Consider the following 124093-nt stretch of genomic DNA (forward strand, 5'->3'; position numbering starts at 1 on the left):
ATATAATATATATTATAATGTGTATTACGTATTCAGGGCCGGATTTAGGGGGGTGCAAATGTGCACGTGCACCCCCATCTTTGTTGTAAATATACACTATCTAAAGTGAGAAGCTAGCAGTAAGTTTTGCAAAATCCATAGTTTAAGTCAATTTTCTGAAGGTTGAAGGAAAAGAATCCATAGAGGGCAGACACTTAGCATCTTCAAAGGCATTTTAAAAAATCTCAAATTTAATTAAAATGTACTGGTAGTTATTGGTGTACCCCCTCAAGGAATCCTGGATCCGGCCCTGTACATATTAATATTTTACATTCTGAGTTATTTGTAAATAGCTGAGTTCACTCGGCTTGAAACAAGTTAGCAATTTACAACTAAATTTCGACTTGTTTACAGCTCATATACTGCCAGCACTTGGTATCTTGGCGTTTGCCTTCCTTGGATGCAACACTGCAGCTGCAATTGCTATGTTGGCCCTGACGTATGGTTTAAACGGGGCTCAGACTTCAGCACACGGCCAAGCCTTCTTGGATATTGCTCCAAATCTCTCAGGTAAGAATAGTTACATTGAGTCAAAAAAGTTTCCGTACAGATGTTTTCCGGTTATGTATTGTAATATATCTTACAAAGTACAGAAAGAGAACGACAATTTCTATGTTTTCTATAAGGAACTCCATAACAAGCATATACATAAGAAAATAAAATATTTGGAACCTTTAATTCAGAAGAAAATCAAATACACACGACATACCGACCATATTACAAATCAAAAAAGTTTCCGTACACATAAAGAAATAAACATAAATGAGGGCACCACTTTGCGTTTCGACCGCAGTTAGTGATCAATTTGGCCTCCTTTGGTCTTAAGTACTTCTGGCATTCGTTTTTTGCATTGCAGTGACCAATTTTGATGTGGTTACAGGGAAGATGTTACTCCATTCTTCACGTAATGCATTTTTCAACTAGTCCTTGTTTCTAATATTGTGTTTCCTAATGCACATCCCTAATTCATCCCTCAGATGCTCAATAGAATTACAGTCAGGGTATTATGGATGAGTATGAAGTTGTTTCGGCACATTATACAATAACCACTCTTTCACTTTTCATGCAGCATGTTTAAGGTCGTTATCTTGCTGGAATATAAAAGAGGCCTCCGTGTTCAGTTTCTCTGCACTGTTGTGGAGATTCTGTTTCAGAATGTTTAGTTAAACATGTTGGTCCATTGTACCTTCGATAAATCCAAATTTCTTACTCCAACTGCACTCATACACTCCCAGAAGAGCACACCACCACCTCCATTCTTCATAGTAGGACAGATACTTCGGTTCCATGTGCGTATTTGGTTTCCTCCGCACAATAACTCTTACGTCGGATCGATCAATGTTGAATTTGCTCTCCTCACTAAATAAAACAGTCGCAGAAACTAATTGGCTTGTCCACATGAGCTTTTGGGAACTCTACACATTTCTTGGCGTTTGCTTTACTAACATATAGTTTCTTTCTAGCTATGCGACAGTTGTAGCCCGCTTTTCTGATGACAGTGCGAACTGTTTTAGGAACAATTTTTACACCATAGTCAGTTTCAAGCATACTAGCTAGTTTTGGAGCAATTGTTTTGGGTTCATTTCGGATAGTTCTTAAAATAACACGTTCATGATTATCCTTTAGCTTTGTTGGACGGCCACTGCGCGGTCGATCCTTGCAACTATTTGTTGCAATATGCCTATTTAGAATGAATTGTACTGTAGAATGTGATTTCTTTACTCTTCCTGCTATGTTTCTAAGAAATTTATCTTCTTGTCTTAATTTTACTATTAGTTCACGTATTGGGATTAGCACTTCCAGTTTGACGAGTCGTTTTACTGCCTCTGCAGGTCTTCTTTGCCCAAATTTAACTGTAGTAGTACCTTATCACTAGTAGAGCACGCTACTGTCATCTGTAATCACTGCAAATGCTGTTTGGTGTGCATTTTGCTTCCTTCTTTTGTATGTTTGTGCCGTGTACGGAAACTTTTTTGACCTTAATTTTCAGCAACTTAACTTAAATCGTCAGTTATATATCGGTATATTCAATACCATCACTATAATGTGTACACATTATAAGTAGACACGAACAAATTCAGCTAATATAATTGCGATTTATTATTTATTTATTTTAAGATATTATAACATTTTGAAATTACTAATCCCTGGTGTACGGAAACTTACTTGACCCACTGTATTTGCAATCAAAAAAACTTGTTTGGGATTCAAAAAAAGTCGAACGAAATACAAATCTCCTTCTACCTTAAAACTTCTGTGAACAAAATATAAATCTTCAGAATCTGTTAACTAAACTTATACATGAATTTATATGTGAACATACTTAATGTACAGATTTGTGTTGAACCGTATCAATAAAATCTCAAGACTTAGAAACGATTTTACATTGTTAACTTAAAATAGTTGCGGTGGTTACAAATGTTTGGACGATTTCAGAAAGCTATAGTTTCACTGTTACTGAACAGAAATACATGATCTTAATATTGGTAAAAGGGAAGTTGGTTTTATCTTGACTTCGGATGCATTCAATGTGAGCTCTATGTGTAATACAGCAGACAACTACCTATGTTCTTTTCAAACCTTCACAAGCATGTCTAGTGTGATGTCTTCGATGGCTCTTGTAATGCGCCTTCTCAATCCTGGCAGTGTAGTTGGAAATGGAGAATGTAAACATTGTCCTTGATGAAATATCAGTGGAAGAAATCACACACTGTGAGATCCGGTGAACACGGTGTCCATATGCAGTTTCTTGCTTGTAGGTATTGCACGACTAATCCATCTTCATGGCAGGTGTCGATTCAGGTATCCCTGAACATTCGTATGTCAATGCGGAGGGGCTTCGTCTTGTTGGAAAATAAACTTTTCTTCCTTTTCCGTGAACCATAGCTTTAATCAACCTTCCAATGCGTCAAAGTATACGTTTTGTATGATAGAGTTAGCTAATGTGTCAGAAAAAAGGCCAAACTCACGTTTTTTTTTTTTTTTTTGTTTTTTTAAGTAAGGGCACAAAACATGTTAACTTTGGGCCTGTCACGTTCTACCACAACGACAGCGCGGTGATTCTTTGATCTCCATATCTGGACATTGTGCTTGTTGACTTTAATAGATAAATGAAATGTTGTTTCATTATTCATGACGGTATGTTCCAACAAAGCTTCAGCTTCTTCGATCTTGGCCATCAAATTCTCAAAAAATGCAAGCCTCTTTGATGAACCACTATGCTGCAAGTTCTGTATCACTTTTAGTTTATGCGAGAATTACAGCAATCGCTTTCGTAGAATCTTCATCACAGTTGATGTCGGTCCTCCGCCTGATCTCAATGGGCTCCTTATGAAATTTCCACGAACTCTGTCCACATACTCTTCACATACCTGTGGTCTCCCTGCGCATCCTTTCCTTATGCATCCCCTATCCCGAAATTGATCAAACAGCCTACGGATTGATGATGCAGGGGGAACACGATGTCAAATTGGCGTATAAATACCAGTCGAACAACAACACTGTCTCTTCGCGCACATTCAATCTGAAATCAGCTACGATCGATTGGCACCTGATCCATTTCAACATCACTAGGACCCCCCCCCCAAAAAAAAACTTCAAATCACTTGAAAAATCCAGTTAAAATATCACGAAAGCCTCAAAAACCATGAGAATAACAGGAGATAACCTGAGAACCTCAAAAATCATAAGAATTAAATGGTTGACATCTGTCGTATTACACATTGGGCTCACATCCAAGTGCATCTAAACTCAGAATAAAACTTCAATCCTCGCTCTTTGCAAAGACACTAAAGTCATATATATTTCTGTTTAGTATTAGTGAAAATATAGTCTTCTGAAATCGTCCAATAATTTGTAACCATCCCATATTTTTCTTGTACTTCGTCATCATACGTCGGTGACCATTAAGACTGTCACATTTTCAACTTCGTTATAAGAATGAATATCGTCCACTTTGGTTTTGAAACTTAATATATATAGTTTAATTTAATTTTAAAAGAACTTCTTTATATTTACAGCTCAATTTTAGGGTTGAGTGCTATAATCGTCTAAGCGTGAAATAAAAGTACCTCAGTTAGGTTTACGGACCGCCTTAGATACCATTCTTTATCTAAGGAGACATTAACTTATCTGAGAAACATGGCTCATTCAGTTCTAGGAGAGCGATGACTTCTTGTTAAGCTGTTAAAACTTAGGGGGGAAAATTGGACTTTAGGCTCTATTTTCTCGAAAATATAAACGTCCACATAGGTTGTTCTGGCACTAACCCTTCAATTAACAATAAGAGTATGAGCCTTTAACGGCTCAATAAATCTTCGTTTCAGCTTGTTTTTGTATTCATACATTATTCAATTACACTCAAATAGAAGTCAAATTATAACTATATTTAAATTTAATACAGTATTTAGATGCAACATAGAAGTTATAAAAATTGAAACAATAGTTTTTTTCAACACTGTGGTTATGTGAGATTTGAAGCTACAATGGAATTCTAACCACATCTACTTTCAATACGAGTTCATCGAATATTTACCAATTGAATTGTTGGTCACTCTTACCAGTTGAATTGATAAACAAACCTTTGTCCATGAAAATTACAGTTGCGTATATGTCTTCATATTCGCAACTCTTTGAAGGGCGGTGGTGGCTTACACTAACCACCTTTTCTCATATCTCTCGTACGCTCTGGTGTTGGTTAGAAACGGAAACCACTTTATATGCATTAGCTCGAAATAGCAAAATATTTTTCTTTTGACAAGCATTCGTAAAATAGTACGTACGCGCCACTCAAAATTTCAGTCTCCTTTTTCTGCCTGTCAAGGAGTTATGAAAATTATTGACACCTTCTTCACAATATTGAATATTTATAATGATTTTTTTATTAATAATGTTTAAAGAATAATCTGAGAAATATATTTTGTTTATATCTTTATGGTGAAAACTAAGTGACTTTGTTTTGATGTTAATATCATATAGTAATATTACATTTCTAGCTTGCAACTCTCAAATCTTGTGAATTAACTGAAGGCAAAATACAGGCCTTCTAGGACGTATTTAATTTTTAAGGTAATTCAAGTATGAACTCGTGTTTACAAAAAATATTTTTCTTAAAATATGAACATAAAATGCATGGAACTATATAATTTTTATTAACAGTAGCTTATTTCAATGATTCCCAACATTTTTTGACTGATGGCACACTTTATTGAATGTTTACGACATCACAGAACACTAGTTTGATTTTTAAATAATAATAATAATAATAATAATAATAATAATAATAATAATAATAATAATAATAATAATAATAATAATAATAATAATAATAATAATAATAATAATAATAATTATTATTATTATTATTATTATTATTATTATTATTATTATTATTATTATAACTAGCTGAACCTGTGCTCTCTACACAGTGCATCATTCACATATGAGCATGAATCTCCTTGTTATTTCTCACATCTGTACATGTCCCTGTCTTCATTAAAAAAAATGGCATGAGATACCATAAAGGGGAGATTTTTTCTATTACTTTTTCAATATCTCGCACCATTTGCAAGATTTGAGCCTATTTCCGGTAGAAGTTTTTAATTCACAATGATCAATGTTTTCTTTCTTTTTGCATGCAGTATGTAATATGCAAATACATTACACACACAATTAATTATAATGTCAGTGATATATGGTGTTCATTGGGCAAAACACTCCAAACAATAAAGATTCAACTTACTGTTAGAGTGGAGAAATGGTTATCCTTCGTTTATCATTATCATTTGGCCATGAAACAAACGCCTGATACGCATGTAACCCTTACATACAATTATGTGGTGTTGGGATGTATAATGTGTAGGATATGATGCTTAGTTTTTTCTTTTTTAATTTCAACACTTCCAGTGTACCCGTAAATATGTAATAAAGAAATAATGGTCATGCTTTTTAAATATTCAATTAGAACTGGACAATCTACACAAAATTTGCAATCGATCAGTGAAAACGTCATCTTTCTAGAGACTGTAGTTTCCGAGATCTCATTGTCGAAAGGATTGGCTACAAACATATAAACGCCCACAAACGTATCGTTTAAAATAACTCCAAAGATGGCAGCACAATTCATTTCCATTGATTTTGGAAATGGCGTATTAAAATACAAAGACTTTGAACAATAATTTTAAAAATAAACTTTATATGAAAAAGGTCTACTTAAATAATTTATTGAAAGTACACAATATTTGTTTCTGTTAAAAGTGAAATCACAAATAACCGTAAATCAAAGGTTTGAATTCAAAGGTTATAGGTTGGAGCTCAGGCGCTTTGGTTGCTATTGTGGCATTTTAATAGATAGATAGTGTAAGTGTAAATGATAATAGTATAAAACTTTGGATCCTCCTTCGTACGTGTCTGGAATGAATGAGCAGTTTAAAAGTTACTACCAAATATCCCTCCACATGTTATTGCGTTGAATATTTAACGCCCCTTCTGAGTCTTATAGAATTCCTCTGAGCTCGAAGTCTCAGAATGAAAATGAAATTCAAACACTTAATAAGCATCTTAGTGAACCACAATTTTCCTTTAGGTCATCTCTTTCTCTCTCTCTCTCTCTCTCTCTCTCTCTGAAACAGGCGTTTGGTTATTTCAAATGAGAAATCCAAGTATCAAATTCCATGTCTATAACTTTATGGGATTCCGAGATATCATCTTACGATAATTGCAATTCCCATTTTTTACCCTCTTCCACTTCAAATTTTCAAAACCCCTTTCTTAGTGACACCTTACATCAAATTTTTTAAGTACTGCTCAAATTTCAAGTTCTTAACTTAAGTAGTTTGTCCTAGGCGTTGACCATTAAATCAGTCAGGATTTCTTTTAGAACTTACGTAAAAGGTGTCCCAAAATTCACGCAAGAAGTAATGTTGATAGAAAACTCAGGTTTATAATTAAAAATTTTGCATTTTTTTTATTGATTCATAAAGTACACAGTATAGGGTATAGGATTATGTATGAAATAGCATACTTGGTAAATGGCCTCCACGACTTCGTTGGCACATACGTACTCTTTTGACGAAATTCTCGAAATGTCCAATTCTTGACCACGGTGCTGAATTCATGTCTCTAGACTCTCAGCAACACTCCCCCAAACTGCTTAGATGTTTTGTATTGAACGACTTGTTGAAGGGTGGTCAGAGTGTTTAAAGTAAGAAATTAATCCAGTGACATTAATTTTTAAAGAATTAAACTCTTTACAGTTGATGAACTTAAATCGTAGTTCTTTCGTGTAGCGCTCCATTTTTAATAACTCTGAACTGTCAGCTGTCACGCTGTCCTTTTTTTTTTCTCCGTTGGCAACACCTTACTGCAAAAATGGCGCAAAATTTAAATCGTTGTGTGAATTCTAGGACACCTTTTGTATATATTTATTATGGATGCCAATCTACTTTTGGAACCTATGAATTTATAAAATTTGTAATTCGATGGCAGTTTTCAAATTTTTGGTTACGCAATTAAACTAATAAAGAAAAGACTTCGTATCTGACCAAAAGAAAAGATGAAGATATGACTTAGAAAACTGATTTTTGGTTTCTTTACAGGAACTCTTGGAGGCGTAGGAAATTGCATGGCATCTGTCACAGGAATTCTTTCTTCTTATATAGCTGCTGGTATTCTTGAACATGATGTAAGTACATAAAACGAGATGATAACGACATTAGAACTTTGAAAAAAAAAATTAAAAAATATTTGCGGAACTGTGGTTGATTCTTTACAGGGTACCTACTTGCCAGGGAAGTCAGAGAGAACTCAGAAAAAATGCTGCAGGTCATGGAAGCTCAGGGAAAAGACTGGAAATCAGGGAAATTTTATAAAATATATTTTCCCTAAAATTAATTGTACACCAATTTCAGCTTAGCCAATCATTAACCCTTTGAGGACTTTTGGTACAGATCTGTACCATGGCGTCGACTTTCGGAATTTGCTTTATAAATCTCTAGTAAAGCTTTTCATACTATTTTCTATTCATTCAAGTGGAGAAGCATCAAAGAAATGTTTAATGGACATTTTGCAGTCACGCGTGAGATGCCTGGGGGCAGTGACGTCACAAACATGGAAGAAGGAAAAAAGAAAAGGGTAAATTTTAGAGTTTAAAAAAAATACTGATACATTGCTATTAATCCTAGGATCATGGTATCTCGTGTTCGTAATGAAGGAATATTTCCAACTGTGCCACTCAAATTTCTCTATTATGTACCGGAAGCTGGGATATCCCGCCCAAAGTGGAAAAAAGGGGGTTTTCATATGATTTTTCTCTTTCGGGAATTCCTTCCCTTAGGTGCATGATACGGACATTGAGTGTGCCGTTTAAAACCTAACATCATTCCGAATAAAACGAGGTGCGAACCATTATCGTAGGGTAAATAGAGGTTTTTCAAAAAATTGCTGATTTTTTTCCTATTACATATTTTTAGTCAATGTGTGTAGTAAAGTAGCTACAATGTCATCCCTATTTGTCGTACGATCGTGATTCGTACCTCATTTTGTTCATAATGATGCAACGTTTCCAACGGTACCACTGCTGTTGCGTTGTCATGTACCTGAAAAGATAAATTTCTGAAAAAATGAATTTTTGAAAATTTGAATTTCCAACTACTTCTTTATACATTTTGGGCGAGAGTTCCTCCCCTCATTTACACGATAGGGACATGCAAGTGGTACGATTGGAAACGCTGCTTCATTACGAACAAAATTACGTATAAACCATAATTCTAGAATAAATAGTCATGTTGCTAGAGTTGGTTTACTAAATTTCACTTCCAATTTTTGAGTAATAATTACTAATCTATTGTTATTCAACAAGCTGTAGCGTCAAGAGTGTTCATTGTAGGGTCATGGTTCGTACCTCCTTTGTTTGTAATGAAGGAATGTTTCAAATTGTACCATTCACGTGGCGCTAGTATGTACACTCATATCCAAAATGATTGTTGCATATATATAACTGTCTTTTTGTAAGAATATAATTTGATAATGATTTTGCATAGTACTTTTAATACTGATATTATGTGTACAATCGGGAAATGTATATTTGTGGTAAATTTCATACGAAAAGAATTATAAATACGAAAATTAGAATGAGTAAAACAAAATGTTGTTAAATGGACAAGAAAGTTTTATTTTCATTTTATTGTTCTTATTTACTGCTCTTTTGACATGAAATTTGCCACATACATGTATTTGCCGATTATACACATACTAACATTATAAGAAATACCGGGTTGGAAGGAAAAGTGCTGATGGTCATTTGTAGATATTGAGATAGATGTTAAAATAAATACAGGAAATTTTACAAGTATTATAGATGTTTATCCCTATATAACTAGACGTTTAGCTGTGAAGACTCGTTATGTAGGTATAAGTTCATAAGTTTATAGAATTACCTGTATTTGCTCTAATAAACTCATCAGTATGTAAAATGACGAGTAATGTTGACTTACGCAACTTTGTCATTGAACCCTTTGAGTAACAGAACAATATGTTGACAAAAACAATGCACAACAGTAAATGAACGAAAAACTAAGTCATAAAAAACAAGGTGGCAACATCAATATAAACAGAAACATAAATTAAGGAAGGAGTACTGGGAAATTATACATCATCATTACTGACGTTATCATCATCATCATCATCTCCACGCTAGTCACTGTCCTTTAAAGACAAGAAGTGATGATGGATAGCTGGTATAAATGGCAACAAGTCCATTACGTCCTTCTTCTTTAGCTTGCTGAAGCCTCGAGCAAATTTGTAAAGTGATTGTTGTCGAATGTCTGAGCCGTTCAGGGTCATCGTGAATTCGAATTTAGGACGTCTTTAGTGCTACTATCTCTTGGTCTATTTTAAACTCTGAAATACGCATCTTTGCCATCCAACAGGTTATGGTTTCAATTTCACGGAAATGACTTAATTTAATTTTTTTTAAAAAAAATAGCTACGCCACTTTGCTATCCAACGTCTCATACGTAAAAATATTCCAATATCCTCTGTTCATTGAAGATATATTCTATATTGTTGTTTGTCTCCTTTAACAAAGACACAGATACTCCTAACAGTGACTAAGACACATGCCGCCTTATGCAGAGTCGTTTTGACGTATGATTAGTGTCATACTAAAAGCCTGACTACTGCAGGAAACAAATGGTAGTCGAGCTCTTTGGCAGGGCACTAATCATGCGACAAAACGACTCTGCATAAGGCCCAGATACTCCAGATGCCTAACAGTGACAGACATACTATAGCCAGCTGTAAAAATCCACGAAGACGGCTTAATTAGTCTATTTATGAATGCAAAATTCCTCTTTTGATTGATGAGCAACATTTCTGTAACTACTAATTGAAGGGTAAGGGGAAAAAACAAGGAATGTCCATGTGTGTGCTTTAACGGTGCTTTGCCCTATCTGTTGATGACTCTTTGTACTATTTGACTATATGCCATGCATGCGTAGATGTAGAAATGTCCAAGGAAAGGGGCAAAAAATTTGATTTACGCTATTCATTTTGTACGCGGTTTTCAATATTAAAACGTCGTTTTCTCGAAAATGCATTTTTTTTTTTTTTTTTTTACATTCGTTCTTGTTTTATCCTTACCTTTCAATTATAACTTGTGCAGCAAAGTTACAATCTGGAACAGAAACCCAGCTACTAACCAATCTAGAAGATCATAGTTTTACATGGTAACGCTGGCATCGGCCAAATCTAAACTTCTGAAAAGCAGGTGTTCGTTTCTTGATTAAGACTTGATAGTCAACAATATTAATGGGTATCTGAACTGAACAAAAGAGTCTAAGTTTCTTGCAGAAGGGCTGCGTTTATTAGTCCCACGAGCTGGAGTCCAATACAGATTCCACGAGCTGGGTCTATGAAAATAGTGATTTCCGTGATAACGAGCTCCAATCAAACACAAACAAAAGAAAATAACTTTCACTAGAGTGGAAGGCCGTCACGAGTTAGTACTAGTACATGTTCAGGTTGATAGGTGAATCTATTTGGTCTACCGGTGAGATACGATCTAGCTAGGCACTATTCGTATGATTGCTTCAACTTAGAGTCTATTTGATCTCATACCAAATAGGGGAACAATGGAACTTCGACAGTTAGCTTCCTAAGCGGGCCAGCAGTTTCTGGGGCGAACCTGGGCTGAAGCCAAGCTTGCAAAAGTAGATTGCCAAGTTCGAAGGGAAGCAGACATTGACCGTCAGTTTCCCAAGCAGGCCAGTAGTTTATAGAATGACCCCGAGTTGACGCCAAGCTATCAGAAACATTGTCAAGTTAGCTGAAAGGATAAGGTAGGTGACTTCGCTAGAAAGTCGGGCAGAAAGAGGGAGACGGCAAGGTTTTACCAGGAATCAACTCAGAGCTCTGGGTTAGGTCGTACCTAAGACATTACGGACTCCGACTAGATAGCACGACCTTGAGGGATCCTAGAGCAGGGGCGAATGATGACAATGAAGCCCAAAACATGATTTTATAAAGGGCTCGAGAAGCTTTGCACTCGACACCAATCCACGTGTCGTTCGGAAAAATGTAACGTGTGCAGACTCGGCCCATAAGGTCAAAGGTTGGTCATGCGTGGTAAACAAAAAGTTCCCTGGAGAGGTACAAAATACCTGTTACCATTTTGAAAAGAAAGTTGATTGGTGTGCACGCAGCACAAGGGCCGAAGTCGAATTGATACAAGTTCCTCTGCGTGCAAGCAAAAGACATTGAGTGGAACAAGTCATTTGTGATAAGCAAGAACATACATTGATTGGTACACGTAACAAAAATATGCACAGCCGTTAGAGGTCTGCACGGGCTCGGGCCTACGAAGCATATATCACTTCGGGCCCGGGCCGTGAACTTTTAAATATACAACCCTATTTCTCGGGCCTTTTCGGGTCTAACTTTGTAAATATACTGTACAACGATATATATTGCACCGTTCTTTCTGGAGAATTTTTAAAGCACAACTGCAAAATTAATCCTCTAATTGCTGCAAATAAAAATACAATTTTGCGTTAATTATTAAGTTTCTGTAATTCGGGCTCATTTGATTATCACAAGAGCTCGGGCCTAAATGCTGAAACATATTTCGGACTCGGGTCGGGCCTCACATCATTGTGAATTCACCTTCCGAGCCGGGCCCGGGCTAAAAATTCAGGCCCGTACAGGTCTCTAACAGCTGTAGGAGGCTGGACGAAGCTTGAGTAGAGAACAAGGGTTCTGATGTGCGCATGCGTGTCTCTGGTTGGAAATCAAAGTGTCCTTGTGGATGTGTGTGTGTTACCGAAAGCTCTGAATAGTATTACATTGAATAATACAATAATTATACATAGTATCATTATAGGTGGTGAACACAATAGGATTTTACATATTTGTAATATTGCCCACCCTTCATATAATTCATATAAAGAACACACATTTAAAACATACATAACACCTATATTTTGAGAAAAGAAAAATCATACCGGTACTTCTTTATTTAGCTTACACATTTCTGTAAGCTGAAGAGGTTCGTTATCAACTAGAGACTTGAGCTCAACGAAGAGAAGGTAAACAGATTGAAGCGAGGAAGGCAACAAATCATTCGCTCTGACTAGACAAAAAAAAAAAAAAAAAAATCAACAAGAATTTGTATTTAAAATGAATAATTACAAATACTAATTCGTTTGCAGAAAAAGGAATGCAAAAAATAAAAATTAAAAAAAAACAACAAAAAAATTAGACGCATTTGGAGTGGCTACAGGGTCATATTTACGTAGGTATAGTGCAGTCAGGACCGTATTTAGATAAGTGCTATTCTGTGCTCGAGCACAGGGCGGCAAAATTTTGGAATTCTTTTTAAGATTCAAAATAAAGTAATATCTAAAACAAGCAACCCACAGAGTCCCGCGCAATCGCCAGAAAATATGTTAATATGTTTAATACGCTCTAATTACAGTAGTTACTAATTAGCTAGCATATCTGATTATCTTTAAAAATCTTTTGCTAGTTTATCCTCTCCCACCCCCACCCCACCCCAAGAACACCATGAAAACTGACACCATTGAATTCAGCGACCTCGAAAATAATTAATTCAACACTAATATATGTCGTTTTCGATTACTTTTAAAATCTCGCCCCCTCCCTGTGGTGTGGAGTATGACCTTGAAATTGAATTGGATTAAAACTTTACTATTCATCTCACCGACCTCAAAAACTATGAATTCAACTCTGCTATTGGTCGTTTTCGGGGGCGGCAAATTATTTAGAGCACAGGAGCGCACGGGCATGAGTGCAGTAGAATATTCTTAAATACTAACGTCAAATTTTAACTTTGTCACAGTAACTTTGGTATGTGAGGGAAATTTTAGATAGGAAACTACCTACCCTTAACGCCATCTTGTATAGACTACTACATAGTCAAATGAAAAGACAGTAACAAGAAACATTAAATTATACAAAAATTGTAATTACGTAGGTGGAAAATCTGAAACTGTATTAGCTTGAAATGAGCTTTCAAGTCACAGGGCTGAATTATTGCACCAATCATTGTGCTTCGATAATCAAGGTTACCAGACGTCCCGTTTTAGCCGGGACAGTCCCTTATTTTCAACCCTTGTCCCGTTTTTTTCTGATTCTCAATCGGGAAGCCTAAATGTCCCGTTTTAAAGCAAATATGACCCAGGTATCCCGTAATTATTATTCAAAATATAAATGGTCAATGCAAATTCTACACTCTTCCGTACCAACACTCCTTGGGTAGGTACAGCTGTGTCTGGAACTTCTGTATGTTCAAGTGTGAATTGAGTGGGAATTCTGAGTGTTCAAGTAGTTAAAAGTATTGTTGGGTAGTACTTAAGTTAGAAACGCTGTGTAATCATTCTTACTTGCGTATTTTGTAAATTGAAAAAAAAAAAAAAAAAAAAACTGCTGAGTCCCAAAATGCAATGTGGAAGTTACCACCCCAGCTCCCGGTCGCCAATTCGTATGCATCCCTTTTTGAAGGTAAAAGTTCTGGTCACCTTGTCGATAATATACATAAATATTCATGTGAATTTGATACTAACCAACCTACTACTATGGGTTTAATTATTCAGACAACGTCAGTAGCCACAAGATGGCCTGTAAAAGCAATGGTGGTCTCAATGTCAAAGGCACATGCGGTCACGCGAGTGTTCCGACTATTACTTCAATATAAAATATTTTTCTCTGTTTTCATATTTATAGGGTCTATTTTCTATTTTCATGTTTACAAACATAACCAACTATTACTGCTCAACGTAAATCTAAAATTATGTATACAAAACTATTACATCAATCTTATTGAACAGTAATTAAAGGAAATGTGCATGTACTGTAAGAATTAAAATATATTTTAATAATTACGCTTCTATATCATCATATTTTTCAGAAACACTTGCATACTTTAAAAAACACACTTTTTAAAGTATGAAACGTCATGTGCTTTCCGATATAATCAACTTGTTGAATGGCCTAAAATGCAAAAAAATCAATTGTCGGCTTGTTTAGGTGAATGATCTTAGCTTGTAGTATAAAATTAAAAGAAAAGTAACCAGCTTATGACGATGAATGTGCAATAGGTAAGAACTAACAACATGTTGTCCAAGTCCCGATTCTGATTATAATTTGTCCATGAATAAATCTTGATATCTCCTTGAAAACATACTCTGGAAACTTGAACTTTTAATCTATTCATAACTTTGGTCCCACATTTGAAGCTTACATAATTAAAAATCTCTATTTTTTCGACAGCCGAGTGTTTTTGGATGGCGAATAGTGTTCTGCCTGTGCGCTGCAGTCTACGCTTCTTCCAGTCTCCTGTACCTCTTCCGATTTTCTGCTGAAATTCAACCCTGGAATGACCCAGTGGTTCTTCGTGTAGAAGAGGAGCAAAACAAGGAAAAGACAAAAGACACCAACTAAATAATTGAAGAAGATAAATACAATTTTTTCATTTCTATAATAAACATCAGTGGATTCTGTTCGGTGCTATGTCCTTCCAGCGAAGAGACCAGACTTGTTCTTTGAATACATGGATATGTTTCATTAGTTATCGATATTTCGATGCTAATCTAATGTCCATTATTATACTTACGGACTACGTCTCTAAGTGCTTGCATATACACTGTAACTGCTTTTAACAAGTGTAAAAACGATAATTGGAAATAATATTATTTGCATTTGTTACTTAAGCAATTGTAAGTATGTTACTGATAAAAAAGAAAATATAATGAGATTGTTTGCAGCTAAGTAAGAATTGTTTCCTTTATTTATATAAATAATTTTATCTTTAAAAATAACTTTGCATTTATAATACAATATTTGAAGAGAACTAACAGTTTCGATTTTTAGTTAAAAACATATTTACCTGTTTCATCTCGTGACTTCACTGTGTTCAGGATAAAGGCATATATAGTAGTACAACATATTCAATTATTTTGGAGTCAAATCCATGTCTCATCAATGTACGTTTTAGATATACATAGCGTATGTTTTAATACAGCATGTTTCAAAATGATTTGAACGATAAGAAATTATTCTATGAGCATTAAACTCTTTGGATGATTAAAAATGTATTGAAATATTTTCGATTACCTCCTCGAGTTTTGTTTGGCACAGTCGTAGTAGTTCGAAATTATTCCTTCAGAGTGACAAGTTGCAAGATGACTGCCTATGATGCAGATAAAGCATTTTGTATTCCACAATTTCACATTAGTTGGTCTGTCGTGAATGTTCGACGGGAGTTTCGTACAAAATTTCATCAGCAATCACCTCCTGAAAGAACTCCATTCGCAAATAGTATCAATTTAAGACAACAGGATGTATTTCTCAGGAAAATCGTCTGATATGCCTTCCATGTCTGAGGCAGATGTCGAAAGAGTTCGAGCTTGTTTTCAACGTTGTCCTCAATAGTTTACAACAAGAGTCAGTTGAGAACTTCAAAGATCTCGAACAACTGTTTGGCGCGTAGTGCGAAAGCGTTTAGAGATGTATCTCTATCGAAAGCAGTTATTACAACGTTTAAGTCCTAATGATCACAAGTTCGACAAAAAATCATGAGTTATTCCAAGTAATGTGCAACAACGATGATTTGTTCAACAAACTGTGTTTTAGTGTTGATAGTGTTTTAGTACGTTCCAAGTGACTCGAAGATTGAACGAACAAAATATTCGTGTCTAAGAGACGGAGAAGCCTCATAAAATAGTTGAAATTGTACACGAATGAGCAAAAACAACTACGTTTTGCGCCATTTCATCTTCCAAAGGTACAACCCGTACTTCTTTCCCGAAGAAGTTGTGACTGGAGAAAAAATTCTACACATAGGCTAGGTGGCTTATGCCACAACTTGAACATGACAGAGCAAACTTTATTTGTCAACAGGGTAGAGGCCTTTGTTACTTTCATCTCAAAATTAGGAATTTACCTTAATGAGAAACTGTCAGAGTGCTGCATTGGGCGAGCTACTCGCAGTGATCAAGAGCTTTAACGTTGACAACTAAGATCACCGGACTTAATCTCCTGCGATTTTTTCCGTGAGGACATCTCAAAAACATTATATAGAAACCACCTTTATTCCAAGATGACCGTGAATTGCAAAAGCGTATTATTACTACAGTGCAAACTGTTGATGAAAACATGCTGACGTGGGTCTGGAAGGAGTTAGATTACCGAATTCTTGTATGCAGGATAACAAAGGGAGCCCACATTGAGCATTTGTTATTATTGTATTAGAACTTTTACCACTAAAACTTAGACAGTCATAGTATTTATGTGTAAAATTTAAGTAATTTTCACAATTAATTAAAAAAAAATGTAAGTAGTTGAAATCGTACAAATCATTTGAAACTCTCTGCATACATTATCTAAGAAACAGACCGGAACAGCACACGTGGTTGGCCCTACGTAGGATAATAGTCGGCATGGTTGAGAATTGATATTTGCAATAATAAACTTGAAAAATAGTTGGCGCAACGTAGTTACAGAGCATTTTGGCCAGCAAACAGTTTGCCATCATTTAGCCAACAGCTTCGACGTAGAACTACCAATTGCGATTTTACTTTTTACGTGAAAGTTACGCTACGAATTTCCTTGGTAGACAAAATGCTCTGGGGGGGCGCGGTGGCTCAGTGGTAGAGCGTTCACCTCTGGTGCTTGGGGTCCCGGGTTCGATCCCAGCCCCCGCCAAGTGAACTTTGTGGTGGACAAACATCGTGCTCGTGGGTTTTCTCGAGGTTCTCCCGTTTCCTCCCACCTTCTTCATTCCACCATTTCACTCATCTCTCATCTTCACCGTCTCCTTTAGCCTAACCGGCATAACCGTGGGACGTAAAACTCAAAGATTTCATTTCATTTACAAAATGCTCTGTTGAGCCTATTGTGTGTGCTCTAGAGCAGTACTATTCAACTTTTATTTTTGTCACATCCCCGTAGATACAGTTTGCCATCCAATTGTGTACCCCTGAAGCTATTTAAAAGAAATTAAATCGAAATTATCTTAATGCACATGTTCTGATGATTAAAAGGGGACAAACAGAGACCCAACAAAAGAACAATCAGTGTGCTAATCAAAAGACTATTTACAGGAGGATAAACTATACATCCGAAAAAATTAACATAGGATATTTCTAAATATATGGGAGACATCCAGCTCTATTGAGGGGGGTTTTCCTCTTATCCTCCCTGATAATTCACACATGGAGGACAATGTTAAACATTCAAAACTAAAAGTAACTTTAGAACTAACCTGTTAATGAGGTGGCTGAGTTTTTTTTTTTTTTTTCTTACGCCAACTCCTCGAGCCTTAGTGCGAGAATCAGAGATGATTCTGGATGTAAGCAATTTCTGTGCTTCGTTTTTATTGTTCACACAAATATGTTGATGGAAATAGAAGAAGTTGTGAAAAAGCATTGTCACTAATTTCATTGTTCTCTTTTCAAGCATAAATCCAAAAGTCACAAATTGTCAAATTATTGAATTTCATTTGTAGTGAACTGTCAACAAACATTTCCAGCAGACTTTCTTTTAACATCAAAGCAAGATAACAATTATTCAATGCAGAAGTGCGAAAAGGATTTGTTATCCAATCTTGCGTTTTATCTTCTCGCTCGATTTCTGGAAAGTATTTTAGGAACTCGGCACTTAAATTTTGTAGATAGTGTTTGATTTTACTACTTTACACACTAATTTAATATAATAAATACATGCAAAGTTACTCTTCGTTATTCCATTTATACTGCAGCTATGATATCTGATTAATCAACATCAATAAAATATCCAAGGCCTTTTCCTAATACTTTATATATATACAAAATTACACATAAATATAAGCTACCTAAATACTGAATTATGCTTCCACAATTAACTCTTTATTGAAATCTAAATAATTAAAATATTGATATGCAAAATAGAAAAAAATACCATATATGTAAATAAACCAATAATTATGCTCTATACAGTTCCAACAGGTTAGAGCGACATCTCACATGGCCAGATCAGCAATAAAGCTGTTAACAGAACTCTTTGGTGAACGAATCATTTCTAAAAATTCGGCAATTCCATACCCAGTACATTTCGCGACCTCTGCCGCCCCTCACTTTTTCGTGTGAGTTTACTGATGTAAACTCATAATCCGAGAATAACTGAAAGAGAACATCCGAGCAAAAATCAGGCTTTTAATTAGAGATATGTTAACATGTAATGGAAAACATCTTAAAAAGAGCAAGAATGTGCGAGGTTGAAAACAGTAGATACTTGAAAAATAATCAATAGATTATAAATATCCTCTATTCAACAATATTTGGAGAACAAATTTCTTTTAAAAGAGTTATTGGCTTTTCATTCATCCAGTTACTTTTAGGACACCCTGTATCATCATCGATGACAAATTTGTATCAGGAGATTATTCCTATTTACAATTTTTAAAAAACTCATTATTTCCACAATTCATGATATAATAGTAAGTGTTGGGACGAATAATAATGCTATAATATTTCGAATAGAAATTACTCTGAAACGAACATTTGTGTCATAATATGAAGAAAACTTTTATTGTGCTTTAGCTTGATTCTATTGTGTTTCTACATTTTCGTGATCAAGTGGCTAAAGTAGTAGGGGTCGACGTATATCTCACCGAGTCAGCAAAACTTTTGTGACGTCATAGGTCAAAGGTCAATGACCTTGGCCCGGGGTCAATGACCTAGGGGTACATAGGACAACCCCCTCTAAATTTTGCAGGGGTACCTTGGCCCACCCCCTAAATTTTGGCAGGGGTACCTAGGACCACCCCCCTTAAATTTTGGAAATTGTCAAATCTAAAAATTGGGTGTGGTAGCCTAGGATCAGGGTATGTACCTCTATCAGTATTGGGGGTCTATGTCGTTCCCTTTCATGGGTAAAAAATTGCCAAAAAGTCAAATTTCGGAGGTTTTTGACCTAATTTATCCCCTTTGATGAGGTGTTATTACCCTATATAGTTATATGGGCGTATCCAGGGGTCCATTACCTTTCCTAAGACATGGGTATATTAATGCACCCCTTTAAAATTTTGGGAGGGATACCTTGGCCCACGCCTTAAATTTTGGAAAATGTTAAATTTCAATATGTGGTATTATAGTATAGGACCCTAATATGTATTATGATAAATTTGGATGGTTCACCTCGTTCCCTTTTAGGGGTACAAAATTGCCAAAATATAAACGTAAGCAATACGTTATACCACATATTTGTTTTTTGGTTGATTTTATCCCCTTTGATGAGGTCCTATTATCTTATATGTTTACATGAGCGTATACAGGAGTCTATTACCTTTCATAAGACATGGGTATATTGATGCACCCCTTTAAATTTTTGGGAGGGGTACCTTGGCCCACCCCTTTAATTTTGGAAATTGCTTAATTTCAACATGTGGTATCATCGTATAGGACCCTAATATGTATCACTATAAATTTGGGTGGTCCACCTCGTTTCCTTTTAGGGGTACAAAATTGTCAAAATATAAACGTAAGCAATACGTTATACCACGTGTTTGTTTTTTGGCTGATTTTATCCCCTTTGATTAGGTCCTATTACCTTATATGTTTACATGAGCGTATACAGGAGTCTATTACCTTTCATAAGACATGGGTATATTGATGCACCCCTTTAAATTTTTGGGAGGGGTACCTTGGCCCACCCCTTTAACTTTGGAAATTGCTTAGTTTCAACATGTGGTATCATAGTACTGGATCCTAATATGTATCATGATAAATTTGGATGGTTCACCTCGTTCCCTTTTAGGGGTACAAAATTGTCAAAATATAAACGTAAGCAATACGTTGTACCACGTGTTTGATTTTTGACCTAATTTATCTCCTTGGATGAGGTCCTATTACCTCATATAGTTATATGGTCATGTATAGGGGGTCCATTCCCTATCATAAGACATAGGTACATTGGTGCACCCCCGGGAGGGGTACAATGGGCCACCCCTTTAATTTTGGAAATTGCTCAATTAAACGTTTGGTATTACAGTATAGGACCCTAATATGGATCACTATAAATTTGGGTGGTCCACCTCGTTCTCTTTTAGGGGTACAAAATTGACAAAATATAAACGTAAGCATTACGTTGTACCACGTGTTTGGTTTTTGACCTAATTTATTCCTTTGGATGAGGTCCTATTACCTTATATGGTTATATGGTAATGTATAGGTGTTCATTCCCTATCATAAGACATAGGTACGTTGGTGCACCCCTTTCAATTTTTGGGAGAGGTACGTACCTTGGCCCTCCCCTTAAATTTTGGAAATTTTTTGATTTAAGCATTCGGTATTATAGTTCAGGACCTCAATATGTATCATGATAAATTTGAATGGTCCACCTCGTTCCCTTTCATGGATTAAAAAATTGCCAAATTTACGTGTAACCACGTGTTTGGTTTTTGGTCCATTTTATCCCCTTAGGTGAGGTCCTATTACCTTATATGGTTATATGGTCAAGTATAGGTGTTCATTCCCTATCATGAGACATGGGTATTGAAGTTTATTGACCGATTTTATTTTTTGATACGACTATATAATTGAATGAGTACAGGGTTTATTACTTCTTTTCATAAGACACAGGTGTATTTATGTACCAATCTTAAATTTTGGGTAGGGGCCATATCAATAATTGGTAATTGTTCATAGAATTGGGTGGTATATCTTTCTTTGGGTAAATCATTGTCAAATATTAGTATGATAACGTGATCAGTTATTGACCTATGATGTGGTTAGGTGTTCAGGACATTGGTACATTTAAACTTTGTAAGATAATTTGAGAATTGTCAAATGAAATTGCGTCATTAGTTTTGATTATTACAGCCAAATATAAACGTAAGCAATACGATGTACCATGTGATTGACCTTGATGAGGTAGTGTACAGGGTTTCATTTCCTTTGTTGTGGTACTTCTTAAGTTTGAGTACACGTTTCTAGACAACAGTTGGTTCTACTCAGGTAAACAATTGACGGACATTATTGACCTTATTGAACATATAATGATATGATTAATTCTAAGACTTAGGTATATCAAGAGAAGTATTCTTTAAATTTGGGAATTGTGATAAACAGAATTTTAACATAAGGCGCAAAATTTGAAACAATACATTGAACTTTAGTCACAGCTCATAGTCTAAGATCATTTGTGGTGATTGATTTGACCTTTCGTTTATATTTGGCTGTAATAATCAAAACTAATGACGCAATTTCATTTGACAATTCTCAAATTATCCTACAAAGTTTAAATGTACCAATGTCCTGAACACCTAACCACATCATAGGTCAATAACTGATCACGTTATCATACTAATATTTGACAATGATTTACCCAAAGAAAGATATACCACCCAATTCTATGAACAATTACCAATTATTGATATGGCCCCTACCCAAAATTTAAGATTGGTACATAAATACACCTGTGTCTTATGAAAAAAAGTAATAAACCCTGTACTCATTCAATTACATAGTCGTATCAAAAAATAAAATCGGTCAATAAACTTCAAAATTTGCGTATTTGGCTATAAGAGGAACACCAACATTTACAATGGGTCTTAGAAAAAGGTTTAGCGAATTTTGTTATTTGATAATTCCCAAATTTAAAAGGGAACATAAACATATGAAGGTAATAAACCTCTGTACATACCCATATAACGTGCTAAATCCTTATCAAAGGGGTCAATAACCTCCGAAATTTGATTTCTTTGGTAGTTATTTACCCATGAAAGGGAATGATGTGGACCATCCAAATTTATAGTGGTACATATTGAAAACCTGTATGAAGATACCAAATGCTTATATTAAACAATTTCTAAAACTGAGTGGATAAGCCAAGATACCCCTTGCCAAATTTTAAGAATGGTGCACCAATATACCCATGTCTTATGATAGGAAATGAACCTATATACATCTCCATATAATCATATTAGATAATAGGATCTCATCAAAGGGGATAACTTAGGTCAAAACCAAACACATGGTACAACGTATTGCTTACGTTTATATTTTGGCAATTTTTTTACCCATGAAAGTGAACGATGTGGACCATCAAAATTTATCATGATACATATTGAGGTCCTGTATATGCTTAAATCGAAATTTTTTTCCAAAATTTAAGGGGTGTACCCCTTGCCAAATTTTAAGAATGGTGCACCAATATACCTATGTCTCATGATAGGGAATGAACACCTATACATGACCATATAACCATATAAGGTAATAGGACCTCACCTAAGGGGATAAAATGGACCAAAAACCAAACACGTGGTTACACGTAAATTTGGCAATTTTTTAATCCATGAAAGGGAACGAGGTGGACCATTCAAATTTATCATGATACATATTGAGGTCCTGAACTATAATACCGAATGCTTAAATAAAAAAAAATCCAAAATTTAAGGGGAGGGCCAAGGTACGTACCTCTCCCAAAAATTGAAAGGGGTGCACCAATGTACCTATGTCTTATGATAGGGAATGAACACCTATACATTACCATATAACCATATAAGGTAATAGGACCTCATCCAAAGGAATAAATTAGGTCAAAAACCAAACACGTGGTACAACGTAATGCTTACGTTTATATTTTGTCAATTTTGTACTCCTAAAAGAGAACGAGGTGGACCACCCAAATTTATAGTGATCCATATTAGGGTCCTATACTGTAATACCAAACGTTTAATTGAGCAATTTCCAAAATTAAAGGGGTGGTTCATTGTACCCCTCCCGGAGGTGCACCAATGTACCTATGTCTTATGATAGTGAATGGACCCCCTATACATGACCATATAACTATATGAGGTAATAGGACCTCATCCAAGGAGATAAATTAGGTCAAAAATCAAACACGTGGTACAACGTATTGCTTACGTTTATATTTTGACAATTTTGTACCCCTAAAAGGGAACGAGGTGAACCATCCAAATTTATCATGATACATATTAGGATCCAGTACTATGATACCACATGTTGAAACTAAGCAATTTCCAAAATTAAAGGGGTGGGCCAAGGTACCCCTCCCAAAAATTTAAAGGGGTGCATCAATATACCCATGTCTTATGAAAGGTAATAGACTCCTGTATACGCTCATGTAAACAAATAAGGTAATAGGACCTAATCAAAGGGGATAAAATCAGCCAAAAAACAAACACGTGGTATAACGTATTGCTTACGTTTATATTTTGGCAATTTTGTACCCCTAAAAGGAAACGAGGTGAACCATCCAAATTTATCATAATACATATTAGGGTCCTATACCACATGTTGAAATTAAGCAATTTCCAAAATTAAAGGGGTGGGCCAAGGTACCCCTCCCAAAATTTTAAAGGGGTGCATTAATATACCCATGTCTTAGGAAAGGTAATGGACCCCTGGATACGCCCATATAACTATATAGGGTAATAAGACCTCATCAAAGGGGATAAATTAGGTCAAAAACCTCCGAAATTTGACTTTTGGCAATTTTTTACCCATGAAAGGGAACGACATAGACCCCCAATACTGATAGAGGTACATACCCTGATCCTAGGCTACCACACCCAATTTTTAGATTTGACAATTTCCAAAATTTAAGGGGTGGTGGTCCTAGGTACTCCTGCCAAAATTTAGGGGGTGGGCCAAGGTACCCCTGCCAAAATTTAGAGGGGGTTGTCCTATGTACCCCTAGGTCATTGACCCCGGGCCAAGGTCATTGACCTTTGACCTATGACGTCACAAAAAGTTTTGCTGACTCGGTGAGATATACGTCGACCCCTACTACTCCTAATGGACGTGGAAGCCGGAGTAGTGGTTATGATCCCGTCCGATGTTACCTCGTGCTGAGAACTTTAAACCACAGTTAATCAATCAATCTGTCTATTGTACTTTGATATGCACAGGTAACTTCATCTTAGGTGATGCTATCTATATGTTGACTCCTACTTGCAATATTTCTTGCGTTACTGGTTATTCGAATTTGAATACAGCTTAAGTTCGCACAAGCTTTCCTCTTTATGGAGGAGTTCACTGTTATTAGTTTAATATTGTGACCCTAAAATCGAATGACATTCATAAAAAAATTGAACATCTCGGGGGGAAGGGGAGGGGGAACGGCTTTACAAAACAAGTTTTTTCCCATGGCTTTTTAAACATTTCTATTTTAATGAAGAAATAACAGTATATTTGACCTTTTTCTCATTATAACACGAAATGACATTTAATGACTGTATTCTAAAGAAAGAAAAAAAAATAAAATAAAATAAAATAAAATAAAATCACGAAAGATTCAAGAATCCTAGAAAATAACCCACTCGATAGAAAATAAAACAAATCAGTGATTGCTGTGAGATTTCTAGCTGCGGCGAATTACTTGTAAAGATATTACAGTACTGTTAAACGACAGAAATGTTTTAGTAAATACTTTAATAGTATTAGTAACAAGTGTTCCAAAAATGTAGCAATTTTGTAGAACAACATTGTCGCTTACAATTTATACATAAATGATGCTATGCATACTAAACCATTCCTTTACATCTTTGTTTCCAACATTTTTTTTGGTTTACGGTGGTCTTCAGTGTTCCACTTTGTCGATTGAGCCTCAATTCAAAACATAGGCATATAAAATCGTTGGCCTTCACTGTTCTACTTTGTCGATTGAGCCTCAAGTCGAAACATAGGCATATAAAAAACGTTGTCCTTCAGTGTTCTACTTTGTCGATTGAGCCTCAAGTCGAAACATAGGCATATGAAAAACGTTGGCCTTCAGTGTTCCACTTTGTCGATTGAACCTCAAGTCAAAACATAGGCATATAAAAAAACGTTGGCCTTCAGTGCTCCACTTTGTCGATTGAGCCTTAAGTCAAATCATAGGCATATAAAAAAAACATAACACATAGCCTATGTTAAATTCACGAACAATTTATGAAAAGAGCATGAAGTAAGTACCCCACATGTTTTGAGAAGACATTATGATTAGCAAAAATATATTCGAGCTCGAGACTAAGTACGATAAGTCGGTGGTTCTCAACCTTTTTTGACTGGCGATGCACTTCACTGAACGCTCATGACATCGCGACACTTTTCTTTATTTTTTAAAATTAATAATAACATAAATTGTTCCACATTACGTAAATACAATAATAACATAAATTGTTCCAATAATAACATAAATTGTTACAATAATAACACAAATTGTTTCATAATAGGGTACAATTATGAGTTCCTATGAATACTGAGCATTGTTGCTGTCGCTGTGTTGACTGACATACTCGGTCTCAAAATTGATTTTTAACTCATTATTAAATACTTAAATTGTATTTAATAACTCGAATCAACTGGGCACTCCATGGTGGCTAGTAGGTCCTGCTTAGTACTGTCCTATAACAGTGAACTTTAGTTATTTTCTCGTCCTTAAATTGATTTAAAAAGATCAGTGATATGAACAGAGTTAGGGATGTACATGAAACAAGACTTGAGGCTGTCTCGTGTCGAAAATGTCATGAAGCTGATCCCTCTTCTCAAATAATGTGCTCGTTTCTATTGGAAGAACTACATCGCATCTTGAATCCCGTCACCAAAATTCAGTTTCATCTTGCCTAATGCACAAACATACATAGCATGAATTGTACACGTGCATTTAGTACATGTAACAGCCGGACATATCAGGAGCCAGTGATGACGCTCAAGGGCGAAGGCAAGGGTGACGGACGGCCCTCCGGTGGCATCATCCGCCACTAACATCTTGTGTTGTAATTTAGGTAAAGTAATGTAGAACTATTATTCTCGGCATACAAAAAAATAGCTATTACCCAGATTTTTCTGTCTCCCCGCTTGTCCTCCAAAAAAATCAAACTGGCGTCGCCACTGGCAGAGACTCATCTAATGTTAACTAAATTTCGTCTGTAAGTAAATACACCTTTGCCCCATTAAGACAAAAAATAAGAAATAGTGTGCGATTGACTCAACTTGGTAACTTACGAGGGAAGGGCGCGATGTCACTCAGAGATAATTGCAGGTCCGTGAACTTGGCCCCCCACTTTGAGCACTAACGACAAAATTAGTGTCAATGGTTAGTGCATCGTTAGTGCTTCTTAGTGCACCAACCCCTAACGTTAGTGCTTAATTAGTGTAGGAGCTACAAGCAAAAAACCTTTGGGGGGGGCCAAGTTCACGCTGCCCCCCCACTTCAAGCACTAACGAAATAACTAGTGTCATTCGTTAGTGCATCGTTAGTGCTTCCTAGTGCACCAACCCGTGACGTTAGTGCTTCATTAGTGTAGGCTCTAGAGCCAAAACAATGGTACACGCTGCCCCCCCCCCACTTCAAGCAATAAGGAAAGGAATAGTGCCGTTCGTTAGTGCATCGTTAGTGCTTCAAGAAAATACTAAAGGTTTCGTTAGTGCTTCACTATTAGTGTAGATATAGCCAATTATATGTCACGAAACTCCCATAAGAAATGCAAGGGGAATTTTTCATTGCGTCAAATTACCGCCAAATTCCAAAGCACTATTGACCTCTTCTAGTGCAATCGTTAGTGCATCGTTAGCGCTTCTTACTGCAAAAACCGCTAAGTTAGTGCTTCATTAGTGTAGGAGTTATAAAGAAAAAACATTTGGGGGGGCCAAGTTCACGCTGCCCCCCCACTTCAAGCATTAACGATAAAATTAGTACCATTCGTTAGTGCATCGTTAGTGCTTCTAGAAAACACTTATAGTTTCGTTAGAGCTTAAATATTAGTGTGGTTATGACTTATTACATGTCACGAAACTCCCATAAGAAACACATGGGGAATTTTTCATTGCGTCGAATTACCGCCGAATACAAAAGCACTAATGAATTCTTGTAGTGTAATCCTTAGTGCATCGTTAGTGCTTCTTAGTGCACCAACCCTAACATTAGTGCTTCATTAGTACAGGAACTACAAGTAAAAAACACTTTGGGCCTAGCGTGAACTTGGCCCCCCCCACTTTGGGCACTAACGAAAAGATTAGTGCCATTCGTTAGTATATCGTTAGTGCTTCGAGAAAATACTAATAGTTTCGTTAGTGCTTCATTATTAGTGTAGATATAGCCAATTGTAAGTCACGAAACTCCCATAAGAAATGCATGGGGAATTTTTCATTGCGTTAAATTACCACTAAATTCAAAAGCACTAATGATCTCTTTTAGTGCAATCGTTAGTCCATCGTTAGTACTTCTTAGTGCACCAACCCTAACGTTAGTGCTTCATTAGTGTAGGAACTACAAGTGAAAACCCTTTGGGCCTAGCGTGAACTTGGCCCCCCCACTTTGAGCACTAACGAAAAGATTGGTACCATTCGTTAGTATATCGTTAGTGCTTCCAGAAAATACTAATAGTTTCGTTAGTGCTTCATTATTAGTGTAGATATAGCCAATTGTAAGTCACGAAACTCCCGTAAGAAATGCATGGGGAATTTTTCATTGCGTTAAATTACCGCTAAATTCAAAAGCACTAATGATCTCTTTTAGTGCAATCGTTAGTGCATCGTTAGTACTTCTTAGTGCACCAACCCTAACGTTAGTGCTTCATTAGTGTAGGAACTACAAGTGAAAAACCCTTTGGGCCTAGCGTGAACTTGCCCCCACACTTTGAGCACTAACGAAAACATTAGTGCCATTCGTTAGTATATCGTTAGTGCTTCCAGAAAATACTAATAGTTTCGTTAGTGCTTCATTATTAGTGTAGATATAGCCAATTGTAAGTCACGAAACTCCCATAAGAAATGCAAGGGAAATTTTTCATTGCGTTAAATTACCGCCGAATACAAAAGCACTAATGAATTCTTGTAGTGCAATCGTTAGTGCATCGTTAGTACTTCTTAGTGCACCAACCCTAACGTTAGTGCTTCATTAGTGTAGGAACTACAAGTGAAAACCCTTTGGGCCTAGCGTGAACTTGGCCCCCCCACTTTGAGCACTAACGAAAAGATTGGTGCCATTCGTTAGTATATCGTTAGTGCTTCCAGAAAATACTAATAGTTTCGTTAGTGCTTCATTATTAGTGTAGATATAGCCAATTGTAAGTCACGAAACTCCCATAAGAAATGCATGGGGAATTTTTCATTGCGTTAAATTACCGCCGAATACAAAAGCACTAATGAATTCTTGTAGTGCAATCGTTAGTGCATCGTTAGTACTTCTTAGTGCACCAACCCTAACGTTAGTGCTTCATTAGTGTAGGAACTACAAGTGAAAAACTCTTTGGGCCTAGCGTGAACTTGCCCCCCCCCACTTTGAACACTAACGAAAACATTAGTGCCATTCGTTAGTATATCGTTAGTGCTTCCAGAAAATACTAATAGTTTCGTTAGTGCTTCATTATTAGTGTAGATATAGCCAATTGTAAGTCACGAAACTCCCATAAGAAATGCATGGGGAATTTTTCATTGCGTTAAATTACCGCGGAATACAAAAGCACTAATGATCTGTTTTTGTGCAATCGTTAGTGCATCGTTAGTGCTTCTTAGTGCACCAACCCTAACGTTAGTGCTTCATTAGTGTAGGAACTACAAAGAACCACCCTTTGAGCCTAGCGTGAACTTAACCTCCCACTTTGAGCACTAACGAAAAGATTAGTGCCATTCGTTAGCATATCGTTAGTGCTTCCAAAAAATACTAATAGATTTGTTAGTGCTTCATTATTAGTATAGATATAGCCAATTGTAAGTCACGAAACTCCCAGAAGAAATGCATGGGGAATTTTTCATTGCGTTAAATTACTGCCAAATTCAAAAGCACTAATGATCTGTTTTTGTGCAATCCTTAGTGCATCGTTAGTGCTTTTTAGTCCACCAACCCTAACGTTAGTGCTTCATTAGTGTAGGAACTACAAGTAAAAAAACCTTTGAGCCTAACATGAACTTGGCCCCCAGTTTGAGCACTAACGAAAAGGTTATTACCATTCGATAGTGCATGTAAAAAATACTTATAGTTTCGTTAGTGCTTCATTATTAGTGTAGATATAGCCAATTATAAGTCACGAAGCTCCCATAAGAAATACATGGGGTATTTTTCATTGTGTTAAATTCCCGAACGTAATAGTAATCATTACACTAATCTATTGTTATTAGTGCTTTTAAATTTGGTGGAAGAATTTTAGAGAGTGTAAAATGCTGCGTCTAAATTTAGCCCCGCACGCATCTCAAATACTAAAGATACGTTTGACATGTTTAGTGCATCGTTAGTACCCATTAGTACACTAAACTCTAACGTTAGTGCTTTGATTCAATTCTATATTAGTGAACATTATTTGCAAGACTAAATTGAAATTTTTCTAATTCTACAATTATTGTCCTACAAAGGTGAGATAGACGTTAAAAGTTAGTGCATCCTTATTGCTTCCCGAAACACGAAGCATTAGTGTTAGCGCGATTATAGTTTAAGAGTTATAAGTGAATAACTCACTCTGTGCTAAATTTAATTTTAGCAAATTTTACAATAATTGCCTCACAAAGGTTGAATAAACGTCAAAGATGAGTACATCGTTAGTGCTCCGAAAGACACTAAGCATTAATGTTACTGCTATCTTAGTTTAGGGGTTAAAAATGAATAACTCGGGGGGTGGAGGGCTACTTTAGATCTTTAAATTTTGTACAATTTTACGCTAATTGTCTGACAAAAATGGACCAAACCAGCGTTTAGTCCTCCGTTGAATAAGCACTAATGCTAGTGTTATCATAATTTAAGTGTTATTAACGAATAACACGCACGAACCTAAATTCAAATTTGTCGAATTTTACAATAATTGTCAATCCAAAGGTAGGATAATCGCTAAAGGATCGTGCTTTTTTAGTGCTTCAAAAATACTAAGCATTGACGATAGTGCTATCACAGTTTAAGAGTTATCAGTGAATCACTCGGACGGAACTCAATTAAAATTTATCGAATTATACAATAATTGTGTAAAAATTGAAAAACCTGAAGTTAGGCCCGCTCGAGTTATTTTTTAAAACTCCTAAACTGTGACGGCACTGCCGTTAAGTGATTAGTGTTTCATGAAGCACTAACAGTCACTAACCTTCGGCGGTTATCTTACCTTTGTGGGACAATTAGTGTGAAGTTCGAAAATTTAAATTCAATCCTATCCGGACTATTCATGAAAGCACTAACGAGAATTCTTAATGTTTTATAGCTCTAGCAATGCAGTAAGCGCTTGTGTTTGTCCTACTTTTTTGTTACAATTAGTGTAAAACTGTTTAAGTTGAAAAACCTAAAGTTAGGCCGGGTTGAGTCTTCATTAATAAGTCCAAAAATATGATAGTACTAACGTTAGTACTTATTATTTTTTGAAGCGTTAAGGATGCTATCCTTTAAAGTTTGTCCTACCTTTGTGAGAAAATTAGTGTTTTTCGATACTTCTAAACTCAGTCTCGTCCGAGTTATTCATTAATAATTCCCAAACTACAATTTCACTAACGTTAGAGATTTTTGGAGTATTAACGCAGTACTAACCTTTGACGATTATTCCACCTTTGTGAGACAATTATTGTAAACTTCGATAAATTTAAATTTAGCCCGGAATGTGTTATTCACTTATAACTCCTAAACTATGACAGCAATCAGTGTTTAATAGGGCTCTATTAATGCACTACCCACTGGTGTTAGTCCCACTTTTGTGGCACAATTACTAAAAAAATGTGTAAAAGTTGAAAAATCTAAAGTTAGCCCCAAACGAGTTATTCATTAATAACTACTAAAGTATGATAGTGCTATCGTTACTGTTTAGTGCACTAATGTGAAATTACTTAGCACTAACCATGTAAATAGTTTTACTAGCACTTGAGAATCGTGCGGGGCTAAATTTAGACACAGCATTTTTCATTTTGTACATTTCCCGCATATTTAAAAGCACTAATAACCACATATAGTGTAATGGTTATAGTATAGTGTAGTGTTAGTACCTCTTATTCCAGAACTCCAAACATTAGTACATCAACAGTATGGACGGTAGAAAATAAAACTTAAGGGGAGCTAACTATACGCTAGCCAATAAAAGCATTCACGATGAGAAGCTTTAATGTTCGGTCTTGGTGCACTAGCAAGCAATAATGAAACACTAACGATGCCACTAGAAGAGACAACTACTGCATTTGAATTTCGTGAGAATTTGACCTAATGAAAAAATCCCCATGTTCTTCTTATGAGAGTTTCGTGACTTACAATTGCCTATATCTACACTAATAGTGAAGCACTAACGAAACTATTAGTATTTTCCATAAGCATTAACAATGTAATAACGAATAGCACTAATATTTTCGTTAGTGCTCAAGCTGGGGGCCAAGTTCACGCTAGGCTCACAGGGTTTTTACTTGAAGTTCCTACACTAATGAAGCACTAATGTTATTGTTGGTGCACTAATAAGCACTAACGATTGCACTACAAGAAGTCATTAGTGCTTTCGAATTTGGCGGTAATTTAACGCAATGAAAAATTCCCCATGCATTTCCTCTGGGAGTTTCGTGAACTACAATTGGCTATATCTACACTAATAGTGAAGCACTAACGAAACTATTAGTATTTTCTGGAAGCACTAACGATATACTAACGAATGGCACCAATCTTTTCGTTAGTACTCAAAGTGGGGGGGGCAAGTTCACGCTAGGCTCAAAGGATTTTTCACTTGTAGTTCCTACACTAATGAAGCACTAACGTTAGGGTTGGTGCACTAAGAAGTACTAACGATGCACTAACGATTGCACTAAAAGAGATCATTAGTGCTTTTGTATTCCGCGGTAATTTAACGCAATGAAAAATTCCCCATGCATTTCTTATGGGAGTTTCGTGACTTACAATTGGCTATATCTACACTAATAATGAAGCACTAACAAAACTATTAGTATTTTCTGGAAGCACTAACGATATACTAACGAATGGCACTAATGTTTTCGTTAGTGCTCAAAGTGGGGGGCCAAGTTCACGCTAGGCCCAAAGAGTTTTTCACTTGTGTTTCCTACACTAATGAAGCACTAACGTTAGGGTTGGTGCACTAAGAAGTACTAACGATGCACTAACGATTGCACTAAAAGAGATCATTAGTGCTTTTGAATTTAGCGGTAATTTAACGCAATGAAAAATTCCCCATGCATTTCTTATGGGAGTTTCGTGACTTACAATTGGCTATATCTACACTAATAATGAAGCACTAACGAAACTATTAGTATTTTCTGGAAGCACTAACGATATACTAACGAATGGCACTAATGTTTTCGTTTGTGCTCAAAGTGGGGGGGGGGCAAGTTCACGCTAGGCCCAAAGGATTTTTCACTTGTAGTTCTTACACTAATGAAGCACTAACGTTAGGGTTGGTGCACTAAGAAGTACTAACGATGCACTAACGATTGCACTAAAAGAGATCATTAGTGCTTTTGAATTTAGCGGTAATTCGACGCAATGAAAAATTCCCCATGCATTTCTTATGGGAGTTTCGTGACTTACAATTGGCTATATCTACACTAATAATGAAGCACTAACGAAACTATTAGTATTTTCTGGAAGCACTAACGGTATACTAACGAATGGCACCAATCTTTTCGTTAGTGCTCAAAGTGGGGGGGCCAAGTGCACGCTAGGCCCAAAGGGTTTTTCACTTGTAGTTCCTACACTAATGAAGCACTAACGTTAGGGTTGGTGCACTAAGAAGTACTAACGATGCACTAACGATTGCACTAAAAGAGATCATTAGTGCTTTTGAATTTAGCGGTAATTTAACGCAATGAAAAATTCCCCATGCATTTCTTATGGGAGTTTCGTGACTTACAATTGGCTATATCTACACTAATAATGAAGCACTAACGAAACTATTAGTATTTTCTCGAAGCACTAACGATATAAAACGAATGGCACTAATCTTTTCGTTAGTGCCCAAAGTGGGGGGGCCAAGTTCACGCTAGGCCCAAAGCGTTTTTTTACTTGTAGTTCCTGTACTAATGAAGCACTAATGTTAGGGTTGGTGCACTAAGAAGCACTAACGATGCACTAAGGATTACACTACAAGAATTCATTAGTGCTTTTGTATTCGGCGGTAATTTGACGCAATGAAAAATTCCCCATGTATTTCTTATGGGAGTTTCGTGACATGTAATAAGTCATAACCACACTAATATTTAAGCACTAACGAAACTATAAGTGTTTTCTAGAAGCACTAACGATGCACTAACGAATGGTACTAATTTTATCGTTAATGCTTGAAGTGGGGGGGCAGCGTGAACTTGGCCTCCCAAATGTTTTTTCTTTATAACTCCTACACTAATGAAGCACTAACGTTAGCGGTTTTTGCAGTAAGAAGCGCTAACGATGCACTAACGATTGCACTAGAAGAGGTCAATAGTGCTTTGGAATTTGGCGGTAATTTGACGCAATGAAAAATTCCCCTTGCATTTCTTATGGGAGTTTCGTGACATATAATTGGCTATATCTACACTAATAGTGAAGCACTAACGAAACTTTTAGTATTTTCTTGAAGCACTAACGATGCACTAACGAACGGCACTATTCCTTTCCTTATTGCTTGAAGTGGGGGGGGGCAACGTGTACCATTGTTTTGGCTCTAGAGCCTACACTAATGAAGCACTAACGTCACGGGTTGGTGCACTAGGAAGCACTAACGATGCAGTAACGAATGGCACTAGTTATTTCGTTAGTGCTTGAAGTGGGCGGGCAGCGTGAACTTGGCCCCCCCAAAGGTTTTTTGCTTGTAGCTCCTACACTAATTAAGCACTAACGTTAGGGGTTGGTTCACTAAGAAGCACTAACGATGCACTAACGATTGACACTAATTTTATCATTAGTGCTCAAAGTGGGGGGGGGCCAAGTTCACGGACGTGATAATTGCACCAAATTTGGTGTAGGAGTAGGTAACGGGAATAGAAAAGAACGTGTGGAAGCATTCGTTTTGCAGGCGTTCAGAATCAAGTAATGGGCTCTACAGTTTAGAAGAAGTATGGCCTGTCAATCAGGTATTGATGGGACGAAGCCTTTGCTCAATGTTGCTTAAACTTAAATTCGCCTAACAAACACACAATACTTTAATTTTGATGGGCGCCATGTCATAGATATTAAAACTCCCGTACAATTGAAATTAGTTAATATTGGGGGGTTTAAACACTGACGTACTAACAGCATCTTATAGGGTAAAGAAATACAGCAATTTCATTTCGACCCCTTACCTGGAAAACTGGCGACGCCCATGATTATGTATATATTTTCTTTGTTTTTAAATATAATTTCATTAAGCTAACTAGTTATGCATTCCCAATTGGTAACGGCAAGGGAAGGGCAGTTAATAGATTTAGTATCCCGGCTTTCGCCTGGTGGGACTGAGGGCGAATATTGGAGCATTTTCTGTTCATCTCATCTTTTCTGTTTTCATTCTACTTTATTTTAACTTCTGCATTGGTCCCAACAACGAGCAAAGGGTCCGTCCCATCAATATCTGATTGACAGGTCATCTACTTCTCAGGTGTAGGGCCTATTATTTCTGATTCTGAACGCCTGCGAAACGAATACTTCCACACGTTCTTTTCTATTTCCATTACCTGTCCCTACACCAAATTTGGTGCAATATTCTCTGAGTGACATCGCGCCCTTCCCTCGTTAGAAAATCTATTGAAGAGGGGCTTTTTTTTTTTTCAACAAACTTTACTGTATGTTTACTTTATGTTTTGGTTCTCACTTCGAATATTCATTATATACAGGGTGTTTCAAAACAACACCGACAACGTTTGGGAGGCGATTCCTGACACCAAGATAAGACAAAATGTATAGACCATCTTGGGTGCACAAATGCTTCCTTTCGGAGTTATAGGCTGCCGTAAACATAAAAAAAAGAACTTTAAAGGTCCATAGCTCCAAAAGTATGGGACCTACCATAGTCGGGACAAGACTTCACTTAGGAATTAGTATGTGCCCTATCCACATATCCAAGTTTCAGAATCCTGCGGTACTGCTGCAACAATTTTTCTAGAGGTAGTTGAAGAGTACTATCAATTATGTGCCCGTAGCCAAACTCCCTCTATAAATATGCTTCGTGAGTACGTTGGGATTTTGAAACATGTATTTTTGGATAGTCCACATATTAGTTCCTAAGTGAAGTCGACCCGACTATGGTAGGTCCCATTGTTTTGGAGCTATGGACCTTTAAAATTCATTTTTTTTCATGTTTCGGCAGCCTATAACTCCGAAAGGAAGCATTTGTGCACCCAAGATGGTCTATACTTTTTGTCCTATCTTTGTGTCAGGAATCACCTCCCAAACGTTGTCGGTGTTGTTTTGGAACACCCTGTATAAATCATATATACCAATTCTATTACTTTTATTACATTATTTTTGAACATTAAAATAATCTAAAATTATGTTTGACCTGAGGCCAATTCCACCACTGAACTTTACAACTTTTCACTTTTCACTTTGCACTTTGCAAAATTTGCAAAGTGAAAAGTTTTTGAGTTTCACCATTATTTTTGAGAACTTTGCAAATTTATGTTCTGCAACTGCAAAATTGTAAAGTCTTTGCGAAGTTATTTGCTCAGGAACAGAAAAAGAGTTTCGAGACGTGAATGTAATTGAAAGGAGATAAACAGAATATAGAGACACAAATTACATTGGAATTTTATTTTAGAGTATGATTAGGCTTTTATAAATGACAAACATGACATAAACGCTTATGTTAAAATCCGGGTGCAGTTTTACTATACGGATCCATAGATTGTAAAATATACAGAAAAATTTGGGCAAGTCTTTAATTTGCCCATTTCATGTCCAGAACTCAACTAACCGCTGTGGGGCTTCTAACCCGTTCCTACTGCTACTCCTACTCTTGCTCCTGTTACCACTACTACTTATACTGTAGATCCGTATAGTAAAAGTGAACGAAAATCCGTGTGTAATGAATAAATAACGTTTATTGCGTAGTAATTATTGAGTTTATTCATGTATTCTAGTAAAGTGAATGCATTCCTATTATTTCATTTAGACTTGAGTTCTTTTACGTCCAGTATTTAACAAGTTAATGTTTATTGTTGCTATGGTACCGTACCGGCTTCATAAATGTTATTTATTTTGAGTCATATTTCTTCTTAAATATTTCTGCAAGTATTTTATTTCGCAATCGCTTTCATGACGCACATATTAGTTTATTATGAGCAAGTACAGAAAAACTTTAAAAGGGTATGTTTACTGAGTGCATTTTATACAACAATTTATTTATTTTACACTTCCGTGGGTTAGTATCGTGTCGTGCAACAAACTTAATAAATTATGAGTTTAGTTGGGTTTCAGCGACAATTGTTGTATAGTAAAACATATACAAATCACTTAATTAAAAATAGGAATATAAAGTTATCTCAGTCCGGTGTATTTGTCAAGTGTACATCTGGGTAACTAATATAGTGCTAACTTTGTTAATGTTTTCCAATGTTTTCCAATGTACTCCGATACGAATTCCACTTGCTCACTTGTTAAACAAAGGCATTCTTTGAACTGAAATAAATTCATGCCGTGGAAGTTGATTGTGCTTTTATAGTTTCTTAGGAATCTCATCCTCACATGATTCATCACTTGATGAATATAATTACCTCCGAAACATTTTCAAACGACAATGGCTCTTACAAGGGAAGAGAGGGAGATTATATATCGAAGTGGAAGATGGTTTATACACCAATCGAAAGCACTAATGACGCCTATTACGAAACTGTAATAAAAAATTTCCGAATGCATATACTGTGCGAGTTATATGAATATACAGGGTGTCCAGAAAATCCGTTGCCACCCCTAGAAATAGGAAACGATGAGACAGATGCCAAACCAGGAAAACTCATGTTTGATCATTTCAAAAGTACAACGTAGCAAACGCAGGGCCACCCACACGGTCCCAGGCGAGGTCCAAATCAACAATTGCAAATGGTAAGAGGGTCAAGTAGCATATCGTTGGAAAGCTGTTGGGAAATGGATAAAAACGGAACAAGTCTCAACTCTCTAAAAATTACACTGTGCAAAATGGCGGTCGGTCAAAATGTAAACAAAAACGTCATTGTAAAGTTTATGGCCACCTCCATAAATCCGAAACTGTGACACAGATGTCAAAACAGAAAAACACGTATGTCATCATTTCAAAATTACAATGATTGAAAGTAAAAATATTTGTCCCCGGGTCCTCCGCAGGGTCCCAGAAGGGGTCCTACTCAAAATTTTTCAATGGCAAGGTGGGAGGTCAAGTAGCATATCGTTTGAAAGCTGTTGTTAAATGAAAGCAGATGGAACAAGTATGGACGCTCTGTGATAACACTTTGCAAACATGTTGCGTTTTAATTCTACTTTCTGTAGTCCGATTTAGTTTCTTTTTCGTTTAATTCTTGTACTCAACGTAAAGGAAGGAAATGCCCCTACTGTGAGATTCTGATCTTTGGCCAAGTAATGTCTAAATAAATAAAGAAATATAATAAAATAAGAGCAAATAAAGAAATAAAGAAAAAAGAAATATTTGACATATTTTAGTATAGAATTAACTAGTTAACATATTTTTCCTAATATACAATAGTGGTATTTATGCTCGTTGTCTGGATTATTCAGTATAAAATGATTGAAAAAAATCTTGCACCAGGAACAGCGAATGTGTGCAAGTGTCTCAAAATGACAAGTGCCGATTGCAAAATGGAAAGCTAATGCGCTTGGAAAATTGAAATTAGGATGTACATTTTGACCAACCACCATTTTGCGCAGGGTAATTTTAGAGAGTCGGAACCTGTTCCGTCTTCTTTCATTTAACAACAGCTTTCAAACGATATGCTACTTGAGCACCTCCCTTGCCATTGAAAAATTTTGAGTAGGACCCCTTCTGGGACCCTGCGGTGGACCCGGAGACAAATATTTTTACTTTCAATCATTGTAATTTTGAAATGATGACATACGTGCTTTCCTGTTTCGACATTTGTCTCACCGTTTGCGATTTCTAGGGGTGGGAACGGATTTTCTGGACAACCTTTATATTCATATAACTCGCACAGTATATGTATTCGGAAAATTTTATTACAGTTTCGTAATAGGCGTCATTAGTGCTTTCGATTGGTGCATAAACCATTTTTCACTTCGATATATAATCTCCCTCTCTTCCCTTGTTAGTCAATTATTCAGGCAAAGCGAAACTTATCTTTGCAAAATACGTCACAACTTTGCGAACTCTTCCTTTGCACTTTTCAGTTTTAAGATGAAGGTAGAACAAAAGTCAGACATTTCTGCAAACTCTTCGCAAGTTTTCACTTTGCACTTTGCACTTTGCACTTTGCAGAAATATTTTTTCGTGAAACATAAAGCTTGCTGTAAATTGCAATGTGCAAAGTGCAAAGTTGCAAAGTTGCAAAGTTGCAAAGTTCATTGGTGGAATAGGCTCCTGGAGTTTCGTGAGGATGTTCTCCCTAATCCGTTTTCTTAACATCACTGTTTTCGTCCTTACAACTTCTAACTCTTCTCATTCATTTATCATACAAAGAATTTTGTACGTTCTTCTCTACACTCATATTTCGAAGATTTTAGGTATTTTTCATCGCGTTTTCGTATACCTATTACCAAAGAAGATTGGAGTCTGCTAATAAATTAAATAGTACCAAATAATAGATTAAGGGTACGTGTCCTCAAATGTCCTTCCTAGTTACACCCTTGGGTGTGATATAGGCCTATATATTTTTTCCAATGCCAAGAGTGTAATTAGAAAGGACATTTGAGGACACGTACCTTAACTCTATTATTTGGTGCTTCTTAATTCATTACAGATGTACACATATGCATGTTTCACGTACAGCGAACTTCCGATTGTGTCACCTTCGTATTGTTGTCAAGAAGCCGTGTCAAGGTCAAAATAAACTCCTAAATAGCCATAACAAACAGATAAAAACAGATAGTTGCATAGGACTATGTATACAACATGCACAAGAGATATAAACGTGTCTATATTATTTTTTATTGCAAAATTCAAAGTGATAAATAAACTGAAAACCAAGACAGGCTTGTAATTACGTGATGAAGATGACAATGAAAGATAATGACATGCATTTGTAAAGCAAGGTAAAAGTGACATTCATTGCTTTAAAATCACGTCGTTGAGTGTGAATATAAAACCTGTTCGACGCGTTTACTGACATTGAAAACAGACTTCAGAACGGAGGTTTGCCAATGGGCATCACGCCAAAATGCTAATGCCTCTCTCATCTTGTTAGCACTGCAGAAGAGGGCAGCATCTGCCATCGGAAGAAATACAATTTTTCTACTGTTTGCTGATTATTCCGCCATTTTGGAGAATTGTTCGTTCAGTGATTATCCCAATCGTCTCCGCTGTAACATATCTAGCAAGTATGTTTTACAAAAGCGTACTTTTACATTAACGACGGAACGATATACTTGCATTTTCTATCACATTTGATATGTACATTGTTATATCATCCCATTGTTTCGGAAAATACATTTTTTATACTTGTCGCCCAAAATTCAATCCAATTCTAAAATAACAGCTATATAGGCTTACATGAAAAACTAAAATTAATAATCAAGTCTACGTAAGTTGTTAACATAGTAATATTATGTTAGGAATAATACTAATACTTTAAACAAAATACCGTAAGAATGATGAAAAATGAAGCTGTATTTCAATTAAGCCTACATCACCAGTAGTTCCAATCTTCTTTCACGCTCACTACATTGTGAAACAATTGTTCGATTTTATTATTATTACTTATAAAAATATAAATAGTGTAAGCCTTTAAGGTGGATCACCACCCGGAAGTCAGTACATATTTTAGCTCATTTTCTTAACTACTGCGCAATGAAACGTTACATATTATAAATATTGTACTATAAGATAAAGTCATGTTTCAGCTACAACACAAGACACTGATTCATTTGGTTGTGTCTTCTGATATCGAAAAAGGGAACAAATAAAAGAAAATATTTGATTCGTTTTACAATGAGCACACAAGATGGCACTTGCTGTTAGATTTTACTAAAAGTGCTCAATTTTATGAAATGTTTATTTGCATGTGTAAAGTATTTTAAAGTAACGATCTTATTACGAAATAAATATATTATTTGACCGTCTTTCGTGTTATGTTTCACATTTTATTTAAATATTAATTTATATTTAAGGAAATAGATTTTCAGAAGAAACTTGTGCCATAATGCGTTGTTGCCAAATTTGTACAATTCCTGGATTCTAGCTTTGCAGTTCGAGAAGCGGAACTTAGCTGTGAATTGCGGTAAGGGTCCAAAACTAATTTCTTCAGTAGGTACCCGCACAGAATTTTGTGATTACTTCTTTTATTATCTGGCACCAGTAAGCACTCGACACTACCTGGCAACGCAGCACTATTCAAGCAGCATTTAGCATCGATGACATCTAGTGATCCACCTTAAGTTCCTGTAAACTAGTGACTCTATGTAGTGCTGATCATTGTTGTTGCCGCTGAGGCATTGGTAACTTCAAAAGTCAATTGAAGAAGAACATAAAAAGAAAAGAACTAATGCTCCAAATTGACTTCAAGTGATTATTAAATGCTTCATGATCATTTCGCGACCAGTGATACCAACCTGAAAAGTTATAAAATCCCATCTCGGAAAGCAAAAATTCCCATTTTATTCTTGAATTTCCAAAGCTATACTAATAACAACATTTTCCAAAAATTTCCATCGTCTACGTTTATCAAACACCTTGTGAATACGTATATTCCTTAACTGAAAGAGACAATTGAAAAACACTTATGAAAATAAGTACATTTTGTTGTGATTTTAGAATTTCTATCGCGACTTTGTGCATTGATCTTCCATTGAACGTAATAACGAACTTCATTCTCCAGTCACTTCGTTGTGAAATTTGGACGTTTTTCGTTTCACCTTCTTCTCTTAATTCTGTTCATTTTTCTTTTTCTTAAGTACCAGAGTACAATTAACTTTTTTTTAGCGATTGTTTGTTGAGATTCCCAAGTCACTGCATAAATCATTTAACATGCATTTTACAGTAACAAAACCTGACAATTAGAATTACTTTCATGTTTATTAAGGGTCTTCACTACAGCGAAATTAAACTACCGCTAATTTTCGAGTTTTTCTTTAATATCTTCAAAACAAATAAAAACATTCGAAAAGCAGAAACGTAGTGAACTAGACAATACGATTTTGCGTGTGGTACCTTTACCACAGTTCACCTATCTACTTTTAGTATGCCGCTATATACAGAACCTGCAAAAAATGCTAAATCTATCTACAGTTGCAAATCGAAAGTAGGTAGATGAGTCGAGATAATGGTATCATATGCAAAAACGTATTGTCTAGTTCACTACGTTGCTGATTTTCGAATATTTTTATTTATTTTGAAGATATTAAAGAAAACTCTAAAATTAGCGGTAGTTTAATTTCGCTGTAGTGAAGACCCTTAAAAACTCATTTGGCTACTCGTCCAAGGAATAGATATATGAAAAATCCCATAAATCCTGCCAATCATTACGAAAATTCCCTTTATCCTATTTCGAATAATTATTGTCAAAAAGTCCCACGATATGGGATTTTTCCCACGGGTTGGCATCACTGTATCACGACACACTCTTTAAATGAGTGGCACATCAATGTGTGACGATATACCCGTTGGGAACCACTGAAATTTACCATGATCTGTAACATATAAATGGTAATATTCGAGGTCGAGTACAAATCACATTTTGAAACACGTCACGATATTGTACCTATGCACTATAAAATGCACAAACAAGTTTATGTTAGTGGGAAAATGCATTAAAATACACGCGAGAATTTTAAGTGCATCATCAAATACTTACTTTGAGCCATTATTGTTAGTGTATATTATTTTATAAGCTAGAAATGTTCTATTCGAATAATAAATACATCTATATGATTCATCCTTATATATATATTTTCTGTTAAATTTGTTTTCTTTGAAATTTTCGTATATCTACTGTTTCCTACAATGAAAAGAAAATTACTTAGTTTAATACAACGTTGTGTATAATGCAGCACATATTACTGTTTTAAATCTTTAGTTTTGTGCACATTGTGTGTCCTCTGTACTACTAACTTCCCTCCTCTCCGAACGTAATACTGTGCTCCTAAATGGCGGCTGTTTGAGACTAGCGAAGGTCGCAGCTGCCTCTATGTAGCAAGCGGTTTGTTGTGTAGCCATAGCCAGCTGTGTCACACGACAAAACAAACACGAGCTTCGGGCCACCGCACAAACCTTCGGCTTTGCTTACAGCATGGTACCTCATCTCGCACGGTTTGTAAGTACATTTCTTTTACTTTGATATTACACATATGTTAAGATTTCTAAATGTATTTATTTAATCATATTTGAACGTAATTGTATGGTATTAAAATACTGAAACTTTTTTTTTTTTTTTTGTAGATTTTACGCGTCGCGTTAGATCTAGCCTACAAAGAGAAACAGCGATCAATTCGCCTTATTCATCATACACACGTCCACTCACAGCTCATAATATTGACATGAACTTCCTCTCGTCAAGTGAGGGAGATATGACATAAAAAGATAGGGACACTATCTCTCCGCAAGAGTGTTGTTCGAATCGTAATTACAATAGTACAGCACGTATTCTGAATATTGTTAGGTTAAATTTCTGAGGTAGTATAACGTTTTCCTGGGTAAAAGATAGGGACAATAGTAATTATATTTCGGTATTTCTTAATCTGTTGCCTGTGATAGACGAAACAACGGCGAAATATTTGCAGTGTATAATTTAAAAAAAAAAATCCTACGTTAAACAATTAAAGCAATCTTCTAGTATTCGACTCAATGAGCATTTATGTGTCTGTCTGTCCGTCTGACTATCAGCTCTCCATGTTAATTCTCACAAAATTTATCCAATTTGAATAAAACTTCGTGTGTATCTTCCTTCAACCTTCGGAAATAACAATAGTATTTGGGGTTGAAATTCATCAGAGTAAGGAAGTAAACGGAAGAAATAACCACTCTTCGTTGCAAGCTTGTAGGCCTATATGAACATAAAGTGCTAACAAAACGATTTTTCAGCAGAATCTAGATTTCAAAATAATTTCAATTAGATGCAATATAATGCATTTTTTAAAAACTAGTTTCCGATCGCCTCCATTGCTTGTGCTGGAAATCGATCATGGATAAGCAAGTACAATGGGGCAACTTACCCCAGACTTCAAAGGTTGTTTACTTAAGAAATGTGTTTAAAAATTTTCTCCCGATAAGATTTTTACACAACATGGCATCACCAAATACGAAGAGGTGAATAAAAAAAATGATAATTTTCATTTTAAAATGTAATCGAGTTTGGTTTAAAATGTATATTTTCTTTAAGCCTTCCGAATCATCCTCACGGAATCCAGCTAAAAATAGAGAATTAAAGGTTAATTTATCCATAATGAGTTCTACGAAAATATTCGTAAATATACGGGGTGGCTTAAAAGTAGGTATACAGTAACGTACTGTTCAGCTCATTGTATTTTATATAATTTCTTATTGTTATCCATCATGTAGACTTAGTGTCTTTATTTATTTGTTCTTAATGTGTTCTTACTTACACCTTAAGCTCGGAAAAGCCGAAGCAAATAAACCCATAAACTAGAATGTTGTACTGTACTTGATCAACGCAGGGGTGTATACCTACTTTTGGTCCACCATATATGTATATATATTATTTTGATGCAATATGGCGCATACTTTTCGAGTCTTACTTTCCCAATATTTAGGTTTAAAATGAATTGGATATGAGATAGTGACCTCAGGCTATTTTCCCCAATTAAAAAAAAAAATCAATATAATGTGTAAAGCATACAATATGGTGGGCGCCCCTCGAGGCTTCCCAACAATCTTGGATTTCAAATATCTCAATTTTGCTAGAGTGAATTTCTCTTTTAAAAAATCCCGATTTAAAAAATATGCTTCTTGATGACTCGTTTCTTCAAAACTGATTTTCATGATTAAGTATTATTTGTTTTAGTTTGTATTAAAATGGTTGAGTTGAGTTGATTTTGACTTTAACGTCTCTTTCAGCAGCGAGGCTATATTAGACGGAACCTACTGATTAACGTGGAATCCGTACCACATGAGCTTCCGCTGGGAATCGAACCCGGATCTCCCACTCCAAAGACGCATACGGTAACCGCCTAGTTACGGAGGAACTCTGCATTAAAATAAGCAAGGGAATGACAATGAAAACATTCAATAATCATAAACTTTCGCTCTCTTCAACTTTCGCAGAGCTCAATTAATTTCGCCAATTTGAATTTCTTAATTGATTGTGAAAATCATTCGGTTGGGTACGCAGATTAACACATAGGCTATACTTATTAAGAATATAATTTTAAACGGATATAAAAGATGAAATTATGATTGAAAAGTTAACTAGCATGATTTCTCGTATATTTACAGTCGTTGTCAAAAGTCTAAGCACACTACGGATTTTTCAGGATTTTCTCTAACGACGCTCTGGATCATTAGCATTTTCGAAAATTCTGCTCCTACAGACGAAAAGCGGGGCAATTTGGTGCCGTATGTGAGAGTGTATAGGGTATTTACTAAGGATAAACTAATACGCGTTTCAGCACTTTCCAAAATTAAGTTCTAAAGGGAGATGCCAATTGTATATTCACAAAATGCCCACTATGAAGAGGCACTATCGTTCGAAGTTTGACATTAAGTAGGTATGTAAATTCTGTTAAAATAAAAATAAGCGAATACATGCTTCAGCGTTTTCGAAAGTTCCACTTCTAAAGGGGAGAAATAGGGAAAATTACGAATTTCGATCTTACAATCATAAATGTTCAATGTGAAGTTTCACTTAAGAGACCTAATCATTGCGAAATTAAAATACCGCTAATTTTACAGCAATTAATATCTTCAAAAAATTAAATGAAATCTTTGAGTTTTACGTCCCACGGTTATGCTAAAGGAGACGGCGATGATGAGTAATGAATGAAATGGTGGAATGAAGAAAGTGGGAGGAAACGGGAGAACCCCGAGGTAACCCACGCACACGGTGTTTGTCCACCACAAGGTTCACATGGTGGGGGCTGGGATCGAACCCGGGACCCCTAGCACCAGAGGCGAACGCTCTGCCACTGAGCCACCGTGGCCACTAATATCTTCAAATAGATAAAAGATAATCAAAATGTAGAACAAGAACGCGGTAGAGAATATTATTTTGCATGAAGTACCGTTATCACGATTCACCTAGTATCTTTCCGTTTGAAGCCGTTAATAAACGCGAAAATAAATGCCTATTTTCTAAATAGTTGGAAATCGAAAGCGGATAAGTGAGTTGTGATAACAGTACCTCATGTAAAATAATATTGTCTAGCGAGTTCTTGTTCCATTTTTCGATTATCTCTTATCTATTTGAAGATATGACATAATTACTGTAAAATTAGCGGTATTTTAATTTCTCCATGATGGAGCCTCTTAAGATGGAGATATGAAATTTGGTATTTAAGCTGTTATAGTAATAAAATAATGTGTGTCTGTGTGTCTGTCTATCTGTCTGTCATCAGCTTTTCGCATAGAAGGAAGTCACAAGTTTGAACACAAATTTTCACCAAATCTAATCGTATACTTTTTTTTTTTTTTTTTTACCGAATTTCGGCACGGGATGGATTGCAGAGGGTCCAATGTATGCATAAAGGGAGATGATAAATATCCGAGACTCCAAATATTAATGTAAAATTTACAGTTTTACAAGTAACTGAGATGAGTAATAACATTTTCGACACTGTTCAAGTCCAACTTTAGCCTCCATCGTCATAGGAGAGGGATTTTTGACGGGGTCTTGAAAAATAACATGACTGATATTGGTGTCAAATTCATACTTTGCGGGGTTCTGAGATGAACAGTAATACCCGATGCTGTTCAACTTAAGTCCCCACCATCATGGTTTTTTGTTGGGAGGTATGAAAATTAAACATGTCCAAAATGATAGAACTGACTGGGGCAACGCCGAAAGCATTGTTTTTCATTGTTTCTTTCTTTATTTCGATCATATTGAAAGGCACAACGCCAAAGAGGTTGCTATTCGTTGGCATTTGCGAGGGGTGATCAGAAAGTAAGGTTACAACACCTGCAATGAAACGTGTATATATTATTTCATACAACCTATACAGCAACAGATAGTACACACATTAGGTTATTTTTCGACATAGTCTCCATATCGTTTGAGGCACTTGTCGCATTGTGGGATAAGTTTGAAGATTTCCTCCTGGCGAAAATCCTGTCCTTGTGTGTTCAGCCACGTTCGTACCAAGTGTTTCGCCTCCTCGTCTGAAGGGAAGTTTTGGCCTCCTAGAATGCTCCTTCAAGTGCGGGAACAGGTGTATGTCGCTTGAAGCTAGGTCCGAAATGTAGAGAGGGTAGTCGATGATGTCTCAGCGAAACTGCTTCAACAGTGTGGTGGTCTTCTGGTCTCCTCGTCGGTGATGTTTTCTTTACCAGTCGCAAACTTTCGACACCATTCTGCGACATACTGACCAGACATTACAGTCTCCTTATAAACCTCTACCAGTTGCTGGTGAATTTTATCCGCGGTTAAGAGGCTTCATTCCGGCGAAGTTAAAATACCGCTAATTTTTACAGTATTTATGTGATATCTTCAAATAGATAAAAGATAATTGAAATGTGAAACAAGAGCGCCCTAGACAATATTATTTTGCGTGAGGTACCGTTATCACAAGTCACCTAGTGGTTTTATTTTTTCAGCTGTTTAGAAACGCGAAAATAAATGCCGATTTTCAAAATGGCTCGAAATCGAAAGCAGATAAGTTTGGTCGTGATAACGGTTTCTCATGTAAAATGGTATTGTCTAGGGCGCTCTTGTTCCACATTTCGATTGTCTTTTATCTATTTGAAGATATCACATAATTAATGTAAAATTAGCGGTATTTTAATTTCGCCGGGATGAAGACTCTTAAATGTTTTGCCCACAGAAATCGAATAACTGAACGGACATCTTCACGAGATCAGTTTTCCAAACGAGTCACCATTTGTGTTAGCTACAACTAGCGCCATAGAAACTCTGCACACCATGTATTAAAAAAATTACAGCACATACCTCATTCCTCTATAACAGACGAAACTCCAAAAATATCGGCGTTGTAACTTTAGTTTCTTATCCTCCCTCGTATTTCACTCATATTAACAGAGGCAACATTAAAGGTGGTCCTTTCTTTCTTTATTTCTTTTATTTCTTTACCTTCAAATATGATTTATTGCATAAAATTTATCCTCCTCGTGCGAAGAACGGGTATCCCAGCTAGTTGAAAATAAAGGTATGACGTATTCCAGCGTATTCGAAAATTTTGTACCTAAAAGGAGCAATATCTACGGTGGCTCAGAGGTAGAACACTCACCTTTCTGAAGGAGGTCCATGATTCGATGCTTGTTCATGTTAGTTTGTGGTGCATAACATCGTGTCCCAGGGTTTTCACGTTTTTTTTTCCGTTCCCCAACATTCCCCCTTCGCTAATTCTTTTACAATAATTTACTTTCATAAATCACATACGGTATCTCCTTTGCCTACAGAGTGTAACAAGCAATTGAAACAATATTTCATTTTATTTCTTTTCTGAAATATGGAAGATTTAATTGTTCAAAATATCAATAGCAATTTCTAGACACTTCCTGTTCTACGATAAAGAATTATTCTCAGACTGTATTTGTGAACAATGCGACTATCACATAATTACTTGTAAATGAAGTCACCAGATTATGCTCGTAATTTTAATGTTGATGAACGCTTCATATTTTAGAACAAAGCGTGTTTATCTTTGCAGGGTTGTTATCTTCCTTTAGCAAAAGTACAGTTCCTATCCAGCAGGTGGCAGCACGTGACGTATGCTTTTATTTCGTCTTAGCTGCTATATCCTTCAAAAGATACGTGCTCACGTTCAGACTAGAGTGCGCGAAGATGGGAAGGAGAAAAATATGCGCAGGTAAGTTGCAATTTATATTACTAAGTTTATTTCAAATTTATAATTTGTTTTATTTGTCATTAACAGGTAGTCCGAATTACAAAATAAAATAGAACAAACTCACGATATAAAATAATGCTTTCGGAATAAAACCAGGGGCGGCTTTAGGATTTTAATTTTGGGTAGGCCCGCTCCCTCGTTTATGGTTACATATACACATTTGATTGATTAATGACAGTAGGAAATTACTTTTAGAGTAGTGCTTGATGCTATTTGTTAAATAATTATCTACCATTAATATAGGATAAATAGTGGAAAATATATTTACTATTTATTGTATCTTTTAGCGTTTATATATTTTTCAAAATTTTTGGGTATGCTCGTGCCTAACCGGTCTACCTGCTAAAGCCGCCACTGAATAGAACAATTCTTTACAACAATAGCTTAGTGGCTTAGAGGTAGTCTTCCCACTCTTTTCTTGTTCCCTTTCTTCCCTTTTCTTGTTCCCTTTGTTCCAATTATCGCAAATAAAGGATGATGAAAAAGACTAAAGAAAAATAAAATGCGATGATGATAGCCCGTTTCGGTTAGTCTTCAGATGCCGAAACTGAAGAGGCGGATCTGAGCATTAAAAAAAAAAAAAAAAAAAAAAATCCACCTCTGGTGTGAGACGTCTCTTGTTCAATTCCAGGCCATGCGTGTGTGTGGTAGAGCACATCATGTTCATGGGTTTTATCGAGGTTCTCTTATTCAAACTCAACAAGTAGGCCTATTTAATAACAGCCACACACACACACACACAATAAAAGTGCAGCAAAAATGTTAAAGTTCTGTGCAATAGACCCTAAGGTATGGATGCAATGTATATTCTTACACAGAATCCAAATTTCGACGATTGACCGTGTAAATTTGTTGTTATGAGTGAAAAACTTGAGCGAATTTGGATAGAAAGGATACACGTATCACAGCTAGGTTGCCAACTCTAGAAAAAAAAAAAAAAAAACGGCACCCCCTGAAAAACTGCTATGATATACAGTAGGTCTAAGTGTGAAGTATCTCTGTGTGGATCCATCCATGGTAAGAAAATGTACTATCGTGAACAAAAGTGCATTAGCACCTATATTCTGCATATCCCTAGTACATTCACTAATAAGCTTAATAGATAAATTGTTCTGTAAATGAGAAACTGAAATCAGCATTGATCATTTTATTGCATTTACCAGTAACTGCCACTTCATTAAAATTATCGAAACGGATGAAGAAAAGTATATTAATCCTTACATAACAATTTTGTGTTTCGAAAATGAAATTTGTTCTTTAAACTTGTACTTCAACTACAGGAAATTGCTTTAAGAAGTCCTTTGTCAGTCTCAATAAATGTGTAAAATTCCTTACAAGTTAATTTCAAATTTTCCCTGATACAGCCCTGTTCTCTCTCTAAAATTATCTAAACAGATGATGGTGAAAGATGATAGTTTGGATTTACACAATGAAAGTTACTTCTTAAATCTTATCTTCGAACTAGATGAAATTGCTTCGAACTATATACAAATTTGAAAAAAAAACGGTTATAAAGGGACTGATAAGTTTTTCCGGTCACCGGCTTTAATCAAAATAACAGCAATATTTCCGGCCAGGTCGGTCAAAAACCGCCCAGTTGTTAACCCTAAACAGAGCAATAATAATAATAATAATAATAATAATAATAATAATAATAATAATAATAATAATAATAATAATAATAATAATAATAATAATAATAATAATAATAATAATAATAATAATAAGTTCTGTGCAACATACCTCAGGGTATGAGTGCGATGTATTTTGTTAGAAAGAATTCAACTTTCGAAACCGCAGGACGATTGACAGTGGCAGTTATTTACAGGGGCAGCTTTAGGATTTTAATTTTGGGTAGGCCCACTCCCTCGCTTATGGATACATATACACATTTGATTGATTAATGACAGAAGGAAATTACTTTTACAGTAGTGGTTGATGCTATTTAGTAAATAATTATTTACCATTCTTTTAGCGTTTATATATTTTCCAAAATTTTGGGTCGGCCCATGCCTACCCGGCCTACCCGCTAAGCCGCCACTGTTTTTTTTTATTTTTGAAAAAAAAATGAGCGATTTTGGATAGGGAGGACACACGTTTTTCTCACATAAAATAAAATCATTCATTCATCATTCGTCTCTTTTAATATAAAGGTTGTAACCGTTAAACATTAAATTCAATATTTCATTTTCGCTATTGCTATTACAATTATTATTATTATTATTGTTATTACTATTATTATTATTATTATTATTATTATTATTTATTATTATTATTATTATTATTATTATTATTATTATTATTATTATTATTATTATTATTATTATTATTATTATTATTATTATTTATTGTCAACTTGTGGACCTTATAAGATTGTAATATAAATACATTGACACACCCGTTAGTGCACACGATAATTCTAGAATGGGAGCGAATTTTTGAACTCTATTTTCTTGCAATTAATAGCTTGAGTGACTATATCCGGCCTTGTTGGTTAACGGAGTAAATCCGTTAGTATCGTAACGGGTAACGGTGATTTTAACATTGACTATTCATATTCCGGCTAGAAGTTACACATCGGCTGTTAGATGGATAAAACGTCCACCAGCGTTCGAAACTGAGATTTCGTATGATCGTTTTACTGCCTTAGCAGAGTTTATATTATTATTATTATTATTATTATTATTATTATTATTATTATTATTATTATTATTATTATTATTATTATTATTTATTATCACCTAGTGGACCTTATATAATTGTAATACAAATACATTGACACACCCGTTAGTGCACACGATAATTCTTGAACGGAAGCGAATTTTTGAACTCTATTTTCTTGCAATTAATAGCTTGAGTGATTATATCCGGCCTTGTTGGTTAATGGAGTAAATCCGTTAGCATCCTAAGGGGTAACGGTGATTTTAACGTTGACTGTGTACGAAACAGATTTCGTATGATCGCCTTTACTGCCTTAGCAGAGTTTATATTATTATTATTATTATTATTATTATTATTATTATTATTATTATTATTATTATTATTATTATTATTATTATTATTATTAGGTACAATACTGCCTCAATAGCTTATATCTAATAACCATTTCGAAAATCGTCTTTGATACACCGTTGAATACCACATATTATGAGAAAATATCTAGGCCCTAAAATTAATTTTGATATGAGCGAAGATATTACAGTATCTCAGTATTGTATTTTTTAATTCTCGCGTTTTTACTCTACTAGTAGGAATTATACTTTCATAATTTATTTGCATTTATCATTCTACCCTTATGGTCAGTGGTGTATTTAGGAGGTGGGTTTTGGACTCAAGTCCCCTTCCCCCGAAATAAATGTGTTAGTTTTTCGCATTTCCCGTACAACAATAATCCTTCTTACCATATCTAAGAATTTCATTGACTTTTCATTTTCTTATGCCCTTTGTTCAGGAATAATACTGTATTTGTCGTATTTCATCCCAAGTAAGAACTTTCTTCTTCTTTTCGTCCATTCTACTCTTTTGTTTCTTTTTCTTAGTTGTTACTTTCTTTCGTTTCTCCTATCATACTTTTGACCGTTGTTAGTTATGATTCAGGTCGGCCGTCAGTAATACCAAAACTAAGATAAACTGATAAGCAAAACTGGTGTTCCACACCAACTTGCACGGATATCAATATAACGCTACTTTAATTATTATAGCAAAGGAATATTTACATCCAGTGTTCGAAGTGAATTAAAAGCAGAGGCGGTATGTTTTACGACATACCGGTTATCTAAATGTTGAAATACAGTGAGAGTATTTGCCTAAAAAATGCATTTCTATTTACATAATGACTGAAAACCATTGGAAGAGCTTCTCTTTAGTTACGGGAAGGGGCAGGCACGTAGCCAGGGGGGGTCCGGACCCCCCTTCCGAGACCATAAATGAAAAAAATTAGGGAAGGATGAAACAAAATGAAATGAGAAAAAGAAGGATCAGCGTTAAAAATAAACTACAGGCAGCTTTTGGTTACTCTTTCTTATGAGGAAATTTGGATTACTTGCAATACATGGTTGCGAGGTGACCGATATATCCTGGAAGAGTCAGGGAATTTGAAAGTTCTTGAAAAGTTGAGGAATTCTCAGAATTTCTGCTGCTAGTCAGGGAGATTTTAAGCTTCCGAAAGCATAGTGCCGTTGTGTATCAGCGTGGATACTTTTTATCATAATGTTTCGTCATCGCATCCTTGCAATATCAAACATATTATTTCAAAAACAATTTTCAACTGCTCCTTTAACTTGTCATTTGAAACAGACAGTAGTTGACGGAATAATAAAAACAAAATTATATGTGGAAAGAAATTTCTGTTAACATTTGATTCAACAGAAAAAGGAACTCAGATATTGCAAAATATTTTATAAGACATTATTGAGTATGTACTTTTTATAATAGTGAATATGTAATTTTTATAATAGTTGAGGTCATAATGAAAGGAAAATTGTTATATTTGAATAAACAGAGGAAGGATGTAAATATTGTAAAATCTTTTTAATACTTTTTATTTATTTATTTATTTTTATTTATTTTACTGGAGATTTCTTCATAGTTTATTAAAAGATTTACCAACATATCCTCACAAACCAATATATGTTGATAGTCAAGTAGTTTAGATTACCGAGCTCCTGGGCCTTCAGAATTTCATGTCATCCTCCCCTCCCCCCGTTACGAAATCCTGGCTAAACGAACCAAAACGAACCAATATATCAGTAAAATTAATCAGAATGATCAGTATGTGGTGTGATGACCACAATATTTCATGTAACGAGCCCCCCTTCACGAATCCTGGCTACGTGCCTGGAAGGTTGCATGGAGGTACTTTGATCCTTCGCCAACGACTTTCTGAAAAACAGATAAAAAATATTCCCTTATCTTGTATTATAGAGAATTATACACGAAAATGCTCATAACCCAGGTTATTGTACTAACAACTTCCTGCAAGAACATTTTCGGACCACTCGGTATTCCAAACCCCCAGAAGATCCTCCCCCAGCAGACATCCCGTAAATCCACCCACGCTCAAAACACGATATGTATATGCATTAAGGCAAGAAGACAAACACATACATACGACAGAAACAATTCAATATAGCACATTAAAATATAAGGGTAACCAATGATGATCTTCAGGCAGCAATTGAGGCGAATAGTGTCCAGACATGTGAGAAACTGGGACTACATTTCAGTATGAGTGGAGAAACCATTCGGCAGCACTTCCACCAACTTGGGAAGCACTACAAGTTGGGTCGATGGGTTCCACATGATTTGACTCCGCGCCAAAAGGCAACGCGAGCAGACACCTTTGTTCCTTTGCTGTCTCGTCTGAGGCAGGAGACATTTCTGGACAGGGTGTTGATATGTGATGAGAAGCTCCACGGCGCCGTCATCATTGGTTAGCATCCCATGAACCGGTTCCAAAACAGCCGAAACCATCACTGCACCAGAGAAAGGGCCTCTTGTTTTTTTGGTGGACTAATCGCGGCATTGTACATCGGGAACTGCTACCAACTGGTCAGATCATCACTGCAACTATGTACTGTCAGCAGTTCGGCCGTGTTGAAGAAAAACTCAAAACTCTGGAGCCAGCACTTATGAATCGCAAAGGTGTCCTCCTGCTACAGGAGAATGCTAAGCCTCGTGTGCCCAAGATGGCCCGGACACCATTCCAAGCCTTGGTTGGGAAACACTATTGCCTCCGCCATACTCCCTGGACCGATTATCACCTCCATTCAGGCCCGTGCTGGCCCACCGGGACACCGGGACGTGTCCCGGTGCGCCCTCCAAAACATCACAGTATAAATAAAGGTACAAGTTTTTAGTAATAAGTTCTTACAGTTTTATTGGTAAAGAACCCGTGAAAAGGTGCAGTGCGCCCTTTACATTAGGGCCCTTGCGAGTCCACATCAAAGATGAACGAATTTATTTACTCTTCTGTATACCACAATTCTGTACAATAAACACATGCAGTTACTATTTTTAAACAACCCGTGAAAGGTACAGTGCGCCTTTTACATAAGGCGCCCTACGAACCATCACATTATAGATAAGTGGTTTTAGTTATCCTGTGTACCAGCTTTATACAGTAAAACCTGCCTTCAACGGACCCTTTATTAAACGGAAAACTGTCTTAAACGGAAATATTTCACGGTCCCATGAATTTTGGAGTGCAAAACATGTAAAAGTCCCTTCATTAAGCGGAAACTGTGTTATGCGGACAACGGAATGCAAAATAAACCTTTAACGGAAAATTCAGAGTTCCAGACTACAGCGTTTAGAAAATGTTTAGACATTGTGTGATAGGGTAAATATACACATGACATGTCTGCGATAAATTCTTCGTTCTTTTGTTAAATTTTTCTGGTCATTGTTGACCTTCCCCAAGCACTACCCATATTCACCCCCACAATTTGTCCGTAGTCCCCTCACCTTAATCAAGAATGAAATGGGAAGTCGGAAGAAGAAGAGGAATACGGTACCGAGTTCGAAAAGGAGTGTAGAATAAAGACGTATCAAGATGATCTCAGACGTTTAAAGGAACTGCAACAATTTGCCTTACGGAAAAATGACACTGATTTACTAAGTGTAGTTTCTCAGGCTAAAGTGTGTACGGAAAGTAGAACAGCTTAGCAGCAATGTATACAGAAAACTCTGCTTGGCAACTGAAAAAATAAAGAAAGTATGTCCATAGCATGTTTTGTATTAATTTTAAACTTTTTGTGTATTAATTCGTAGAGGAAAGAAACATTGTAATTGAAAAATGTACGTACAATATTTTCCCAGTATGTCCGTTATAAGCATATATTTAAAAAAAAAGACAACGTCTACCTCCATTAAGCGGAAACCTGACTTTAACGGAAATTTCTGCTAGTCCCGTTCGATTCCGCTAAAGACAGGTTTCACTGTATAATAAATTCAAATAATGATTGTTAATAAAGAAGCTGTGAAGAATACGGCATCAAAGCTTTCACAGTCTTAATATGCATTCATATATCCGAGCATATTGATTGTTCCTGTGTGTTTTAAATCAGTGTTCGGATAATCAGTACTTATTGTAATTCTAAAATTTAGCTATATTAATTTCCGTAAAATGTGGTCTTCCTGTCACCACGGCACGGCGCGTCCTCAGGTTGTGGATCGAGGAGAAGTCCTTGGGATATAGAGGTTAGCTGAGAATATACTGAATAAGCAGTCGCGGACATACAAGGGCTGATCCTCCAACTTGGGGATTTGGTGTGTGGCCTAAAAAAAAAAAAAAAAAAAAAAAAAAAAGGATTGTTCAGATAAGTTCGCAGAATCCTCGGATCAAAACTGGTAACTTGGTACAAACTCAGCAAGGTAAAATCGACATGAGATTTGGAACATGGAATATAAGAAGTCTCTATAGGGCAGACGCGTTAAAATGTGTAACGAATGAGTTTAGAAATAGAAAATGGACCTAGTGGGATATCAGGAAGTTAGATGAGAAGGAAATGGATGAGTCAAGTCGGGAAATTTTATGCTCTTTTAGGGGGAACGAATTAAAAATTACCGACTAGGACCAGGGCTTTTCGTTCACAAACGAATACGTAATATCAGCAATTACATTGGTTGAATTTCTTAATAGATTTTCTTTTACTTGTCTTAAGGGTCGGTGGTGTAATAGTTTTTGAGTGCACAGGGCATAGTACCAATCGAAATCCATCGTCAGCTGTGCCAGGTCCATGGGCCTAACGGCATGAGCAAGCAGTTCCTGCAGATTTTCCCCTCCTTATTGCACACCACTGTCACGGAGTACTTGTTGATCAAGAAGTTTTATGTTGCAGCAACTGACCCTAGAGCACAAAGCAAGGCGCACAGGGTCAGCATTGACATTTTTGCAACGATACAGCTGACGATGGATTTCAATCGGTGCTATGCCCTGTGCATTCAAAAACTTTATCACTGCTCGCACTTCACACGCGGCGGGAGCTGGAATAGGAACGCCAATCTTCAATCACTGCCACGACGCTACTGAGAGAATTAGGGAAGTTCTGCTGGCGCATGTGCCATGTTAGGACCTTACTCTCTCACGTACATGCAGTCGCTTCGCGCAACATACGGTTTCCTAGCTACGGGACGCGTGGGAAACTTACTTTCTGGATGCGCCTTGTATATTAAAGAAAGCTAAAGGAACAGTTCTCACTGATCAGGATAGCATCTTAAATAGATGGAAAGATGTATTTGATGATTTGCTTAACACATAGCCAAAAAGTAATGTGCGTGGAGAAAGTGAAATGCATGCAGCATAACCGTATATTCCTGAACCTAATCAGACAGAAATAGAAATCGCTATTAAAAAATTAAATAAACGCATATCTCCGGATGTAGACGAAATTCTGGTTGACTTAATTTTAGCTGGGGGGGTGGAATTGTAGAGCAAGATACACAAACTCATTCTCCTTATCTGGAACAAGGATGAATTACCACAAGAGTGAAAAGAATCAATCATTGTTCCAGTTAAGAAGAAAAGCAACAAGACTGATTATTATTGAGGCATTTCTCTTCTGTCAATATCCAATAAATTTTCTTAAACATTCTATTAGCAAGATTGACTCCATACGCAGATGAAATTATTGGAGATCATCAGAGCGGATGAAGGTAAAATCGATCAACTATCGATCAGATATTTACTATTCAACTAATACTTGGAAAGAAATGGGAATACAATACTCTGGCACATCAATTATTGACTTTAGACTAGGGTAGGAGGGAAACATTCTACAACATGCTTACAGAATTTGCAATACCGAGAAAGGTAGATTAATTAAGATATGTTTAAATGAATCCCAAAGTAAGGTTCGAGTAAATTCTTGTTCACGAGCTTTCACGTTGCGAATGGCCTGAAGGAAGGAGATGCGTTGTCGCCATTATTATTTAACTTTGTTCTGGAGAACACTATAAGGAAAATCAAAGACAGGAATCAGGTCCTAGGACTGAACTGTATTTACCAGGTTATGGCGTATGCTTATGACGTAAATTTAATAGGGGATGATAGAACAATAGAAAGGAATGTAGAAATCTTACTTAACGCTTGCAGAGATATGGGGTTAAAAGTAATTGCAGAGAAAAAAATAAATGGAAGTTTGTTGGGATCTTAATACTGCATTTTATGGATGCGTTAAAATACCAAATAATGTTTTCTTTCGACAAAGTGGATACTTTCAATAATCTAGAATTATTATTAAAGGACCAAAACCATAATCACACACACACACACACACACAAAAAAAAAAAGATGTCAACTGAAAGCAGGGATTTCGTGTTATTATTCAGTTAAAAATCTTTTGTTGTCGCGAATTCTGTTGAGGAATTTGTTGCTTAAAATATAAAACGATAATCATGCCTGTTGTCCTGTATGGTTGCGAAACATTGTCACTGACCCTGAGAGAAAATCGCAGACTGATATTATTTGAAAAAATTTTTAAACCTATATTCGAACTCCAAGAGGAACGGGAATGAGGAATGGCGGAAACGCCATGGTGATGAACTGCATAATTTTATACCGTTTACAAAAAACATTGTTGGGGTCATCAAATCTAGGAGGCTGAAATGGGCACGTTATGTAGCCAGAATGGAAGAAATTAGACACACTTTCAAAATTCGAGCTGGAAATCTAAATAGGAAAACGAAAATTAGGAAGACCGAGGCGCACATGGGAGGACAATATTAAAATGGTTCTCGCAGAGATTGAAATATAAAGTAGAAACTGGATCCAGTAGGCTAAGGACGGAAATCAATGGAGAGCTTTTGTAAATGCAGCACTGAACCTCCTGTGTCCAATTCCATAGAGCTATATCAAGTTGTTGATACATTTAGCTTCTTTTTATTTGACAGAAATGTTACTACAGGAACTAAAAAAATTTTCTCTAGTAAAGAGGATTTCGATTCAAGGTTTCCACAAATTAGTTATGTACGTTAATACTAAAACAAATTTGATGGTGATTTTGATATAGAAAGACATCTATACTTTCTTTCAAACTATATATACGAGGGTCACTACGAAAGTTTTGAGATACGCATTGTTGTGGCATAGTTCCAACAATTGCGTTCGGTAGTGGTATCCAGAGCGAAGAAGCGAAGCAAGTTTCAACTAGCCTCGCTTATCGGCGTGGCCGTATCGCCTTCACTTGTTTGTTGATGTGAGCAGTATTCGGCTGTCTAGAATGGATCTCGAAAGGGAACATTTTAGGGCAATGATTCTTTTACGATTTCAAAAGTGGTTTGAACGAGTCACAAAGCCTTTACCGTTGCTGGGGGCATTTGGGGACCTTGCTCCTTCCCGTGCTACAATTTTTCGGTGGTTTGGTGAATTCAGAAGAGGCCGGACATCGCTTAAAAATGAGGAGAGAGCTGGACGTCCGGAAACAGCTTTGTCATATGAAAACATTGCCGCTGTGGAACAAATGATTCGAGAAAATCCTCGAACAACTGTCAAGGACATTGAATCTACAGTGAACATTGGATCGCCAGCAGTAACAAAAATTCTTCATGATTATCTTCGGCTCAGGAAGGTTTCATCTCGTTGGGTGCATCACACTTTAACTGAACAACAGAAGCGCATGCGTGTGGAATTGTGTGAAGAAATATTTGCAAGATTTGATGGGGGCAATTCTCGACGCGTCTCTGACATTGTTACTGGTGATGAGACTTGGATCTATCAATTTGACTCTGAAGATAAACGCCAGTCTACAGTTTGGATCTTTCCAGGCGAAAATTCACTCACGAAAGTCAAGCGATCGCGAAGTGTGGGGAAGAAGATGGTCGCAACTTTCTTCTCCACATTTGGCCATGTTGCAACTGTTACACTTTAAGAACAAAGACTGTTACTTCTCAGTGGTACACCACTGTATGCCTAACAAAAGTGTTCCAGAAGCTTCGGGAACGACGTCCAAGAACTGGATTGCGTGGGATCCTGCTTCATCATGACAACGCGTCCGCACACACGGCCAACATCACAATTCAATTTTTAGAATCTACGGAGGTCAAACTTATGATACATCCGCCGTATAGCCCTGACCTTGCCAAGTGTGATTTTTTTCTGTTCCCCAGGATCAAAGATCACATGCGTGGAAAGAGATTTTGCAGCCCTGAAGAAGCTGTAGTGGCTTCCGAGAATGAACTTTCAACACTTGAAGAAAAAGACTGGCAATACTGCTTCCAAAAGTGATTTTCGAGGATGCAAAAGTGTGTACAGTGTAATGGTGAATACTTTGAGAAAATGTAAGTGTTAAATTGATTTTAAGTATGTAAGTTATTTCACATCTCAAAACTTTCGTAGTGACCTCGTATATATATATATATATATATATATATATATATATATATATATATATATATATATATATATATATATATATATATATATATATATATATATATATATATATATATATAAAATATTCCCATTTGTATGGGCGTCCTTTTAGTAGACTTGTCCACCGCCCTCATTATTATCCCAGCACGGCCCTGCCTCCATTCCTTGGAAAATCATTGCAGTTCAAATCTTTAGTAGAGCTGCAAAATGCACTTGATATCTTCTTCGCTTCACAGTCCACCAAGTTCTACCGCGATGAAATCTATGACCAATTTATGTATAAATTAAAACAGGTATGTGCAAGTTGGAACAAGTAGTTGGCCAATTTCAGAGGACTTACTGGCGTCGATGGCTATATGAGACACGTAGAAGATTTTCGTAAGATTCGAATGGCCATATTTAATGGAGATCACTAACATTACAGGAACACAAAAACTATTATAACAGTAACCAAAATAGTCTACTTCTTTACTAAAGAAAAGCAGAAAAATCTATCATTTTTTAGTAGGAAATTTCATTCTTCATGTTCTGAACTAGTTACTCAATGTTCCGTGGTACACTGTTAAACTAGATGTTCCAATGCGGATGATACTGTATTTTCCAAGGTGGACATTAGTTATCCAGGAAATATTTTCAATTTAGTTTAAGATTGTGTAAGCTAAGAAGTATACATATCTTCAATAAAGGGTCAGGTGGGCCGGATGAAAGGGTTCAGTGGGCTGAGACTGGCCCGGGGGCCGGCTGTTGCACATGACTGAATGAAAATATATTTAATTCTCAAACTCAGGTGGGAAATTGATTCCTGCTTCCCCGTGTTGTGCATAGCTCCCCGAAATAAAATCCTAAATACGTCACTGCTTATGTCTTGTGTGGCATAGACGACAGGCGCCGGACTTCAAACTAAATATTCAGTTTTTTCATTCCATCTAAAGAAATGCCCATTGTATTATAAATTGTCTCGTTTGAAAGCTGCTAAATTCATCTTTTCATAGTGATGACACGGGTCACGGGGCCACTCGAGTCATCAGCATCTGGGTCCGTTGCCCAGACCCTGTCGGACCTGGTGACCGGAAGTACACAGTTACTCTTGAATTATGTAGTTGATTCCCGATGTGACATTTCTTAATCTTGAAATACACAGACAGTGCTGGAATGATCATGGAATACTTTAATATACAGATAGGGTTCTGGTGAATCTAAGTAGTAACTTCATATATTTATGACTAAATTTAGCAGTTATGTTTTTTATTTCAATTTTTACATGATATTTGGAGATGACTGAGATTGTTATTAAACACAATTAAGTAGGCCTACATTTGAAATACATATTGCATTTGTTCTGAATTGAATTTCGACGAACTGACTTTGGGCGCTATCATCAACTTCACTTATGTCTTCAAAACTGTTACAGTCATTTACTTCATCAACAATATCGTACATTTACGAAATCCTTATCAATTAAATGACATACTCTCGCTTAGTTAAAAAATAAAGAATTTCAAATTACAAAAATACAGTAATGCAGAGATGGGGTGCCAGAAAACCTCAAAGTAAATATAAGCAGTGAAACCTCAACTAAAATTAATTCGACGTAAACACATCAGGACGACAGTGAACTTGAACTAAGAATATAAATAGTCCAAAACACATCAGACCCTTCAATGTGATTTTTGTAGTTAAACCAAGAAATAGTAGGGTGCTATAGCACCTGTGTGTGTGTGTATTCCAGGGTTAATCAAGATACCATGTCTTTAATATTCCAATTCATATTTATTCATCCTTCCATTCTGAAAAATAATACAGTGCTTTTCAACACAAGCGATACATAAGTATTAAACAAAACATCCCCATTGCACCCATCCCGTGATAAGCTGCCTACTAATAAAATCGTCCCCGCTCATATTTAACAGTTTTGCTTTGGCCACATACTATTTTACAGCAGTGTGCGAATTGAAAAATTTTCCCAGGGGGGGATGAATTTCACCCACATGCGCACCCAGTTCTCCCCCCCATATATATATATATATACTCTACCAAATACAAAACAGTTGAGATGTGAGATCTTTCATAAATTTTCACTCAAGTAATATTTAGGTTAGCTACGCAAAGTAAGAATTGTTCCCTTTTTCTATCTTATCTTTATGTCCATTTAAAAATACTCCAGAGGAAGAAAAGTTATCCCTGCCAGGGATAAAATTTTTCTTCTCCAGGGTGGGAAAGATTTTTGTCAGGGGGGGAAATCCCTGGCATCCCCCCCCCGCCAATTCGCACCCTGTTTTACAGTATATTTACTTTGTAGTACATAAAGGTATCGTTCAGATCATCCAGTTTAGTAGATGACGTTTCGAAACGCTTTCTGACCAGTGTTTAGGGATGGGCACGAGTCGAGCTAAAACTCGACTCCACTCGAAACTCGAAGCGAATTCGAGTCGAGTTTCGTGTCGAGTCAAAGGTAATTTTCTCGAGTCGAGTTCTGAGCCGAGTTACTGTTTTGAAGTCGAGTTTGAAAAATGGCTTGCTCGTTTAGCTCGGTTTAACTCGTTACGAAATCATTACCTGATTACATTGGAAAGCGAAAGCTATGAGAAATGTAAGCAGTAATGTGGAATACTTTTAGTGTTTTTCACGAGGTGAGACACTACTCGCATCTCGCCTCGTCTCGATTAACAAGACGACAATGGATTTTTATAACGAGACAGCCTCAAATGTCGTGAGCACTAACATAAGTATATACTGTAGTTCTCACCACCAAGGCTGTGACCTACACGGTCAAAGTTTTGAGCCGAAGCAGAAGCCCAACCCGTGTAGGGATGTTAACCGGCTTAGATCCGTTCAACTGAGCGAACAGCTCGAGCAGGCTTGGTTAAGATGAGGCACCGACTCGGCTCAGGTGAGCCATCATCTCGAGTCGGCTCGGTTGGGGTGAGCCATCAACTCAGTTTATTTCGGCTCGTGTCGGTTTCGGTGGGTCAGCTGTTGGTTCGGATCGATAGGGAATGAGCTGTAAGCCGAGCCGTTGAGAACCCTACACCCGGACCAAGCAGTTTTGAACATGTGTGGGCGGCGCCATCTAACTTTTAAAGATTTTGGTTCGAGCCCAGTTACTTGCTCCTCCGGAACTCAAACCCAGAACCTCATAACGATGTCCTTGCTTCCTAGACTTCACGACTACCGAGGTCAGCAGTCAACTATCTTTTAGTATTCAGATACAAACCACCTATTTTTCATGTTTATACACGGTGTTTTAATAATAATAATAATAATAATAATAATAATAATAATAATAATAATAATAATAATAATAATAATAATAATAATAATAATAATGTTATAGTAATAGTAGTATAATTGATAATGATTATATTGTCTATGTAGATTCTTGAAGAAAGTACTTGAAACTACACACAGCATTTGGCTCGTTTCGGCTCGACTCGACTCGAAACTCGAGTCAAATTCGAGTCGAGTTTCGATGAAAACTCGCTCGAACTCGCTCTTGCCCATCCCTACCAGTGTTGAGCGTGAACTATGAAGTCATTTTGACGTAAAATGTAGTTTTGTTATTTTAGAGTAATAATGAAATGTACCAAACCAAACAAAACGTGAAAGGTTACCATAATAATAGTTTAGAGAAAAGAATTGTTTCAAATGTCGAATTTCTTTTGCGACCTCTCTGAATTCTGCCACCTAGTCAGCTTTGCCTAGTTTATCAAGAAATCCGACGCTGCTTGATAGCGAGAGGCAGTATTATGGGAATGGATTCGCTCTAACAACAATGGCTTTCACGTTCAATTCATGAAGTAAATAAAATTGATGAAATGAATGAATGTGGTGAAATGAATAGAATTGGTGGAACAAAGGGAGTGAAAGTAACCGAGAAGACTCGCGAACACAACATTGTTCATTCATCTGACCTGAGGTTGAATAAAGGACCCTCAGCCAACTAAGCCACCATGCCTTTGCCACATGACTGTGTAATGGTGCCTTTTACACTAGCATGACTAATAATGATTACCCTAACTAACTAACTAACTCTATGGCCCATGGAACCCGGAGGTTCAATGCCGCGTTCACAAAAACTCTCCATTGACTTCTATCCTTAGCTAACTGCATCCAGTTTCTACTTTGTATTCCTATCTCTGCGAGGTCCATCTTAATATTGTCCTCCCATCTTAATATTGATCCTTGATATTTGAAACTATCCACTTTATCAAAAGTATTATTTAATATTTTAGCACATTCATAATCTGCTGTATTCCGGTCCCGACGCACTTCCATGTATTTAGTTTTCTCCGCATTTACTTCTAAACCATGTCCCTGCAAGCGTTTAATAAGATCTCTGCATTTCTTTCTATTGTTCTCCTATCATCCCCTATTAAATTTACATCATCAGATATGCCATAACCTGGTGAATACCGTTCAACTCTAGTCCCTGGTTGCTATCTTTGATTTTCCTTATGGCGTATTCCAGGACGAAGTTAAATAATAATGGCGACAACGCATCTCCTTGTTTCAGGCCATTTTCGACGTGAAAACTGGTGGACAAAAATTTTCCTACCCGGAGTTTACTTTGGGATTCATTTAAACATATCTTAATTAATGTAATTAGCTTTTTCGGTATTCTAAGTTCTGTAAGAACGTTGTATAATGTTTCTTTCCTTACCGAGTCGTACGCCTTTCTAAAATCAATAAATAGTTGATGTACCGGGGTATTGTATTCCCACTTTTTTCGAGTATTTGGCGAATGGAAAATATTTGGTCGATAGTTGATCGATTTCGTCTAAATCCGCACTGATAATCTCCAATAATTTCATCTGCGTATGGGGTCAGTCTTGCTAATAGAATATTTAAAAGGATTTTATAGGATGTTGACAGAAGAGAAATGCACGAAATGACGATAATTATTACAGTCAGTTTTGTGGTCTTTCTTGTGAATTGGAACAATGATTGATTCTTTCCAGCCTTGTCGCAATTCTTCCTTGTTCCAGATAAGAAGAATAAGTTTGTGTATCTTGTTCCACAATTTTTCGCCTCCAGCTAAAATTAACTCAGCCGGAATTTCATCTACACCCGGAGATTTGTGTTTCTTTAATTTCTTTATAGCGGTTTCTACTTCTATTCGGTTGGGTTCTGGAATATACGGTTCTGCGGTGTGTATCTCCTTTTCTCTATGCACACTAGTTTTTGGTTGCGTGTTAAGCAAATCGTCAAAGAAATCTTTCCATCTATTTAAGATGCTATCCGTATCAGTGGGAACTGTACCGTCAGATTTCTTTAATATATAAGCACGAGGTTGATAGCCTTTCTTAAATTCGTTGATTCCCTTATACATGTCCCGGATGTTTTTATTTTTACCATTATCTTCAAGTTCCTTAATTTTAGCTTTCAGAAAATCGCATTTCTTTGTTCTAAAAGTTTTGGAAGTTTCCCGCCTGATATCTGCGAAATTTTGTGTATTCTTTCATTCGGATTTTGTAGCCAGCGTAATTTTGCCTGTTTTCTCTTCTCTGCTAGTTTTATGCATTCCTGGTCGAACCATGGTTTGTTCCTACGTATTTCCGCGTGTCCCAATTTTTCTTTTGCTGAGATTTTAATGCTATCTCTAATTTCAATCCAGGTATCCTCAACACTGGTGCACTCCGAATCTTCTAAAACCGAGAATCTATTCGAAACTTCAATCTGGTATTCCTCTCTTACCTGGCTCTCTTCTAATTTCTTTAAATTAAATCTCTCCGTTTTCAGACATTGAGTATTACATTTATTCAACGATAATCTCTCCCGTATTATAGCTGCTACCAGGTAGTGATCAGTGTCACAATCAGCCCCTCTAAACGACCGGACATCGATTATGCTAGATTGCCTTCTTCTATCTACTAAAACGTGATCAATTTGATTAATTATGTGTTTTTCCGTCTGATGATGTCCAAGTGTATTTATGAACGTCGCAATGTGGGAATTTTGTACTCTTCACGATTAGGTTTTTGGATGCTGCAAGGTTCACGAGTCTAACACCGTTGTCATTACTTTCCTTACGCAGACTTTCGTTCCCTATAATCGGTTTGAAAATATCCTCTCGTCCTACCTTCGCATTGAAATCCCCTAATAGAATTTTCATGATTACCCTAACTTAAATTATTTTTTTCTGTTGAAAATAAATCAGAAATTAAAAATAAGATCCTGTCGTTACATTTCAGGAAAAAAATATTTATGTATTGATTGATTTTTAATTTTTTCTATACACAAACATGCTTACCAGCTTTTGATTTGTTCTTTCTTTCTTCTGTTTCAAAAGACAAACCAAAGACTCTCTTATTCATCATCTTTCACCGTATATGTAAATCAGTTTTATCTAAAATGTATGATTTGTTACATGTTTCGAAAGTCGACGAGGTCATTCACACTGCAACGCGAATGCCTTTCTTATCCATTGGAAAACCTTGCATCATGGTTCTCTGCACGATTTTCTATACGAGAGCTTTTTAAAACCGACTTCAAAACAAGAAGGTTGTCAGTTTGACTTGTATGTGTGTATGTTTGTATATGTATCTGATCCAGGGTGGGAAACAATACAGTTTTTTTTTTTTTTAGAAAAAAGAACAAAACATGTGTTTAAAACATGAAAAAGATGTTCAAAATGTTTTAAATATGTTTTAAAACACGAACAAAAAAAACATGTTTTAAACATTTTGAACAGTTTAAAACATATTTCAAAATCGTGTAGTAACTTATTTGTGAAGACTTTTTACTCTTTACTTGCAAGCAGTATTACAGATTCATCCTGTATATACTGATTAGTGCAACATTGTTAACAAAAATAAGATCATTTGACTAAAAATGGCTTTTATATAGTTTTTTAAATGAATTTTTGTTGGTCACTTGTTGTTCAAGATGATTTTCGAAAAAAGACTAAATATTTTCGTAGTACACTGGTGATAATGCACCTTAATATATCAAATTTCTTTTTGTAGCATCGGCTGTTTTGGAAATGACTTTTGAGTGTCCGTATCGGATTCAAAATGCTGATTTTGTATTTCCGTAAGCTGTCACTGATAACGCATTTTTTTTTTTTTTTTTACCTAATTTTATTTGTGTAACACCAGTGGTTTGCAAAGTGACTTTCGAATGACCATTGGATTTAATATGACATTATTTTTACGGTATTTAGCTCAAATAATTGTATTATTATTGGAAATTTGCACACATGCACATAATTTTTACTCAATTGATCACCTGATGCTGGGTAAAATTGTAGTTGCAAAAATTTGATTGCTATTTCGGAATACTGATGCTAATAAAATTATTTTAAAATAATACATTTTCGAAAGTGATGTTTCAAGCACCTTTCATGTTGTACTAACTTTAGAATATTTTCTGCAAGCCTGTGTATTGGTTGTTGTTTAAATCAGTAATTGTATTGAAGAGAAACAATATTTGGAACATTCAGAGCACAATGGATCCAAGTCTATTTTCAATAATGTTCAGTTTTGCTCACCAAATGAACGCTATTTCAAAACGTAATATCTTAGCAGTCAAGAGTACGAAATAAATGAAACTACAACCACGTGAAAGGGCGTGGGCTAGTTTCATATGACGGCCGCTAGACAGGGGCGTCAGTGGGGGCAGGAGGGCAGCCGCGCCCACCCCCACTCTGAATTTCAGAGTTTGGGGGCAGTAAGGCTGATTTATAAACTTTTTGATAAGCAAAGTCCAACAGAACAAGTTTGAATACCTTACACCAAATAAATACGGAGGAAATATAGATGATCAAAACTGGAAAATTGCTTAGGCACAATTTCCAGAATTTTAAGCAGGCCCGAAACTCGAAAGTAGAGCCACCTTTGGAATCCTTGCGTCAAAAAGAAAAAAAAATTACAAAAGAGCAATATAAGCCTATACCTCCTTGCGGCCAATGGAAATGGATTTCAGTTGATCAAACTCCGTATTTATTCGGCGTAAGGACTTCAATTTTGTTATATTAGACTTTGCTCAGCAAAAGGTTTCTAAATCTGCATTACCGGTACTGTTCCAAAATTTTAAATTCAGGGTAGGCGGTAGGAGGGCGGATGACCTTTAAACGGACGCCCCTCTCTAGCGGTAATCATATACAAGCTCTAGATCGCACCTTGTCACGTAGTTTTCTTTCTTTCTTTTCGGATTCGTAGTTGCGAATATATGACGTTTTCCGTCGGTGTATTCTTTTTGACACGCCCTGCATTTATTTAATGTAATTATGCATCATTGACTGACATTTGGAACTTGACTTATTAATCTTTCTCACTCTGCAGCGCACACAATATCTTAAATGTATGAGCAGGGAGGGGGAAATTAGCCTTCCTGCTCCCCCGTTCTAGAAACACCTTATCTAGCGGTTGTCCTATGAAACTCTAGCCCACACTACAGCTTTTCACGTGGTTTTTGGTTCATTTATTTCGGACTCTTCGCTACGAAGATACTATGTTTGCTGAGCAAAAATGAATCTTTTTGAAAATGGACTTGGATTCTTGTGCTCTGAACGACCCATATCTAAAAATATTTTCAGGTTTGTTCGAAACGTATAAAATTAGTTTCTTCGGTTTACTCGAAATGATGTCCTTTTTTCTTCCCGTAAAACTCATGTTAAACGATTTCAAGTTGTACGAAGACTGAGAACCAACATTTACGGTATGTATTAACGAATGCCTGCGATATTTAAATTTCAGAACCGCAATTTAGAAAAGAGCCCTTTGTTTTCTGAATACAACACAAAAACTTGTTTCAATGATAATTCTTTTATTTATTGTTTAATATCATTTCTACAAGTAGTCCAATCTTCGACTACAACACTTTCTCGCAAGTTAACTGATAAGCATTTAAACAATACAATAGACGATAAAAACAAAGGAAAAAATAGACTAAATAAATTGTGGATCACCACATCAATCTGCTCTAGCCACCAAAAATCAAAACAGTCACACGGGAATAGTGTTGCCACAGTCCTAACTCTGGAATGGGCTTAAAAATAGTACCAAATTAAAACAAAAAGAGCTGAATTCATTATTTTTATCCCAGTGTAATAATTACATGGCTCTATAACACGAAACTAAAAGAAGTAAGGCGTTCTAGAACACTCCGTCCCCTTTCTCCAAGAGTCCAAATCAAGAGATTATTCTTTTTAAAAATTACTTTTTAAAAACATCCAAATAGGAAGACCCCCAACAATTATGGAAGTAGATGAAACTTTTCTTCACGTAGGAAGTATAACAGAGGCCGCAAATTAAAAGGGAAAACAGTTATCATCTTCTGTGTGTATTGTAAGGAAATCAAACGCTCCTCTATTTCAAAGTGACCAATAGATTAAAACGGTATTACGGCCATATATGAGAAAAATATATAAAACGAGGAAAAGATCAATCATGAGATGTAGGAAAAGTCTTACTGACACTTTTGAAAATATGACAAGCATCTGTTACATGGTCTGAATTGGATAGAATTGTACCAACTTTTTTCACAAAAGGGGCTGAAAATGCCAGCGTGGTACCAACAGGGCGATGAATGACAAAACGGGCTGAATTTGGTAATTATACCAAGTGTAGCAACACTGTACGGGAAGAAAATAGCCTTCTAAACGGGATAACTTTTTGGTAATTTTCTTTCTCTGGCAGATTTTTTTTTTTTTTTTACAAAATTAAATAAAATAAAAATAAACATATGTTTAAAACAAGACTTAAAAAATACACATGTTTAAAACAAAATGTTTAAAACAAATGATTAAAATTTGTTTTAAACAAATCAATTGTTTAAAACAAGTTTTAATCATTTGTTTTAAACATTTTGTTTTAAACAAAACAACCCTGATCTGACCTATCCGATTACTTCCCCTAACAGCACAAGATGTGCTAGGCATGTGCCATTTAGATGTCCCAGCTACTTTTTAGGTACCCGACACTTAGCACATATGATATTCATGTGCTAAGTATGTTCTTCAGCTACCTACAGTGTTAAGTACTTGTTACACCTAATTGATATTTGCAACTATGTACCACAAATATAGCATTTATATACCTGGCTCAGTTTTGCACTCTAACAGTCATTTGTTTTTATGTCGTCACTTGGGACCTGTCATGTTCTAGGTACGTCCTTTAGGTACATATTGTTTCAGATACCCTAACAGCACAAGATGTGCTAGGCATTCGCCATTTAGTATTCTAAATTCATCTCCCACATTTGATGCATTTGTTGTTCCTTTCTAAGCGATTGTGTACTAGAAGCAATAAACTCATCAACTTCATTAGATGACAACTGTCGCCGATCATTTGAGAGTGAATATGGAAGAACTATGAAATAAAGTAAATAGGCACTCGTCAATTTGTTATAAAATTACATGGCGAGCAGATTTTATCTGATCCCAAACGGTTATAGTCGAATATATGCGGTTAAAGGAGCACTCTGATTAGCTGAATGCAAAAAACCTCAATAATTTATCCTTTTACAATCGACATTGTCTTGATCGCTTCTGTGGCCAAGTCAGAAGACCAGGCAGCTAGTAATCCAAAGGTTGGTGGTGCGCCCACCCTTAGGTAGCCCTACATTTTTTACTTGTTTAAAGTGTTGTTTAGACTCACCTTAATGTAAACACATTAGGCATATAGGTAATTAACATATTTTTGGGGAGTAATTTTGTGGTTCATTGACGCTCACGTCATGGGGAACATACCTAGAACATATTAGGCACGTTCCCCAGGTACATGTCAGGTATGTGCCTAGGGGCAGATATAGACTGTGACTATCACTTGCCACCCATGTGATTTCTCTCTCATAGGTACATAAGGCACATACTGGGCATATTTCCATGTACCTGAGGGAGCATGATAGACATATGCCTGCTATGTAATTGTGCTGTTAGGGTCGAGAACCGTTGTCATATTTCGTTGCGGTTTTCACTAACCAAATAAGCTCTTCCCAATAAAGGTTTATACATATAAAAATTGAAAAAGCAATAATTAACTAGTTATTTTTTTAGAATGCTGCAAGAGCATTGCTAGAACGTACTTAAAAAGAATTATTTTTCTTAATTAACTTCTATAGGCTTTATACCAATTGTTCTATGTCCTTTACTATTATATTCATTAAACAATTCTTGTAATATATCTATCCATTTATAATTTCCTTGGGTACTAAATTTTTTTCCAACTAATTGGGTACTAAATGTTTCGTTTAAGAGTTCTGTTTAACGTTGTATGATACTTTGTTTTACGAAGACACATGCTGAAAATGGAGGGCTCAAAATTGAAACAATCGCTAAATATGATTTCTCTATGACTTACGATTCCCGAGATTGACTTCTTAAATCTCCCTAAATCGGAACTTTTTTTTACCAATCTCTGGGGAACGGTGGCCAGTTGATCAGTAGCCACCGGTTACATTTGTTTTCAAACTATTCACCATCCTCTTAGGTATTGATCAACACCAATATGATCTCTCTATGATTTACGGCTCCCGAGATATAGCTCCTTAAATCTCCCGAAATCGTAATGTTTTGGCGAATGTCTCGGGAACGATGAGAGAGACGCGAAAAATTCCATCACTTCTTTGAGATAGTTTTTTTACGCTTTATCGAATAGAGGGCTCAAAATTGAAAAACTCGCAAATAACACACACAGTGTTATTCGTGTAGTAGTGACGAAATGATGCATATTCTGCCATCTGTTGTTTTCCCACATGAACGGAAACGTATGTCATTCAAAAGTAGACTGCAATGTTCTGCCACTTGTTGGTTTTCTTGGAAAAACATTTTATTGAAAGCATCCCTCCTACAAGGAAAAAAAATCTAAGCCTCAAAGACAATACGTAGAGTGTACAAAGCATGGGAAAAGAAGGGAAAATATTTATTGGTGTCCAGATTGTGAGGTAGGACTGTGTTTCGAAACATGTTTTAAAGTGTATCACAGAAAGTTGGATTTCTAAACTAACAAAAACACAAAACAGAAGGAGCACTTTGTAGGCCCAACATTTAAGTTTTATTTTTATTATTACGTTTGTTATTATAGTATAAATGTCATTATATTTTTAGTTTGTCTAGTGTGAGTCTTCGTTTTCAAGTCCTGAAAATCTGCTACGTACTATAAATTTGAAATACTGAAAACAGAGACAATAAACTTGAAATACTATACTTGAAATGAAATACTTAAAGTAAAACTTATAATAGGGTCTGCTGCAAGCATTAAGACAAACTATTGGCAAGTTTTCTTACACAATACTTCTTCTGATCAGCTTTTGCGTTTAGTTTTCTTTGAGTACTTTCTCGGCATCTGCGAAAATAACAGTGAAAAAAAATTGAGTATATTTTGTCCCCTAAAAGACAATGAGGGGAAAATTCGCGCACTAATTTAATACATTGCGCGCCATTACCCCCCCCCCCCCACACACACACACAAATAATTGAAAATAGAACATGCTAATATTGTCGTGTAGTTGTTTTATATTTTAAAAGAACATAGTATCTTACTTACTTTAGCAACATAATTTCCTTCTTCTTCAAAACACGTCCAATACACGTTTTAGTGTCTCTACTCAAATTATAATTTATTAATCACCTTCCTACTTTGTCTTTCAACATGTATTGCGCAGTCATTATGGCGCGCACAGCCAACTGTTACATGTTGTATTGTTTCACTCCTTGTTCGCTACTTGTCACTCGCCATTACAAATATCATTCTCTGTGATATCATAGAGAAACTTTGATGCGCGGTATTACCCTCCTGCGCGGTATTCACCCACTTTCCTCTACATCCGTCGACAACTTTGAGTAAATTGATGTTGTAAATATTGTATATAGAATACTCTCCCTGCGTCTAAGTTAGTAGTGAAAAGATATTTTATGATCGTTCCTATACTATTTGGCATTATGTTGTATAGTAGCTGGATAAAAACGGTAATCTGGTCTTAAAATCTTGTTAAAATTGATATTGTTCTCGGAGCTATCAGTAACAAGGGTTAGAAAGTAACGCAATTGAAACCATATTGTTTGTAATTCAATACAGGTTGTGATTCTATGAACCAACATATCTGTATGATTATATTTGTGACAATTAGAATCAACACTAAAACCATATTTGCTACGCTTGTCCTTAGTATAGATAATACTATGTACAATCAGGGGTAAAAGTGCAGGGAACGCGGAGGGACGCTGTACCCTCACCTCCAGAAAATATATGCGGCGTCTCACCAGTTCCTAAAAGTACAATGGGCAAAGATAGGCAGGGGGAACGCCATGATGTCATACCAGTACCTACCGTCCCCGTACCTTTTCAGATCCACTTTTACCCCTGTGTACAATCATAAACCAAAAGGATTTGCTAGTGACATACAAGGTCCTATCATTGATATTTGCCCAAATATTTTACCAAAACCACAAGCGATCATCTAACATAATTTTGGGTGTGACATAAAAGTTGTTCATTTTAAAAGCATACAGCTGTTTATTATTTAAACGTTGCAAATCAAAATGCTGATATATCAGAAATAATAATTTCTAAGTATTTTTCAACCTTCAGTTAGATTAAAAAGTTACAGCAGAAGACTTTTATCAGTTTATGCTATTGCATAATGCAGAAGGTGTTATTTTACACTAACAACTGCCTCTATGTACAAGGTCAGTGAACAAATAACATATAGGCTGGCTGCCTTTTGCTGCACATTGATCAACTTTATATCACCTTGTGAATGCAAATAACACATTACATAACATTTTACCTTAAAGATATGGCGCCTTATGCAGAGTCGTTTTGACGTATGATTAGCGTCATACTAAAGACCTGATTACTGCAGGAAGCATATGTTAGTCGAACTCGTTAGTATGGCACTAATCACGCTCCAGATCAATTCTGCATAAGGCCCATAATGTTTCCATAGAAATCAACCACATACACTTTTTATGTTTTCTCATTATTTGAGGCATAGGTAGAATATTTGCCATATACCATATTTTACTTGAAAGATAAATATTCATAAATTTTGCCCTGGAATATAAAGATAGTTCTAGATTGATTAACATAACCTGAATGACGCAGTGTATTGATAATAGTCTTATAATTGTAAGTACTAGTTTTCGTTGTGTTAGGATAAAATGTAATTCCAAATATTTTGACACTGTTATCCCGAGGAACGGTATTTAAATTAGTAAAATCAATACTATTGTTTGAATAACATGTGATTTACATATATTTAATCTAACTCCAGATGCCGTTTCATAATCGTGAACACATTCCATCATAAGAAAATCTAGTATAGAGAAGACAAACACTGTTCCATATCTGCATAACCGCCACCTTCAGAGCATGTAATAATATTTAGACCAGTGAGTCTGTCATCCATAGCGTATAATAGGAATAAAGACTGACCACAAAAGTCAGCATCGAAAGGGGGTCACCTTGCCGTATTGATTGATTAATGGGAATGCTTTTGGAAAGGTGACCATTAGCATTTAATTTTGTGTGGGCGTCTTTATAAACATATTGCATCCGTGTAACAAATTGATCAGTAAAACAAAATTATCGAAAACAGACCATAAATAAGAGTTTTTAATATTATCAAAGGCACTTTTAAAATCTAAATTAATCAAAGCCTCATTGGGAGTGCAATCATTACACATAATAATACTATTTCTGACAGCTAACTGAAGATGATAGATCTTTTTCTCTTTAACAGCCACATATTGCAAATTATGTAATACCGGTAACTTATCCATACATTCTATAAATCGATTTTTGATACATTTACTAATAAATTGATATCTGTATGAAGTCTATAATGACTAACGTTTGGAGGTTCAGCAGGCTTGACTCGTCTCTCGGATGGACGACTGACACGGGACATTGGGTTCGGCAGTGTTGATTGTACCTCAGCATGAAGGTTGAACGTAGTTTGAGGTAGGCAGGGCTGGGATTACTGAGTTTCCTCTGGAATTCCAGGGAAACCCAGAAATGGGTTGATGTGCCTAGTTATGGCCATACCTTGAGATTCGGTACTTTGCGGTACTTCGACACCAAAAAGGGGAGGTAGCTTTCTTAACTCTTAGAAGCACGGTGGTACTTATATTATACCACCTTGTAGATAACGTTTCAGAAACACCGCGCCGTAAAGAGTTAACGCTCGGACACCTACATTGCAGATGTCAGTAGACTCCCACTGCTAAGAGAAGTATCTTTCTCCTCGCAACAAATGCAAAATTGACTTCAGCCTTCTTCGAAATGAGCCATGCTATTACCCTATTTGTGATATAGGTTTGCGTACTTTGTGACATACAGACTAGGGTTTTTCATCTATCAACCACTGCAGTTGGGCGACTGCTTATCCTTATAGGGAACCATATTAATGAACATTATCTCCAAGTGTAGGAAGAATCTGCTTTTCATTACGCACATCACTAACACATCACGACCCTCACAAACGGCATTTCAGCGCTGTAAGTCACTAAGTGCAGAATAGGCGTCACTAGCATTGTCCTGGTATAGCAAACCGGTGTTGTCTGACGACCCTCAAATTCAAATTAGAGTACATTTCCCCTTACACACATTACCTTTTCTTCACGGTAGCCTGTATGCTGGGACCTTCAAACTAAGATTGACATGTCCTCTACAGACACACACATTTTGTAGCGTGAATTTCGTTGGAATCAGAACACGGCCTATACAGTGCAATCTTGAATGCTTTTCCACATGGATGTATGTAGAGTAGTTAAATAATGATATACAGTTACGAACATCTACTTTAAAATAATTTTGAATGTTTTTCTATTTGCAGATGGCATTCCAGCGCGTGTAGTTCTGGGCATAATGGCATTTTTTGGGTTTCTCGTAACCCAAATGATCCGATCCAATCTCTACATTGCCATTGTAGCTATGGTGTCCAGCAGAACAAATGATTATGAAAAACAAGCCAACATTAACTTATCCAGCACTTTTGTTAATATTAGTGAATTTGATGTAACAAAAAATATTTCCATGGTAGATAATCAATACAGTAAGGTAAGCTTTAAGAGTTTATTCATTCTTTCTATTATTTTTAGTTCGTAGGCAATATTTTCTAAAATAAATTTTTGCAATTAACTTAGAAGTATTAGAAGTATTATCAAAATAATGGGAACACCTGAAGAAAATGCTATTCATCTTGTTAATATGGCATGAGACCACCGTTAACCTGCACAATAACTTGGATTTGTTATGAAATGAAGCCATCTTAATTAGTAGTCCATAATTGTTTCCGGAAGAATATTGTACAATTCCTCATCAGCGTAGTGAGAATGGAGGAATACATTTGCTCCGGAGTTTGAGTACAAAAACTAACCATAGGTGTTCAGAAATATTTGTCTGGGAACTGGGGAGGAGTAGGAGAGATGTTGTGGTTCAATATTAATCCCGATGTTCACGAAATAACAACAGCTTTAGCAATGTGAATTGATGCATTGTTATTTTAGAAAATTTTGTTATTGTTCGGAAATCACCTGAATGCACATTGTTACTCGTAATCATTATCAGTATCCATCACAATCACGATAAACCAGGAGATAACGGTCAGTATCATTGCAGAGCTGCCTCCATGTTTCACGATAGGAAGGAGACGGTTGAGAGAATAAGTTTCTCTGGGCGTCCGTCATACATAAACACAGCCTGTTGTTGGAAATATGGTAAAAGAATCCTTGGACCATATTACGCGTTTCCGATGATCGATAGTTTGGATGTTCTGAGCATAATTTTCTTTGCGCCAGAGCATTGTTGGTGATCAATGGTATGAAAATTCCAACCTGCCGTTAGATCTTCAAGTTGTGCAACTCACGTTTGACTATGATTGTTGCAATAGACTGTTCCACGTATTGATTGAATCTGGCAATCACACTCATTTATTCGATTTTCGGTCCTGGATAGCAGTCCTGATTGAATGTTCCTCACTGAAGCCTCTTCTCAATCCACTCTGTTGCGTAGTCTTCTCTAATGAGGTTTCATAATCAATTCTGTACCTCGTTATGACCGTGAACACTGGTACTCGCGATACGTATAGCATGCTTCCCACTTTAGTACACTTGCACCAAGTAAATGTGCACCCACAATTTCACACTCATAAAGGTTTTCCACTTTGGATCGCCTCTGCCTGCCCACTTAAACACAAACTTTTGTTCTTTCCTGCCTGACGTGCTACAGATGAACTAACACAATACTAACGCAGATGGTGTACATTAATCTTCAGTGTTGTTAGCTGACGCATCTTACATGATGTTAACTAACTTTGTTTCCATCATTTTGGTAACTTTACATATTTATTCTCTAGAAATAACAAAATTCTCTTGTTGGATTTTCCTTAGATGTATAAAACTTTTGGGATAAGCATGCAAGGAATGGTATATCTCTGTCTGCATTGTCATATCCCCCGTCTTTTTCTACATCATTGTCCATACCTCAGCTTGCCAAATTGTATTTTGCAAATAATGTAATGAAAATGTGTTACTCGAAATGGAGAAAGTGAAGCTTATCTCATCTATCGTCTTATCTTAAAGGACAAAACAACTAGATTAAACGAAATTGTACTATAGTACTTGTTGAGATAGAACAGAAATTGCTTATCAATTGCAGAATGGAAAATATCGGAAAAATTAAAATTTTAGGAGTGGAAATAGCATACATAATCTTTCTCCTCTTTATCGCCGTCCCTGAACATTAACAAGATTGTGCCACATTTTTGTGGAAAAATGTATACTGTCAAAGAATCTAATGTTTTGTTTACAATGTTTTCTTCGTAGATAAATACTAGCAGGGCTGTAGTCGAGGGTACACGGCTTTACACGCCGTATACTCTCTGCTTAATCTTAGTCATTAGAGTGTACCTTCTGCTTCAAAGCGTATAGTACTTTCTACTTTTGTTTCGTTTATATTTATTTAATTGGGTCATAACCCCAATGATAACCTGGCGTCAGAATGTGGCGTCCACATCGCCCAGTTATTCGGAACTGCAACCAGCCACTGTTCCTCCAAGTTGGGAATTGTACCGGGCCGATCACCCGGCATTTAAAACTTACCATCGAGCACAGAAAAAAAAGATAAGCCTCGGATGTGGACTGCTTTTTTTTGGATGTCAACCTTGCTATGGCCTGTTTATGATGATTGAATTCGTGCTTTAAGACGCAAGCCATGGGACGGAGGAGTAAAGAGCACGCGCACCCAGTAGGAATTATGCCGTGAATGGTTGGTGGGAGTCTTCGGAAGTGATTATTTAAGTAAGAAGTGTCATCAAGAAAATAGCATGAAATGCTTTTAGACTATAAAACAGCAATGTATCTTTTATATTTTAATTGAATTAATATACAGTAAAAGCTCTTTATTCGCAGGTATATGTTCCATAAATATGCCGCGAATACAGAAACCGTGAATACGGAATGGTAATTTATATGGGATTATAGGGGATACGTTCCTAGGTGACAAAATAAAAAACAAATATATACATATAAAATCAATTTACTGTAATTGAAGTTTTTGACCATATTGGTTATTATTATCTTCAGGCTTAGGCAATGGTTTGAAGAATTTTGTATTTTTTTCTTGCTTGGCAGTTTTTAAAAGCTCCTTCAATTCAGACTGATATTCAGCAATGGCATTAGCAATTTGCCTCTTAAAAATAAGACTTCGTTCCATAGACGGATCAATTTTCATAAAGAAATCACAAAGCTCATTTGCCATTCTTAAACCTTCACTAAGATTTTTTAAATTAAATGTCACGTTTCCAGTGCTTGTTGAAGCCTCTTCTTCAATGGCCTGTGAATTTACCATTTCCTCCAAGTCGGTTTCAGTCAAATCTTCATCTTGCGATTCAAGCAATTCCTGAATGTCACTTGATTCTATCTGTTCGAACCCATCTCGTCCTATTCCATTCGCAATTTCGGCTATGTTTGCAGTCAAAGTGTGAATTTGCACACATTCTTCGTCATTTTCCGCAGTCAGAGCAGGCCACAGTTTTTTCCATCATGACTTCAACGTGTGTGGCTTCAGTTCTTCCAATGATTCTTTTATGTTTACGATACATTTTGCTATGTCAAATTTCTTCCAGCATTCCATAACATTCATATCAGGATTACATTCCATATTATCCAATACGATTTTGAAGGTTCGTCTAATGTAATAGAGCTTAAAGGCCTGGATTATTCCTTGGTCCATAGGTTGAAGCAAAGCCGTCGTGTTGGGAGGTAAAAATGTCACTTTTATATTTGGATGCATAGTTTCAAGTTCGCGAGGATGACCTGGTGATTCAACTTCAGAAACAAAACAATTCCGGAACCAGTCACAAAAAATAGCGCTTGTAACCCACGCTTTCTTGTTAGCACGACAAAACACTGGCAGGTCGTCTTGTTTTGATTTTTTAAAGTCCGACGATTTAACGATCTGTAAAGCATCAGTGGTTTAATGATGCAATCTCCAGATGCATTAGAACATAGCAGCAGTGTAACTCTATCGTTTGCTGCCTTAAATCCAGGAGCAGACTTTCCGCTTTTAGAAATGAATGTTTTGTTTGGCATTCTCTTCCAAAACAGTGCAGTTTCGTCTGCATTAAATACTTGCTCAGGTTTGTATCCTCTATCAGCTACTAAGTTTGCAAATTCTTCTGGATATCGTTCTGCTGCAGCAGTGTCTGCAGATGCAGCTTCTCCAACGATTTTAATGTTATGCAATGATTGTCTCACCTTAAATTTATTGAACCAACCTTCCGATGCTTGAAATCCTACATCTGTACATTCACCACTACAACTACCATCAGGTTCTTTAAAATGAGCGTAAAGACGCTTTGCCTTCTCCCGGACCATTGGACCACTCAGGGGCACCCTTTTTTGGTTGTGGTCTTCGATCCATAATGACAACGCCACTTCCATTTTTTCTACTGCTGGATCACGAACAATTTTCGCTGACAGTGAAGTTGAAGCTACAGAGACCTTATTTTATCTTCGGATTTTTTATCGATCGTACAGTTGATTCGTTGACATTGAATGAGCGTGATATGGATGCAAACGACTCTCCAAGGCGTAAACGATCAAGCATTTCTATTTTCACTTTAAGCAGAAACACAGATTTTTTTTCGTGTCGAAACTCGTTTCTCATTGTTTTAGTTGGCATTACTGTATAAATTAGGAAGACAGCGTTAGAGACGTGTTACTCGATCACAATTTTTGTAACGAATGGAAAGACGAAACAATAAAACACGCAGAGCGGCTCTTACCAAAGGACGGAACGTCTAATAATGTGGCGGCATTTAAAAATATACTTTATTCATTGAGTAATAAGGTTGCTTTCATTCTGTTTGTTTACATTCTCAAAAACACCGATCGCGGCGAAGGCGTCTTATGTCAAAGTCCGAACCAATACAGCGGCGATATCATTTAACAACATACTAAGCAAAGTTGTAATAAGGTCTATTTTACATTTTATTAGTCCATTTGACGGCGTTTACAAAGGATATTGGGTTGGATACCTATTGGAATCCTTTTTATTATTATGTACGTACGTACTGATTAGATCCGCGAATAAAGAAATCTTTAGCCGCGAATATAGGAATTGGGTCGCATTTTTTTAATCCGCGAATAGTGAAAACGCGAATGAAGGAAGCGCGAATAAGGAGCTTTTACTGTATGCGTTTTACATTGTTAATCAAAAAAATGCCTTCTATGTGTTTTATGACAATCATATATATTCACAAAACAGCGTCTGAAAATTTTAGGACTACAGCACTGAATACTAGCGACAACGAAAATGCATCCTTTATTGTCTGAAGAGAGTTTAACAATCTATGAAGATGGTATCTTCTTTTGTTAGGACGATGTCTCTGACAAAGTTCAAAGTTACGAGATAAAAGAACATTGAAGGTGGTAGATAAAACTGTTGATTTTGCGATAACATTATTTATGCAAATATGACATGGATTTGACAATTTATCTTCAAATCATTTTGTTCCTCGTATGATTATATACAAGCTTCTATAATTGTCGTAACTGTAATATATGTAAAGTCACTGACTTGCATTTTGAGGTTCATATTTATTACCGGTGTTAATTCGTGTAAATTTTAACAATTATTTTCTTTTTTTTTTTCTTTCGACTGACAACATTAAGAAGCAAATATGGTGATTGTGAAAAAAGGAAAAAGAAGAAAGAAAATCGAATTTGAGATTTCAAAGGGGTTACACGTTTCATGGCTCCTACATGCCGAAAAAGCTATTTTGGAATTTCTGCCCGTCCATTCGTTCTGATGTGTATACACTCACTTAGAAGCCATACAATTCAACACATCCGCACCAAACTTTAAACGGAAGGTTTTATAAGATTATTTAATAGTTGTTTCGATTTTTTTCTTACATCCAAAAATAAGAATGGACTACTGAAGGGTAGAAGTAAAAAATGCTGTTTTCTTTAAAAAGATTCTACGATTTTGTTTATATTTCATATCAATGTCCTACTAAAATCCCTATAGGGTCCAAAGATGGTGAAAGTGGTTGCTCGACCATATCCGAAAATTATGGAAATTGGAGTGTGATGAACCTTGTGTATGAGGTCAATAACCTCATTCACGTTCTCGTACATCTATCTATCGTATATAACGCAATCTTATGAACACATTAACACCCGTAACTGGGATTGGATTTCAATGACACTTTGCTGATACATTGAGTGCCTTAATACCGCGGTCCAGTTCGACGATTGGTATCGTGTGTGCAGGGTGAGCTAACCCCCTCTCCCATATAGACTTGGCAATGACCATGGAGCTAGAAAGACGGAAGAAACGCCACTCGCGAGCTTTTGCGCAACTAAACACAAACGAAAGCGCGGCTAATTGCTGAACCATGCGTAATTTTTGAGATCTAGCATGAAACATATTCAAATATTTAAATTTTTCGGGGCTATCGTAAATGACCATCGTCACGCACGTGCTTTCTTCGCATTTTTACCATGTCTTCACTATTTTCTCCATGTAATATCAATCCTGATTTTTGTGCTATAGTTTATTCACATACAGAATGACTTCGTGGCCTAAGCAGCAATTTTCAGTACTTTGCTCTCCTGAGATATTACGCCCCAAAAGCGGCATCAAAATCATAAACTTTAACATTCGGACCTCCATCAATCTACGGCACCAGTAGCATCATAGCTGTGGATATTTCTGCAGACTCTTTACACGCAATAGTATTCAGCACAAAACTTATGAATCCCCCACTTTATGCCATTCCAACATATAGCCTCTTTAAAAGTGTAATTTTCTGTACTTTGTCTGGTGATTTCACGTATTGGTTTGCAACCCTGCACATTTATTTAGAAGCACGAGTATATGTTCTTCGTTTACCTCAGTCCCTCCTCTAAACTTTCCTTCTTGTTTGGAGTTCGTCTGATACGTACGTTCGGAGCAACTATAGTTTTTGTAAACGCTTGCAAATGCAAAAAATGGCACTCCATCGACAACAAAGATGGCCGCCATTCAGGAACACTTGTACATACGACAACGTGAACAGTGTTATTGACTTTCTCATACACAAGGTTCATCACACTCAAATTTTTATAATTTTCGGAGATTGTCAAGCAACTGCTCTGGACCACTTCGTATGGGTTGACCCTATACTGTGGTGTAAGTCATTTCGCTTTAAAAGAAATCCAGAGGATGTATTTTTTCGGATGGTTTTGTCAAAATTGAGTCAGGCAAGTGTGTTCATATTTCATTAACGAGCTCACCATTAATTAATTAATTAATTAATTCATTTATGAAACCTAGTATGTAATGTTGAACCTGATCAGTGCGACATGTTTCAAAACTCATGATAAAGTGCAAAGTCATGATGTCTTTATTCATGATAGTTAGCAGCACAGAATTATTGTCTTCCAATATTTTGTTCAGCAAAATCAAAGGACACTAAACATGGAACAGCCTGACAGAGTGCTTTAAATATATATATATATATATATATATATATATATATATATATATATATATATATATATATATATATATATATATATATATATATATATAATGTTATTCACGGTTTGGAACACTGTCACCTCCGTGTCACTGATTTTTCGTGTATTTGTTGCATTAATCGTATACGCAGCACTTTGTATTATCAGTAATGTACCCCAAGTTTTGAATTGTGTTTACCATGTTGCAACCCTGTATCTCGAAAACGACGCCGAAGTCAATCAAATGGTGTTGAGGAAACTTAATCAGTTTGGTCCAACGAATCTACCCGAAAGCTGCGTAACATGTTGAGACACCCTGTATATGTATGTATCGACCTGTATATGTATATATCGAATTCGAGATTTCAACGGACGGGCGCTAAGAAGAAAAATCGAGATTTCAACGGACTTACACGTTTCAAAGCCCCGAGATGGCGATAAACGGATTTCGGGATATCTGTTCGTTCGTTCGTCAAGATGTAAATAAAAAAGTTTAATCGCCTAGAGCTCATTCTGTTCAAAGTATGAGACCACATTTTAAACTAAAGTTTGTTTTATGTTATTCTCCAGGAAAGTTTTACTAATTCTCTTCCCACAACGAAAAGTGAGAGTAGTTTATTGCAGGATGAAAACCAAAATATATGATTTTTTTCCCTCGAAAATGGCTCTAGCGAAAAAAAAAAAAGTCTTTCAATTTAAATTTCCTCGATTTTGCGCTTTAGGCTAAGGGAGACGATGATTGAGGCAAGTGAATGATGATGAAGGATTTGCTGGAATGAAAATGTGGGAGGAAATGGGAGTACCCTGAGAAAACCCACCGGCACGATGTTGTCCACAACAAACTTACTTGACCAGGGATCGAACCAGGACCCCATGCACCAGAGGTAAGCGTTGTACTACAGAGCCAGTATGGCTCTATCGAGTTTGTTCTTATTTCACAAATCAATGTTCGATTACAACCTTATATGGTATAAGTCGTTTTTCTAGGGAAAATTCACAAAGAGTAGTTTACTTTTAGGGTAAGTTTTTCACGGACGATTTTCTTTCAAAAAACGACTCAGGCCATTTTGTTCATAATTCATAAACGAATATAATCTGATAATATGGTATGCCATTTAATCTGAAGAAAATTGCAAGGGTTAGTTTACTCTAGAGCAGCGTTTTTCAACCTTTTTGAACTTGCGGCACACTACGGGTGTAACTTGAATTCTCGCCGCACACTCATAGATATTATTTGTAAATATAAAATACCGTGGTATTTTTTTCTGTGAATAATGATCTCTTCACGGAGAAGAAAGTTCGATCACTGGTTTTCCCCCGTGGTTAATCATTATGCTGTACTTTTCATTCTAATTTAAAAATAGAAAACAGTTCAATGAAATATTGGACTCAGGTTTGCAAAACTACGCTTTCTTTTTCGAAAACTGTATCCAACCTTTCACTAAGAAGATAGATCACTAAAGAACAAACGAACAAGCAAATCTCTTTTTACTTTTAAGACACAAATATAGGTAATTTGTATGCATGTTTGCTTTGTCGAAAGTATTGAATGATATTTTAAAATTTCAGGTTAAGAAATAGTCTGCAACAATAAAGGAGCAACAATGGCCATAACAATGATAACAAATACTTCTTTCAACATTAAAATTGTACACGGTATGAAACTTAAAATTGTAGATTCATAGTAGAGGTTCATAGTAATGTGAAATACAATATACATTTTCCCTTATGTCTTGCAATCTGATTGCTATAGAATTAATAATTTTGTTTCGATTTTCCCGCGGCACACCAGTGGCCCATTCACGTCACATCAGTGTGCCGCGGCACACCGGTTGGGAAACGCTGCTCTAGAGGGTGACGTACTTTCTTTCGTACGATTTTCTCGAAAACAAGTTAGACGATTTTGTTGATATTTCATAAATGAATGTTTCAGTATTAACCTTACACTAAGGGTAGGGCCGGCTCTACCATATGTGCAGCACGTGAAATTTGCACGGGGCGCCAAGTTCCGAGGGGCGGCAAAAATCTGTCATAACTGTATTATCTAAAAAATATTTCCTCTTGGAATCAGACTTCATGATGATAGTTAAATTTACTAAGCTGACTTTCTATTTAAATACTACATTCATAAGTCATGTTTATGTTGCATTAGTTTAAGGTTACATGGACAGTTCTAAAGAAAATGGTCAGACAAATTCCAGCTTGCTTGTTGTCAAATACAAGAACTCAGTTCTCGAACAGTAGCGAATACCCGTTCCATTTCATTAGTTATCGCAGTTTGATATGAAAACTAGTGTTGTCTTTGTCACAAACAAGTTCCTTATCATTGAAGGTGGAAACTTTTTTTTTTTTTGTTAATTTTAACAGATGTAGAAGGAAAATCAAGCAATAAAGATAAAAGAGATAGTTGCTCTGGAATTACAAACTGATATACCGGTATTGAGATTGAAGCTTGATATTGAATTCTATAAAAAGGATTACCATCTTTCGTCTGTAGATTGTGTCATTTATTTTTCACTAACATAACAGACTATTACTAAAGAAAGAGAAAAACAGATACAACGCGATTGTATTTGTAGTATTTAAGCCTCTCTGAGTGCGAGTGCACTTTCCCTCTCCTTCATTGTTCGTGATAGGGTAGCATACTGAAAATCGTGGCTTTTAAGATTTGCTCTTTTTGGAGAAAGGATATGGGGTGACAAATGATGTCATTGGACGAGTAGCAAATTGCCTAGGACCGACCCTATATTTTCATTAAATCATTTCTCATTTCTTATGAATAAGTCCACAAGATGCAGTTTAGTATTAGGAGAGAATTAATTTAGGATGATTTTGATTAAATGACTCAGACAATTTTATTATTTCATTATGAGCCCTACAATGTTGCATAAGTGATTTCTTACGAAAATATCCAAAGTGGTTTACTTTTTTTTTTTTTTTTTTTTTTAAAGAAAGCGATTTCCTCAATACGACTCACAATATTATGTTGATACCTCATAAATAAATATTTCTTTAATAGCCCTAATATTTGTTATTTCTCATTAAAAAGACAAAGAGTAGGTACTCTTTGAATGAAGTATTCCAAAAACATCTTTTAATTTTATACGTATTTCATAAATAAGTGTTTCAGTACTAACCTGAGTTGGTTTAAGAATTTGGAGCGAGAGCATGGCCTGTATCTTTTATTTCAGTTCTTTTTACGCTCTTAAAATTATATTATACATTAAAATATCAGTTTTTATTCTAAGTCTATTTCATGAAACTTCTTTTCCTGTTAGTGACTTATCAAAAATCATCAGTTGATTTAGGTATATCCAATAGATTTATGTAGATAAAATTCTCTAATTGCACTTAACTATATTAAATGAAATGAACACGGCCAGCGTTACGTGCCTGTCAGGGTATCAAAATAAGGCAAATTGTAGAACTAAGTGCTACAAGCAATACTATTATATAGTACAAATATGACGTAAATATATTTCGATTCAGTGTGAAAAAATTAGTTCATTTAGGCAAGTTGAAAGAAAACTGCATTTAAAAATTGCGTCTTTGACATTTTGTGAAATCCTAACAAATTTTGGGATAAACGTTTCTAAAAAATCCAGATCTGAACTTATTGATGAAATCCACACTTCATACACGATAGGTTGTACCACTGGCTCATATCCAGGAGGGGAGATGAGGGGGACATGTCCTTCTCAATCTTGAAACTGGGGGGACAGTCCTCCCAATTATCTGATTTGAAATGTTTTTTTTTGGAGGGGGGAGAAATGTGATGATTTGTGTGCGACTGCCTTAAAGGAAAGTGAGATGAAATTATTGTCGCTTGCTGTATAGTATGCAACAGGTTCGCCTCAGAAACCAGATTCATCTACCGTAATATTAGTCTCGTCTCATCCCCTTCCTCCAGAATAAGCCTTAAAACTGCCCGTATCTCAATGTTGAAGACAACTCTTTTCCCCAGATCCTCCACAGCATTGTTTTTCAACTTCATAAATATTTTGTACGTCGCTTAAAAAAAAAAAAAAAAAAAAAAAAAAAATATGGAAACGGTCTTACCCGTCTTCCCCACTGTCGAAGAAATATGTGTGCCGATGGGCTGTATTGTTTAAACGTAACATACAAGGTTCGAATCAACGAAAGGAGGGGGTGACGGGGATTTCTGTCAAAAATTCATTATCTCACGAGCCCTCCATCTTAGGAAACTGAAGTTTAGTATATATAAACTTCTCAGTAAAAATATGTGGACGTGTATCTCACCATTTTTGAAAATCTCCATTTTAAAATAGAAAGGGAACATTTTCTGTAATTTCCTTCTTCACATTGAAATCAACATTGTGTGTTGATTCTGATCTCATCACGCGGAGACGGTTGACCCATTCGAAATGAGTTTTAGAACATAGTATCATACTTACCTTAAGCTGGAATTTTGTCATATCACTTTGATAAAAAAAGGCGTATCCGAATGGGGTAGGGATTTAAAATGTCTGCAAAAAACAAAGTATCTCATTGTTTTTTTTTGTTTTTTTTTAAATCATTACACTTTCATTCAATTGTATATCCTAAAGGTGGTTCAAATATTTTACACAAACCCATTCTCCCCGTGCGAAGAGCGGGCATTTTAGCAATAGTATATACAGAAAAAAAAAAACCTGAATCATGGTGTAGTCCTTTTTAGTTTAAGAGTCTTCATCCCCGCGAAATGAAAATACCGCTAATTTTACAGTAATTATGTGATATCTTCAAATAGATAAAAGGTAATCGAAATGTGGAACAAGAGCGCCCTAGACAATATTATTTTACATGAGAAACCGTTATCACGACTCACTTATCTGCTTCCGATTTCGAGCCATTTTGAAAATCGGCATTTATTTTCGCGTTTCTAAACGGCTGAAAACGGAAAGCCACTAGGTGACTTGTGGTAACGGTACTTCATGCAAAATAATATTGTCTAGGACGCTCTTGTTCCATATTTCAATTATCTTTTATCTACTTGAAGATATCACATAATTACTGTAAAATTAGCGGTATTTTAATTTCGCCGGGATGAAGACTCTTTAGGCTGGACCGGCCCTAGGAAATTTGCAGTGACATCATTTGTCACCCCCTACCCTTTCTCCAGAAAGAACAAATTTTAAAAGCCACGATTTTAAGTATGGTATCCCCTCATGAACAACGAAGGGGAGGAAAAGTGCACTCGCACTCAGAAAGACCTAAACACTACAAATATAAACTCGTTATGTCTGTTTTTTTCTTTAGATAATAATCAATTATGTTTGTGAAAAATAAAGCAAACACACCTGCAGAAGAAGAATAGTAATCCCTTTTTAAAGAATTCAATATCGAGCTTCAATCTCAATATATCAGTTTGCAATTCTAGGGCACCTAGCTCTTTTCTCTTTATTTCTCGATTTTTCTTCTTTATCTGCTAAAATAATTTTAAGAGCTTGTTTCCGCTTGTTTCCACAAAAGCTTGTTTTTGTTCCATGATAAGGAACTTGTTTGCGACAAAGACATGACTAGTATTCATATCAAAACTGCGATAACTAACTAAATGGAACAGGTATTCGCTACTGTTCGAGAATTGAGTTCTTGTATTTTACAACAATTAAGTAATTCATGCTGGGATTCGTTTGACCATTTGCATTAGCACTGTTCATGCAACCTAAACATGCTTTATTAATGTAGTATTAAAATAGAAGGTCAGCTTAGTAAATTTCATTTTCCCTAACATTACTTTTTGTTTTGTGTAACATCTGTATTATTATTATTATTATTATTATTATTATTATTATTATTATTATTATTATTATTATTATTATTATTATTATTTCTATAATTAACTAAAGTTGTCGATTCTTTTTCAGACGTTTGATTGGGACGAGAGGACGCAAGGATTGATCCTAAGTGCCTTCTATTGGACATACTGGGTCAGTGAATTGCCAGGTGGACTTCTGGCCCAAAGATTTGGAGCCAAAAAGATTTTCGGAGGTAGCGTGGTGTGTGCTGCGTTTCTAAATTTGGCTTTCCCGCCAGCGTCCAAACTGAGTTTCTGGGCAGCGATTCTGGTCCGAGCGCTCCAGGGTCTTGTGCTGGTAACAGGTCTCTTTCCTTATTTCTTTCACTACTGAAAAAAAAAAATCTGGTATCGTATTTTATAATTATGCTTACAGTATATCACACTTTTCAACTTATCAATTTTACAAGAGACTTAGTTTTCTTTAAAGACAAATAGAAGCAATTCGGGGCCTATATTTTAAAGTTATGTATTTAATAATCCTCCCTCTCGAAAGCATTTGATTCCTTCCCATGCCTTACATCGCAATTATATTGATTAACTCCTGTAGCTGACTCCCTACGTAATAAAGCCATGTATACAATAAAAATGGTTGTGTTAATTTAATACAGAGGCTTTGTGTTGCCTGAGTTGTGTCAAATTTTGACGCAAACCTTGTGCTACTTAACTCCATTTACTATGGATTTTTTTAAAAATAGTAAACATTAAATTAACTACCTGTCATGATGGAGAGTCCTTTTAATAACACGCCTTTGGTGTTGTTTTATATACAATTGCCATGTGATGTCGATATCCGCCATTTTGAAATCCATTTCTCGCCATTTTTTTCCGCCAGAGCACAATGAACATGGCTCTGAGACAAGGCTCTGAGACAATAGTTTACAGAAATGCAGTCTTTACCTTAAATCACAAAGAACCCACTGATTGGGGTGAACTCTCAAGGAATCCATTAGTTAGGATGAAATCAGGGTGAAATATAAGAATCCATGATTAGGATGAAATATAGGGTCTGGGTCTAAAAGAAACCCTCATTAGGGTGGAATTAAAAAAAAAAAAAAACTGATTAGAGTGACATTCCTTTTGAACTAAAGTAGAAACCTTTTGAGTGTATGTAATATAAATTATTTTGAATTTAAACATTTGTATCTCCTAATTTTAAGTCACACAAAAGTAAAATGATAAACATTGTTTTTATTTATTTAGAATATTTCATTTCCTTTGTAAATATCCTTATTTCTTTATTTATTTAGAATATTTCTTTCCTTTGTAAATACCCTTATTTCTTTAAAAGAGGAAGAAAAATATACTAACAATAGGTTCGTTTGTCATTTGCTGCGAAGTTTCCTTTTTAACATTTAAAAATAAATTACGTTGTTGTAATTGGAATAAGTGCTGTAATTACTGTAATTGCGGTTATTGAAGACGAGAACAATGTAACTTTAATTTATTTTCTTGTTTTGAAATGTATTTGAAATGCGTCAACAGAAACCTTGTTAGCTTGTCAGTGTAAATAATAAAATTCATTTTTGCTCTAATTGCACTCACACCTTGGGTTCAGCAAACAGAATCGATGTTGGATTCTTATCGTGTTTTCCCACAATTTAAGTGTAAAGGTAAACAACTCGTACCTCATGCACTTTCTTTTGTCAGCTCTTGGCTTCAGAATATCAAAAAAACATTCTAATGACTGACACTTTGTTCACACACGCATCATTATATAAGCTACTAGTTAGTTTAACCACGTGGAAAAATGTCTTTGATTGATTTTCTGTCTAGCGAGTTGTTATTATAACTGTACACTGCATTTACAGAATACGCAATCAATTATCTTATGATTTACTTTGTTAGCCGTTCACGCTGGTCTAGTGGCAAACACGTGGGTCCGCGGTGGCTCAGTGGTAGAATGCTCATTTCTGGTGCGTAGTGTCCCTAGTTTGATTCCAGCTTCCTCTAAGTGGGCTTTGTGGTGGACAAACACCGTATACGTGTGTTTTCTCAGTGCAGAGATGGACATTTTTGCTAACCTCTACTCACACTCATCCTCAATTAATTCCCTCAAGGTTAACACTCTCCTCACTCTAACTCAAATTCACTCTCAATCGACTCCCTCAATTCACCCTCGCACTCAAACACTTTTGATACCCTCACCAATGGCGACCATCAGCCACACTCACTCTCAATCGACTCCCTCACTCACCTTCACACTCATCAATCAAAATGAGGGGAGTTAGGGTGAGGGTGGCCCTGTTGAGGGCAAAAATGAGTGAGGGTGCTCGTCTCAGGACTCTCTTGTTTTTCCTCAGTACCTTCCTTTTACCTTAACATCCATCTCATGAACAATGCCATATATATCATAGTGGGTAGCATGCGATGGATGTGGATCCGGTGAGAGACCCTTGAAACTTAAGTCATTACAGTAGTTGGAATTTTACTTTAAACTGTAATAGGGATGCTAAACTTTAGTAAAACATTCTAGTAAACACCCTAATTACTTTCGTATGCCTCAGATTAACATTTTATAATAGGATTGTATTTTTGTTTTAAATTGTATTTAGAGTTTTTTTTTTTATGTAGGAAGGATTCAAAATTTGCCTTAAGTTTAAACCTCAAATTTGGTTGCTAATGACTTAGGAAACCAAAGGTCTTCATAATCTAATAGTCCCTATGTCACTCATTTCGGTGATTTCTACTCTTATAACAATAAGTTCTGTATAGTTGCAGCTAGAGTTTTCCATTTAAATGGCTCGTTTAAGAATTTTGGAACAGCTGTATATTTATACTTGTAACTTTTAAACCCGAGATCAGTCGCACCTTATGGAGTAACGCAATCGGTCGCGTGTATAGATTTTTTCTAACGCATAATTTTATCTTTACTATACTAAGATACTAATTCTGGGCACGCACGTTCTCAGTTTTTCTGAAGTGTTGCGGTGGCTCAGTGGTAGAGCGTTCACATCCGGTGGTTGGAGTCCCTGGTTCGATCCCAGCTCGCGCAGTGTGGACTTTGTGGTGGACAAACACCGTGCTCATGGGTTTTCTCGGGGTTTTTCCGTTTCCTCCCACTTTCTTCATTCCACCATTTCATTTATTTCTCATAATCACCGTCTCCTTTAGCCTAACCGGCATAAGCGTGGGACGTAAAACTCAAGGATTTCATTTCATAACGAATTTTTGTTCAAACAACAAGTTTCATTTCTCTAACGTTCCAGGATTCCGAGATATAAAACTCTTTTGTCCCCGCCCCTTTTCTTCCCTTCTAAGACATACATAAAAAACGCTTAAGTACATACCTAATTATTTCAAATGTAAAGTCCAAATACCAAATTCTATGCTCCTAACCTTCAGAGGTTCCCAGATATCGACATGTTATTATAATAATTACAATCCCCACCCTCTTTCCTTTCCATCTCTTTTTTTTTTCCTTTTTACTAAAACGTCAAAAAACACTGAAACACATGTCAAATTATTTTCAATGAGAAATGCAAATAATAATACCAAATTTCAAGTCTCTAACCTTAAAGGATTGAACGTATTAATACAATAATTGTAATTCCCACTTAATTTTCTTCTCGCCCTTTTTCTTCCCTTCTGGGCCACATATCAAAAAAACGTTGATATACGTATCTAATTATTTTAAATGAGAAGTCCAAATACCAAATTCCATGTTTCTAACCCTTTAAGTTTCCGAGATATAGGCATATTATTATACTAATTGCAATAATTGCAATTACCACCCCTTCTTTTACTTTCTACATCTTCCCTGCCCCTTCTAATTTAAATATTAAAAAAACACTTAAACAAGTATCAAATTATTTTCAATGAGAAACCCAAATACCAAATTTGAATTATCTAACGTCAAGAATCATCAATATTTTCCACCTCATTTTCCCCCTTCCTCGTCGAATTTCCCAAAGTCCTTCCTTAGTGGTATCCTACGTCACAAAGCCTATAAACTGTCCAAATTTCAAGTTTGTAGCGTAAGCGATTTGGCCTGTACGGTGATCTGTCACTCACTCACTCAGTCACTCAGGACTTTGCCCTTTTTATATAGAGAGATTTAAGATTTTATGGGAGAGCCATGAATTTTGTTCTAAGGCCGCCAGTGTCTTAGAAATATAATAGCTTTGCTATAAACTTTAAGCAATCAACTGACTGATCTGCGTCTATATGTATTATGTAAAATACCGCTTATGATATTTATTTTGCTCGTAATAAAAAAAAAAATAGAAATGATGACGAAAATTCAAAGACATCCATGATTTTAGCGTAATGCTGCAGGAGTTCAGATCATTGGATTAATCATAAGAGCCTACTGTATAAAATAGACTACATTAATTTCCAATGTGGCACAAAGAAAATATCCAGCATTACTATGCAGTTTTTGAGCGTTATAACTCATTCTGAAAATATTATCATAGGTCTCACAAACAATCGAATTTTAATTCTAACTCGATTAATATATAACAAAAGTCAGATCTATACAACTACTGACTTGAGATGAAAGTGGCATACTTGTAGTACGTTTAAAGATATACTCAAGACTAAATGATGGGGTGTGCGCAACAGTGGTCTAACCCCGAAAAATGTGAAAATGAGATTTTGATGTAATCTTTTGTCATTTAAATTGAATTGTCTTCCCACTGAGTTAGATAAAATTCACCTAGTAAATTTTATACATATGGATATTTTAGTTCTGGGTCTCAATCTAAGGCCTAAAATATTCAAAACAGGAGTCCGAATCTGAACTTCGAAATTTCGGGTGTGGATCCAGGAACCGGATATCCGGATCCGGATCCAATATCCGAAACTTCGGATCCGGATCCAAGATCCGAAATTCCGGATCCGGATCCAAGATCCAAAACTTCAGATCCGGATCCAAGATCCGAAATTCCGGATTCGGATCCAAGATCCGAAATTCCGGATCCGGATCCAAGATCCGAAATTCCGGATCCAGATCCGTCTGACCATCCCTAGAATAAACCGAGATGTTAAACTTCTTTTGCAGGTCTTTAAGGTCTCTCGCTAAGTACCATTATTATTATTTATTATTTTAATGAAGAACAAGACAATGAGGAAAATACAAGAAAAATGTAGAAAGCCAGATAGTATACAAAATAACAAATAAACTAGTGGCTCTCTTTCTGTTTACCTAAGTATTTATCTATATCGGTCATATTTAATACTTCAGTGATATATGATATTATGCTGTTAGTGTTTCGATCTCGTAGCCGTCTAGTTTTATCATCAATTATACGTTGTCAGTTTAATTATATATTATAGTACAAGTATTTGATTGCTACAAAACGGAACACATACAAAATGTTGCTATCAATTATAAGTGACAATGTTAAGATAAGATAAAATATGGTTTGTTTGGAAAATTGTTGTTGTAATATGAATGTATTTTTATCTGACTGATAAACATTCAACTTTATCGCTTATCAATCGAAAATATGAATTATATTTGCGCTCAGTTTATGTTTTTCAATAATAAACAAAACACTTTATTTGTTTATCTGGATGTTGTCCTGGTTACAAAAAGAATGCAGTGCTCTTTTAGTTCACTAACCTCTGGGTTCGTGAACAATTCGTGAACAACTTTTATGAATAATTTCCCCCTCGGCTTAAGAACAATATTTCGAGATACAAGCACACACACACATACACGCCTGTATTCACAATTCCACGTTTCAAGGAGTGCTTTTGCATATTTGCTGTGAACATTATTTGTCCGAGTTCTGTGAAATGAAATGAAATTTTGAGTTTTACGTCCCACGGTTATGCCGGTTAGGCTAAAGGAGACGGTGATAATGAGTAATGAATGAAATGGTGGAATGAAGAAAGTGGGAGGAAACGGGAGAACCCCGAGAAAACCCACGCACACGGTGTTTGTCCACCACAAAGTTCACTTGGCGGGAGCAGGGTTTGAACCCGAGACCCCTAGCACCAGAGGTGAACGCTCTACCACTGAGCCACCGCGGCCCCTAGTCCGAGTTCTGTGTACTTAAGTACAAAATCTATGAAAATACAATGGTATTTTCATTCTTTATTTTTCACACAGAAAAACACTTAAAAATGTAAAACACATGCAGTGCCATGTTTCTGTGGCTAGAACACATTAATTGACGGCAAAAGTAATTTCGGTTTACGAACATCGTTACGGAACGGATTAAGTTTCGTAACATGTGGGTCTACTGTGTTTCTTAATTGTACCATACAGCTACTTATTTGAGTGATTTATAATTCTCAATTCTGTGTATATCGTTATTATACAAACTTACCACATGTAGTAACTTAATGGTTGTAATACCTACTTTATCGTTAGATTTTAGCCCATTGATTTATACGAAGAATTATGTTTCTGTTTTCTTTTAAATGAATTGGTTCACTCATTTCTTCTTCGATTTTAATTAAATGCCCATTGTTTTTCTTTTTTCTTTAAATGAATTTGCAATATACCGGGTGCGTCATAAGAAATGTATACATACTTCGAACTGTCAATGAAAATTTAATTTCTAGGCTATAAGGTTAAATTTCTGGGAAAAGTAAGGTAGCAATCCAATTTTAAAAAAATAAGTATACTTTCTGGCCAAACTGGATGTTCCCAAGGATGGTTAAAGTAAATGTTCAAAATCGTGACCTTCAGCATCGATACATTTCTGACTACTAGTCACGACTGCTTCGGTACTTGGCACCAAAGTATCCGATCGTTGCATACCGTTGGAATCTCATTCCAAAATGTGTCCAGGTTACGTGGTTTACTACGGTACACCTAATCCAGGCTCGGACTGGCCAGGGCAGGAGGTCAGGTATCTCTGCCGAGGCCCTCTCTAAATATATATTGTAGTTTGTTCCGTTCCCAGAGTTCAGTAGCCCCCAGCATTGAATGTAGTCTTCGGGTACCATTATTGGAATGAAACTAACAGTATTATAAAGTGCTGTTTAGGGCTCTTTGTTTGTGGCCTAGTAAGAATATATTTCGACAATGTGAAGAATCGGGCTCCAGCATCATTTCCAAATGTATATTGGGACCCCATTAATGCCGAAATGAGACTGACTTTTATGAGGTTCTGCTCTCTGTTAGTCGATTGACGAGTTATGGCAACACCATAAAGAAACAGAACGGGTCTCCATCCTGGGGCCCCATTACCTCGCGTAAATGAAGCTGGCAGCTTTATGAAGAAAAACCACTCCCATGGCAATGGTTTTACAATACTCTGTTAAATTTGCACCAACACTACTACTACTACTACTACTACTACTACTACTAATAATAATAATAATAATAATAATAAGGGAAGAAGGGGCCCTCCAAGTTAGGCTCCTGCTGGGGCCCTATACCCCCCAGTCCGAGACTGACCTAATCTTGTATTGTGCCCCATGAAAAAAATCGAGCGGCGTAAGATCTGGAGGGCGTGCAAGAAACTCGATTGGTCCCCTACGTCCTATCCGCTGGCTTGGTACATTTTCTTCCTGGTATGCTCGCATATCCCTATCTTGTTCGTAATAAAAGTTTTCATTAACGTACATTGCACAAATGGCAGAGCGAATGAAATCAGCAAGCATTGTTAGATATATTTAGGTAATGGTACCTTCAAATAAAAGTTATGGCTCATTTCCTCCCAAAATACCTGCAAATATTTCATTGTAAACATTTTCATGACAGAATAGCTTCACAGCTTAGTCTAAAATTTTGTGAATAAGTCAAAAAATAATTATAATGTCGGAATTTCTCCAGAGCGAGATTGATAACACTGCTTAACTGTCGGTTAATATTACAATGGTGCGAACGTGGGTCGATCCATGACTGGTATATTAAAACATTTCCATAGTTAATTTTTGTGCTTACAGCTAAAATGAATGATTGAATATTGGTATATATGTGAACATTGCTTTGATTCATTAATAATATTTTTTTTGTTGCAGGGAGTGACATGGCCAGCTATGCACTGTCTTTCTGGGCGATGGATTCCAGCTACGGAACGTAGCAAATTCATGGCTTCTTATCATGGTATGTAGCCACTAACTACACTCTCGTACATATGGCAAAAGTAGGATATAAGAAAATATCGAAAAGTAACATGTAGAATATTCTTTTCGTTAGTTTGTTTGGCTGTTGAAGTTTAGCGTCCTAGTAATGCGTGTAAATTTGTAATGCTCTTTCCCGGATCCCCGTAAACTAAATGCACATAGGCTAGCCGTTAGTTCAGCGAGTATGGCAATATTCTTTTTTGTGTACGTGTCAGAAGTTTCATAGTTACCCAAACCTAATCGCATTCACAATGACATTTCATATCTTACGTTTTCGCCAAGACATATCTCCCAGCGTGACTCTAGTTTAAGTATAGCATGCCCTTAGAAGTTCTTTTCTGAGAGTAATCACCTCCGGACGATAGGCGAACCGAATGATTGAACACGCATGAATCCCTTCAGAAGTCCAAAGAGATAAAAATCTGAATAAGCCCGATTCTAGCTATATGGTAGTTCCTGAAATACCTCCCAATTTAATTGAGCAATTCTGACATAAATATGCTGTGTAGGAAGGATGGCGAACGCTATCGTAAAGCACTCTGACATTTGAGTAGAGTTTGTTAAAGCGCTTTTAACGAACGCGCAAGTGTTAGTTAAACGTTTTTAACGAACGAATGTTAGTTTAGATACGCAAGTATAATCACAATGACCATAAGTGGACGAAACTTGACTAGGAGAACTCCTCGCACGACCCAAAACACTGTCAGTATGATCTTTTAAACGGATTGGTAAATTCTGATTCTTTCGGGAAAGGAGGAGTCAGAATGTTTTCATATTATACTGGACTGCTTTGTTTCAGAGTGCAAAGGAACATCTGGACTCACTGCCCCTTACTATATCTTCCAGAAAGCCATGCATTTCCAAATTGTCCATCATTCTTTGATCCTTTTGTCCGTCTGTTAGGTTAATGGGCTCCAATCAACACCAAGTTTTCCAAAGTCCAATTTGTTGTGCACGTACGAAGTATGGAGTTTCCACGCGCAATGTATTTGTCGGTCATTTCGAATAAACTTCTCATTAGTTTTGTCTTGCAAAATGCACTAAGTCAAATACATGTGTTGCATTATAATAAAATTTAAATAACCTGAATTGTATGAGTCTCCGTTGATATTCCTGATGAATACCGAATAATAAGATGTTAAAAGTTTCATCTAAGCTTATACAAATTAATTTCTCTGATGAAAGTTAAAGGAATTTACAAAACATCTTCATTGAAAAGCTTTTTTTTTATTCGTATTATAAATGTTAATTTCTTTTCATAAATTCAGAACTGATTTTTTAAAAAAGTAATTATCTAATTTGTATTGCTTACTATTGTTCGATATACACAGGGTGTCCAATAAATTTGGAAACAAGGAAAATGAGCGTTTACACATGGTTCTAAATATGTTGGCCCTTCTGTTGCAAGCACTACAGGAAAGTCATTACCCACTCCCAGAGAATACGTCGAATTGTCTCTAGTGTGATTTATGAACATCCTTCAACGATATGCTCCTATAGATCCACAAGGGATTGTATCTTCTTAGCGTACACTAATGACAAATGGTTGCAGAGTTAAAAGTTCAAAAGTGTCAAGTTTTGGCTTCGTACTAGCACTCTACCGTAGATACTTTATCCAGCATAGAATTACCTGGATTACATTCCTCCTGGTTCAAACTAATAGTACCTGCAATGAAAAAAATAACATGATTTCTCAGTTTCCAGACTTATAGGACATCTGTACTATATAATAGATTCCATTATTGTAGTTAAAAATTGTTACATAAATTTATTGATATTATTTATTTTATTTATTTATTTAGAATTAGAGAAACTTTTAATTAGTATGTATAAGATACTGCCAAGCAAAGCACTATTACTGTTGTAATATTTTAGAACAACCTTAATTATATATAATACGATATTATATAGCTGCTAGATATGTTATACTAGTACGCTGTATTTTTTTAATTTCTAAATTCAAAATAGTTAAGGTATTGCATATGTATTAATACAAGCTGTTCTCTGGAAAAGCCTAAACTGGTGAAGTAATAATAAACACTCAGATTTCCCATGTTTAGTAGAATAAACAAAATCTGGAAGAAAATTATTAGTTTGACTTATACATACTTACAGGTTCAGCGATAGGAACCGCAATAACATACCCAGTTTGTGGCTTAATAATTGCCTGCATGGGATGGGAGGCTGTATTCTACATCACAGGTTGCTTGAACCTTATATGGTGTGCATTTTGGTGGCTTTTAGTGTTCGATTCACCGGAGCAACATCCTCGTATTTCTACAAAAGAAAGGAAATATTTAGATAAATCATCCCTTGGGACTACAGATAAAACTAAAGTAAGAATTTTCTTATAATTCTTTTGTGTCATCGTCTGCATCTAGAAGTACATACCGCCCTAATAGTCTGATAGAAACTCTGAAACATAATAGTTGCATAAGTTAAAATAAAGATACTACTGTAATCTGAAAAAGAGTGCTTAGAAAACAATATAATGTCAGTAGTGTTTCTGAGAAGTCTTCTATCATTGAAAAGATATGTATGGAAGTCAATAATAATGTCATATGATTTTGTGATGTGTTGTAACTATTCAATAACGAAAAATATCTGACAATATTGATAATTATAATCTTAGAGTATTAAAGAAAAGAAAGTACAGGGCAATTCAAAATGATGGATCCGATTTCAGAATTTTATTATGTGAAATCTAATAATCAAATGCTATTTTGAGATCTTAACTTTCAAAGTTTAGTTTCCGTGCAGTATTTCCACTTTCTACCGCTAGGAGTCAGCAGCGAGCAGTTAAAGAAAATGGCGTTGACTGGAGAGCAGAGACCTTTCTGTGTGCTTGATTATCATGTAAACAAGTCTGTGAGTAGTGTGTAACAGCATTTCCGTACCAAATATGGAAGAGACCCACCTTCGGGAAAGGTCATTCGTAAGTGTTATAAACATTACAGAGATTCGGGTTGTATCTGTAAACGAAAATCGAATGGCCGTCCTTCGACTGGAGAACAAGTTCGAAAAATAGACTATTGTCAGTGCTCATATTAAATATTTGTAATATGTTTGAAGGAAACTTCTACAGTTTACCTTATGTCCCACAATAACATATATTTGTTAGATTTCACAGAATAAATTTCTGAGATTGGGTCCATTATTTTGACTTGCTCTGTGTTATAATATAAATAACAAAATGAATATTCTTAATTTTCCTTTTCTTATTTTCCAAATACTGTATATTGTAAAGGTTATACAGCATTGCTCAATAGGGCTATAGGACGGTGTGTCACATATTCACATAGGGTGTGTCGCGAAATTTTAGTTTAAAAATCGTAAAGCATTTGATATAATAAGATACATTTTTTTTGGAACAGATTGTATCAGTCAACGCCTCCAGCGGCACAAACAATGCACTACTTTATAGTAACTTTTAATTTTATACCATTGTAATTTATATTATTATTATTATTATTATTATTATTATTATTATTATTATTATTATTATTATTAATAATAATAATAATAATAATAATAATAATAAACAAGGGTATCACGATGTCGTATTGGTTCAGTAAAGTGTGTCATCAATAAAAAAGGTTGGTTACCACTGCTATAGCCTAACAAAAGATCCAAAGAGTTCTTGATTCATAACTGTCCGTAATACTGATTACAAATTATAGTAGAAATTATTTGAATCACTGAATTATTTAACTTTAATGCCTCTTTTCAGCACACAGACTTTTAAAATGAGATCAGAACCACTACTTAGGTTTGTATTCGACCGAAAATTAAAAATTATTTGGTATGTAACTTTAATATTGATAAATGTATCAAATTAAAATAATATTAAATTATTTCGTATGCAACTTTAATATTGATAAATCATATCTGATTAAAATAATATTAAATTATTTTGTATGTAACTTTAATATTGATAAATCATATCTAATTAAAATAATATTAAATTATTTCGTATGTAACTTTAATATTAATAAATCATATCTAATGAAAAATAATATTAAATTATTTCGTATGTAACTTTAATATTAATAAATCATATCTAATGAAAAATAATATTAAATTATTTCGTATGTAACTTTAATAGTGATAAATCATATCTAATTAAAATAATATTAAATTTGTAAAGCAAGCAAATCTATTTTGATAAAGTAAGAAACATTTAACTATACATACTTGAGGAAGACATAGATAAAACAAGTTCATTAAATTTCAGGTTCATTTCAAGGAAAAGAGAAAAAAATATTCCCCATATATATCAATGAGTTAAAAAAGAAGATGGCGCAGGTACTCATCATCCTTAACGTATGAACATCATGTTGTAGCGACACACCACTAATAATTATTATCAATCAATATTTAAATTAATACTCAATATTTAGATCTGGTTCGTTCATAAAATAATCATTTTATTTTTCTTTTCTGTTAACTTGGCCCAATAATTTGATTAAGAAAGAAGATTGAAAAGCATATTTGTTACGTTCAAAATTCAAACACTGTGTACAATATTTTGATGTGTTATATCTGTTTGTGTGTGTTGTGTGCTGACTGCAACCCTGTGTTAAAAAAAAAAAGTAATCTTCTTACTATCACTTGCGTAGACAAAATTTACATTTTACAAGTTTTCTTAAATTTTTGGAAAACTATTTGGTTCACCAAGAGCAACTTTTTTTTTTTTTTTTTTGTCGCCTGATTTCAGCGAAAATAATTGCATAAAATATCTACAATTTTAATATGAATATAGGGTGATACTGAGTATTGTTGAGCGGTATAAGAATTCGATGGTGATTCGAATGGAGAAGAAGCACTCAGTCGTCGATAACTCTGAGAACTAACTACCTTGTACTAGAGCATGTCTTGCTGCTCTAAGGAGTCTAACATTAGTTCAAGTTGTAGGAATAGGTTTCACGTTTACTAGTGGAAAATAAACTCTCTTGTCCACCAAGTACTTAATAGTGCAAAAAATGAAACCAAGGACCTCCAGCCTTCTAACCAAACAACCAAAGGAAGAACGTTACCAACTAGAAATCGTAAGTCAGTGAGATGTCTGTACGCTTTCAATCACACACATCCATTTTCATACAGAACAATATTTAATGCTCATTAAGACAGAAGCTTGTTTTTCTAAAATTAAGACCCTGTTTCATTTTTGTATTTACCAACAAGCGTTCAAATAAGTTATACCTCTCGGAATGTGTAGTAAAGTAACCCCCAAATGTATCTTTATTCTATAAAATGAGAAGTATCAGGTTCGAGTCCCTATTAAACGTAGAGAACTCCCGCGATACGGCATTATACTAAAATATGTTAAAATGCACATTCATTAACAGTTTATCATTCCTGATTTTATTAAATATACATGTAGGACATATTATGTCTTTTCAAACACGTATTAATTGGTTCGAAGTGTTTAAATTAAATATTTAATGTAGTTTATATTCAGCCAGAAAACTAGTTTACATGTCTATTACTTTCTTGTCTTGTTTGTTTACCATTTTTTTTAAAAAAACTCTAACCTTAAAACACTTCAACAACAGTAATATTGATTGTAAGACGAGACCTGTATGTTAGCTTATCTTGAGTAGTATTAGAATTATACAAATAAAATTATAGTTATTTCTGTACAATGTGTATAATTGAATATCTACCGCACTGTTTAATACGATTTTGTGTTTTATATTTCGTCATCTGTTGTTAATTTCAGTTAAACACTCCTTGGCTATCTATTCTCCGTTCAGTTCCCTTTTGGGCTGTACTGATGGCTTCCCTTGGTCTTATGTGGGGAACGTTAACTCTCACTATGCAGTTACCAGCTTACTTTAACAATATACACGGGCTAAACATTAAAATGGTAAGGATTCAACACAATGATACCAAATGTGTAACCGAATTTTCGTGAGTATATTTTTATTTAAGTACCTTTGAATTCAGTAACTTTATTTGCCAATTTAGCATATGCACCATACTCTGTCTATTTTTTCTTAAAGTGTGATTTGCTTTGTATTATTTAATTTTACTTACTAATTATGTTTAATTATTGAAGTTAACCAAAAGGTAAGTTTTTATTTGCTGTTAATAGGAATATTATAAACCTCGTATACGTATATTGATATTAATATTTGATGTAACACTGCACACTGTTGTTAAACTTATTTTCCTCTATTATTAAGTTATTTGTCATAGCAGTATTGGTGGAGCTGAAGAGGGAGCCAGCTACTCGAACACTTGCTTTCCCAATGCCCTCCCTTCTCGGTAGTAGCAATGCTACTTCTAACTAAAGTATTAACAAGTGAGTTTCGTTTCCCAGTGTAAAACTAAACCAAACTTTCAAACTATGGGAATTTAATACTCAAGCTTGAAATAATACATCTGTAACTACTGGTTGCAATATAAGAATAAGATGAAAGATAGAACCTGTTACTCGGGCACTGAATCCGTATCAAAATCTCATTACTTGCTATGCCTTACTGATTTTGTTCTATGGCGATACGGATTGAAACCGGAAACCATTAATTTGAACCTATTCCGGATGGAATACAGAGATAGTAAGGAGACAACCTACTTTTGGGAAATTCGATAGATTGCAAAAACGTACATCTCCATATTTCATACCATTTTTTCTACGAAAATCAGCATTGAAATGGGAAATAGTGGTAAATTTCAACAACTTCTGGTTTTGATATAGCGTTGTGGGTTGTGATGGTATGTTTTCTTCATACTCTGATCGATTGCAGATAATTACTTGTCGCTATATATATTACCATTGTTGTTCTATGACGATAATTGCTGATACTAGAAATTGTAAATTTCAACCACTTCCTGTTTGAATAGAGAGTTAATGAGGATGACGAAACCCATTCTTGGGACACTGAATCGATTGCAAAAACCTGCATCTCGATATCTCGTACCGTTTTTCCCCTGTGGAAATCAGTATTGAAACCGGAAGTAGTAGTAAATTTCTACCACTTCTGGTTTTGGTAGAATATTCGACATTGTCATGGTACGTTGCTTTGAGATACTGAATCGTTTGTAAACAACAGCTTCTCGCTATCTTTTACCATTTTTGTTTTATAGTGTAAACTTTGAAACAGAAAATGATTAATTTGAACTCCTACCGGTTTCAATATAAGGTTAATAAAGAAGATATGGAACCTATTCTTGGGACGCTGAGTCGATGGCAAAAAACCGCATCTCGATATCTTACTATTTTTGCTCTGTGAAAATCAGTATTGAAGCGGAACTAATATTAAATTTGAAGTGGAATTATATCAGATGAGAAGAAATCTAAACAATGATAGAAATTGGCACATTATTGCAAATTATTGACAACATTTGCTTTTTCAGTCTCCAAATCGATTTAAATTGAGAAAATAATTTCATAAGCACATATCTTCTCAAAAATTATAAAGAAGTGGCATTTTTAAACTTTAGAAAAAAATACATATTGATAATGCTTACAGCCAGAAAAATGCGCTGCGTTTATGCGATTAATTTAATGAAGAAGCGACCATTTTTTAGAAAGGAAAATGTAGGGAGAGTGATGTAATGATGAATCACTAGTTCTTTGTATTCTCTTCAATTACGCACATCATAGACAACCGATTATTCCTCTTATCATCATATACAGTACGTTTGCGCTTTATTAAGTAGTTGTACTTATCGTCATACCACTCATCTATTAGTGATATATTCAAACATGGCACAAAGTTCACATTGTATTTCAGTCTTTTTTAAACGTTCTTTGCATCGCGAAAGCACCTACATACCACATTTTACATGTAGAGAAATTCTCAATTTTCTCAAACATTACGAACACACAGTACGATGCTCAAATTCTGTTCGAACATTTGCAAATGAGTCTCGTGCTTATTGTACAATCAACAAATTCGGCCACACCTACAATATTGAAGGACAGTCACAATGTTGTGACAGTAGCATTGTAACGCATTAATATGTACAAACGAAACTAATTTTGTGGGTAACCTTGATACACTGCGACTAATGTACAAATGCGTTCATAAGATTTGGATATAATATACGAGAAAACTCAAATATATGTATGAACTGTATTGTAGAATGTGTGGAATTAGCTGTTTATCAAAAGGTAATATAATTTAGCATGGTACAACTCTGAAATATTTTGTATTCCAAACATTTTAATGAGTATTTCCATATCAAATTATATAAACCAGATTTCTCAAAATGTTTTGGACAAGTGAAGGAAGTAATTCGCAAAATATTGAAAATGAGTTTTTTAAAAATTGTTTTTTGTGTGCGCGCATGTTCAATTAATTTTGTAGATAATATGAAACACAAATCTCGCATTAATTTTCCCGTGTAAATACTTAACAGCCAAATACTTCAGTAGTATGAGACATTAGACAGATAAGTCTTATTTCAATTTTTCAGAATGGATTTGTGTCTGGCCTTCCTGAGCTATCTAAATGTCTCTTTGGCTTCTGTTATTCAGCAGTGATCGATCTTCTTCTCAAGAAAAAAATAGTTTCTCTCACTGTAGCCAGAAAAATTGCTGTTGCAACGTGTAAGTACTTTCATACAACGTAATTTAAGACAGTATAACACGGCATGGTAAACTATAATAAGTTGCTTATAAAAAGCTATAAGTAATCATTCTAAGAATATATAGAACATACACTTACTTTACTTATTTATATACACTTATTTTCAAACATAAATCAACGATCTGCTACTTGGTATACTTATCAGATATCACGGATTTACAAAAAAAAAAAAAAAAAAGTTCCCATTTGTTTGTATGAAGAAGGATCAGTGAATTTCACACCACTGTTTTTCATTCATTCAAGAAATGATGTTATCCAAATATTGGATTGATTAAAAGTTTTTAAAGTTTAAAACAACAAATAACTCCCAAATGCAAGCGCGGGCTGAAAAAAAGAGATGGAAGGACACTAGTTGGACCACACTGATCAATAACATTGGCAAACATTTTAAATTCCTCTAAATTTTCGATAGTAATTTTTGTAGGTAACTCTGTTTCAATGTGTTATAAAAATGTAGATCAAATTCTGACCAAAAAGCACCAAAAGGGCGATTCATATATTCCTCGGTATTCTTGTGTGATTTTGTTCGTTTATTTTGCCCCAAGATTCTAAAACACATAATGGCATAAAACACAACATAACTGGTCTCGTGATTTACATGGAAATAAGGGTTTCAGTGTTGAAGAGAACTGTAGAAATAGGCAACATTGTAGCTCATATTTAGGAAAAACATGGGTTGTTGCGTATTCTCAATTCCTGCAGTATACCTTGTGCAATCTTGAAGAAGTGTTACAATTGAATGTAAGCCTATTTATTGTGTTCGATCAAATAAATTAAATGCTTTAAATGTTCCTTTCCGTTTTAATGGAAGCACATGACTAAGATTTCTGGTGTGAAACACATTTATGTTCACTTTATTTGATGTTATTTGTTACTGGTTACATTGAGGAATTCTTTTTCATCCAGGAACTTCATTAGGTGAAAGGATTAAACTCTGGATGCTCATTTTCAATTTCTTCTTTCTTTCTTTTTGTCTTGTATTTCCTTTTCACTGTGTTTTGGTGAAACCTGAACTTATATTGAAGTCTGTATCACATATATATGAAAGAACGTGTTTTATTCAAAATATGAATAAAATTTATATCTAAAATGTTTATGTGCACGATTTAGGCTGTATTTGAGATCTCAAGCATCATTGATCTTCAGAATCCTGAGGTACTTAGTCAACATGGAGGAGTTTCATTGTCGTTGGTGATACTTTACCGTTTTTTCAATGGTTCGATAAACCTGTCTAGGTTTGGGAAGAAAAGTTCAGATTGCACTCCGTTACTTTTTCGGCGTAATAGGCTTGACAGAACTTCAGAGTAATTTTCTGGTCTATGATATTTCCAAGAAAAATTTTAATAATCCTCTTAAATGCTCATTGGACCTTAACTAAACTTGATTAGATGAATGTTACTCTACAGGAATGTTACTTTTTAATTTACCTTTACTCATCCCGGAAATTTCTTTCTTGGATAATCAAATACCTAGCTAGTTTTTGTCTATTATTTGATATTTTTTTTCATTAGCCAGACTTTTATGTTTTATGCAGGCAAATATATTTAGTTAGGATTCATTACTAACTTTTTTTACTACTGAAGTCAAGGACATAATGTATACGCAGCAATAATCATGTCCTGTTTTTGTATTTTCCTAGATCAGTGTTTGCAACGATATACAGTGAAACCTGTCTTTAGCGGAATCGAGCGGGACTCGCAGAAATTTCCGTTAAAGTCAGGTTTCCGCTTAATGGAGGTAGACGCTGTCTTTTTTTTTTTTTAATACATGCTTATAACGGACATACTGAGAAAATATTGTACGTGCATTGTACGTACCTTTTTCAATTACAATGCTTCTTTTTTCTACGAATTAATACACAAAAAGTTTAAAATTAATACAAAATATGTTATACACATGCTTTCTTTACTTTTGCAGTAATCAAGCAGAGTTTTCTGTATACATTGCTGCTTAGCTGTTCTACTTTCCGTACACAGTTTAGCCTGAGAAACTACACTGAGTAAATCAGAGTCATTTTTCCGTAAGACAAATTGTTGCAGTTCCTTTAAACTTCTGAGATCATCTTGATATGTCTTTATTCTACACTCTTTTTCAAACTCGGTACCGCATTCCTCTTCTTCTTCCACCTCGTCTTCTTCTTCCGACTTTCCGGTGAGGGGACTACGGACAAATTGTGTGGGTGAATATGAGTAGTGCTTGGGGAAGGTCAACAATGCCCAGAAAAATTTAACAAAAGAACGAACAATTTATCGCAGACATGTAATGTATCTATTTACCCTCTCACAGAATGTCAAAATATTTTCTAAACGCTGTAGTCTGGAACTCTGAATTTTCCGTTAAAGATTTATTTTGCTTTCCGTTGTCCGCATAACACAGTTTCCGCTTAATGAAGGGAATTTTACACGTTTTGCACTCCAAAATTCATGGGACCGTGAAATATTTCCGTTTAAGAAGTTTTCCGTTTAATAAAGGGTCCGTCGAAGGCAGGTTTTACTGTATTTTTAAAAGTAACTTTCTTCTTTGACAATAGTATAGGTTGCACGTCCTGGTGTACCGTGTTAGATCTCAAAATCTGTAAGTGATGGAAATTCCGATTACAGATTCAGATTCACCATGCAAAAAATATATGTTAAAATGCTATTCATGAAACAAAATCTTAAACAGTTAACTTACTTGAATACTTCTGATAGCCTGGAATTATTTGATTCTTTGAAGGAGTTTCCTTGACATCCCTGACAGAAATTAAATGAAAATAAGTTAATATAAAAGGGGGATTTTCTTTTAGCCGTAAGAATGTAAGGCGAATTCTATTGCATTATTTGTTGCGAATTCTAGATTGCAAAACATAGGTTAAATAGCATAATGATATTTGAACTATTAAATTACACACACTGTAGACATAGTTAAATACATTTTGCGTATAAATTATCAATTTAGCTACGAAACTATCTCAAACTAAAACCATAAATAAACTATTATACAGGGTGGACATAAGGTATCTTCCTGATAAGCATTAATAACAAAGAAGAAGAAGAAGAAGAATGATAGAAACATGCTATCTTTAAACATCGCTTCTGTGATACTTCAAGATTTTGTCATAACCTGTGCTGCTATCTACTGCAGCTGACCGCAGTGCGACAGTCATTTGTTTAAAAATGGCATCAGCACAGCCAAAAGCGAAGTGTGTGTTGTGGTATCATTACTGGAGGTATTTTCTTAGACACCTTGGTGTGCTGCGTAGCTCCCCAATTAGAGGAACACCAACCAAGTGTAATCCTTCAACTGGAGTGGCCGCGGTGGCTCAGTGGTAGAGCGTTCACCTCTGGTGCTTGGAGTCCCGGGTTCGATCCCAGCCAACGCCAAGTGAACTTTATGGTGGACAAACATCGTGTGTGGGGGTTTTCTCGGGGTTCTCACGTTTCCTCCCACTTTCTTCATTCCACCATTTCATTCATTACTCATCATCACCGTCTCCTTTAGCCTAACCGGCATAACCGTGGGACGTAAAACTCCAAAATTTCATTTCATTGTTTTTCCTTCAACTGGAAGGTCGTTTATTTCTCGATGAAACGTTTTCTGATCAATAGATGGGGAGAAATGGCCCAATACCATGGCCTCATGATCCCCAGACATACCCCCTGACTTCTTCCTGTGGGGTTATGTTAAAGACAGGATTTGTGCAACACCTGTCCGTGATATTGCAACACTCAAAAACAGGATAATAGACGCAATAGGCTTAAAGACTCCTGAGATGTTGAGTAACACATGGATGGAAATTGAATACCGCATGGATGTCTTGAGGACAACTAATGGAGCACATATGGAAATTCCCTAAATCAGGTAATAAAACTTTTTGGGCGGTATTCAGAGAGAATTCGTTAATCGACGGTTACTCACAGATTAGTTAGTAAGGATACTAAAACTTTACTAAGGAAGGTACACTTTTTGGTATTCAGAGTCTACTTTGAGTAGAACTAAAACGATGATTTGGGTATGATTAACTTATAGAACCCCATTGCATCGGCGAGAAAAATAAATGTGGCAACTACGGAAAAGAGATGGGCGCATGCGTAGTCTGTAAAAATGGAAATACATGACATACGAAATCCGAAATGTGTCGCACAAGCTAAACCGTGGCTAAATGGTACCCTCTGCTCTAGATTAATTAGTCACATGTAATGAACTCCGTCGATTATTACGTCCTAATCAGACACTCTGAATACACTTTTGATAACCATCTGTTAGTAAATCTCGTAGTATAGCCTTAATCAGACGTCAAAACGACTCTGCATAAGGCCCATAGAGTTTTCCTATTATTTGCCGCAAACCACATGCTTCCATCATTCTTAGTTTTCTTGTTATTAATGTTTATCAGTAAGAGACTTTAGGCCTCATGCAGAGTCGTTCATAAGCGTGATTAGTGCCATATTTAAGAGTTCGACTAACATTTGTTTCCTGCAGTAGTCAGGCATTTAGTATGACGCTAATCATACCTCAAAACGACTCTGCATAAGGCGGTTTATGTCTACCCTGTATTTAAAATGGTCAATAAATTGTGAAAACTTATCAGTATAGTCAGATCAGAGATGCGCTTTCTTATTTAGCACATTTCTGTGTACGGACACGTTGCTGTTATAAGTAATCATCTTTGCTGTACACATTTGTTACAAATTCATATTTGTAGTTTCTTGTTTCTATTATTTTCAGGCGAATACCTTCCAGGAATTACTCTACTTATCATTGGTTATTACGGCCATAGTAGTTCTACAATAGCTGTGATATTGCTTGTGTTAACAAGCGCCGTCGGTGGTGCAAGTTCCTCAGGCAGCCTACCAAATATTGTGGACATAAGCCCAAACTTTGCAGGTTGGTTGTTTTATAAGGATTGTTCTCTGGTAGGTTGAAAGGAGTTTTTCAAAGTATTGTGAATTGATAGGTAGAAAATGCTCAATTTGATGCAATTAACTACGGTAGTTCCCAACCTGGGGGTGCCCTCCTCGGGGCGTGACGAACGAGTAAGGGTACGTAAACTGCTGACAGAAATTGACAGTTAAATTATGAATAAAACACATTATTATTATTATTATTATTATTATTATTATTATTATTATTATTATTATTATTATTATTATTATTATTATTATTATTATTAAAGATAGGTCCCATTTTAAATATTATTATTATAGTATGAGAAACCGGCAATCTGTACATGTTTCGTAAGCGTGTTCTGCCTTAGGCTTACCAAAAAGTGAAAGCTCTAAAGAGTGAGCTTTTGCATTTGGTGTAGATGGGCTTTTAAAAGGCATAGATCACTCGCTAAATTCTGAATTTGTAATCGGAAGGTAGGAGTTTCGGAGCCGACGATCAGCACTCCGCAGTTCTTCCAGAGTTCCACCAACAAATGCAGGTATGATGTCGTTAAATATAGCCCAATAAATTGGAAATGGCCTATATTGAAAGGTATCATCTCAGAGTTGTCCAGGTAAAACTGAGAAGAAACCTGGATCACTTCAGTCAAATTGGCCAGCCGGTTGGCGGGTTGAACCACGAATGTCCCAACTACGAATCAAGTCCTCCAAATCATGGAGGATTGATTTAGGATATAAAATATGCAGAAATGAATAGATATTACTGAGTATTTGTTTATATTCATTTTCGCATATAATGTAACACGAAAATCAGTACGATATTAGAACATTTGTTTTCTGTTACGAATAAAATGAATAAAAATTACGAATACTAAAATTATGTACGATTAATATTTTAATCTTATCTTCTAACTGCATATTGCTTTTCATTTCAGGAGCAATTTTAGGATTAATAAAAACATTATCTATGATACCTGGTGTTCTATCTCCTGTTTTGATTGGGTATCTTACGAATGATAATGTAAGTATTGTATTGTAACTACATTCTAAATTATTATTGTTATTATGTATTTTGCCTTTCGACAGGTTCTGGCCTGGGACTATTGAGTTTTTTTTCTTTTTAAATTTTAGATTTAGAGCTGGAAATGTTTCTTCCACATTTCTCAATCTTCAGTTTCCTCTTTTAACTTCCAATATTTTCTTCTATTTTTCAAATCATCCATCACTTGTGTTCTTCTTCTTCCTATTTCTCGCTTTCCTTCCATCTTTCCTTCTATGGCGGTATGAAGAAGACAATTTCTTCGCAAAATGTGTCAAGTTTAATTGGCCTTCCTACGAAGGATACCGGCTAGAAGTGTGCTCTACTTTCCTATCCGTTTTAAACATCTTCGTTTGTTACTCTGTTTGTCCATTTTATCTTCTCCGTCTGTCAATTCTTCGTTTGTTACTCTACAATATTAATATCACTGCCAAGCAACAAGGTTATGTCAGAGTATAGCTTTATGACTTGTTTATTACTTATAAAGTACGTGTTCAACTTCCATGAGCGGTAGTGTATATCTATCTATCTATCTATCTATCTATCTATCTATCTATATATATATATATATATATATATATATATATATATATATATATATATATATAAAATAATATAATTAAATTAAATACTTCAGTTTTACATTCCACGGTTATGTGGTCGTTAGATTCATTTCTGTACTGTCAAATATTTTACATAAACACTATTTTTCGAATGGAAAGAACGGCCACTTCTACTAGTAAATAATGAAGTAGTGTTAGCGTGTGTAATGAAAGAAAACAACTAAGGTTGAGTCATGTATCATTTGATAGCCCACATCGAGCTAAATAAAATTCCATGCTTGATGGTAAATCCTTGTTGCTACTTTTCAAGAAAACCAATAAAACTACTTTTTATGCGTTAAAAATTCGAAGTTCTTGACCAATAAAATCAAATATTTGATACAACATCAAGCCTTTTATTATGATTCAAACAAGCGTACAGTACTGAATGTGGTTAATGAGATACCGTATGTGAAAAACCTAAGTCTATCATTGGCTTTTAACCTTAATTACAAATGTATCTTTCAATTAACATTTCCAGAGTTGTACGTATGTATTTCTCGTAAATCTCTGATTATGGATAATAGTTTTACATATGGGTCTATCTTTGATGTAACCTTTACACGGCATAACTATCAACATACTATTTTGATTATTTTTGTAGCCCAGAGGTATAGCTACAGACAGCAAATTGAGATCCTCCCAAATGGACTTCGTCTGTCGCGTTTATTAAATTTCTTTAATACTTATTGCAATTGAAGAAAGTTTATAGTGGAAAATAGAAGAAATATTTTGATAAAAAAAAGTATATCAGAGAGAAAATCTAATAGGGGTAACAACAAAATATTTCAAATACCATCATTCATACTTCTGAGATGATTTGCTTTCCAAGGTACCTGAAGGTCGTTCTTCATTACACTTCTGAACTCTTGACAGATCATTCTAACATTGAAGTTTTTCTTAACTTCTTCTAATGTCAACCTTAGCGTCTGATGCCAATAATTTTTAATGACACTGAAGAGTTTTTGACATTCCGCATATGTTCCAGATAAAGTGGAAGTAAATTCAAGAAGTGAGATAATCACTTTCGAATTAGACTCTGCTTCCATTAAATCTTTATACACTATTCTTTATCTACTCAAGGGTGATTCCTTTCTTCCCCAGCCACTAATATGTTTCTCAATACATTTTAATGCAGTGCAGTACGCGTAAAACATTTCATTCTCATTAAATTCTTATGAAATCTGTGGATTATTTATTTGTTTGAGAATGACTTATCAAATTGCTCATAGGAGAGCTTAGTGTAGTGAAGAAGATTTTTTATTTTTAATTACATTTACTGGAATTTATTACTTACTGACCTGAATCCGGTACCAAAAATGAAATATTAAGCACCGTTTCTGTTAAGAGAATTCTTTATTGGAATCCCTAGAAGTGATTAATAATTGCTTTTAAACTTTAAATGTTTTTATATCAAAACATAATGTAACACAGAAAAAGACATGAAGCAACGGCTGTGACAAGAGAAAAAGAGTATAGAGTATTTGAATTTCCAAAAGAGTATGCACTCTTAAAAAGAGTACGTCTGTTCACTCTAAATACATATGTACGAAACTTGGCTAAAAAATAACGGCAACTCTATCAGTAGTATACATGGAGCAGTGGAGATCGCATGCACTCAGAGCAACCTTGAACCTTCGAAAAGAGAATGTTATACATGAGTTTCCGCTCTGAATCGGGTTTAGTCTGTGAGCAATGAATGAAAAGAGAGGTATGAAATCGTATTGCCGGAAGAATGACAAATATGAAAATTGAGCAGCGCATTAACTTGAAATTCCTTGTGAAATTAAAGAAATCACCGAGCGAGTGGGTGAAACTGTTGCAGTATGTGTATGTTATAATACGATGTCACGTACGGAAGTATTGGAGCGGCATAAACGCTTCAACGATGCACACGAGAATGTTGATGATGAAAAATGGGTCGTCCTGTCACAGCAACAACAGAGGAAAATGTGGTAAAAGTTACTGACATTGTCCGGAAAGATCGCAGGATCAGCATTCCAATGATAGCAGACATATTGGCCATCGACTGGTGATGAGCACAAGAGTCTTGGTCTTGCAGTTTGTGCAAGAGTCTTGCATGCAAGACCAAGACCAAGGGGTGCAAGACAAAGACCATACCTCCAAGACCAAGACTCTTGTTCAAGAGTCTTGCACAAGTACCGGTACTGCTACTTGATTTTTTAGAGAATGTAAAAAGGAAGGGAGAAAATCATTACATCTTTCACTTGAATTTCTTGGCTTCAGTAAAATGCCACTAGAGTGAATGTGTTCCCAGTAGTTTATGCAATCCGTGTGGGTCGATCTGCCCCTGTAGCATATAGCTATAAGTACCAAGTATGTCTTTTTTTTCAATATGTCGTTTTCTGAATCGGTTGTTCGTGTTTTCTGTAGTTTTTACTCGCTTTCAAGCCACACAGGTGTCATCTTGTGCCATGTGATCTCTTTTTTTTTTTTTTTTTTTTTTGACGGGGAAGGTGGATAAACACCATGTGCGTGGATTTTCTCAGAGTTTTACCGTTTACTCCTACTTTCATCATTCCACTATTTTATTCATTTCTCATCATCACCGTTTTCCTTAGCCTCGGTGCAGAATCGTGGGACGTTAAACTAGATATTTCATTCCATTTCAAAGCATATGAGTAGTGTTCTTCCAATCGGTAATTCCGTACGTACATCATAGGTGCCGACTACATGGGTATAGCCTTGGCTCCGAGGCTCAAGTATCTATTGGAAATTTTTGATGTGTGCTGATAAAATTAATATCGAAATAACATTTTCATGACATTGACAAAAACTGAATGCAGGTAACTGCAAGTTTGATTTCATGGGGGATGCTTATACGTTCAATAATTGTTTATCTATATAACTTTTAGCCTCTTTAGATATACAGGGTTTGTCTGGAAAGTAATAGGACTGAGTCGATTTTTAAAAAAATATATTGAGCCAATCGTTACAATTCTTTAAAAACTTTCAAAATAGGCTCCTTCTGCGTCGATACAGCGCTGCCAGCGCGATTTCCAAGCATTGAAGGCGTCACGGAAGTCATTCTCCGGAATAGCCTTGAGAGCCGCGGTGCAAGCTGCTTGGATCCCCTCTGTCGTCTCAAAATGCTTGTCTTTCATCGGGCGTTTCAGGCGAGGAAACAAAAAGAAGTCCGGGGGGCTACATCTGGGTTGTAGGGCGGCTGCGGAAGCGTTGGAATGCCGGCCTTGGTCAGGTAGCTGTTCACAAGAAAGACGGTGTGAGCCGGGGCGTTGTCGTGGTGCAGCTTCCAGTCGGCTCCGATTGACCCTTCGTTTGAGTCTCTTGAGCACTTCCACGTAAAACTTGGCGTTGACGGTTTGTCCAGGAGGAACAAATTCATGGTGGACGATGCCTTTGATGTCAAAAAAGACAATGAGCATCGTTTTCACTTTGGATTTGCTCATTCTTCCCTTTTTTGGGCGAGGAGACGCCGGCGTGTGCCACTCGGATGATTGCCTCTTTGTCTCGGGATCATACTCAAAGATCCATAATTCGTCACCTGTGATTACGTTATTCAAAAATTGGGGGTCACTTTTACACATGTTCAAATTTTCTTGGCACAATTCCACTCGCCGCAATTTCTGGTCGTCAGTGAGGACAATCTTCGCGCACACCTTGCGCATGTTCAAATGCTCCGTCACAATTTCATGAACAACAGTTTTTGGTAAATTTAACATCTGGGCAATTAAACGAATACTTAGTCGACGGTCTGAGTTCAAAACTTCGCGCACACGAGTCACATTGTCGGTGTTTGTCGAAGTCGAAGGTCTTCTAGCACGGTCTTCATCGGCGACCTCTTCCCGGCCCTCCGAAAAGACCTTGTGCCACCGAAACACACCACTTTTTGCTAAAGCATCATCTGGGTAAGCCTGCTTGATCATATCAAATGTCTCTGTCGCAGATTTACCGAGTTTAACACAGAATTTAATCGCGTACCTCTGCTCTAACGAACGCTGCATTTTCGGCTTGCACCACTTACAGAAACACTTTGCGCGAAAAAGCCTGTCCTGACTCTCCGTGTGCTCGGAGACAACTGACCAGCCGCTCGTTCGTTAGCTAGGAACGCCCTCTACTGGATCCAGTCGGTGCGCGCACGCTCCCAAGTACAGTCATGGCGGAATAAAATCAGTCCTATTACTTCCCGGACAAACCCTGTACGGTACATCGAGGATTGAGCGGTATAACATTATATGATAAATAATTCATATTCACAAATGAGAGTGATTTTGTACAGTTATTTCAAATAACTTGGAGTTTTATGCTGTTACTTTGTATTTCTAATATAGGTCAAAAGTATTTATATAAATTGAGTGTACACAAAAGACAGTTGAGTCGTTTTCAGTTTTCACTCAAATTATTCTAAAATATTAAGAAGTTTGATTATAATCATTATTATTTTAATTTTTTCTCTCTTTTTTGGCCAATATTGCTAAATATATCATCGTCATTATGGTTATTCTGCCATTATTGGCAGGTCACTTGCTGCAACTGAGAAGCTTCGATGTACGGTGGTCCTCAGCTAGTTTTTTCGCCTTGACGTAGCAAAACTCTGTTTTAATGCCTTCCTTCAACTATTGTCTCCTTAGCACTGTTAGGTTCTTATTTAATTTTTACAAGCCCAAAATATTTACTTTTAGTTAACTTTCCAAATCTGCCAGATACTATCAATGAATGACTATACCACTTGTTGATTACAGTCTACCTTTAATTGAATTATACCACTACATTTAACAAACAGGAACCTTTTTGTATCCCTAAAACTAGTCCAATAACATAAGCCATACCTGGCTTTACCATATATCTAAAAAAATATCAGAAGCCACACTTGACTCTTCAACCTAAAACATTAATAGCCACTCTTGGCTCTGCAACCTAAGATATCACTAGCCACTCTTGGCTTATCAATCCCAAATATCAATAGCCACATTTGGCTTTAGCTTCTCTTAAACCTATGCATAACTTCAGCCACTTATGGCTCACATTCCTATAACAACTCAATTACACATTATTTATATTCATAGTAACGCCTTTCTTTTGTTACTACTATTTCCTAACATCTTGTCCGATTGTTCACAATCAATACCTTCTCCGATACCCTAACAAGCACCCTCCCTCTCTTTCCTTCCACCATACTCTCTAGCACGTCCCTCATAGTACAGTTCCTCCTCACTATCAGTTAATGTCCCAACAAGGTCCTCTTCTTTTCCCCTACTGCTACTATTTCTAATTGCTTCTCATTCTTTTTCCGTTCAACCCACCTAATTATCTCCTTTTTTCGAATGCTTCCATTTTTTCACCGTTTTTGCGTAATGTCCATATTTCTACCTCATAGAGTACATATTGGAATCAGTATAACAAAATCTCAATATTTAATTGGAAGTTTGTTCAATACAAAGATTAGCTAATCGTGGTAAAAAAGAAAAAAATTCTGACGTCTTTAGAGTCTAGAAATAATTTTGCAATTTATGGTATTTCAGTAATTTGTGCCAGGCCTGTAGCCAACCCAAAAGTATCGGGGGCCGGTAGAAGTTAGGGGGACCGATCCAACCATATTATAGTTCATTTGCAAGCCAATGGTGAAAATTTTAGGGGGAAAGTAAAAATTTAGGGGTCGGCCCCTTAGCCTGCCGTGCTGTGTCTGAGTTTTATCTTATGTTTTCTTCGATTTTATTTTAATAAGTTACAACCATATAAACGCAAAGTCAAACAAATGCACATTTGTAAACAATTTTCATTTCCTTATTAATAGTTTATTGCTACATTTCCTACACACTGTGCTTCTAGCTTCACACATTGTCAAGACTCATTTTTCAATCAGATAACATACTGAAAAATTACAAAATTAACCAAGAAAGTTCTGTCGCTTTTTCACCCACCACTTTAGAACATCGATATGCCATCTAAGACGTACCTGGACGATCAAAAATAGTCCCCATCAGGGGGGGAGGGGGTTAGCGTTGTACTGTAACAGAAATACCACTTTGCGATTCAGATGTGCTGGCTCCAGAGTTTTGAGTTTTCTTGAACTTGGCTCAACTGCTGAGAGTACACAATTGCATTGATGCTCTGACCGGCTGGTAGCAGTTCCCGATGCACGATGTTGCGAGCAGTCCACCAAATAAATATACAGGAGGACCTCCTTCTGGTACGGTGCTGGTTTCGGCTGTCTTGGAACCGGTTAATGGAATGCTAACCAATGCCCCGTGGAGCTTCGTACAGGACCCATTTCTCATCATATGTCAACACCCTTCCAGAAATTCCTCAGACGAGATAGCACAGAATCACAGATGTCTGCTTGCATTGCCCTCTGGCGCAGAGTCAAATTATGTGGGAGTCATCGACCCAACTTGTAGTGCTTCCCAAGTTTATGGAGGTGCTGCCGAAAAGTTTCTCAACTTACACTGAATTATAGTCCCATGTCTGACTACTGTTCGCCTTAATTTCTGCCTGAAGATCTTCATTTTCTACATGTGTTGGTCTTCCGGCACGTGGTGCGTCTTCGAGTGTTTCGTCACCGTCCTTAAACTTGTTAAACCACCGCTGCACTATCCACGTAGTCACGACTCCCTTACCAAGGTCTGGCATATCTTCCGCCCCGCTGCAGCGGCGTTTGACCCGTACAACATACACGCCCTTATAATGCTTTGTGAAAGTCCCATGTTTGCTCTGTCTTTACGCAAGTTCACGGTGTAACTAAACTGCCACAACCAGGTATGTTGGATATACCCACACCAACAACTGACCTTCGCCTTATCTCCGTTCGCATTTCAACTCACGGTATGAGGGCCAATTGAAAACAGACTTCCACAAAAAGTGAAAGAACTTTGTTGGTTACCTTTATAATAACAATTTGTGTGTGTGTATTATGTATGTATGTATAGTGAGTTAATGCTTTCATATTCTGAAAGAAGACTTTTAGTTTGCTTTTATAGAAAGCCTGCCCCCTGGAAAAGCCATGCCCCCGTCTAGAAAAACTTGCTGGCTTCTTTATCGCTATAACCTTTGTAGCATTATATAATCTAGATTAGGGATTTGCTTTTTGTACTTTGAACTCTTATATGACATCTTCGTATCCTCAATATTACTCTTATTTTGATATATTTTCAGCAAACGACTCATCAGTGGACGCTGGTATTCTGGATAACAGCTGGCGTTTATTTATTCTGTGGAACAATATTTATCATCTTTGGTTCTGGAGAAGTGCAACCATGGAATTCGTCTCCAGATCAAACAGAGAAGGAAAAATCTAACGAAGAATTGATAATGTCAAAGGCGGAACCTAACGGTATTGAATTTAAACAGGATAATAAACAAACTGTACCTGTATAGTATTTTATGTTTCTTACAAAAAAGACTGATACCGTATAATATATTTACATAAAAAATAAATGTATGAATAAGTGCTTCGATTGAAGAAAGAAATATTTCTCGCCCAATCTGATTTTTTCTTTATATGATTATTTTGTATAAAGTTCACCTACAAAAGAACTGTGGACGAGTGGAATATGTTAATATACAGAAATGAATGATTTCTTCTATCAAAGAGTATTGATAATGGGCAATCTCAGGACTTCTTAAAAAAGGTGTTGGACACTAGGAGTGGTGTAGATCTAGTCATATCATTTTATACATGTATTTTGTATACTCTATATTGTTACGCATTCACTGAATGTTCTTATAAATTAATAAAGAATATATTTTATTTTATTCGTATTTATTATATATTATCGCATTCTACCTTTAAAAGTTATGCAGAATATCTGGCTTGTCTCGGTTTCTCTCGGAACAGGAATCCATCCCATCTAACATAGATAGGAGAACCGGGATAAAGTGTCCAGTTAGTTACATACCCTCCGGTTTCAAAAGGAGCATATGGAAACCTGGATCTTATGGATCTAGAGTAATCATTTCTACGAGAGTAATTTCTTAAGTCATGCACTCAGCACATGCGCGACCGTTTGAGTGGTGTGATCAAGTTCAATTTTATGTCGGTTGTGAGTAAGAGTTGTGAGAAATTCAGTGTTAAAATGGAAGGTGAACCCGACTTAGGAGACCAGCGTTCCTATATCAAAATCGAAACTCTACGTGGAAAGAATCCAACTGAAATTTTCAATGCTTTGCGGGAGGTTGTGGAAATAGTATAGTAGATCTCAGCACTGTATCGCGATGGTCAGCTCCTTTCCATGAATGTCGTATAAGCACTGCGGACAACCCAAGAAATGGAAGACCATCAACTGCAACAGACTACACCTCTGAGATTATTGTGAATGAGAGAGAATCGACGAAAAACGTGTAAGAAAACCTCATATGAGGCCAGAATGTCTGTCATTTCAGTTTACAGAATCATTACTAAAAAAGTGAAAGATGAGAAAAATCGTTGCCAGATGGATTCTGCGTGATCTGAGTGAAGAGCAGAAAGTATGTCGCAAAAGAATAGCAGAATAATTGCTTCAACGTTAAGCCCTGTATTCACTTGGTCGATTTAGTCGCACGGCTAAATCGAATCTCTGCATTTGCAACTAAATCGAAGTGACTAGAGCGAATAAGATCGGTGGATGTGTTCAATTATTTCAACATAAATTGAATGCTGCTTGCCGACTCACCCTCCTCTGGTCGATTCGAAATCGACAGGCAATTCTAAACATGTCCAAGCGAAAAAGTAAATGGAACAATTTACCGTGTTATAGCAGAAAAATTAAGGGACGAAATTAAAATAGCAGTGACAAGAGAAAAGAAAATGGTGTTGTATAAGGATAGTCGTATTAAGAAAACAGTATTTAGGAGCATCACATACATGTATTTTGATGAAAGAATTTTCAGTAGAAGATCTTTGTGTAGTTTAATCACTTGTCATGGTTTCACAGTAATAACTCTAAACTTGTAAACATAAAATACACTTTCCTTACATTATAGAGAAACACTCCGCTGGTTGAAATTAATATGTTACACAGTCATCTTCCATATCGACTAACTCACCGCAACCGTAGTATACCACTTGTAAACAAAAAATACTGCTTACCTACATTTTGCAAAAATGCTCTATGTTCTAGGTAGCTACTAAAACCGAGAATAGTAGAACTTAGAATTTAGATTTAGCTGAAAAAGCTTTTTACATTTTTTCGACCGAGTGCCCCGCCGGGAATCGAACCCGAGACCGCTTGCACCGAAGGCAAAGCGAGAATGGTATCTAAACCTCACAGGATAGAAACGGCGAAATGCTTAGCACAAATATTAGAGTATTTTTAACAGGCCATATCGTAACACAATCATGTTAGTAACGGGTGTAGGTGTTGTTTTGGCCATTTTAAAAGATTTACAGTAAGATTCAATAGTTTGCATGAAAAGTCATGTTTATAAGGGACAAATTTCTGCAGGCATCAGCATTAAATACAAAGTAATACACCTGTATTTTTAGGTTTGCAAGTGTAGGGTTACTAGTGTAAAATTATTCCAAGTTGTTTACGATGAATAAAATAAGTGAGTGCATATGAAAGACGGCTCTATTAGGTGCTATTTTCCACCGGCGGCATATTACTGCACAGTGCGTAGGGCCTATATTTTATGTTTACAAGTGGAGCGTTACTAGAATTTAACCATTACAAGTGCTATTAAAACTCGTATCATTGCCAAAATCAACTTTCCACTACCCTCGATTGCTCGCATACCTACCACTCCTGGCGCACCTGGTCCCCTCGGACACCGCTGCCCCGCGCTATGACCAGCTTCGCCCTGCACTGACTCGGATTGATAACATTTGTTTTGTCACCTAGCACAGGTTGGTTTGTGCTTTTCCATTGTAGGTTTTATTCTACACATCCGGAAGCCGTATTTATACGCAAATCGTAAAATAATTGTAGTTTTTCAGCTATTACTTGTGGTTCCTTTGAATTTTATCTATGCCAAGTGAGATATTTTCATGTTGCCCAGTGGAAACCTTTTAGGGGATAATAAGAAGAAAATTAGTAAAAGAATTATAATTTTTCAACAATTCTTTCTAGTGGTGCGGCAAAAGTAAATTTGTACATACTAATGAAGATTGAATAATGTAGTGTAAAAAGTGATAAACTTCATGAACACAAACAAGCTATCTTTGCTTGGTATATTTCATCCACACTTGCACCCAACTTTTTCGAAGCATTTTGATACTTTTATTTTATTCCGTAGATCCGCAGTTGTGATTTTTAAATTAATTTGATGAATAATTGCTTCTAGTGCTGTTCCTCTAACAGCAATATTCCTGTAAAGAGCTTTTCCCCCCATAAGCATTCATTTTTCTCATATAATTATAAAAGTAGTATCATCTTAGCTGTATCGAAACGGGCCATTTCCAAGACACTTTTCCTTTCCGCTGAAAACTCTCTGGAATCAGGTGTTTACATTAGGCAACCTAGTCGTCTTCACTGGGCAATCTGATCGAATCGACCACAGAAAATAAAACGTCTTTTAATTTAGTTGCCAGTCGATTAGTCGCTTTCGACTAGCAGGCAATTCAGTCGAAACCCTGTTTACACAGTAGACTGAGTCGAAAGTGACGTCAGTTCAACTGAATCGACCACAAATCGACTAAGTGTAAACGCCCCATTACCGAACAGGAGGAGATCAGTTTCTACGAAGGATTGTTGCAATTGATGAAACCTGGATGCGAGATTTTGAACCAGAACTGAAATCTCGGTCACCACAATGGAAAAGTTCCGACTCTCCACGTCCGAAGAAATTCCGATCCGAATGATCAGACAGTTCAACAATGAAGGTGCCCTATCCGGAATACAGAATTTACCAAAGCTTTGGGAAGCTGTCATAAGCAAGAATTTAGATTATATTGAAGGCCTGTAAAGGTATTTTGTACAATAAATTATTTACTTCCATAATATCTTTCAGTGTGTAGAATTTTGAAATGACCCTCGTAACTGGGTTTTGGAGCGAGCTTTTACGATCAAATGCACAGCAGAGAGAACAGATTGAGCAAAGAAGGGGACAGAACGAATTCGATGGAACGGAATAAAGGAAAAGTTAGTTGTGTACCGCTTTGAATCCACGAGCATGTATCTGCAAAACCATCCACTACGCTTTGTTTTCCTATTACTCCTGTTTTCTATCAATGTTAGGTTTACTGTGTTTTTCCTTCCTCTAACTATGTGATTTACTGAGAATACGGGCAGCAAACTATAAAGCCACAGATCATCCAGTTGGAAGGGATTGCTCTGGAGTAAAAGGGTTGAGTCAGAATTATGAATAAGGATGCAGTGTATTCAAGGATTGAGTAATTATATCTTCATTGGGCAGCTAATCACTTGTTCATATAATTATACTTTATTATTCTTCAATTTGGGTTACAGTATCACGAAGTCAAATCATTCACAAAAGTTTTGAAAGTAAGATTAAAATCGGGATGACCAAAATTTATTTTCCGTAATCGGACATTTCACTATCCGGGTTTCCTAAAAAAATCCGGAACTCCGAAAATTTCCGGAATTTTTCCGAATTCTGGAATTCCTTAGTTGGGAAGAAAGTCCTTTTAGCTCAATGTGAGAGAAATTTAGTGAAAGAACAATGATTTGAACGTTTTGGTAAAGTACTAGAATTTTGTTTAAAAGCCCTTTCACTTTATCATTATTTTTAGGTTTTAGTTGGTTGGTGTATGTGTGCATAGTAGGTTGTTGAACAGGACTGGTACCGAATTGATTCCGAAACGGACGAGTTGATTCCCATTAGCTGACAGTGGATTTACCTCTAGCGTACGAGTTGATTCCCATCTGGTGAGTGCGTATTTACCCTTAGCGTACGAGCTGATTCCCATACCGTGCGATTCCGATTTCGCATACCGTACCGATTAACGTGTGCCAACCACATCTTGGCTGCTTGTGAAGTTGTAGTTAAGCAAACTATCCTAAATAATTCCAACTTTCAACTTTTGAATAACTCACTTGACAGATGCAAGTTGCAATATAAATTTAAGAAATTTTATACAGTGAACAAACTACAGAAAAAGAAGAAAATTACTTTTGACTCACCATTTCCACTACTTGGAAGACGCTGGAGTAAATACGTCAACTTCACTTGCATCACTAAGCACACCACTAAAATATTTTCAATCACTGAACTCAGTCATTCACTAAACACAGTCACGAAACGCAATTACTAGCAAAGATGCCGCGGATCACCTATTAAGAAACACTAGTTCACATGCATTACATATTTTTATTGTTATCCTCATAATTTACGTGCTAAGTT

The 124093-nt window shown here is 36.0% G+C and overlaps 2 protein-coding genes across 2 annotated transcripts in view; both read left to right on the plus strand.

The window, feature by feature from the left end:
- Positions 1–15315, plus strand: part of LOC145663047 (putative inorganic phosphate cotransporter) — a 48749-nt gene extending 33434 nt beyond the window's left edge. The window contains exons 8-10 of the mRNA XM_081729205.1: positions 394–549; positions 7635–7720; positions 14824–15315. Of these exons, the coding sequence (XP_081585331.1) occupies positions 394–549; positions 7635–7720; positions 14824–14994 (413 nt within the window). The 3' untranslated portion in view covers positions 14995–15315. The remainder of the gene's footprint in view (positions 1–393; positions 550–7634; positions 7721–14823) is intronic.
- A 27387-nt stretch (positions 15316–42702) lies between these two features.
- LOC145663046 (sialin-like) lies at positions 42703–119569 on the plus strand. Its single transcript, XM_081729204.1, has 11 exons — positions 42703–42851; positions 48379–48537; positions 75725–75948; positions 88766–88993; positions 96622–96706; positions 98842–99062; positions 102449–102595; positions 105154–105286; positions 110034–110192; positions 111130–111215; positions 118970–119569. Exons 2-11 carry the CDS (start codon positions 48513–48515, stop codon positions 119189–119191), a joined length of 1530 nt encoding a protein of 509 aa, XP_081585330.1. The 5' UTR covers positions 42703–42851; positions 48379–48512; the 3' UTR covers positions 119192–119569.
- The last annotated feature ends 4524 nt before the right edge of the window (positions 119570–124093 follow it).

Source organism: Thermobia domestica, chromosome 10 (genome assembly GCF_964235325.1).
Source record: "Thermobia domestica chromosome 10, izTheDome1.hap1.1, whole genome shotgun sequence".
Classification (NCBI taxonomy): Eukaryota; Metazoa; Arthropoda; class Insecta; order Zygentoma; family Lepismatidae; genus Thermobia; species Thermobia domestica.

Coding starts and splice junctions, on each gene's coding strand:
- LOC145663046 (XM_081729204.1), top strand. CDS start 48,513: ATGGGAAGGAGAAAAATATGCGCAG. Junction 48,538..75,724: donor AAGGAGAAAAATATGCGCAG/GTAAGTTGCAAT, acceptor TTCTATTTGCAG/ATGGCATTCCAGCGCGTGTA. Junction 102,596..105,153: donor ACGGGCTAAACATTAAAATG/GTAAGGATTCAA, acceptor TCAATTTTTCAG/AATGGATTTGTGTCTGGCCT.